Consider the following 144,179-nt stretch of genomic DNA (forward strand, 5'->3'; position numbering starts at 1 on the left):
ACTTGGCATTGCAGTCATTAAAGCATAGAAAGAAGGGGTGGGCTGGGCGGGATGAGGAGGGAGAGCCCAAAGATATAGATACCGCTTGAATAAAAGAAAAGACTGAATTCCTCCTTTCTGTTTCCCCTTCCCTTTCAAATGTTAGCCATTTCAGAGACAAGATGCCATGTGGTGTAGCTTTTTCACTCTCTGCTCAAATGATCTTTAGAAGAGTGTCCTCCAATCCAGCACATGTAATTGCTAAATCTCTATACCCGCTCGGGGGGTGCCTTCCAAGTGAACCCATGTAAGTATTAGTCACAGCAGCCTTGTACCACATCCACATCCTATGCACATATATATTTATACACATATATACCCTCTTTCATTATGGCTTGGTCAAGAGTCCTAAGAGTAGAATTTTTTGCCTACTCAATTTGCTTCATAATGAGTCATCATTTAACAAATAATTTCTATTATTGAGGATTTTTATTTCATGTCTTTTCTTTCCCGTAGCAGCAGGAGAGCAGATTAAAAAGTGTAGTTACCTGAAGTGGGATGTAGGAAGTGGGATCCTGAAACCCCTGCATTAAGGTGTTGTCTAACCATGGGGATCTTTTAAGTCCCGTAACTGTTTTTTCCCCTTTAATGTTCACAAGACACCAAGTCTTGCCTCTCTTTGTATCCTCTCAACTGGCCGAGTCACAGCTGCTGAATTCACACCTAAGGCCCATCCAGATCCAGAAGCCAGGCATTCCTTCACCTGGTAGGGGCTCTCACACGGGCAGGGCCGAGCTCCCCATATAATATAGTTGCATCTGCTGCTTTATTGAGGAAGGGGAGAGAGGGATAAGGATGGTAGCCTGATGGTTATTTTATCTTATGGAACAGCTGAGTGGTTATTTCATTCAATGATGGTTTCGTTTAAAAGGTATACATATGCCCGCCTTAAACAAGTGCACTCTCTGTGGCCCAGAACTGTGAATCCTTTTCTGCCTTGTGGCTTAGCTTTAAGAGAGAGGGTGGGGAGTGCCTCTCCCCCTCCTGAAAGCTTCAACCCTGATGGTTAAGGCTCCCTTCTGGGAGTGGGGAGACGCGACTCTTTCAGGCAAAGGAGGAATGGAAGCTTGGTCTCCGACTTTGCGGGTTACCTGGTGGTAGCCACTGGGTCATTATGTGAAGGGGAGTTGCCATCACCTTCTCTGCCTGCCATGTTTGCAAAGAGAAGACTGAGCCTTACCAATTTATTGGAGAGTGTGTAGGCACCTACTTTCCAAGAAGGTTCCTACATAGATGACAATACCTCCCTGCACAGGGTTTAAGAGTGTGCTCCAGGCATCTCATAAGAAGTTAAACGTTGTAACGCCCAACTTCTTATGCCACATCTGACAGCTAGGAAAAGTCCTCACTTTCTGCAAAGCTTAAGCAAGAGGCACATTTTGAAATCTCAACTCATTGGCCCAGCACTGTGCAGAACAAAGCCAGTCCATTAGGCAGGCCAAAATGAGAAGCAGCACCTCTGTGAACGTCAGTTAATTTAAAGTGGCGCCCAACTAATGAAATCAATAGTGAAAGCTCAAAAAGAGGCTCCGATGGAGATGATAAATCAACAGTTATTTAAAAATAACCACATCAGAGAACAAAGGGAAACCTATTTTAACTAGTGCTACTGACTTGGTAACTGCCCACACGTTACACGTAGTGCTACAAAAAAGTTCCCGTTCCAAATGGGACCTTTTTTTTTGTAGTGGATCCACTATTTTTGTGCCACAAAATGTCTGGACACTCACTTTCTCCAGGGCTATGAAGGTGTACGTAGCTGTAGAGGCCCAGATGTTTTCCAGACTAATTGAAAAGACATGATCATTATGATGCATGTAAATGTTCAACAATGTTTCATATGATTACCAGTTGGTCTAATAAAAGGTATCATTTTGGAACCAAGAGTCCTAGTTTCTTGCATGTCTTCTTGCCTCTGATCAACATGGCTACCAAGTACACCCCTTCAAATGGTTACACATTTTGACATAGGCAGACAAGGTTCTTTGGGTAAAAGTGATCTTTTATTAGACCAACTGCTTGCAAAGAAAAACTTTTCAAACTATTTGAGTTGGCCTAATAAAAGATATCAGATTCACCAGAAAAACCTTGTCCATCTATGTCCTTAGAACAACACAGTTACAACTTGTATCCCTGAAACATTGACATACACAGCCGACTACTCTCTTGAACGCGAAATATTTTATGTTTGTAAGGGCAACCTGTGTAATAAATAAGAATTGGTAAAGAATACTTTACACTTCTTAATAGTGCTTTGATAAAAAGGCCTAGAGAACTGGCTGACATTTATAACATCCCTCTGAAGCAGAGGAGAGGTTAAATGCAAATATAATTGTACTTAAACCTCTAACAACCAGGAAATGGATTGTCCAAGTGACATTGCAATTTTAGCTTATTTTGTTGAACCCGTGAACTGGCTCCACAATGAGGAGCACAGTATGCAATCAGGGTCCCTGTTCTGCTTAGCCCTCAACTCTCATTGGTTCTGTGCAACCTCAGACAGTTTGACCATGCTCTTACTGCCCTTCCACATCTTTTAGATACCTAAATACCTTGATCTTATATATCTTTAAATGCTTAGATTATTTGCATCAGATGCATTTCAAGGCAGAATCATTTCAATGCCCGGATACAGGAAGACAAATATTTTGGCCCATCTGACAACAGAGCAAGGGAGATGTAAGTGACTTGGCCAAGGTCACACAACAAATTAGTTATGGAAGCAGGAATGATGCTCAGGTCTTCTTTCTCCCAAAAGCTTGCAGAGAAACACAACCTCCTTCCTCCAGTTATTTCCCATCATAGCCAAATGCCCAGTCTCCCTCTTACTTGCATTAGAATAGCTGAGCTGAATAACAAAAGCCTGCCTCTGATATGAATGCAAAAGCCAACATTTATCTTATTGCAATTCAAGAGATGTAATGCTGCTTACAATCACTACTGCTTTCTTATCACACTTCATGACAGTGCTTCGTGAATATTCTGAAGTTCCCAAATAGTTAAAAATAGCATCGCTTATTTGGAGAGCTTCTTTGTAATATCATTAAGCAGCGCATATCTCAATTGTTCTGCAAAGCAGCATTTTCAGTTATTTCAAATAGCCCCACTGTATTTTACAACAAAAAAAGTCTTTGTGTATCCCTCAATGATGCCAACAGCAAGCAGCTCACATATTTTTCCTAACTGATAGGAAATCAATCTCTTGACAGAAGCAATACATTAGAATGAGTGACACCAGACCAGAGTAATGCTATGCTTAATATTTTATTTATATTTTTATGTAAACAATTTGCTTTGTAGGCACAATATAACAAAAGCTCTAAAGCAACAAATACAATTAAACAATGTTTCAGTTCACTTCAATCAGGCTTAAGTTAAAGAGAAGCTTTCACAGTTCCTTTAAGGCAAATTGAGAAATAATTTGTTTCACTTGAGGAAACCATCCAATTATCTAGAGAGAAGTTGTTTAAATGACAGTGTTAGTAAGTGATCAATGCAAACCTTCATTTAGACTGCAATAAGATTTTGTTCGGTAATAGCCTTTTCTACACAATGCCCTCTATCACTCCAAAAAAAGCAATGCTACCTTTTGTGAAATCGCAGAAAATGCTCAAGGCTAACAAGGCATGTTCTGCTCTCAATGAACCATGCTGCTTGCATTGAAGCGCATTGCAAATTCTGTTATTATTATTATTTTAAAAGAGTAAGATAGGACTTTCAGTTCATTCAGAATTATATCATGATTGTATTTTGTAGTTCAGCTGTAGAGTGGATTTAGAAGAATGCCATTGTACTCACTGGGTTTATTCTAAGCCTGTATGATGGAGTTTTAGAGATTAGAAAGTTCCTCTAAACTGGCATAAAATAACTAGAAAAAATGCTTCTTTTGATCATTGCCCTCCATCACGTCTACAGATACTCTAGGAACACTCACTTTTGTTTGACTCACTGGGAAATTTAACTGCAGCACCAATAATACTCTAGTGTTAGCAGGACTGGTTTGTCACTTTGCTTGCCCTAGTTATCTAAGGCTTTGAGAACGTCACTTGGCTGCCAGCTCAAGGAACCTAAAATTGCTACTCAGTTTGGTGTTACATGAAATGCGTAGGATATGCGTTAGGTGCATTGCAGGACAACATGGCTATAGCAGCTTTAAATAAAACAAACCATATGTCTTATGGTTGTCAGCTTATGAGTACTGAAAGTTAAACAGCTGTTCCTTTAAAGACTCAATATGGCAATCCCAATGCCTGTAAAACTCCCAATGGATGAATTGTATCTGAATACAGACTGAGTTTGAGCCTAATGCAACACTGACACTGTAGAATAATACAGGCATAAAAAGATGACACCATCGAACTGAAACCCGGCATGGACTAATGAAGGAAAAAAATCCTGTTGCGACTAGTACTCCAAAACCAAAAGTACTTTTTTCTAGCATTTCCCCTTTATATAATTGTTGCTTTTTTCATTATTAGTATTTTTTTTTTTTGCAACCCGAGGTAAAATCATTTTAAATGAATATTCTGTACAACTAACTAGTATTAGAGCAGTAACAGTGTGAGTATACTAGAGAGGAGGACATTAATACTCAGTCAGCATTGACTAAATGGGGAAAAAAAAACCCTCTAAAGATTTCTCCAAGTCCACAAAGTCCAAATCCAGACTTATCGTTCCTATCTGGTTGAGAAAAGCCTGAGAATCACCCACCACCCCCAACTTTTTTTTTTTTACTTCCACCAACTAACACTGAGCTTTAGGCCTTTGGGAAAGTATTTTCTTTTGCAAAAAATATATTAAATCCAGAAGGGAGATGTCTGAGTATGACGTCTTTGATACCCCTTTACTGCTTCCATTGCGAGTGGTTACACTCTTTTTTAATAAGACTCAGGGGGAACCTGAGCAGCTGCTAGTTGGGTAAAATGGAAGATAAATGATATTTGTTTGTCATGTTTTGATTCAGTTTGCACTACTGGGAGGCAAGTACATGAGAAGGTCTTTAAGGGCCTGATTTTGCAAACACTTACATACGGAGTGTCTTTACATAGAGAAGCAGATGTTTTATGGGACTAGGCACCTGTGGGGAGTTATTTGCATGCATGAGTGCTGATGGGAGCGAGGCCTTGATTTTGCTTCCAGAAAGGTTAACCTTCATAGAAGTTCAGCACCACTGCACAGCTGGTTAATCCATTAGTGATTTCCAAAGTGTGACTTGGCTGACAAAATAATATCTTATCCATTGATGGAAGAGCGAGCCCTGTGGTTAAGCTGCACTTAGAATGCACTGTTACTTCAGCTTTTGGATACAGCCAACCCAATGATGCTTTGGAGGAGGTGCTGTTGAATCATCAGTAAAAACAGTAATATTATCGTGTGATTAAAAAGTTCTGGGTCTCAAGAAGTGGCTCGTTGACTTTTCCTTGCATACGGAAAAAGAGAAGAGCGTCTTGGGAGATCAACAATAAGTCTGGGCTGTTGGCACCATGCATTCATTCCTGTTAATTAGTAGTGCCAATGGCTAATGCGATTATACAATACTAATCAAAGGTTCTTAAGCAATGACTTCTGGCATATTTTCTTTCACACTCTACAATATATTATTTAGAATTACACATGAGGTATTTTTTAAAAAAAATTAAGACAGAATTGTTTATGAGATGAAGTCGCATGATTTAGGAGAACAAAATTTGTCTCTGCAACCTTTATTTGTGGCTCACAAAGGAATACCATGTTTTACCTGTCTTTTGCTGAAAACAGACAAACTTAAAACCCTCCCTTTGGTTACCAGAATCTACCAGACAATAGAGCAGGGAAGTAACAACAACAACAAAAAGATCATCATTGTCAACTTGCAAAGAATTTACGTGAAATAGGATTCTCATGAGCACGTTGCCCATCTAAAATTACACAGTACGTTAATAAAGGTTTTTCAACAGGGACAGAAAAAAAAAAAAAAAGAAATCAATGGGACTCCTACAGGGAGATCGGGTGTCACACAACAAAATGTCATAATACTGCACTGGATGGGAATGGCACTTGAATTCAAAACAACAATGATCAACAGTTTATAGCTCAGCTGACTGCAGACAAACACAACACACACTGTACTATGGCATTTGTTCACTGATGCACAGAATAGATTTCCCAGTCTTGTTCCCTTCTGCTCAATCAACCTTTCTGGTTTCCTTCCGCCACTCTCAGCTTTTACTGGATGAATGGCATGCGCTCTTTATTCTCATTGTCCCCTTCATGGTCTTCCTCTTCTTCTCCAGCTTCACTCGTCTCCGTACTATCATTGGCCATCTGTGGAGGGACGAAAAAACCCACAAAGGAAATCAGAATGTCTACAGCATCGCTTCAATTACTTTTATCTTTGTTCAACCCATCTGCTAGACCAGTGGTCTCCAAACTTTTTTGATCATGCACCCCTATCAGTAAAAAATTTTTGAGCACCCCCCCCAATATATGTATATTTATTTAAATAGAAATAGAAGGTCTACTATTTTCTTCCTGCACCCCAATGGATCGTCTTGTGCACCCCACTTTGGAGACCACTGTGCTAGAGCATCAATAATGAAATGAAAAAAGTCTACAAGTAGAAATGGGATATTCTACTTTGCTGCACTGTCAAAATCACAAGTCACTCCGTAAAGGATTTTTGGCAGGCAGTTGCTCTGTAGGATGGCGGCACAAGGAGGACTGATGCGCCTATTGACGTCAATTGTATCGAGGCTCTTGAACAGGAAACAAAAATATGTGCAGGAAGCTCATCAAATATAGCCAGCTTTTGTTTTATGAATCCTTCAATATCTGTTCTCTTAAAACCCCCTGAATGCCATGATATTTTAAATCACTGCTAATAGATAGCATCTGTTCCTACTCATCATCTGGGATGCTTAATTTCTTGGGAACTCACAGGATGTTTGTTTGATATAAAATAAATGTAGTGCAAGCCCTTCTTGAACTGTGGGCATGTATATGGGCAAAACATATTTACTGCTATAAACATACGACCTGCCTAGACACCAAATCCACACCACAGTGGAAAAATGTAATTTGATGATACAGGTAGATGCTAGATTTCCTTGTACTGGAATGGCCTTTGTAGGTTATCAGCTATCACAAAAAATTATTAACCCTTAATAGTATTTAAAGGACATCTTTCTCTAGATGAAACTGTTTATTAATAACTACACAAATAGTCAAAATGTAAGAGAGAGCTGTGGTTCATTTTTGCAATTTGTCTAAGACTGACAGGCATGAGCAGAACTGGACTTGTCTAACAAGTCACACAGGCCCTCCTGGTTAAATTTAATTGCAGACTGTGGCGACTAAACTTTCCAATGGGCCATGCCTAGGACATACCATACTTAGGGCATGATGAGCTCTTCATTTACTCTACAGCTAAAGTTATAAACCTATGTGAAACAGGAAAATAACAATAATAATAATCAAGTCGCCAGGCACTGATTTAGTTTTCCACCTGGAGGTAACAGTAAACTGTGACAAAGGGTTCATGAGTGGCTATAGTCAAGGGTGATGTTGCAAGAGCTTAGCGATAACATAGGGATTCAGAGCCTGGAATAGTTTATTGCTGTTAGAATGCAGCTCCTTTTTATTATACAAAATTACTTACTAAAACACCATTTCGGGGAACAAAGCAGTTGTATCATGCATCTTGTCACTATTTAAACACTAGAAGAATGTGCAGTAACCCCAGCTATAAATGGTTTCAGCTGCTTTCCCCACTGATGTCTGAATTTTTTGCTGATTATTATTCCCACCTCATTTCTTAATTGTTAATGTTCTACGGGCTACTTGGACCCCCTCTGATAGCCATTAGTACCAGAGTCTGGTAGAGCTAAACGCTTTTCTTCAGAGTAGCAACTGATATATCAACTAAAGCTGTGCAAAGCTTCGGTCCACGATTTGACTCAGTGGAGATTAAGCTTGATTCAGTGGCTGAACCTCCGAATCCAATCAGAGGACCCTTTAATCTCTCTGAATTGAATAGGAACCCTCCGAATCTATTCAGAGAGATCTGGACATAGACACAGCTTTAAATGTTTTTCCTATATACCTCTAGGTAGCAGGGGCTCATGAATGCTGTGGAGCATGGAGTGTCCCACAGGAGCTTGGGGGAGCTCCTCAGTGTGCTCGGCAGCAGACTCGGAAGTGGACCACAAGTGCTTCTGGTCCACTTCCGAGTCCACCAGGGAGCATGTGGGGGGACCCCCTCATGCCCCACTGGCTCGGCAACTGCTGCTTCCTGGTCCGGGGGGACACCTGAGGTCCCCCTGTGTGCTCCCCGGTGAACCCAGAAGTGGACTGGAAGCACGCTAGGAGACCCCCTGTGCTTCTGCGGGACTCTCCATCCATCCTAGCATCGCAGCCTTCACAAGCCGTGCCTGGTACCTTGAGGTATGTAGAAAAAACATTTAAAGTTATGGCTATGTCCAAATTGCTAATTCTCCAAATCAGCATTGAGTCTTTGGATTCCGATTCGGTCAAATCAAATCAGGGACAGTGATCTGAATCAAGGGATTGAATCACTGTCCCTGATTCGGGCCAAATGAGAATAGAATAGGGCCCATTTTGCACACCCCTAATGGCAACAGGATTCTTGTACTGTTGGGGATTAGACCAGAATCATGAAATACTCCAACTTCCAACTGCATTCAGGTGTGCCTGGCCAAGAACAATGAATAACTGTAAGAGAGAAGGGGGCAGAGAGCGAGCTCAGCTGAAATAGCAGCTGCTCTGTTTGATTGCTGGTAGCTACTGAACCCCTATGGAAATAATAAATAAATAAATAAAACGTTACTTTAATGGATACACAAGTGACATGCTGAAACTGCATAGACATTTGAATTCCTTTTTGTTTCTGAGAAAATATACCACATTGTCTCTCACTTTCTACAACCACCATGCTAATGGCAGTTGTACATTATCAAGAGAATACATGGAGTACTATGTCTTCATGCTGTACTGGGGATTCCTCCTCTGTTCTCAGTCTTTATTACTTTGCTGTGGAACAGGGCTGTTTTTGCAGTTTTAGGAACCAACTTGGTTATGAAGTAGTGTCTGGTTTCCATGCGCAAGGGCTCAACAGCCTTCAAGTCAAGTTTCTTGCTGCCTTGTGAAGACTTTACATGCTATTAACATGAATTGTGGTCAGTTTTGGAGCAGGACTCAAAGCTGCTTGTTAGACATGAACCTCCTCCCTCAATTCAAATTTCACTCTTTTGTTCCCTCTTTAGTTCATTTCTTCCTCGTTACTCTACTGCTCTTTGCCCATGTCAACAGTCAACACATTATGCTCAAGCTTTTACCAGATATTCTGACTACCTTTTCATTCTCTAATGTGCTAGCCTAAATCTGACTAGAAATATTAGATCCATGATATCCCTCATCTTTCAGATTTTACCCAATAACTGACATTGCAGCATTTTCAGCAGAATTTAGGGAAATTGCTACCTGATCCCTAACAAAGACATATCCTAATGTTTCTACAGCAATAGGAAAGTACAGGTTTTAAAGGAGATTACTCTTACGTATTTACAGGATAAAATAAATGTTGTTCTGCCCCTTTTACGTCAATCCTCTGCATTATCCCCACAAATGTAGCAATTTAATTCCTACATGAAACCACTATTTGTTTGCCATCAAAAAACAAGAAATAGCGGTAGCAATGTTATCCTGATCAAAGGAATCCAATAATATATTGCAGAAGCAATGCAAGCCTACACTTTTAGAGAGACAGATGGCCATTTGGTTGAGAGATCCAACTGTATTTGCTGCAAATCCATTCCAGAAGAAAAATATAAATTGTATTTCACCTGAGGATACAAGTAAAGGATTGCAATTATTGCTTCTATTTTTGCCCATTAATGTGACATGTATTTAGTAGGAAACTGTATCAAAAATAGTTACTTGACATTTCTCCAGGAGTTGTTGACATGGTAATTTATGTGGTAACAGGCACTGTATATGCAATGCCCTTCACTCACCAGTGGAGTGGGTGCCTTCTCTACATCCAGAATTAGCTTTCCTATATTGCCTCTGTCATGGATTCTCTGCATAGCCTCCTTCACCTGGAATTAAAAACCAACGTTAAATTCCATAGGCAAAGCAATCCCAGTTTGACAGGGTGTCACTTTGTCATGTTTCATGGTGCTCCAATTGTCTTCAGAGAAAAGCCACAAAGTTTGGCATTGTCTAGAGGATTCATCCTGAAGGGTAAAGGTTATCACTTGTATCTAAAACAATGGGGTCTCAGATTCTGGGTGCTGGTAATATAGATAATACAAACTTAGCTTAACAGACCATTCGCATATACAGGCAGTATTTCCAATAAATCTTTCATGTGAGGTTTGCTTTTTTCCCCTGAAGAATCTCTTGAGGATGCTACTTTTCATGAACTGCAGCTATCTTTTGAATATGTTCAAACTAATATATTTTCAACGGATCTGCGATGATTTTCAATTAATATATTTCATATTCATACAGGGTCAGTGCTGCTTACATTAAACCCAATACACGATCATGGCCAATACCAAAAATCAGACCTTAGTTCCGGAGCAATCTGCATTCTCAATAATTAGTTTTTATTGGTGTCCTTCAGATAGTACTGAAAATAGACATTTAACAGCTGGATGTAATTAGCATGTGCAGAAGAAACCAGAAAAAACTCTGCTCACTAGTACATTTGAAAGGCGTTCATTTTGATGTATGAAATTTCAGGACTCATGGGAGCCCCATGTTGATGAAATGGAGTATCGTGCATGTGCATGTGCTCTTTACCAGGTTATCTGACGCACAGAGAAAATGTTATTTAATAGATGAGGACTGGAAAGGACAGAGCGTTTCCTCACTTCAGTATTCGGAAACTTCAGAAACTGTGAACACTGCATATAAAGGTTATTCCATATCATCAGCACTTCATATTTTGCCAACATAGCTGGAAGTGTTGAGGAAAAAGTAAAACAGAGAATTCCATTTTAATAAGATCCGCCATCTACAGCATAGTTTTAGTAGGTATTTTAAGCACGTAAGTATTTTAAGTCTATCTCCTACTATACTGAAGCAGGCTAGAGAGGGTCCCAGTGCTTGACTTTAGCATCTGGGTGGGATCTTTAAAGGTGCTTGAGCTATTTAAACATGATGGCATTCGGTTCCCATGATAACTGCCAGCCCTATGCTGGAAATTTGGCACCAAAGAGTTCAGCTTCACAACAGAACTTTGGCAAATGTCCCCTAAATTAGCAGAGACTGGACTGACCCTCCCCCCCACCCCAAAACAACCCTGTTGAACATGCATATTTTGTAATGATAAAAGTACTATAAACCCAAGACTTTCCACCTTATCACAGTGTTGTGAATTAAATTTGGGAACCATCCCATATCTCCTGCAAGTTCATACCCTTTGACCGGAGGATGAAATGTGAACATTATAACTGTTTGCATAAAATGATAAAATGACTTTTATCAACCAATTGCATAGGGTTCAGTAAGCTCAAATGTCCTAAAAGGCTTTCAATAATGCAAAGACTTTGTCCTATGAGCCTAGGAATTTTTTAGATAATACTGTATTCTTATCAGACCATGTAACAGTCTCTTAGTGGTACCTTATTTTTTAAGGAGTTATAACAAAAGCTAGTCTTTGAGGGGTTATGGCATGATGCAAATAATCCAAATGGACAGGACAGAATTGAAGAAATCAGCACTCACCTTTGCCTAGCAGTTGAAATTCATAACCAGAAATATGCTGAAACCCAGGTATACAACATTTATCAGATTTTGCACCCTCTCACATTTAGTGAGGCAAATTTGAGAAAATATGCTTTCCCTGCATTTTATCTCATGCACAATATCAGTATTAAGATTCTGCAGGAAGGTTCATGCGTGTTTCTTGGATGCCCTGAAGTAGCCTGCAAATGCAAACAGCAGGCAAGAGGAAAGGTGAGCAATACAATTTATAAAAACAATGGAGATGGGATCCCGATGGAGTTATTTAGAGTATTAAAAAAAAAAAGGTTTGAAGAGATTCATAGACACTAGGGCTGGAAGGGACCTCGAAAGATTATCAAGTCCAGCCCCCTGCCCCAGGGCAGGAAGTCAGCAGGGGTCATAGGATCCCAGCAAGAGAAGCATCCAACTGTCTCTTGAGGGTGTTCAAAGTAGGTGCTTAAACCACTTCTGGTGGCAGGCTGTTCCAGGCCTTGGGGGCTCAGACTGTAAAGAAGTTCTCCCTTGTGTCCAGCCTGAAATGGTCTTGAAGGAGTTTGTGACCATTTGACCTTGTCATCCCTTGGGGTGCTCTGGTGAACAAACGTTCCCCCAGATCTTGGTGAACACCCTGATAAACTTATAGGCTGCCACCAAATCGCCCAAGCATGCACTTTTCCAGGCCAATGAGTCCCATAGCTCTCAGTCTCTCATCATAAGGGCTGTTTTCCTGACCTCTGATCATGCGCATGGCTCTTCTCTGGACTCGCTCAAGCTTCTCCATATTGTTTTTGAATTGTGGAGCCCAAAACTGGACGCAATACTCCAGCTGCGGCCTTGCCAAGGCCGAGTACAACAGGGGAATGACGTCCTGGGATTTGCTTGAGAAGTGTCTATGGATGCAAGCCAGCTTTTTGCTCGCTTTACTAGCTGCAGCATCACATTGAAGGCTCATGTTCATCTTGTGATCAATAATGACCCCCAAGTCCTTTTTGTCCGTAGTGCTAGTCAGCGTAGCACTGCTGAGCCTATAAGCATGCTGCAGGTTTTTCTTCCCAAGGTGGAGAACCTTGCATTTTTCGGTGTTAAACACCATCAGGTTCTCGTCCGCCCATTTCCTGAGCCTGTCAAGGTCAGCCTGAATCACTCTCCTGTCCTCAGGTGTGGATGCTTTACCCCAGAGTTTGGTGTTGTTGGCAAACTTGGCCAGTCTGCTTTTGATACCAATGTCCACATCATTAATTATGATGTTGAATAGTGTTGGCCCAAGGACAGAGCCTTGAGGGACCCCAGTGGTCACAAGGCACCATGACGATTGACTTCCTTCAACCACCACCTTCTGGGTCTGACCACGGAGCCAGTTCCCCAGCCAGCGGACCGCGGTTAGCCGCAGTTAGCCAGTTTTGCCAAGAGGTGATCATGGGATACCAGATCAAAGCCTTCTTTAAAGTCAAGATATATGACATCAATCTCTTCTCCCTTGTCCAGATGATAGGTCACTTGGTCGTAAAAGGAAATAAGATTGGTCAAGCAAAACCTACCCGCAACAAACCTGTGCTGGCTATCCTTCAGGATGTTGCCATCAGTCAGTCTGTTAAGAATGGTCTCTTTGATAATTTTTTCTAAGACCTTCCCCATAGAGGTCAGGCTGATGGGCCTGTAGTTTGCCGGATCCACTTTCCTCCCTTTCTTGAAGATAGGCACCACATTGGCCTTCTTCCAGTCTTTGGGCACTTTGCCAGTTCTCAAAGATCTGTGCCAGGGGCTGAGCTATGATGCTAGCCAGCTCCTTGAGTACGCTGAGGTATAAACTGTCAGGGCCGGCTGAGTTGAAGGTATCCAGCCTCTAAAGCTGTTCCTTCACAAGGTCAGCATTGATGGAGGGTAAGGAATCACCCTCACCCAGGCATTCCTGTCCTGTAATGGGCAGGGGCTCCCCATGGGACCGGTGAAAAACCGATGCAAAGTACCTATTTAGCAAGTTGGCTTTTTCCTGGGTGTCGGTTGTCAGTTGTCTTATCTGGTTTAGCAGAGGTCTGATATTGCCTTTGCTTTTCCTCCGGCTCCTCACATATCTAAAAAAAGGACTTTTTATTGTCCTTGATACTTGTAGCTAATTGGAGTTCTGTTGCAGCCTTGACTTTCCTAGTTTGCTCCCTGCAGGTCCGGACCAGTGCAGAGTATTCTTCCTTGGAGGTGGATCCAGTCCTCCATCCTTTGTAGGTTCCTCTTTTTAGATGCAGGGGGTCCACTAGTTCCCTGCAGAGCCAAGGGGGCTGCTGTGCCCTTTTGCTGCCTTTCCTCTGAGATGGAACAGACTTAGCTTGTGCATCCAGGATCGCTCCCTTGAGGAGCAACCACTCTTCCTGAACTCCCCTCCCCTTTGGGTTGTGGTCCCTTAGGGCCTCACTGACAAGCCTCCTTAGCTTGTCAAAGTCAGCTTTCCTGAAGTCGAGGACTTCTGTATTGCTGACTGACTTGCCAGTTTTACGGTGGATGGTGAAGGTGATCAGCTTGTGGTCACTGTCACCCAGCTTCCCTTCAATCATTAGGTCACCGATTAGGTCATCACCCATAGCCAGTACCAGGACAAGCAGTGCTTTACCTCTCGTCGGCCTGTTGACTTCTTGCGTCAGAGCTTCAACCATTTCACACTCCAAAGCCTGTACATGAGTGTGCCATTTTCAATTTCCTTGCTGATTCAGTGGCTCAAGTTCTGCCCTTAGCTATCCCTTACAAAGTTACTTGGTACACTATATATGACTTCATAGCGTTGTCATACATTTGATGGTAGAAGGCTATACTGACTGAGTATTGCTGCCAACAGTCTATTTTTTAATACAAGCTTGCAATGACTCATTTCCCCAAGGTCCATAGAGAAAGCAAAACCAAACCATTCTTTCCTACTGCATCTAGGGTCTTCTTACCAAATTAAAACAAGATCAGGTTGGTATCTCTCTTCTGTACCTCACTGGATTTCAAGTGAAGTTCACTCCAGACCAGAAGATTCATACAAAGACCTCTCTACCAAACCATTTCAACTGAATGCGTGAGATGTAATTTTCAGTGGGCCCTACGGTCTAATGCAGAATCAAAGTTGAATTTTAATCCATATGTTTCCCTTCCTGCACCAGTAGCGAGGACAAATTTTATCCACTTGAAGAAGTGTCTCTGGGTCCTAAATTACTTTTTCCCCAACTGTGTTTGCTATTTGCACGTGTTAACTCAGGAAATCAAAATAAAGAAGTCAGGCCCACTTTTGTTGATGAGGTCAATTCATCTTGCCCTATTATTATTTATTTGCTCATTCACCTCAGAATAAGCAAGCCATATAAATATTCATATAAATCTTTGCTTGCTTTTATACAACCTAGACTTTAGGTCCCATATGACCTGCATGTGTGGGTTTCAATTAATGTTGCTTAATAGGTGAGGACCGGAAAGGACAGAGTATTTTTGCTTGGAGAGGACTAACAGAGATACAGCGGCCAGCGCTCTCTCTCCATTGGTAACAAAGAATGTATCTACAAGGAAAAGTGGCCATTCCCACAGTTGCCTTCAGAAAGGTCTCAAAAGCCTGCTGTAGTCTGAATGGAAAAACACACAAGATGGAGCACAACAGCACAAAGCTTTGTGAATCTGAAATATGCCCTTTTAAGCAACAGTGGGAGATGTGAATTACTGGCAGCAATCAAAAGAACCCCATTTTGCATCCACACAGTTGCCTTGTTTCATGGTTGCTCAGACATAATATTTAGAATGGATCCCAAAGCGGAGTTGTTCTCTCCTGTCTGTTCAGCCAGAGGAAGAACTAGGATTAACACAGGAAAATAACTTTCTGATCCAGGACGTTACAGTTAAAAATCAATGTGCACGTTTGTTGTGGCTCACAAAGACGCTGAAGCAGCTCAAGTACATTTCTCTGATCTAGATCAGCTCTCCACATAGTGCAATCACTGGATGTGTCGTAACACCCTCATCCAATTAGATTTCAGTACTGATGATAAAACTGGAAATTGATGAGTGCTAAGCAAGACTGGCTTAGCTGCAGCATAAAGATCTATGAAGTCAAAAGGTAACTATAGGAACCCAGGACTGGAAAGGGACATTGGATCATCTAGTCCAGTGGTTCTCAACTTTTTCTGTACCAGGACCCATTTGTAACACTGATGGCCAGTGCCCCTCCCAACTCACTGCCCCCCCATCCCCACCCCCGCAGTGTGTGGGGCATGAGGGGCCCCAAGCAGCCCCTTGCGTGCTGGAGCTCTGCCAGCCTGCAAGGGAAAAGCCAGAGTTTCCCACGTTTTTCTCCTTTAAAGGAGAATCCATTTTTAAAGTTCGTTGAATATTTTTTAAAGTTTGTTCACAAGCCTTTCATATATTCTTGTGACCCCCCTTCTGGGTCATGACCCATGAGTAGAGAAACGCTGATCCAGTCCAAGACCCAGCAACCATAATAAACCATATAACAGATGTTAATGATAAAGGTCCACAAGACCATTCACTCTGATCCTTCCCATACATGACAAACCACAAATCACCCCCTAAAACCCCCCCACCAGTATGAAAAACAAAGGCTTCAAAAACTAGCGTGGCATGGAAAGAAAGCAGGAAAGACCAAGAATGCTGCTACGGTCCATTGTGGTCAAAATGGGCAATAACTGGAAAGCTTAGCTGCCACATCCACAGATCCCTCTCAACTCATGCCCCATTTGTCCCTAGACTACGTCAAGGTATTTCAAAATTCTCCTGTTCTCCCAGATTGAGAGGATGTACGTGCATTGTGCAATGGGGGTATGGCCAAAGTAACACTGAAATCTAAACCACGATTGCTTCTGACAAGCACTAAGCTGTGTTAGATCTGTAGCCATGTAGCAGCCTTTGTTCGTCTCGTTCGCACACCCCCAGTCTGTCCATTTTAAAGCAGAGTGCCTTCATGAGGCCCTAATATGGCCGTGGGGGGCTGTGTGTGCACGTGTGTGTGTAAATCACAACTACTGCTAGAGAGAAGTCATGCGGTGAAAGAGCTGCTTCGTATATTTTCCTGAGGGGATGTCATGGTTGAGAGCTTAGGGCTGCTGCTATTGGATCAAAGCCATTTCTGTCCATCTGTATTGCGTACCGTGCTGGGAAGAGTGACGCTTGCTGTCAATAGACCTTGGCGAGAGAGGAAGGGCAGAAATGCATTTGCATTACAGAGAAGAGGATGTTCTTAAGTAGGTTTTAGGACAGATGTGTTTTTTGGAAGTTTAAGGATTGACAGATGTATCAGATCCTTTCCAAGACCACCATGCTGTCTTTGTTAGGATACTCCATTAAAAAAAAGCAGCCGTAAGGAATGTTCTATTTGGTATTTTTATATAGAAAGAGCTTTGTTTGCTCTCTTCAACCTCCATGAATTATGAATTTCACTGTGAATTATGTCCACTATACAGATCTAGCCATCCAGCCTTTAGGACATTTCATTCAAGCCAAGGCCATTATCTTAACTGCAGCTTGCGGAAACTGCCTGATTTAATATTTTCATCTCCTGCCAAATTAGATTTCCTCTTTCTTCATGCGAAGAAGTTCTGGAACAGATTACAACACCAGTTTCTTGCTTTTAATTTGTAAAAAGCAGCACTTCTTCCCCTACGCCCCAACAAGTTGAGATGCCATCCTAACTGAAAGTTGGGAAAGTACAGGGGTGCTCCAAATTGGTCAGAAGTGTTAGGTCCTGTACTTTGGAGATAGAGCAGCTGGCATTGTCTGTACTGCTAGATATCTGAGCTCTACATTTCCTCAAAGACCACTGAGATGATGCTACATTAGGAACAGAATATGTGTTTTAGAAAAACCCTTTGTTGGATAGATGCATTTCAGAACAACCCTTTGTTTTGTGCATCTCGTAAAAGTCTATGAGATGCACAAAAACTCAGTTTGGAAAAGTATAAGGAAGTGAAGAATCTAGCACTAGGTAGGAAGACAGGTAAGGCCAGCAAGCTGCTTCCCACCCTCCCCAATCACTACATTTCTGTGATTTTGTAGTAAACAATCAGACTTTCTAAACCATTATGATTTGCTACCCAGAAAATGAACCCTTGACCCTTATTCACAGCTTGCTGGTTTTCCTATTGGACTGCCAATTGCTGTAGGTCACTCATATTTTGATTGTATTCTCATTACCCTTGGGCACGGATGCTATTGCTAATGAGAATTCTGACAGTAATGGATTGTGCCAACAGCTCTACGCAAATATTGAAGTTATGCCATTGCATCATAGTGGTGAGCAGGAAGCTACTCAACTTTCAGCCAGCAACGCCCCCCCACCCAAGCCTTTTAATTAACAAAATCTCTCTATTACTTGGTGACCACTTACCAACAGCTACATAAGCCATAAAAATAATCCTCACTCAGAGAGAGTTTATGGAATTCCAGTATTGCCTACACCACATATCACATGTAAGCCTTTATACAGGTGAATATTTTGGGTGCACACCAGCTAGTCCAAGTACCTGTCTTAATACAGCCTAAGCTTGTGGGGAAACAAAACTTTGTAATGAACAAGAACAGAGATGACCCTATGCATTTACTCTTACGTTGGATTAGGGTCCTACAGCATGTAGTCTAACAGTAGGTGATACCCGATGATTTGAGATAATTATAGTATCAATATGTGATCAATTACTCTAGTTAACATCTTCCTGCCGGCTAAAACCAAAAGCCACCATGGAAAGCACAATAATTAAACAGCTCTATTACTTTTACAGCTTCCACAGGAGGTTTTAAAAATTATACATTTTTTATTCAAACAAGGGCATAATTAGGGCAATTTTCAACTGGGCCATAATTGAGAAAGACCCCAGTGCATTGTCACACTAATAAAAAACCACAGGTGAATTTTGCGTGTGGTCAACTAGCACAATACAGTTTTTTAAATACACATAATGAAGCAGTAGAAATTTCATTTTTGCTATGGTGCTTTGAATCTGCTGGGAGTGCCTACTGGGGCCAGTGGAACATTATTACTGTGTCTCATTAGCTGTGCCAATGCCCAATGGCAAATCAGACCCTTGCTGTTCAGTCGCAACAATTTTCTTTCATTAAAAATAAAAGATAATACACGTATAAGGCTCAAATTATCTATCCCCATTGAATAAGGTAGTGCTAGGAATCTGAGATGATGTTACTGCAATTGTTATTTATTTATGGCAATTATACATTAAAATAAACAAAGATCTCAGTCAGAGTGTTAAAATCAAAAGAATAAGGTTGGAATTCAACAGATAGAAAATAAATATCTGCCCATTTGTAGGCAGTTTCATAAGTAGGTAACTGGAGTATGACCACTTATAGTCAGACTTGTTACATCAGTTTTTGATTAGAAATAATGAATTTTTAATGACCCTTGAAGTAATAATCTGATTTTACTTTATTGCTGTGAGTTATAAGATGAGAATATTATGCAACAAAGGAATTAGTTCCCTTGCAGTTATTCCACCTTTTGGAAGCATCTCATCACCACATTACTGTTGGTAAGTCTTACTGAGACTATCCATCTGAAGTTAGCAAGGCCTGAATATCCAACACTCCAGACTTATTTGGAATACCCTTCTGTATAAGGAAGAGGGCAGGACTGAACATGAAGCATTACTAGCTGGAGCAACCCAGGTTAGATATGAAGAACAAAGCTACAAACTGAATTTTAACAAATGCTTGTAAACTGTTATGTCTCAATATGTTCAGCAACGCTAAAATGGTGGAATTCCAGGACTGTTGTACTTTTGTAACCTATTAAAACATGAGCATTGCATGAGTGATTTGTTTGCAACAAATTTAGCTCATCTTGCATGATCAGGGTCTTTGGCAGAAGTGGCTAAAATGTTATATTGAACAACGATTTTTTTTTTTTTTTAACTAAAACAAACAAACAAAACCACCCCCCCCACACTCACTGTCCACTGCTGGGTCCCCCCTTTCTCGCTTCTGCCTGTTAACAGTTTTCAGCCAAAAATTTTAGTAAAAAATTGTGACGAAAACCAAAAATCCCAGATACACATACCCATGTTTTTCATCTTCAAAGTTTTTTGAAGACAAAAAACTAGAACTCTTGGTTCCAAAATAATACCTTTTATTAGACCAACTGGAAGATGGCAAGAAAATTGTCCTGTTCTGCAAGCTTTCTGGATCAAAGTCCCTTCGTCAGGCTCTGGGAAAAGTGTAGATGGTACAAGATGGTAAAAAGTCCCCACAGGTAGGAAATAATCTTATTTTTTACACAGAGGGAGCTGAAGATGGAAGCCTGTCCCTCTGGGTCCATGAGAGTGTCTTTGTGAGCTGTGTTGAGTAGCTCTTTGATGTGTTGATCAGGTAGCATTCCTTCCCTGGAGGTGTCAGATGGAAGGCAAAAAAAACTTCCTTGTTGTTCTGCTATGAAGTTTAAAATCCAAAATTGGCTAAAATTCAGCATCTTCCATGTTTCAGGTGTGTACTTGGTAGCTGTGCTGGTCTGAGGCAAAAAGACATACAAAAAACTAGAACTCCTGGTTCCAAAATGATACCTTTTATTAGACCAACTAGAAAATGGCAAGAAAATTGCCCTTTTCTGCAAGCTTTTGGGATCAGGCTCTGGGAAAAGGTTATAAGCCTTTTCCCAGCACAGCTACCAAGTACACACCTGAAACATGGAAGATGCCGAATTTTAGCCAATTTTAGATTTTAAACTTCACAGCAGAACAACAAGGAAGTTGTTTTTGCTTCCCTGCCTTCCATCTGACACCTCCAGGGAAGGAATGCTACCTGATCAACACATCAAAGAGCTACTCAGCACAGCTCGCAAAGACACTCTCATGGACCCAGAGGGACAGGCTTCCATCTTCAGCTTCCTCTGTGCAAAAATGTTTATTTCCTACCTGTCGGGACTTTTTACCCTCTTGTACCACCCTTTTCCCAGAGCCTGACGAAGGGACTTTGATCCGGAAAGCTTGCAGAAAAGGACAATTTTCTTGCCATTTTCCAATTGGTCCAATCAAAGGTATCATTTTGGAAACAAGAGTTCCAGTTTTTTGTATGTCTTTGTCTCAGACCAACACAGCTACCAAGTACACCCGTGAAGGTTTCTGAAGAACAGTTTTCCTTCTGATGCTAGTCTTTGGGATTTTCTAGGAATGAAGGGATCAGTCTTTTCCCAGGAGCACATTTAACTCTTGTTGAAGTTCCAACTAATTGCAGACATTCTTTCACTAGGTTATTTCACTTCAGATCCCAGTGCAGGAAAACCTAAGTACATCATGGCTACACTGATACTACCATGTCTACTTAGGAAAGTTTTAATTTTAAGCAGTGCTTAAACACCCCAAATACAAATGCTTTCTTTAACAGCTTATGGGCACCTGAAACTTGGCACAAATACTCACAGTCCTGCTTCCCCTGCCTGTATTGCTTCTATCAAATTTCCAATTCTTTATTTGCCATTTCCTCAAAACTAACTTGTCACTATTCTGCATTTTAAAAACAAGACCTAGCAGTAATCACTGCTGAGATGCTCATTAATATTTGCCATTACTCCGTTTCCTTTGCAATCTTAATTTGTCATTACAGTGTAAAAAAGCCATTTATTTGCTATGTATATAATAAATGTTTAATGGAAAGTGTGTGAATAATTATCTCACGTATCATTTTGCATCATTTTGCAGTGTGAAAGGTAAGAGCAGCATGCCTAAAAGCAATGAGTAATGATACCTAACCTTTCAAGCATATCTTTCCAAATTCTCTTTTGACTATTATTTTAATCAATATTTCAGTTGTTGTGACTCTAGTCTTTGAGAATTGGAAAAAAAAATTCAGAGGTTACTTAAAAATATCCTGAGGATAGCTATATGCAAAAATGAATTCAAGTCCAACTAGCACCATTCAAACATTAAACTGCTCGCTTTGACAAAAGAACACAGTAGGGGATTTTATATATCCATGCTGGTAAAGTGGATGCTCAGTAGAGAAAAACGGATGCAACAGACCTCGGAAAAACGTATTGATGGGACAACACAATTAAATGGTTTCGGCATCCTAAGTGATCAGCTGCAAAATACAACGTGACCTTATTAAAAAGAAGAAAATACATTTCTTTTGAAAAGAAGAAAAGAAAATAGGGGGAAAGGAAGCCATTAGTGCAAAAGGACGAGTCAATATATTTTTACCTCTGTAAGAATGAACCTTAGCTGATGGCTCAAATTGGAATGTGGGTTATTTCCCCTGCCATAGGGACCTCATTCTCCTGGAAGGTGTATGGGAGGTGGCAGAGGATTTTTATGTTGGTCATCCTTTCTTTCCTTTGGGTGAACATAGGTCTTGGAGAGCTGGCTGGGAAAAGTCCAGGGAGAGGACAGGAATCATACTCACCTTTAGGTGGAAGTAACTACAGGGTGAAGACTTAGCCTCATTCTTTATTTTGAATTTGCACAAAAGAGAAATTGTCTCAATGTTCTCAGGGCAGTCTATGACTCTGGACAAGTTTTCCAAACACATCTACTCATATCACAGTTCTGCAGGATGGCTATTGCCACCTCCAGATGGGACACAAAAAGGCAAATTTCACATCCTCTCCAGGTGAACACTGTGGTGGATATCACCATTTATTTAGTAGCCCAGGACCATCACCTGGCCATCATCATCACCTCTGCATCTGAATCTTGCTATTTCTTCTTATGCACCATCTTCAAAAGTCAGCTTCCCCACCCCTCCCTCCTTCTAAGCCCTCACATCATGGCACATCTTAACGATATAACCTCCTTCTGTTACCTTCAAAAGTGACATTACCTTGCCCTCCTTTATCCATTCAAACCTCTGCTCCAATCTTGAAGATGCAGCGTTCCAGCCATGTCATTTCCCTCCTGCCACCTACCATGGACTACATCTTTCTTACACAAATGACTTGCCTTCACTTTTAAGACCCTTCGTGGCTCAACCTTACTCTATCCGTAATCTCTTCAATGGCACTATGCTAGCAGCTACCAACTCTATATTCTGCCAACAATGTCAGCCGTTAGCACTTCAGAGTCCAATTTTCCTATAAAAATCAGCAAACCCACTACGTCAGTGGTCATCAGTAGCATTATCCATCTTCGTATTTCTGTTCTGTTATGCCTACAATATACCTGAAAATAGCCAGGCAACCAGGGACTTGTGACTGCTGCAGTCATTATCAGCTCAGCCCGTTACTGCTCTCCCACTGTCTGTTGTAATCACCTGTTGTCTCCTGTCACATCCTAAGCTTGTAACTCTGAGGCATGGACTGTCTGTTTACTGGTATGTGCATGGTGCCTATGGGACTCTAATATGATCCTCACTGGTACCTCTGACTGCTACACAAATAATTAGCAATGCCCCATTTTACATTCCACATTATTACTGCCCATTTCATTTATTAAGAGAATCAGAGATGGTGGTAAGCATTTTGGAAATCCTAATGTCTAATTATCTAATCTCAGGCCTCCCCCTGCAGTATTTCTATTTCCACAATGAAAATATGGCCAAAAAAAAAAAAAAAAAATTCAGATCCTCAGAAGTGATCTGCAACACCATGAACCCAACTTGTTTAACTGCCTGGGGCATGACCAAGTCTTTTCTCATGAGTTAAATAAATTTTCTTTGTGCCCAGATACTTCCCTGCTTTGGGATCCCAAGAAGAAGGAAGAATTAAGTATACATAAGATGCATTTGATTTTCCCGAAGTAATATATTTAAAAGTCCCTTGCTGCAGACTTTGGTAAAAATACACATTTGAGCTTCTGATTATTCAAATGCATGCATGCATACAACACCCCCCCCAATGGCATAAAGAAAGACTAATCTTAAGACACTGAAGCCCGAGGTCTGCGATACACAACTCCATCACAGACTTCTTTTGTGACCTTGGACAAGCCATTTAAACTCTTCTGCCTTAGTTTCCCCTCTTTGAATAAGGCATTCCCTAACTCACCAGAACCACGATGAGGACAAACTCATTAGCTTGCACGAGACACTCCAATACGATGGTGATGGCACACGTATCTAGATAGATGGTCATGTTCTATAGGACTCCAGAGTTTGTGACCCCTGTAACACACCTCTCACCTACACAGAGAGGGTAGGTGAAAAATAGTAGATTCTTATAACATTTGAACACAGGCACTGTTGCCAATGCGTGTAGCGTCTGAATTAGGACCAAGGAGTCTCGAGTTCTCTTCTCAGTCTTTTCACTGGATAGCTAAGCAAGTCGCTGCTCCTTCCTGTGCCTCACTTTCCCCTCTGGGAACAATAATACTAGCCTCCTTTGTCAAGCATCTTGAGAATGACTGAAGAAAAGCACTGTCAGAGGCAGGTGTTATCAGTATTGTCCCTCTAAGTACTTAAAGCAGCAGCTTGGGACTATTTCTAGGTCTGCCCCTGACTCGCTAGATGATTGTGGAGAAATTCTTCCCGTGATTTTTACCGTTATTCAGAATGGAGATATCTACTTGTGGGCCTCTCTGCAATTCGGGCATCATGTGCGCCAGCTGTTGCATTAGGAAATGTCCCTCTGCATCACACCCCTGGAAATAAAAAATCTGCTCCCAATTAGATGCACAATTTCAGCTGTGTCAGTGAAGTTGCGCAAGTTTAAGCTACTGTGGTAGGAGTCTGGCTATAAGGAAAAACTTCTTCATGGTTTGTGTAATCAGACTCTGGAATAGGCTCCCAACGGGGGTGGTGCAGACACCTACCCTCTTCAAAAGGAGACTAGACCCATATTTTGCTGGGGTTATTTGACCTCCGCAGTCTTTTTCTGCCCAGAGCAGAGGGGCTGGGCCCGATGATCTCACCAGGTCCCTTCCAGCCCTAAACCTCTGTGAGTCACTGCAAAACCTTTCGACAGCAGAAAGAAAAGGACACGTGTGTCAGAGCATCCCCTACCAGCAATTAATTCCTCTCCCTGTCCACGGTGGTGCGTCTGAGAAGCAAGCAACTGCATGATGTCTGTGAATCACATGGTTAAGATCTCCATGGTGACAGGGTCATGTGGGATGTAAATAGGAGCTGGATAGTCAAGGTTACTTTGGCAACCCAAGTGTCACAGGTAATGAACCAGATCTTGTTCAGATTTATGAAGGGAGAGCCTGAATAAAACTTGCCCCTCTAACATTCGAAGCCTGGTCCTATTCCAAGACTGTCTGAATAGCGGCAGACAGAGGCCAGACGGCAGCACTCTCCTGTAGAATTAGAAACATCAATATCGATATTATTTAGTTAACCACCGCGCGGATGCGGTAATGAAGAAAAAGAACCTGCTGTGCGCTGCTCCAGCTGAGACACCCCTTAAGCAACACCTTGATACTACAGCATTAGCACCAGAAAGCAACCCGATCTTTATGATCAGAGTCGCTGCTGTGGTCTATTACTGACTTAGGGTGTCTTTAATAGGAGACGCAGGTTGCACTCAAAGTGCAGATGCTCTGCTCAGGCCAGGAGCGTGTTTTGCCTTCTCTTTGTTACGCTGGAAAAAAGCTATACATCCAAACCCCTCCTCTCCAGCACTGAAGGCTTATGGGTTAAGCTCCCCTGCTGTGAAACAATGACAAGAAACTAGAAGAAGCCGAAAGGACGGTGCTGCCTTTTTCTCCCCCTGCTTTTGCGACCACTACCCTATCTAAGGAACAGTACACAGCTGCTCTTCCCCGGGAAGCTCTAGGAGGGACTGGGGGCCTGGCCCAGAGTAAGCTCCCCCTCCGAAACGTGCTGTGTACAACTGACTCGCAGCACCGCTTTTGTGGGCTAGGGCAGGTGCCTGCGAGGCACTCCATATGGGATGCACAGGACAAGCAATCGTTGGGGGATGAGGCTGGATTTTCACGTCCTTTTCTTCCTGCACATCTGCTGCGGTCCAGCTCTCTGGTTTGTATATACCCTGCTCACGAATTCTGGTTTACATCGTCTATATTTATACAACAAGATGTACGGGATTAACATCCCCTTGGCAATCATTGCCTTAATTAAAAAACATGCTTTTAATTCATCTTGGGAGTCCACATGAACGCTTTACTTTCCTCAGCCACGTTGCATTATAAATCTGTGCCAGACAGGGGATATAACTATGCAGATACAGGGTGAGTACAGGTTGGTATAGGGGAATGAAGTGTGATTTGTGACCAATGCAGTTGTGCTGAGAAAAAAACTCTACTTTAAAAAACAATTATACTGGCAAACTGTGTTTCTACCACTATAGATTACTTTATGCGGGGGAGTGGAATTGCATATATTGGCAATAGTGTATTTCTGCTAGTATAAGCCATCCACAGGAGGAGCAGTTTCTCGTGCTTTATAACAGCACAACTACACCTACACGCTGCTAGCAGAGCTATTTCTAAGCCACTGAAGTGCCGAGTCTTTTCCATACATCTGAGTGCCCTGCTCCTTCCTTTTGCAGAAAAACTTTCCCAGCTACTACATTTGTTCTAATGAGAACCCTCTAATCCGGTTAGCTCCATTGGGAGTTGAAGGCACTCAACACTTCACAAGATTGATGGAGAATGAGAAAGGCTGGAAAAAAAGAAAATTCAAGGCGCTATTTTTCACACATCACACATTGGACGGTGACAAAATGTCAGCAGCTTAAAGACTCAAGTCAGGGATTGTGTTAGTTTACAATTGTCTGAGCAAATACAAACATACTTAGGCAGCTTTCAAGGTGGGTTTCACACTAAAACCTTGCCCTGAGTATGCACAAATATCAATTAAAAAAAAAGATCTGAAATACAAGAGACAAGAACAATTGCTGATAGGGGTCAATATAGATTTGGGTTGAATCCTTGCAGGCATTATTTTATACGCAAGACTGGCAGAGACTTGCTGGGGTGTCAAGACCAGCGTCCTGCTTTAACAGGCACTGCATCATATAATCCCGAAAACAAATTTATGAAATCCAATATCGCAAGATTATTGCCATTTAGTAATCTTCCCTGTTTACCTATTTTCATTGAACGGAGTTGTTTAATCCTAGTGCTAATCTGAACTTTCACACTGACTACTTGTGCCTGTGTATGTGTGAATGTCAAGTCATTTTTAAATCCTCTACAATGAGCTATGAATAGCAAAGCAGGAGTGAACAGCTCTGGCCTCTTCTCCCTTCTCCTCCAGCCTGTCAGGGAGGAGAGCCCTTTTCTCCAAGTACCGATGCACAGCTTTTAGCCTCGGTGTTGCGTTGCCATGACAGCCAAACTAAAAACAGACCCAAACGAGGGAAATGTCAAAAAGGACTAGACATGGATGCTACAGGCAAATTCTGTCTCTCAAATCCTCCTCCAGCTACTAAAGCCATCTATTAAGCCATGTATCTTCCAGCTCTAGGGCTAAATCTTGAGCGCTTTACTCTGGATTTCACTCTGATAAGCTCCTGCCAAGATTAATGGGAGCTTGCCTGCAAAAAGGCTGATGGAACAACAGACTTAGAGGCTTGTGATTATGCAATAATACAGCTGCCACAAGGCAAACCTCTACTCATGCAACTTTAAGTTAATAGGACAACCCATGCAAGTAGGGCATAAAGCAGGCAGGACTGAGTAGCATCTAATGAGCCTTTAGGGTGCTGCAAGCAAAGGGCCTGGATCATTAATTCAATGAAGGGTCTTGTCCGAATGATACCAAGAAAACATGAAGAAGAATCTTATGATCTGACCCCCTAACTTCAGCGACTAAGTAGCAGCAGCTTAGCAACCCCCTTTTTTTGCTACTATTTAGTTGGTCTAATAAAAGATAAATTACTTCTAACCCACGACCAGAACGCACTGAGCCCAGACTCTCACCCAAGCACGGCTGCCTGTTGCCACCCCACAGTGCAAAGCAGCCCTGTATATAGGAGCAGCCCAGCCTGAGAAAGATCAGCTTAGTATTGGGAGGGGAGACCATGCCATGCCATAGCTGTTGCGGTAAGATTAGAGAACCTTTATAATACAAATCCCCCAGATGATGAGACGATCCTACAGTAACATCCCTTCTCACAAACTGCCGAGTCCCACCTCCTATCGCGACCCTTATGGGTTGCCTGGATGAGGTTGTCCAACCACTCTGTGGTTCAGGCTCATTTGGCAGGAAAGCCTATTTGGGGCTGTAACAACAATCGTCACATAGGTGAAGCTGCCACTGACAGCACTTTTGGCAGCATGGAGACCAATGAAACTTTGGAACGATGTAATAACTCTTAAGTGAATGCGTATTCGAGGCACAGGTGAAAGTATTTTCTATGAAATACGCATCCCAATCTGCGGGGAGGATGCTTGACAGGCTGTAAAGCTTGTGGTGTTCGTCTAGTGAATTAACACATGCACCATGCGAGAAGATACATGACATTTTTTTTTTTTTTACATCTTGCCCAAACAATTTATTCTTGTGATCTTGCAAAAAAAATTATTTTGAAAAAAAATATAGCACTATGCCACAGATGTGTCACTGATTCTCTTTAATTACAAGGACATGGTTATGTGAAACCTCTTGCTAAATTAAAAGCATACCCCGCTTTGCTTACTGCTTTCATTCTGCAGCAGCATCCAGCGGATTTGTTGCTGCTTCCTAATTAGGATGCTTAGGCTGGTGATTTCCACCCTTTTGCTCTCTACTCCCCACCTACTCAGCCTTGCATTGGCTACTCCGTCTGCTAGCTTCTCTGTAGGAATCTGGCAAGCACTGTTCCCTCTTTGCAGAGAAGTGAAAGATCAGACAGCCTTTCTTGCATCATGTTGTTTCACAGCCCTATGAGCGCTCCCAGTCTGAAACACTTCCAAAACTGCAGCTTTTCAGTGTCTAGACGCCTGCAGGACACTTCTCAAAAGACAGAAAAAACCCTTTTTTCCTGACAATACACTTTACTCTTCCTCTCAAATCTGACAAGTTCAAGGTGATCCAAGTTGATGCACATCTTGGTCTGTTTCTGTGCATATATTAAAACACTTCCGGTTGGAATAAAATCTCCACCAGAGATAACTCTGACTTTTTTGGAGAGTCAGTTTTCTTTACCGCCTTGTCAAATATCCAGACTGATCCTACCAGGTTTCACGTTGCACATGCCCAGATCCAGCAGGATATAATCTAGAGAGTGAAGACTGCACACACTTTGAAGGCCGGGACTGGTCTTTTTGCTTTGTGTGTGTACAGCACCTAGCCCAACAGTATCCAGGTTCACGACTGGAGCTTCCAGACAATAGAGTAATATATCATATACCAGAGTAGTCTAATGGTCTTTTGCAGGCAGAGTAGTCTAGTGGCAATGCCTGCAAAAGACCACGTGGACCCCATGGGTTCCATCTGTAATTCTACCCGATACTCACCTGTCCTCACACTTAACCTACATCCTTTCAATCTTTAGAACAAGTAGGGTATCTACACCTCACAGGCACACTGCCTTGCACTGCTGGACCTTGTTGGTCTTTTAAAGTTGTGCCACATTTGCCTAGAACATACGGATAGAGGCTTTTCAGTGTTTTACACACATCTAAAATATAACTGCAACTAAGATAACTGCACAGAAAGCAACCTGAGCATGCCCTAGGAGGAGAGGGAAGTATGAACTACTGTTAAAAGTTAGGTGACTGAAGATGGATCTTTCACTTACGTTATTTGTACCAGTTACTCAGCTTTATCCAATCTGTACATGTTCTGTGGTTTGTGAGAGGATGCAGGCGAGGGTCTGTACAACTATTTTATGCCGCTGTGATGATGGCGTAGTTTTATTTTGTGTTTTTACAATTGTACATTTAGACTGCAAGTCTTCCCAAGACCTTGGGGGATGGGGAAGGAAGACAACCAAACAACAACAAAACCAATCAACTAAAAAAACCCACTCACTCAAACGGCTACTTCCTTGTTCCTACCTAAACTTTTCACCAGTGGCTGTTTATCTAGATGTCTGTGTATTTGTAAAGTAACTCCTGTATCCCCTTTTCCCAATCTTGATAAGCGCAAGAACTGGTTCACTTCTACCATCTACCTCCTCTACTGGCAACATAAGCTCCTAAATACTGAAAAAAATCAGTCAGGTGGGTTGGAAAGGAAGGAATGGGAAGACAATTCTACTACAAGCATGCAAAGCATATAAATGAACCAGAGAGAGAGACTAGAGAAAAAACTAACCAGTTACTTATCATATAGTGTGCAGTCAACTAAATCTAGGTTATGACTCCCATGCTTGTTCAGGCTCAGGTTAACACTCCTTGGCAATCGCATTTGTTATCAGTGTAACTTAGGATAACACAACCTATATCACATCCTAAGCCTTCTGCAGAGGTTGGTTACTCCAAAGCACTTATCGTACGCATGTGGTCCAATGCTTTGTGATAAAGTTAGGTGTGTGAGTAGTTGCAGAATTCAACAGGACTACTCGAAGTTTGCTGGACTGGAACTATACTACTCACTGGTTGCAGAACTTTGCTTTTCTGACAGGGGGTTATTTTCTTTTCCTTTAGCCTAGGGTTTATTAGTCACAATTCAATGAGGCAACAATTAATTGGCCACTCCCTGCAGAGCTCCCATCCCTGTTAGCAGGGTTCGGACTCGGCATTTTGGAGGGACAGCGATTCATTTCAGCGTTTTGGATCACTGTCCTGTTTTGCCCTGGGAGGGCTGTGGGGCAGTGCCAGACTTCTCCTGGGAGGTGTGGGCCCCGGGATCTGCGCATGGGATGACAGCAAGCTGCCACTGCTGGCTGGGGCCAGTGGCAGCACCAGTCTTCCCGGTGCTCAGCATGGGCTGTGCTGAGCGCAGGTCCCAGCTGGCAGCGGCAGCCTGCTGTCATCCCGCGGGCAGATCCGGGGGCCTGCACCCCCAAGGCGGGCTGCGCCAGACTCCTCCGGGGGGGCGTGGGCCCCCGGATCTGCCCGCGGGATGACAGCAGGCTGCCGTCCCTCCCCCAGAGCACTGGGATTGGAAGGGACCTCAGGGACAGATTGCAGACACTGGCCAACTACAGATGTCAAATTAGAGTAGTCCTTCCCCACCTCTCTTCCCCCTCCCCCTCCTGAGTTTGTTTCCCCCCAAATGGGCTGAAACACCTCCAAAACAAAACGGCAGCCAAAATTTTGCATGGCACTAACAGCAACCCTCCACTCCTTCCCTGCTACCACAAACACACACACGTCCCCACACACCCACCCACCCACAGCAAGGAGGGAGCAAGAGAAAGAGACGGATTCCTATGGATCCCGCAACATAGGTTTGACAATGGACCGGAGTCAATTACCACGGCGCAGAACTCGCAACACATCCACTGGCAAATATACATCAGCATCAGTATGGAACAATTAAGGAGGAAATAATGAAACAGAAATCTTCCTGCAATATTCCCAATACAGTCTGACAGAAAAAACCCCCATTCGATTAGACATACAAAAGACTGAGCGTCTTGGTCATGGAACTGCAGAGAGCCAACACTAAAGATAGATGCTTGTAGTGTAGGCGATAGATTATCTAGGGAGCATTATGTTGCAAAGCCCCGAACTGTAATGATAATTTACTGCTCCGATATAATCTTATTTCTGCTCCAGAATTCCAAGGACATGCTGTTAAGAGAGACTATTACAATGCTTTTGTCTAGCATCATTCTTTCCCAAGTCTTATTTCTGCACACAAGCTACAACATGAACATGTACTTATTCCTATAGAGCTGAATCATGATGTCTTTTTCACTGTTCATCAAAAAATTCCCACTGAGATTAATGGAAATGGTAAACCTCCACCCTGGATACCAACCTGAAGCACAGAATCTCTTTCAATATCTATCAAAGGCATTTATTCTCCAAACTTTATTTCTTAAAACAAAATATACATGAGCAAGGAATGGAAGCCATCCAAGCTGCCCACTGAAAGAGGCTAAATTTCCCATGCTAGAGCTTTGGAAGCATCACCAAATCCTGCCACTGGATTTTTCAAAGCGACTCAGAAAATCCATATCAGCCTAGCTGCATTAAAATGGCAATGCACAATGCAGAATAAAAAGTCCCAGCTCTTGAAAACTGTGACAGGAAGAACGCTGTACACACACACAAGGCAGAGGCTGTGTCATGAAATTGTGGAAAGCCAATACTATGGATAGATTCCTGTGGGCAATGGATTATCTAGAGAGCATTGTGCTGCCCCCAAAAGTAAGGATAGATTGTGCTTTGTGGGTGAATTTTACCTGTAAAAAGATGAAATGTACATAGTGACCATCAGACTGGATTTCATTTATACTGGTTCGCCCCACAGGACTGGCCTGGACACAAAAGAATATACAAACAAGTATCTTTCACTACTGACAAAACACTAGCGTTGCTGCATCCGTGCCGATTTATAACATTATTGATAATGAGCAATAACGGTACTCCTCAACTGTAGCCCCATGTGAAAAACTGACTCATCGCATTAATCAGATGATATCCATCAGAGGCCTTTAATCACAGGTGGGTTTTTAATTAAAAAAAGAGATTATACAGCATTTGTTACCTGGCAAAAAAATACATAAGCAGAAAACAGTATAACTGTTGATCTCTACTTAGTCTTTAAAAAGATGATGAATAAAACCGCATTTGGGTTGTGTTGCCAAAATATATGTTTTTTTAAATTAGCCGTTAACTTGGGAGAAGTAACCCTGATTCATAAACAACACACAAACATCCCTTATCAGCTACGTCGCAACCCACACCTTATCAACTACGTTAATTTAATAATCCAAATGGCTTTAGGATGTACTAGCTATCAAGAACTGTCTACTCTTGGTTCCTGGACAGGTGTAATAGTTTTCAGAGAAACTGCATATACCTAGGTTACTGGGATATTTTGTGGATGGCAGAGGATGGGAAACAGCTTCTGTTCTACGCCCCAACACCCTCCCCACCAACTGCAGGGTGTGCTTCCTTCCTCCTGCCTGGGGTACTGGCCACTGTCCAGCCAGGGAATAATGAATTTGTTTTGTACTGAAATTTTGGTGAGAGCATTTTGGAATTTGTTGAGTTTGGCCCACCATTCACAATGTCGTTTCTCTTTTTGCCAGCAGGATCACAAGACAAGCTTCCTTTGGCGATCACACACCTGTGGTCATAGTACCAAATGCTAGGCCTGGAACACTAAAGAGAGTTGCACATTGCAGCCAAATTTCCGGGGAGAGCAAGCACAGAAAAAGGATGCACATGACTAGACAGGCATTGCATCGGCAACACCCTGGGATTACCTGCTACCAGCACTCTGTGCCAGGAAGCCAAGGTGATGCTCCCCACAATTTGAACAATGCATCTGGGAGAGTGTGATGTCCTTGAGAGGAGATTTCCAGAATGATACATCTCCTACTTAGAGGTAATATCACTGTGGGCACTGCTCAGCTGCTGAAGGAATTTCCCTTGCTCCCTCTTGCAGCAGTCTGAAAGATCATATGATATTTCACAAGACCAGAATGGCTGGGCTGGCAAGATTTAATCTGCATCTGTATTTTCCAATTACAAAATTCACTTTAAATGATCATGGGGTTAATACCGCATTTTAGGTTATCTACTATAGATCAAATTTCTTGCAGCTGAGCATTGCTATTTATAAGGCATGATTTTTGCAAGTGCAAGGATAATAAGAAACAGAAAGCTGCCTCAATGCCTCTCCACTTTCTACATTGATGTTAACAAGCAACTTTATCACTGAGCCAGTAGGTGAAAGTGTGAAAACCAGAAGAAACTCTGTAGTACAGCTCTGGAGACTTCCCCGAAGTTGTGCCAGCCTGCCAAAACCGATCGTCGGCGTGATTACTGTTGAGGGACAACAGCTCTCTCTCACTGAAGTAGCCAGTGACATGCTTCTAGTTTGGCTGCTGCTGCACAGACACCAGCAGCTAGCTCCTAGGAGAACTGTTAGGTCTACTAGCACACTCAGTTCAGCAAGCAAAAAGGCTTTTCTTTTCCTTTAGTAGACATCTATATTTCTGCTGACAAAACCAAATATCCCTCTGCTACATCTAAAAGCATGTGCGATCCTCACCTCAGTGTTATCAGAGCATGTGCGCACGGTAAAGAACTATGGGCTAGAAGATACAGAGAGAAACCTTGAAGGCAATATCTAGCGCTGTTTCCCACCAAAACCATTTTACATCCTCTGAGAAACCTCTCCTTCATTCTGCTCTACTAACTTTTTGTTACACACCACTCAGTGGGGACCTCTCTCCTATTTTATTGATGTCTTCCCAAATGCTGACCTGGCTTAGCTACTTATTTTCTGTTGTGTAAACAACCACAGAGACCAATGCTGATGTGACATCTTTTAAGCCAACTAAAAAAAAGCATTAAATACCTAGGGGGATCTTTTTTGTTCAGTTTTATTCAAGTCTCCCAGTTCATTTTGTTAATTCCGATAGCCTGACAGACAGAAGTAAACCACAGTGGTATCGGACAATTGTCGAGTAATAGATTTGGCAATAAGCCAGCCTTATGATCAATTGGCTAAACCAAAGACCCTCACCCAGGAAGTCCAAAGTTAGATTCATAACGGACCTAAGTGAACACAGCTGAATACCTCTCAGTAATAGCAGTAGTTTGCACCTAGGCTGAAAAGAAGGAGGTATCAAAAAGAAAATAATTAGATTACTTCTGTACCTAAATCCTATCTTACAGGCTACTTTTCCATTCTATTTTCCCCCTGTACCTCCAGTTAAACTTTAACAATGATACCTCCATTCACTAAACACAAAAGGCCCAAAGTACTAAAATGGTGCACATTTCCTCCGTGTCAATAGGAGTTGAGGGTATTCAGCAATTGGCAAGACTGGGCCGTAATTCCAATGAAAAGGAGCCCAATGATTTTCAAGGTATAAAAATCAACAGAATCTGACACAAGCCTCAGGTTCTCGTTTCACAATGTGCTGGGAGGAAAGCTGAATTTGTTGCATTAAGAGTCTCTGCCTGTCCAGCTTGAACAATTGAGGGCTTTCTTTCAGACTTAGTCAACTAATTAACAAAGACGCGTGAGGGGAATTTTTGGACATAGAAAATCTTGTTTCGTCTTCAGGCCTGTGTGGCTTAACGCAAGCATATAATGCAGCGCAGCACAATTCAACATTCAAGTGCCTCCTTGAAACTTAAGTTTGAAAAATGCATTCCTCCCCTCCATCAGTTACAGTAGCATTGCAAGAACTATTGTTGCTGGACAACATAAGAAACTTAAACTTGGTAATCATTAGAAATCTAGCTATCCATCTCCTTCTGGCATGAGTGCTATTGATGTTCCGACCAAGTAGAGAGGGGAATAAAAACTAGGGCTGTGCAAAACGGCACTGTTCCATTCTGACTTCAGTTTCGAGGTCTGGATGGAACAGTTTTGTATCGAATTTCTTTTTGGAGTCGAAACAGCCTCACTGTTTCACTTCGTCGAAAGAGTGAGGCTGTTTTGATGCTGTTTCGAAGTTTTGCCTGACCATGGGGCTGGAGAAAGGAACTCAGCCCACTGGGCTGAGTTCCCAACCCCAGCCCCTGGTCCCATCTAGCTCAGGGGATGGGAAGGCAGCCCAGCTGGGCTGACTTCCTGCCCCGGTGCAATGGGGAGGGAGCCCAGGTAGGCTGACTTCCCAACCCCTGCCGGATCTTGCGCTGGGGACAGGAAGTCAGCCCAGCTGGATTGACTTCCCATCCCCAGTGCTATGGTTGAAATGTTTCGACTAGCCTTGTTTTGTTTCAATGCCCTTTGTTCACTTCAATTTTGCTGTTTTGACTTTGAAATGAGTTGAAACAGTGTTGAAACGAAAACGGCCGGTGAAATTTCACACAGCCCTAATAAAAACCAAAAAGTTTGCACCTTTCATCCAAGAATGGTTTGAAAAATTCTACTTACAGAATCATCCTATTTATGGAATGGACAATTCACTGTCAGCATATTTAATTAAAAGAGGAAAGACTGGGCTAAGAAAGAGTGGCCAATTATCTGTGGCCATAGTACCACATTTATTTCATTTCAAAGAATGAAATAAATGGAGCCCAGCATGTTTACTTCAGGAACACAAAGTAAGTGGTTTTCAGTTTCTTCTTGAGACCATGACAGGGTTCTCAGCTATAGGCAAAATAGTACATTTGTAGCTGATTGATCATTATTTCCCCTTAAACTGTAGGAAGAAAATGTTATAAAGAGAAGCTCTCTTTCAAAGTGTGCGATACAGCACAATAATTTAAGATCAGCGTTTGGGAGGTTTAAGAGAAAAATAATGATCAATCAGCCACAAATGTGTTGGGTCCTATTTATTTCACCCTTTGAAATGAAATAAATGTGGTACTATGGTGCCAGTAAAGAAGAATCAATGACAAGATGGGCCACCACCAAGAGATATATTAATTATTCCAACTACCAACATGTTAAAATGAGTTTTGAGAGGTGCCCTTAATTGCCAGTTTTTGCAAGACACAATGTGGCATATAGGGGCTAAGAAAGCACCAAAAATTGTCCTCTAGTGCTTCATAAAAGTATTTACAAGTTGTTTCCTATGAGGAAATAATGCCAGCAAATACCACTTAATTTTTGAGAATACACTACATTTCTTGGCACAAATAATATAAATACAGAGTTACGTATGCAAATTAAAGCCTAAAATTCTAGTTAATGGATGGTGGAGATACCCACCATCACATCTACCTCTGCACTGAAGCAGGCATTTGCACAGGTCTCTTCATTGTACAATGTTTACCCAGCTTTCCCCCAGGTTTATCCTTGGGTTGTCTTGCTTTCCAAGGTGTCATCAACACCATCTATATTTAACATACAGAGAAATGTGCCAATTTACTACTTACAGACAGTTAATCTATTTTAGTACCCAGACTCCCCTTGTAAAATATTGCTTCCTTGCAGTAATTAATTAGCAGTTCACTTCACACAAGCCTGTTCTTATTTTCCTAATAAATTACAAATTGCTCCAACTCACATGCCTCCATTTGATCTCCTTCAGTAACTCCATTAATTGGAAGGATACGACTGGTTTACCTTTAATAGAGCTCATTTTCTTCAGTGAAACCTATCAGACCTTCTTATATTTTCCTCCCCGTGTTGCTGGTTCTCCATCATGTTATCTGTCAGACAGCAGTCCTACACACCTTTTCCTTTTAGTCTGAAGTAAAAAACGCCATTAATTCCTATGGTAAACAATGGCAAAGTGAAGTGACAACTTGCACTGACCCACAAACCATGACTCACCACCACTTTCAGCTCAGTTTCTCATGCCCTCAAGAAAGGTATTGTTTTCTGCTGCCTTGTCTCTATAGCTAATTCATTCTTTGCAGTTAATTTAACAAGTGAAAAAAAAAGGGAAAATGTTGAGGCTACGTGCTGCATCTGTGTTAACTGCAAATGTTGCTGGTCAGTCAAATTTCTAACTATATTGTAGGCAGGATCAATATTCCTAAGTAATATCAGCAAAATGATTTTCAGATCTCCATTTCCTTGCTGCTTCATTCCACATAAAAACATTTTGCTCTGCTGCAATCATGCAGCTTCCTGAAACATATCGAGTGTCCAGCCTCTGTTTTTTCCCTGAAGACTATATGGCTCCCAACACACACCTCAAATCAGCAGGGCCCAATTTTCAGAAGTGCTGAGACGTAACTGCACAGTTTAGCTGCTGGACGACAGAACTGGAAGTACTGAGTTCCTGGGTTTTAATTTCAGACTCTTCTTTGAATAAGCTGTGGGTGTGGATACTGGAACCCTTGGGGCCCATTCAAAAGGGTAGCTGCTGCTATGATCTAATTGTTATGTGTGGACAAGCTGAGGAGGATTTAAATGCGGCTAAGTCAGCTCCAACTTTAACTCTGGATGAAGGAGTGTTAAAATTGGAGCTGACTGCTGAGTTTGAATCCTTCTCCTTTTCTTCACACAAAAATTTGAATACATCTGTGGCTGTCCTCTTGAAACATTCCTCTTTCGAAAGGGCTCTAAGCTTTCACATGCCCACACTCTGTGGCTAGGTGCAGACGTTCAAGAGCCCAAGGCTGAATCAATCCAAACTACACGGTTTTCTGTAACTGACATAGTCTGAATATGTAGCAAACGGAGCTACAAATCACCCTTTGGTTGAGGAGGCAAATATTCGGTTTCACCATTTTTAAACCAGCCTATGTGTGCTCTGTTCTGCTACAGGTATACACTGACTTCTTTGTGCCAAACTTTTGTTCTGTTACAGGTACAGACCAGTTTTGAGTGCTGAACTTCTTCTGTGTTACGGCTATAGACCCATTTCTGATCACTTAAACTGGTATACGTGTAATGTCTGTACCTGGCCTCAGTGACTTTAGGCAAGTCGCAACCTCCCTTTGATTATATATCCCTTTAAGAGATTACTACACCATGTATATGCCTTAACAAGGCGCTTTTGAAAACTCTGGATATCAAGTTTATTTATTTATTTAGGTTCTCTGTCAGCCTGAGACAAGTTGCATTTCAAAACCTTGACTCCAGCAGGCTTCCAAATACCATGTATTGATCTGAAATAGATCACTTGTTTAATTACATTCCACTCCTGTAAGTCTTACTAAATATAACCGACTACAGTAGAAAATAGTTCAGCTGGGCATGTGTATCGATAAACATGCCTAGATTCCTATATTATGGACTCATCTACCTAGTCCCCCCCCCGGAATATTGACCACTAACATTGTCTTAAGGCATGTACCTACAACTTCCACGTGGAAATTTGGTTCTTCCTCACCTCTTACTAATATCACAACTATATTACACTGCAGTTTGACAGTCTGTGAAGCCAAGAAGATTTCTATTGGACTGCTCCAAATGTGAACAGCAGATGGATTATGAAGGAGGCAATATCTTTTTAGTCTTGCATCTTGGTAAACAGTAATAGAAGGTAAAAAAACTGTAAACATAGCCTGATAAGGGGATTTGGCAGGAACTTAACAGTTAGCAAGAGGGCAGCAAGGGCTCCATAATGAAGTGTGCATGACATTTTAGATGGAAACTCTATTATAAATTGCATTGCTTCTTAACCACCCAGTGCCTTAAAAGTTTTTATCTATTCCTCCGAGTTGTTAACACTTGCATTTTTTTGCTTTAAAATTAATGTCTACTTTGGTTAAGCATCCTGGGACCGAATCTTTTGCCAAGTCCCCATAAAAAAAAGATAATCTTACTCATGACACAGTTCTCATTCATGCAGAATTTATGCTTGTTGTTCTAGACACTGCCGAACAAACTTCAAATGCAAAGCAAGGTTTGTCTCTATCGTCTTCAAAATTTGACAGGGATTTTCTTATGCATACAACTAGGCTGTTTCCTGACAGGTCATTTTCCTCGTTTATCAGCCTGTACCCACCCTCATATTGTTTTACTAGAAACATACTGAAGTGATAGATCCCAGTTCCTGGGATTTTTGTTCTTTTCAATAGCTACATGATGTTTGTCTTATTACATTAGACAGTTGTTTGTAGACTGAGAAGCAGCAAGAGGTATAGGATAAATAAATAAAGTAGACTGTAACTGCTGAAGTTTATTTTATACAGTCTAAGTGGGTACAACCTTACCTTCAGGAAACTGGAAAGGCATCTCTATAGTACTAGCATATGCTGTTCTGCCATACTGAGGTTGGGACTGGAAAGCTCTGCTCACGACAAACTACAAAGAATATTATCAAGGCAATACTTATAGTAACAGCGTAGCACAGTCTAAATCCTGATGCTAGAACGGACATTGTAAAGAAAACATTTACTTCATTGTACTGATGTTTGTACGGTGCAACCCCCCCCCCCCCCGCAAAATGTTTTGCACTATTTTATCTCAACAAGGTAAATGACCTATTCTAAGGTTCAGCATGCTGTAGGCTATCTGAACAAACAGTCACTTCCTTTACCACTGGTAAACTTTCATTTCCAGTCTTAGGTACATTTCTTTAGTCCCTTCCATGCTTTCAAGAACAAACCCTGGATTCACTCCTGCTGGTTCTAAAGTCAGCAGCAAAACTGACTGACGTCAAATGTTGGCTGGAAAGACGTGTAGCTTCTTTAGTTGAGAAGACTGCTTTCATAGATGAACCACACTTCCTGGAAATGTACAAGGGTCAGTTTCCTGTGAGTCTTACTGTACTGAATTACAAAGGGCCTCCTGCCTTCAGAACCGCGATCAATGAAAGACATAGAGGCTGGTTAAAGCCCCTACTTCAGCTACTTCCCCCTTTTATTATTCTGTAAGCATCAATTACAAAGCTTTGTCCGTACAACGGTTTTGCTGTGTATCTGTATGTACTATGAAGGTAATTTATGTCAAAAGATGCTTTCAATAGAAAAACAGGGAGATTTACAACAAAGGAATTCTTTGAAGCCAGAGAGCAGTGCCTAAATACAGATGAACTTTGATGTCTTTAAGCTTTTCTCCATTGCACACAAATTCCTACATCAGCTTTGCTGTTCCAATGGAGAAAAAAAAAACAACAACATTCTTTGCCTCCTTTACCCTGGACCTCTACCCCATTGGCGGGCCAGGATTGTGTCATCTTTGGGGCACAACTTGCATTCTGAGCACACTAGCAAAAACCAAGAACTGGTGCAGAGAAGGGCAAATAAATGCAAGTGGGATCGCATCAGAAAATTGCTCAGATATTATATATTACAATATAAAATAAATTATAATGTAGTACCACAAACAATCTGTAATGCTATCAGACATGAGAGACTACTGAACTCCTTTCAGTGCTGTGTTCTCCAAGACAGCCTGAACAGTGTTGTCACATACTTTTATGCACTGTAAAAGGTACATGTTTCTAGCTTGTATAAAAATAGTTTTTGGCACTAGTCACAACACCCACTTCTTGGGATACATTAGGAAAAAGTGAAGATTGATGCTCTCAATGACCTGTGGAGCCAAACTAGTTGATCCTGTAGGTTCCTTTCACCCCAGGATAATACTTTATTCATGACACTCACAGCCTCTGACATCAGCTTTCTCATTCACAATCAGGGTGGTAAAATGGTAAAGAGAGCTCATAGCTGCATTATTGTTTGATAAATAACATATTACTAACGGCACCATCACACTCTCACTACAAAGAGAAGTATTATGGGGGGCGATATACTATCAATTCAACTCGACATGCATCTACATCCAACCAACCAACCCCCTCCCCCCACCAAATGTAATGCTAGCTTAATGTACATCAGTATAGGTGCCCAAGCTGGAACTTTTTTTTAGGTCTGTAAGGAAGAGATAGTTTGTTGGATAGTCTCTGTATCTGCCTCTCATCCGCTCATGCTATCCAAAATAACCCATATTTGACAACATTCCAGACATGTTGAAAAGCTTGCCTCTTTGATCAGGCATTTGGGGGACTGGAAGTGGTTCAGAGTTTGAAACTTGGAAAGAGGGAGATTGTTTTTCGGAGTTTCTCTTCCTGACAGGTTGTTTTATGTGGGAAGAGTTTCCAACTGTATGTTTTTATTGCTAAGGCCAGGAGGAGAGGACTGTTGTTCTTCTGCAATGATGACAAGCTGCAATGACTACTTTTCACTAAAAAGCAAAAGTACATACATAGTTTCCCAACATGCTGGATTTTAAGAGAAAGCTTCTTCAGCATTCACCCAGGGTGATAATTTCAAGTCATTTATTATGTATAGCCCAGCTTCACAAAGGTCAGGAAAAAGCTAATTCACTATATGCTCATGGCAGACTAATTAAAAAAAAAAAAAAAGAGAAAAGCAGCTTAATGCAAATCAGAGGACAGATAATTAGTTACTGACATGAAGACAAAACATAGCTCGACAAGTAACTGATTCATTTGAATTCTTATTCAAACCCTGCAGTTTATGCTGGAATGCCAGCTTGCCACATAATCAACCCTTTACTACAACAAGATTTTAAATATGCACTATCAGCAAAATTATCTGCTCTTTTAAACACTTGACTGCATAGGCAAATAACTGCATAAATACCCGAGGCACATCAACAGCAGTTAATTCACTGCTTGACTCTCCTCATTTTGTGGTGACTAATTCCAACTACACTTCCATTTTACAGCAACTGTGGATTTTGATACAATCTCTTTTAGCTAAATCTCTTTGCATTTCAACCATAAAGTGGTTCTAATCTGAACCAGTATGCAGTGACTTTTAACTAGGATTTATCAACATGAATTTGCAATCAGAATATAACCCTCACGAGGCAACATTAAAAAGACAAATACAGCACTACAATTATACCCCTCCCTTCAGAAGCCTAGACCCTGATCTCTGTCACACTAGTGAGACAAAAGTAACTATGCTCAAAAAAGTGTCATCTTCAATTTACTCCAGTATTAACAAGATGCGAGTCTGTCCAACTCTTTCTTCAACTAGTTGGTTAATTCATTTAAGCCGTGTGCATTAAGCATGCATGCTACTGAAGAGCCTGAGCCAAAGACCAATGGCTTTCCATCTACTTTAATAACAATAGGAGCTGAAGATGAATAGCTTTAGGACAGGTCCTTAAAGAAGAATACTATATGCTACAGATTGAGCCCAGCCCCAGTGCTGGTGCTGATGGAGCTGGTGACAGAACTGGTCAACAGGAGCAGAACTGAGAAAAGGAACAGCCTATATAAAGAGCTTTAAATACTGGTATCTTGTATGTTATCTAGCAACTGCATGGAAAGCACTGTACTAGTTCCACAATGGAGTGAAGTTACATGGGTGACACACATCAGGTTTCTCTCCACACCAAATTATTGCCATCCGAAACATTTCTGGATCCATTAGGACATTAGCATTTATGTTGTTTAACTGGGGTGTTCTCTTAAGGACACAGCAAAGCAAGCATGAAGAAACAGATGTGGCTGTTCAGGAGTGACTGAATCTGCTACACAAAAGAGGGTGTCAACAGGAGCCATGTTTTGTCACATGATCGGCCCCAGGCAAGCGCTCTGCAGCCATGCCCTCATGAAAAGGCATGGCTACAGAGCACTTTAAAAGTGCTTGACCATGCGACAAGATTAACCCTCATTAAACGAGGGTTCAGATGAAGGCGCTCCAAAGCTGAGCAGTTTCATTAACTTCTGTCAGTCCCTGGCTGGTCTCATGCAGCCCAGCCCTGTCCCCAGATGGGTGGGGGAGAAGGAAGGGGAGGGAGCTTGGTCTGAGGTTGCATGGGAGGGTGGGGTGCATGGATTGAAGCCCCACTCCTCCTCCCATCCTTCCTGAGGTGGGGGGGGGGCTCCAATCCATTTGCCCCACCCTCCAGTGCAGTCTGTGCAATCCTCAGCTTGAGCTCCCTTGACCCCCTTCTCTCCCCCTCCCATCCTGAAGACAGCACTGGAGCTGGGGGGAGAGGGGGGAACTAGGGGAGAAAGGCTGCAGACATAGCTGGCTCCAACATGAAGCTCAATCCCCACTCCCCCAACCCATGGGATCGTGTGTGTGTGTGTGTGTGTGTCACTGTAACTCATGGCACTTTCTGTGAAGCACCATGGGTTACAGTGGGGAGCTGCATGTCTGTCAGTGCCCAGTGGCAGCTTGTTGAACATCCAAGTATCAGCAGGACACTCAGGCCATATGCATGTCCTGGCTACCCTGATCCACTCTCTGTCCCTCCTGGACACCTCCCCAGTGCAGGAGTCTTTGATTTGTTGCCCATATGAACAGACAGGCAGGCCTCGACCTTCAGGCTATTTCTCTTGTTCTGCTTATGTACCTAACCTCAAGGCTCCTGTGGTGCCATACACTTCACTTGCAGTAACCCTGCTCAGCTGATGTTTGGAGTAGGGCTTCTCCAGCTGTCTGCCAGACTAAAGTGCTGATTCCATGCATGACTTACCACACAGATGTGCCTACATTTCAGCTCTCCCCTTGCATGTACTGTATTAGCAGGAGGGGGTAGAAATAGGAATTCTCCCTCACCTTAATAAAAGCAACAATGAAACAATCTTGTGTCCATAAAATGTAAGTGAATGCCTTGGGCTTAGTTATTAAAATGGTGACTGAAATCGATATAGCCTCTGAGGCTTTGCATTAAGGTCCCCAACGCTAGTAGGAAATCAGTAGCAAAGTGATATGCTTGGGGAGCTAGCAAGTTCAGAGACAAATTTGCCATTGTTCTGGTTGTTTGGATTTAGGGCCTCAGCTCTGAGGTATCTCTAGATCTACCATACTGGTTTTGCTTCAGAAGGCTGACCCAGCCACATTTTCATATAAGCATATATTCTCAGGACCAAACTGCCTGGAATGAACAAGAACTATTTGAAATCAATTAAACACCACCAGAAAACTTCTTCAAACTCCAAGACGGTTGTATTCCTGCAGATGCCGCCCAGCAATTTGCTTTGTAAAATGCCAGCTAAATCACGAAAAGTGAGTAGGCTTGATAAATGAGTTGTATTATGCTAAGCTGCCGTCTTCAACAGATGTATTTACATGTATCATGAACTAATGTTAGGAGATAGTACACGTTACTGCCAAACGTTACATGAAATGTTACCAAACAAATGAAAGGATATTGCTTAAAAAGTCTTCCAGTAAATTCCCATCACACTGATGAAATGATCAGCCTGACATGTATAAAAATTCCCCCCTCCAACCCTGATTTGTCCAGTATTACTCAGGCTCATAGTCATTGCTGTTAACAGCCTCCTTCCTGAAGCACAATGATGTAAAATACATTTATACGCTCTACAAAAACTTTATATTACTTAAGAGATTCTAAACTACTATGGAAATACAAATCCAATCCTGGCCATGCTCTCTAAAAAACTTTTCTCCATCCAGTCTAGCCTCACTTTGGCCATGCCTACATTTAACTAGACCCAGCTGCTCTTCATCCGTGAGATAATTTTCTGTAAGCTTCCTGAAATTTCAGTGGTGGCTATTATATAGTTGGGTATCACTGCCTGCCTGCTGGTGGCTAAACACCTGGTACTTCACGATTTTCTCAGTGGCCTCCTATAGATTTTGCACAGAAGTGGGGATAGAATGGCATCTCTATGGGATATCCCTGCCCCACACAAGAAGCCATTACCTATTGTCACTCAAACTGCTAGGTCTGGGAGGAAGGGGATAATAAGAACCATGCTGGGCCATCAACACCTGCCATTATCAGGTAGTCAGGTTGGTAGTCAGTTTACCATGACAGAGGCTTCAAAGAGGTAGGATTACAAGGCTACAAGGAGGTTGTCTTCTAATGTCACTACAGCAGTCTGTGCTAAGTATGCCCTGGCCAGAACCCTGGCCACGAAGTACACAGGATGCTAGCTGATGTTGCATGTTACAGTCTGATGGTCACTTGTGCTCTCAAGGGTACGCAGTAATACAAGCTAGTGTGAACAATGACAACATTTTTGGCAGCACCTTCTGGACAGCAACCATACTACTACAATTCACATCAAAAGAGATCATTGCTTGGCTGCATGTCAAACTTGGTAAATTTTGCAGACAAACCCTTTAGGTGTTACTCCTATGGAAAAAAAAAAAAAAAGAAAGAACAACAAAATGTCTCTTCAGACCCCTAAGAATACAACAGTATTTTTATTTGCATTATAGGGGACAGAGGGAGTTTGTGGAAAGCTGTTTTAGCAAAAAACCTGTAACTGTTTATTCTACCATCAGATTATATTGCTCCCATTTCTTAGGGTCAAACAATCAAAAGAGAATCAAAAGAGAACAACTGGTCTGTGAATTTTCAAATGGAAAGAGAATAGCTGATTTTAATATATCAATGATGCTTTTGTGACAACTTCCTGAAAACACTGGCAACACTTGGCACAAATGCATATAAAAGAAAATTTAAGGTCCAATGTTTGATTGCTCACTCAAGGAGATTGAATTGAACTACAAAAAAGAGCTACAATTCATGCTGCACTCAGAAGTAGAACTGCCAACTTGTGATTATCCAATACTACATTCTTTATGAATATTCACAGCAAAGTAATAGTTGATCACCTATAAATCAAGCAAATATGCACTATAGAAATTTGTGCATAACTGGATAATTGAGTAGTTTCAAAATGTTAGAGTCCTTGCCAACTCAGGCACAGAAATAGAAGCAAAATAAATTGGTCAAGCTCTAATTTTACACTTCACTATATTCAAATGAAGGTGGGGGGGAGGAAATCAATGATCTTACCTCTTCCAGGGCCCATAATGAATCAACCACTGGCTTGATCTTCTTCTCATTGTACAGCGTTATGAGTTTGTCCATTATACCTTTAATTAGGCCACCTCGGTTCTGCTTGAAAAGTAGATTCAACAGGGAAAATCCAGCAATGACTTTGTTCTCTTCATAGAGCTTGATAGGGTTCACTTTCTCAACCTGCCACCACTGAAAAGGAACAAATGACTTCAAGGTTAGAACAAACTAGTACACGCACGCAGACACCAACAATGCATCCATACATGCAAACACCCTTCTGAGTGACCAGTGTGAGAATAAGGACATATGAATCATTCAGTGTAAAAGGCAATGGGGTTTTACCAACTGTCAGCTTCTTCATGGTAATGACCTGTGTGCATACGTCTTTCCTCACAGTAGGTAGAAGCTAAACAATAGTGACTTGTCCCTCATTCACTGCAGGCTAAGCTATTGCAGGTTTGCCTCCTTGGGGAGGAGTGTGCGCATGGGCTGTTAACACAGAGGAAGCGATGTGTAGAAAAGCCCTGACTTGTATCCCATGAGTCTAGACCCCACATTTCCCATGAGACAAAGAATTAACATATCACAAAGGTTCTCTTAACATGCGACGAAGCACCTGATAAAAAGCCAGTTACTTCAAAGGATTCTCCTAAGGATTGTAAGGAAACCAGAGATGGAAACTCAAAATCCACTTCCAAAAATCTTTTAGAGCTGCCATGAGACCATACGTATGAAAACGCGGTAGTCAGATACATAGCTATCTGATTTGGAAGTCGAGCAGAATTTTTTTGTTGGGAAACTTTAAAGAACTGATAAAATGGATAGGTTGGGATGCAAAACTAGTCCAGGATTCCTGAACTCCATTCCTGGCTCTAATAGTTTACTTATGTGATCTTAAGTAGACTTGGACTTTTTGTTTTCCAGCTCTTCAAACAGCTGTTGATTCTTTAACCCACAGCTCCTAAAAATATCAGATAACTTTGCTGCTGCCATTGCCTTACTCCAGTTCCTGCTGAAGTCGCCTATATTATTGCTTGTGGTTTCTGAGCAAGCCTCTCATTACGTCTAATGAAATTATTCTCTTTCTTTTGCTCATGAGGCTGCCCTTGAGCCAGGAGTCCCACATACTGTTTTATTCTAGTGAGCAAAATTTTAATTAAAAATTCTTATGATTTTTAATAAACTATAGAATGTAAAATTAAGTAAGTGTAAAAAAGGCATTTACATTTTTATGAATGGCTCAGTGCATCACTTAAATTTTTTAATTATTTCCCTTGATTGCCTTTTCAGCCTCTAAAAGCACCATTATTCTGTCCAGTATCCATTACAAAGAAGGTACTGAACCATACTGATTTAAGGCTTTTTAACATCATTCTGGACACATTGCCAATTTTTGTTTGAGCCTGAGTAAGGTTTAAAAAAAAGAGTCAGAAGTGAACCCAGGGAATTTAGTTTCAGACCACAGTAATACAGTTTTACTCTTCTCCCTCAGTAGTTTGTATAAAATCGTGCAATAGTTTTCTGTTGATTTCTTTTGGACTCTCTTAGCTTCAGATAGAGGAACTAGCAAACCAATGACATTGTTGCCTTCTGCAAAGTCCTATGTTAGGTGCTGGAGAAAACCAGTGTAAGATCAGACTAGTATTTTCACCAGGGCATAGCTGCACCGCCTGATAAAAAACAGGGGTGGCCAAACTTACAACATAAGTGCCATAAGTGGCATGGGCAGCCTGTGTGGCACGTGGCAGAACAGGGATGGGACAAGCAGCACAGTGGAAAAAGGGCAAGGGGCAGAAAGCAGAACAGGCAGGTAGCACAGAGCAAGGAGAAGAAAGCAGAGCAGTGTAACAGGCAGGGGAAGAGGATTGGAGGCCTAATTTGTGGCATGCAAGCTAGGAAGGCCAGTTCCCACTGCTTTAAACCATGTGGTATCCAAACCCTTGAGTTACCTACATCCACAGGATTGAGTAGTCCCTAGTAACATTTGCATTTTTTGAACCCAAAGCAAGGTAATGGCATGGAAATCATGGAAAAAGCACACTAGATATGATGGTTTTGGGTTTCCCACAAATTTGGCCCCCATTATTTGACAAAAGAAAATTTCAGTGTCAAAAATCTCTTTTTCTGTGTAATCGCACATGGAGGAAGAAAAAAAAAAAATCAGGCTTTAATCTTCATTGGGATTTATGCTAAATCTTTTTATTCAGATTGTTGTTTCAGCTCAAAGATTGCCTCCAGTTACAAGGGTCTTCATATATTTTAGCGCTCAATACACAAGACAAAAGCAAAGTGGGAGGCTATCTGAAGGTGTCTCTTTGGGGGCCTTTATTTGTCTTGATTTTAGCTGCATAGGCACTTTTGAAGTTATTTTTTCTGAGGAAAACAGTGTTGCTTTAGGTGCTAATGAGCTCTTAGCAGATAGATTGTATGGTGGGTCTTTAATCAGTACCTTTGCTCTTTGTTTCTCTCCCAGAAAGAGCCACTTTTACAGCTGGTTGAACTATTCTGTGCAAAAAAATTATTTGACAGATTTGGCTTTTTTCTTGTCTGCAAATTCTCTGAACCAATTTGCTCATTATTTTTGACAGGCTGAGGAATAATTTCAGCTTTTAGCATGTTCATAACATCAATGAAAAATGTACTGCGGCACCATTTCCTGGATGTCCCTTATAGCATACCTTTCTACATGGAATCTTAAACCTGAACGTAACTGGACTTCAGCTGAGATCTGAGGGTCAAGCATGTCACTGAATTGACTACGTTATATCGACAGTATCTACAGAGAAAGAAAGAGCCCCTGGGGTGGTAAGTATCCCCTGGGTCTGACATGCACCCTGAGTAAATAAAGTGTTGTTTTACAATTTTACTTTAGTCTTCTGTTTCTTTACAGAAATTACTGGCAACCCAAATAGGTATACCAAACAGGTTCCTGTCTAGCTATCTAATCAAAAGAAAAGAAAACATGTCACACCACCTTAGCCTGTTCATGCCACTCTTCATCTGACCCAACTTGTGAGGCAATATGTTGGAGACGATAAATAATTTAAGGGGCCGGCAGAGATGAAATAGATGCAACAAATGGGTTTCAAGAATGGGGGTATCTAAAGTACAGTGATTCAACACCACAGCAGTTCTCTACTTACTGATTTTGCAAAGCTGAAGAAGCTTTTTGTTTCCCCAGTCACCATGTTGGATGAACCTGCAACAGAAGAGCACATACGTGTGGACACCTCTTAATACATGCCAAAAATAGCCATTTAACAGTCATGTTTATCTTTAGACTGGAGGGAGTGGGGGGGGAAATAAGAGCTAAGGAGATTTTTTTCCAGTTGTTGAAAGGTTTAATGCATGCATGTTCTTTTATCATGGGAACAGCTAAGCAGCCCAGGCGATGGAAGCCTACATGTTTCTGGAGCAAAAGAAAGGTTCACTCTCATCAAACGACATATAAGCTTTCATTTGTTTTTGTGATCTTAGAAATGATCCATTCAATCAGAAACAAGCAGGCTACATGCTACTAGGCATTTTGTTAACAAGTCTCTTAAATAATACTCTCCTTTTTCTCCCCTCATTAAAATTCTCTCTGCTCTTATCCTTGAGCTGCTTTAATCATTACAGATGACATCCTCTCTTCTCTCCAGGCATATCTACATTGTAATCGGAGGTGCCACTGCAGCCTGAAAAAGCTACCGGGGGAAGGCAACAGTGAAGACACGATGGCATGAACTTCAGCCTAGGCTAACAGATGCAGTATGTAATCTAGGAAAGTGTGTACAGCATATCTGGAAGCCTGTTCTGCCATGTTGTCATTGCTGTTGCCACCTGTGTGACAGCAACTACGAGCATATGACTGCTTACGTGTTGCACTCAAGTGTAGACACACACTCAGTCTGCAGAGCCCAAATCTCTTTAGCTTTTCTCCCACAGAAGTGAGGATGCTATGCATTTTGCTATCAATAAATGACATGGTAAGCAGGCAGATTTGCAGCAGAGATTTTTATTAATAACTGTGTAACATAACCAGTGGTGCATGCTGGGGCTCTAGAGTTTGAGAGCGAGATTTAGCTTGCATTCCCGATTACCCTGGTGTCGCACCAAAACTAGGTCCGTTCTGAGACATGGCCTCCCTTCTCCAATTTCATTCAAACTACAGTGACCTCTGCCAAATTGCTTATTTTCTACAGCTGAAAGAATTTGCTTCAAGTTCGTTTCTTCCCTGTGGCCAAATGAGCAAAACTAATCAGAGCTATAGAACAGAAGTTCCACTTTTGGATACACTGGAGGGGAGGGGGGAAGTTACTTGGCAGCACCTATTATTTCTCCTAATAACTCTGCTTATGAAGAATTCACCTCCACAGAACTCTTTTGGAGGAAATAATGGAACTGAAAAACTGTAATGCAACAGCCACATCTACTCTTCATGTTTCCTAGGAAGATCTTGGTAGCCTAGATGTTTTTAAATGGTGTTTTCATGCTTCCTGAGACAGATGGCAAAATCTGTATATTTGGATCCTAGCTCTAGCCTTTTTATGATGGTCACTCACCATATAAAATGTAAGTCCCCAGTGGTTTGAGGAGGCTGAGGCCCTTTCCAGTATTTTCTCCGCACAGACAATCCAGAACAATATCAACTCCTTCTGATGAGATTCTGAAGACACAGGAAAAAAAAACGTTGCATTTCAACAGGACTCAAAGCATCGTCTCAACTTGCACACTGTCTACATTGCAGCAAATGGTGTTTGGCATGTTAAGGAGGACTCTAAGGCTAGGATTTTCAAGAGGGACTGACAATTTTGAGAGCTTCATCCATAAGTATCCCAACCCAAGACATTTTTAATTGGGCCTTATTTTCAGAGAGAGTTGAGCATTCAGAGTCTGAAAATAAGGCGTCTCCGCTTGTACAACAAAAATGCTGCTGCACTGAAAAGAATTATGCCACTTTTGACTAACCTGGCCAAAGGTATTATTGATCCTGCCATACTCAGTCATGCTGTGGTAACTAGTAGCTTACCAAACAATTAAACCTGTTGAAAGGCATGGAGCTACTTGCACAGAAATGTATAAGGCAAAGCAAGTCAAGATGTCAATTTGGTTCTAAAACTACCACATCACACTAAGGTGACATAAGTAATTAGGTGAAAAGTATTCAGTAAACATCATAAGTACACTCTTTTCCATGTTATATAATAATAATAGCTGTTTCCTCTTATGTTAGCAGTTCTGTGCAGGAAGATTTAGTGACTTCTAAAAGTTTTGTTTTTTGGTTTAAGGTATTTTCAATCTTCAAAAAAAAAAAAAGAGTCATGGCAGATATGGAAAAAGAAGGAAGCAGATTTGTGAAATAGGAGTAAAAAGCAATAAAAATTCTATTTATTTCCTATCAAAAATGAAGTATAAATAGGGCTACTGAGGAATGCCCAGCATTAGTTATTACAGCATGCTATGGGGAAAAAACAAGTTTGGCTTAATTGAGATCTGACTGGTACAATATGTCTATTTTATCACCCGGTAACATTTCTGCCTAAGCAATGATGTGGTAACCAGACCAGTTGAAGGAAAGTTGCAGAATGTAAGAAGGTGAAGTGACATGCTGTTAAATTTCTAGCTGAGACTATACAGGTGGTTGGGAAAGATAAAATTATTATTTATGGTTATTGCAATTTTACAGGCAGGATGAACATTTAAAAATAAAGAGGACATGAAGCTAAATCAAAAGAGCTTGCAGGCCTCCCCAATTTGCATAACAATGGATCATGGAGATTTTATTTATTTGGACAACTGATTGTAACAACAGCATTGGGTGTCATGCATATACTTTATCAGCCATCCAGCAGAAGTGCTGTGTGACTGCTTGGTACACGTGCTTTGGGGTAGGGATGAGGGGCGCTTTAATTCAAGCAGCTCTCAGGAGCTGATCTAATTAAAGCACCCCCAGTGTCTTAGGTACTCAGCATCCCTGAGCTTCAAAATGGCAGTGGGGGCAATTAAACTAAAGCTCGTTTGATGAGCTTTAGTTAAAAGTGCCTCTCCACCACTGTTTTGAAGCATAGGTATGCTGAATACACGTGATGTCGAGGCTGCTGGAGCATGTCGGTAAGATTATATTGAGTCTGCTCTGACCCGTTCCAATCAGAATGCATTGGAGCAGGTGCTGGGCACGTGTACAGGTGCACAGAAGGACTAAACCTCTATAAATTATAGAAGTCAACAGGCTTAATTCTCTACTTGCACTATTGCACATCAGGAGTGATTCTGCTAAGGTCATCAACATTATACCAGTGCTAGAGATGAATCTACCCCAAAAAAGATGCTACTTCAGTATCTGTAGTACTGACCCTATTCACAATAAAATTTATCATTGCTTACATCATTAGTAGCGGCGTTAAGCATGCATTTTTTCAGAGAAGGATGCAATTCTACATAATGCACTTCAGTTTATTCCCATGCAAATTCTGAGGAGAGGACTGGATTTGTAGCCCCCCCATCCTAAACACGTGTTTTTGCCTCTTGATAATGGCAAGAAGGCCCTTACTCTGGCAGGTGTGTTCTGAGAATCTTAACAGATACGTAGACACCAGTAATACAAATCTTTGTTTCAGACAGCACCTTCAACTTGGGCCAAACTGTACCCTACTGATGTGTGGAAAAAAGGATTGTTCCATGTGTGGATTTCTTCTGTGGCTGGAGACATTGCCGTCTTGAAGGTGCTCTTGATTCTGTTTCAGATCCTGCAGAAATTCCTCCATGGATTACCTGGGTATCCATTTGTAGGCTGGCATATTCCTCCTTTTTATGCCCAAACACTGGGGAGTCCATGCAGGGAGCAATACAGCAGGGGTGGTCGGGGTTGCCCACCCTGGGAGCCAAATCTGTTCCTCCACAGAAGTTCAAGAGCTAGAGTGCAGCAGGGTGTGGGGGATGCCAAGGACCCAGACCGGAGGTGACCACCCCCAACCCTCTCTGCTGCCGCAGCGTTGAGCTGCTCCAGCTTTTCCCATGGAGAGTGCGCCCTGGGGTAAGGGGCGCAGCTGAAGCTCCCACCCTGGCAGCCCGGTGCCTGAGCTGGCAGTCCTGGGAAAAGTGCTGGTGAGCCACATACGGCTTGCGAGCTGTGGTTTGGCCACCACGGCAATACAGCTTTGCCTTGTTGTGCAACTTCAAAGGCAGCAGAGAGGCCCTCATGCTCCCAGATATACTGTGCTCAGTAGTGTTTGAGGGAACATAAACATCGTGCAGGTGACATTGGCTCATTTGGGCTCCAGCATTTTGGGGGGCATTCCAAAGGTTGGGAAGGTAATCTCTTGTCTGATTAGCAAGAGGGTAAGCCCAACTGTCCAAAACAGATTCAAAAACGAAAAGGGGAATAATTATGGATTTTGGGGCTCTTACTGCATTCTCACATACAGGACAAATCAAGCCCTTGCTAGTTAAACCCACAATACTGTGGTCCCTCACTAGCATGTAGCAAGCCCCATAGAGACAACAGCTTAAGAGTTCTGAACTTTCCTATATTCACTTTAAATATTTGAGTTTTCAATTTGTCTTTAAAACATGGGCTTAACAGTTCTAGTGACTTGGGTAGTCAGAAAATAACTCTACATTCTAACCTAGATAAAGATTTAGGCTGCATATTAAAACAGTGCTTTAACATTATACCCTTCCCTCCATGATGTCCGTACCCAACTAGGCATGGTTTTTTAAACATGGCCCAATTTACTGAACAAGGAGGAGCAATCAGTGACAGAGAGGCAAGACAAGGCTGAGCTATTCAATGAGTTTTTTACCTCGGTGTTCCTGAACAGGGCTCAAGATAAGTCTCCCAAGGGGTATCAGAGGGACACCAGCCCACCAACTGTCGACACTGACTTGGTGCAGAGTCACTCGGATGGACTGGATGTGTTCAAGTCAGCAGGCCCAGATGAGCAGCATCTGGGAATACTGAAGGAATTGGACGGTGTCATAGTAGAACCACTGGCACGACTGTTTAAGCGCACGTGGCACTTGGGTCACGTCCTGGAGGACTGGAAAAGGGCCAATGTGGTCCCTATTTCCAAGAAGAGGAGGAAGCAGGATCCGAGTAATTATAGGCTGGTCAGTCTCACCTCCATCTTTGGAACGGTCTTTGAAAAGACTATGAAGGATCATATCTGTGGGAGTCCAGTGGGAAAAATAATGCAGTAGGGAAACCAGCATGGATTTGTAGCAGGTAGATCATGCCTGACCAATCTGGTTTCATTTTATGACAGGGTCACAAAATGCTCAGAGACACAGGAGTAGAGGTGGATGTTGTTTTCTTGGACTTTAGCAAGGCCTTTGATACGCCATCTCATCCCATTCTCATAAATTAAGAGGCTGTGACAGAGGTTTACATGGGTCTGGTGGGTGGCAAATTGGCTTGGGGGGGGGGTCGCACCCAGAGAGTGGTAGTAGACAGGTCGGTATTGACCTGGAAGGATGTGGGTAGTGGGGTCCCACAGGGTTCAGTCCTTGGACCTGTACTCTTCAATATCTTCATCAGTGACTTGGAGGCAGGTGTGAAGTGTACTCTCTCCAAGTTAGTAGACGATACTAAATTGTGGGGTGAAGTGCACACTCTGGAGGGTAGGGAATGATTGCAGGCAGACCTGAACAGGTTAGAAAAGTGGGCGGCACACAACAGGATGCAGTACAACAAGGACAAGTGCAGAGTGCTGCACCTAGGGAGCAAAAATATCCGGCACACCTACTGGCTGGGAAGTGACCCTCTCAGCAGCACAGAAGCGGAAAGGGATCTCAGAGTCATAGTGGACTCCAAAATGAACATGGGTCATCAAGCATGACAAAATCATCAGCAAAGCTAACTGCACTTTATCATGCATCTGGTCAGGGTCATCTGACCCCAACACTATTTCCTGCCTACGCAGGGGGTTGGACTCGATGATATGCTGAGGTCCCTTCCAACCCTAGCATCTATGAGTCAATCCACAGTGACTAGCCTAGACATATTAGCCACAGAAATCAAGTTTCAGAGAGGACTATCCATTTGGTAGAAGAATCACTGTAGTGAAACCTAACTTCTGACCTCATCCTCATCAAAAAGCAATTGATACTTGTTGGGTATCTTTTTCATGGACTTGAATGGTGCATATTTTTCATCTTGGTGTGATTATACTTTGTACAACAAGGGAAGATACTTTTGCTACTCTTTGTTCTTGATGTGCTGCTTCAGCATTTGTCCAGGCAAAGTAAGGGGCAGCAGGGGTGGAGGAATAATCGTGGATCAAATTCTCCTCCGAAAGTCTGCTTTTAATCGGTCATTGTTTGGATACGACTCAAATCTGGATTTCAGCTCTAATAGGCACCTTTAAAAGAGTCGAGCTTAAACAGAAATCGACAGCGCCATCCATGTGAATCCAAGGCTAGGATTTGACCAGAATTAGTGCAGTAGAGGACTGAAAAAGTTACTATGATTTCAATAAAATAATTCTAGTTGTAAGCTTGGTATCTGGAGCTCAAGGAAACTGCTAATTTCTCTAAGATTCCTCAGTCATGATTTTGAACTTCTCATCACAAATAATACTAGATCCTGATATTCTACAAGTAAATAACCCCATCACTCATAAATTCTTGAATCATGCTCCTTAATTAAGCAATTATGCAAATCACTGGTCCAGTTGTTATTGGATAATTACTACCTTGAAACTATAAAAGGCATAAGGTGCAGTCAACGGAATCTAATCCCCAAGAGCTACGATTAGTTTGTGCTGACCATACCTTCCGCAAATGTCTAATTGCAATTAGAAAAGAGTCAAAGGAGAGGCAAAGCAGTATGGCCTATAATACACCTTTAATTTTCTTCAGAAAAAAGCAGGACAGCACTCTCAGTTCCACAGGAAACAGTGTAGTCATAAACATTTAACTGGTTTCCTTAATAGTATAACACACAGGCACTGATGATTTGTGTGGGCTAACAATTTTTTCTGCATATAGGCTGTGTGTAGAGCTTTCATTTTGAAAACGCATGATGACTAATTTGCCCTTTCAGAATGTAATCAAGACATTCAACAGTGACTTTATTGTACGTATCATTCACGTCATTGATACCGACACAAAATGTCTTTGAAGTAGAGCTACAGCACATCGGACTATTATATATGGCCTAAATTTTCTGCTGTTCCCCCACGCCACACAAGAGAAAAAAATACAGTTCCTGGAAACATCAAAGGTTTTTGAATTCTGCTTTGAAACTACTCCCCCTGCAAAAAACCAAAACTAACTCCTCCGAATACTGGTATTTCTTATGGTGTAAAAATGCTATTCTCAGGCTCACCTACCATACTTGCCACCTGATAAACAGCAAGGTGGTGAATGGTTTTAGTTGTGGCAAACAACAAAAAGTTAAAATGTATGAGTATGAAGTTGTTTGCTTCAATGCAAACGGTTGTCAAATCACTCTCTCGCACATGATTATCCACCTACCCTCTGGACTGATTATAGAGAAAAACCTACTCATAAGAAAAGTAAACTGAATATCCCCAACTGCTTCTGTGCATGATACGCCAAAGAGTAAAGCTTCATTCTTCCATAGCTGAGTCTCGCTATAGTCATTTCTTGGGTTTCCAGCCATCATCACCTACCAGAGCAGAGTGGAGCATTCCATAACCATTATTCTCCTCTGGTGGCACAAAAGAAAAGTATCTCATGTCAAGGTTAGGCCTAGTTTCCCATGTTATTAAGACAACTCTATTTAGGTAAGGGGTGGCAGGCTCCTAAGCTTGCTGCAGAAACTGGAAGGTTGATGGGTCAACAGCAGATACTGCCCAGAAGCAGTGGAAAGTCTCAGGTATCTGCAGGTTCCTCCTCCAATACCTGCTAACAGAATGAAACAAGCCCCAGGCATCACTCCTGGGTTGGGGAAGCAGCAGGGATCTCTTTTGCCAGACAACGCTTCTCCTGTTACAGTGCATCTCCACATACAGCGACATTTTCTTGCAATTGAAACACAAGGCTTTTGTTATGGGCCTGAAATGGTTGTCACTGAAATTAGATGGGGTGGGCAAAATATGGCCCGCGGGTGAGAGATTTTGCCTGGTCTACGGTGGGTCCCTTAGTCCTGCCTGACCCAGGCGCTGTCTGGTCCGTGGCATGTCCTGCCATCCTCTGGGCACACAGCGGGGCTGGGACAACTCCGCAGCTGGACTGCCTTTCCAGGCAGCCCAGGTAGTGGCAGCTCCATCTGGCTGCTGCTGGCCCCAGCCCTGTGGTGCTGGCAGGGACCTGTGCACACAGCCCTGACCCCAGCCCACTCCAGACTTGGCCCAGCAGAGCAGACCAGCTGGAACCTGCATGCACGACCCTGACCCAGCCCACCCTGTGCCTGCTCTGAACCCCCTGCCCACGCTGAGTGGCAGCAGCAGCGGTGGCGGCTGGGAAGTAGCTGCCCCTCCCCTTTGCTGCTGCCAGGCCCTTCTTGTTGCAGCTGCCCGAAGCCTTCACCTGGACTGCCCTGTGGCTCATGTGTGCTGCCAGCAATGCCCTGCTGGATGGCCCAGAGGCAGCAGTGGAGAGGAGTGGAAGGGCAGCCTGGGTGTGGGCTGCAGGCAGCTGCAACGAGAAGGGCCCAGCAGTGGGGAAAGACAGCACTTTTTCCCTGGGCCCAGCAGCAGCTTCTGCCTGGCTACTGCCGCTGCTCAGCATGGCCAGGCAGTCCAGAGCAGGCACGGATGGGCCAGGGTGGGGGCCATGCATGTGGGCTCCAGCCAGTCTGGACCTGGTCCGTTCCGCTGGGCTGAGTCCAGAGCAGGTGCAGGGTGGGTTGGGGTCCAGGCAAGTGGTGGTGGCAGCCAGAAGGACCCACCACTGCTGCCTGGGCTGCCTAGAAAGGTGGGGCGGGGGGGTGCTGACCGATCTGCACCAGCTCCCCAGATCTGCCTATGTGGCCCATGAGCCCAAATAATTGCCTGCCCCTGAATTAGAAAGTCATTGGCTTTAATGGGTGCTAATGGGCACTTGGGGAACAGTATCCCAGCACAAGAAAGTGCTGTCACCTCTGAGATGACTGACAGGTGTGGTTTAAGAACTCACCTGTTTAAGATGAAAGTGAGGGATAGCTTGTATCCAACTGAAAATGCAGAAACCACTTGTGCCAACACAGTAGAATAATTCACCTGCTTTTTTAGATGAGAACTGAAGATCTTCAGCCGACAATGCTCAACACTCTTCCAACACCCGCCTGCCCTGGAGTAGATGACCTTGTGAGGTTCCCTCCAGCCTTATTTTCCTATGAACCTATGAATAGCTGAACTTAGGTCTCCTTTCCAAGTCCAACGCCAAGCAGGGGTTGTAATAACTCAGGGCACTTTTACACATGCTCAGGGAGTGGCGGACTGCGGCACTTTAATTAGAGCAGCTTCGAGAGCATCCTCCCATGTCTTGTGTATCAGCATCCACACACTTAACAATGGTGGCAGGGGCACTTGAACTAGAGCTCGTTGGATGAGCTTTAGATAAAGTGCTTCCACTGACATTTTCAAGTGCAGGGATGCTGATACACGAGACGCAGGAGGGTGCTGGAGCGAGGCAACAGCCACACTTCAGCAGACTCAATTAAATAGAGTCTGATCCAATACGCTGGGATCCAGTGCATTGGAGCAGCCTCCACGCTCATTTATAGGTGCCCTCAGAAGTGAGAAAGCATATGCTCAAATTGTCCAACTGTCACAGAGCTCTCAGGTGCCCTGCGACTGAGAGCAGAAAGGCCAGGAGGGCAGTTCCCTTCTGGCAGCTGGAGAAGCAGGAGCTCTGCAGTGGAGTCAAGCTGAGTTGAGCAGACCGACCGATCGAGTAGCTGCATCATGTTGCAGGGTAGAAAGAACCCTGGCTGGGAGGCTTGGCAGGAGAGACAGGTGGGACTGGATTGTATGTTATAGCCGGTGGGCTTGTTGTTGAGTTACAGCCGATTGGCTTATGGTTCTGTTTAGTTATGGTTAACTGGAGGACCGGGTGAGGCTACAAGGGGTTGGAGGAGGCCTCAGGGGAGCCCCACAATAGCGGGGGTCTCCTGGCACCGAAGGGGGTGCAGCTTTGTGTAGGGGCACATTGGCCCAGTTAGGCTGCCCCGAGCGAGGGGGCAGCAAGGAGCCCCAGAGTAAAAAGGGGACAGTGAGGAGCCCCGAGTCAGGAGAACGAGAGACCCCGGAGCTGAAGGGGGCAGCGAGGAGCCTCAGAACAGGGGGCAGCAAGAAGCCCCAAGGTAGGGGGCGGTAAGGAGCCCAAGAGTGAGGAGGGGCAGCAAGGAGCCCCGAGAATGAAAGAAGGGTTGAGACTTAGCAACACAGCCTAGGTTAAGTCATCCCAACAACATCCGCGAGGCGTGGGCTGCGGTGTAGGGGAGGAAAAGGAGCCGCAGACAGCGCCCCAGTCATTGGGGCTTATATAAACGGGCAGCCTCCTGCTGATTCAGATCATCTATCAATCACAAGTAAGATCAAGGCGTGGCAGGCGAGAGTAAGCAGGCGGTTGGCCCACTGCAGGAGGGCGGAGCCCCACGCCCAGAGAGGCTCCGAAAGTAAGACTCCTGCTACACCAACATTACCTCCTGCACCCATGTTTTCCTTTCCAAATCTGTTTAGGTTATCAGGTCTGCCAGGATCCCAACTGAAGGTACCACAAAAACTACAGCCTTTGTGTACACTGATGCAACCTCTCTTCCAAAAAAACCCTACCTTATGAAAACCCTGAACGGCACGCTACCTGGGGATGGGTCCTTTGGGAAATTTCTGCTACAATAGTTAATTGGTGCATTCAAGAAATATATGTTGTATTCTAGAACTATAAATACTCGTTTTTACAAGGACAGCTGACAAGCGGCCACAGCAGTTTGTTTATTTTACTTTAAAGTCCTGCCAAATTTATCCGTTAGACTCTAACAAGAATCCGACTAAACCAGAAAAAAATTCCATGACTCTGCATGAAAACTGAAGCCTAAACTACCAGTTTAGGAGGCTACAGAATGACCCTAACCTTACAGCAAATGAACATTGAACATGCCCCTTCCCTTCCTCCCCCCACCCTTCTCAAGAAGTCACAATTAAATCCAACATTGTGGTAGGCAATTGTCCATTATTTGCAGTATAAGTATCTAGGCAGACATTCACTCCAGGAAATGTCCCCAGATTTCCAGTAAACTGAAAATCTACTAAAGAGCTGTCCAAGTCTAAATATCAGTTCAAGGCTGTGGATAGAAAAAAAAACTTCACCAATTTAAAGAAATGAGAAGTACAACACTTACCATTTGTGAGCATGTGTTAGCTGATCCACTTTTTCATGTGCCCACTCGTATCCCTCAGTAAGTCATAGCTAAACTAGTACAGGTTATCCTGGAATGAAACAGGTGCTAACTTACTGTCGTTTTTGTTCCATTTACTGTAGTATAGTGAGGACACATGAACCCATCAGCATAAAACATGGGAAGTTGTTCCCTTTCTAAACTGATCCGGTTGTTTTGTCTATCCATAACCATACTTAATAAGCTACAGTGGATGACCAGCGTCAAAGGGTACACTATAAGAGATTAGATCCCCTCATTAAGATGTTTTCTCTCTTTCATTTAATATCTTTGGTTTGTGATGGAAATTCAAGAATGAATGCAATCAATAAAATCCAGCTGATTGTAGAAGAGGAAGATACTTGTTTAGTATAATTGATCTTCAATAGCAAGATACTATGATAGCTCTGAGCTCATGGATTTAACTGTTTCCCATAGAAAATCTTTACCTGGCATTTTCTTCGTATTTAGCAAGCTGTACCTAATCCCTGTGAACAAGGAACAAAACCTCTTACCGTTTTACTTCTTGGACATAGTCTGCATTTCTGTCAAACAGGTGAGTTACTGAATCCTTGATTGCTTCATGCTTGAAAGATGACGCTGTTCCAAAAACAGTAACATTGGGGATAGTTGAGCAGAGCTGGGCAACAGCTTGACCCTGTAAATATAGCATCATGTTAGCCCCTTTGACATGGGAAGCTTGTTATGCAATTTCCACCTCTACATTTAGCCATAATGGAGGAAAAGCCAAGACTGATCACAAACAGTTTCCAAACTTTCTTTATCTAACTGTCAGACAATTCACAGCTTACCTGGTAAATATTTATTCCAAGAGACACTCACAATATTCTTTTTTAGACCAAAGTCTAAATTGCACTGGAAGAAACTAAACATAATTATTAAAGGGGTGTTAGTTAAGTGCATCAATTCCTTTTAAGAGATTCAAATTAAACTGACATCATCCCCTTTAAAAACTGCACGTCTGTGTAAGAGATGCACGTTTTGCCATCACACAAAAAAATGTAATTTTTTTCTTCTATTTTTTCCATACATGCAAGAGAACCTACTTAAGCTTGCAACAGGAGACAGTGAATGCATGAGACAAAAGCACAGATGTAAACACTAAAAGGATACAGGAGAACTTGTCATTTGGGAGCTTGTATATGCTGAAATGATACAGGTGTTTTGTTTGGCCACTACTATGCCAATATAGTGGAGGTAAACCCCTTTAAGTTTAGATCTGAAACAGGTTTAACATTACAGCAATTTATGTTCCATTTAGACCAGTCAGATGAAACAGCTACAGCAAGTCAGCTCTAAAATGGTATAGCACAGCACTTTACTGTTCATCCACACTCCAAAGCAGCATATTTAAACAGGTGTACTCTCCTTGTCTTATTAGTAACACTACTGCAACACATGCTTGAGATTGGGTGCCTGTGAAATGAGGGACAAGGAAAGACATTTCACACCTGAGTTTAGTTTGCCCCATTTGGAAAGGTAAATGGTAATTTTGCCATTTGGCAACAGAGGAGTTGAACCTATGCAATTCAACAAGCCTTTTAAAAATATCTTGTTTTTATGATGATGTACCAGGCAGGCAGTACTTGACATTAGTCACATCATTTCAGATTTTCTGGTTTGTGAAATATAAATGCAGCTGCTTTTCAATACAGTGTGGAATTTACAACACAATGGTCTGAATTGTAGAAAGAAGTCACGTTGCTCAGTGGTAGAGCCAGAACGAGGAGCAAGTGAGTCAGATAAAATATACCTGATATTCCTCCCACTTACCACTGTTACATTCAGTAGAATTACCCCTGATTTTCACTTCTACAAATGAAAGCAGATTAATCAAGCAGAGCTGTGCAAAGCATCCTCATCAAAACCAGTTTTTTCATTCGAATCTCAGCTCAAGTTTGCTGAGATGGCCCAAATCAGTTGAAATAGCTATGGACAAGTTTGGTGCGAACACACTTCCTTGGGCTGTATGCATGGATTTACAGCAGGCAGGAAAGTAGACGAGAAAAGGGGTTAAACCATTTCCAGCAAATGGTTCTGGAAAGAAAGCATGCATAGCACCATGGGTGTTCTCCATATTTTGCTATGGAAGTGGTTTTCTTAATGTCAAATAATCGGTGGGGAATGAACCAAGAATTAACTCCATCTTGCAAGCCCTCGATATAAACTCCCATCAAAGCCAATATGGGTTACATGTTTCTTGGGCCCCCGAGTCCTAGGCCCAAAATTCATGGGGCCCACTACAAAATAAGGCTTAGATTCTGGAAGCAGCATCTAGTGGAAAGAAGTCCCTTCTATTCAACACAACCACTGAAACCATATGGGTCCACAGGTCTTGGCTGAAGGACTATGAGTGTCATGTGCAAGCTCTGCAACCAAAACATCTAGATCTGACATCTTTAGCTGCAAGCCACAGCCGGGTTTAGATGCCATGATTAAATGTAGAAAACTTGTAATTTTATAGGGCTGAGAAAAAAGGAAGAGTGAATTGTACAAACACTACATTTCTTGCATCTAGAGTAGAACAGATCTGGTTATCCCCAGAATAGGGATGTCTGGTCTTGCATAGCTGCTTTAACAGGACAAAAAGACATGTTTATAAGCCAAACTGCATCTCCAGTGGCATACGTATATTCACACCAAGGCCAGAAAGGTTTCGGTGATGTTAGAGGGGTAAAAATTGGCACTGTTATTTAATTATGATGTCTAGCTGAGTTTAGCACACACTTCCCATTTCTCCAGCTAAAGAGCATCATTTGTAAATGACATGCATGACTAGTAAAATCACCCACAGATAAATACATTTCTGTTTATTCAAACAAGAAATCCTGATTATTGATATCTAAATACCAGCCGTCAGTGCTTGGATTTTATTTACAAAGGATAAAATAGATAACACTGCATACCCTGGAGGTCTTGGGATCCTCACAGGTAATGCTGAATATCATTTTCAGTGGCAATTCTCTCTCCATCATATTCTGTCAGGAGAGGTCAATAGTAGTAATTTGCTTCAGGGTAGGTACTGTACAAACTTAGCAAGGGGCAGTTTAGAGAGCTCTTTTTGGGCTGGTATTAAATAGGCAGCATGGCAAAGAGTGAAAAAAAAAGGAGATCATCATCCCCACTTTACAAAGAGAAATTTCATCATGTAGGAATTCACTGATTTGAGGATGATCATTCAGGAAGTCTGTGGCAAAACTAGGATATTAAGGGGAGTCTCCTGAATCCTAGTTTAGTGTCTGAAGCACAGACCATCTCCAGTTGCTACCAGCACCAATCATGTTTCCTTCAAGGCTCTTCTCTCCCAGAAATGTAACCTGACTCACTGGACCATGTCCCTTCACTTAGTTCATTGTGGTTTCCAACCTAATTTTAAGTCTTATGGTATATGCAAACAGGTTGGTGTGACTACTGCCACATGGGCTTTATCCTCTTAGGGGCTCTTCCGACAGTGCAAACAGTAGTCCAGAAGTTGGCTCGAGTGCCTACAGCCTTGCTGGCTGGCTTTCACACATGCAAGAGCCAGAAAACCTACCTGAGCCTACAACAGGAGATACTGGATGCGTGTGACAAAAAAACCCAGCTGTAAAACAGTTAAAGAGCAAGAGCAAGAGAACTTGCTATTCGGGAGTGTGTGTGAGAGCCCACTGAGTGTCACTCAGCCAGCCCCCATAACACAAATATTTGTTATATAAATATGTCCCCATCTAGCCTGGTATCTTGTCTCTAACAGTTACAGAAGTGGTTGCTAGAATGAGAGCATTGAACCAGACAGATCTAGAGCAAAGGTGCTCAACCTCTGGCTCATGGGGCTCCCCACAGATCGGGAAATTTGGTGGCAGGGGAGCAGTGACAATAAATATGGCTGCCCTTCTCTGCTGCCAAATTTCCAAACTCCAAATCCAGTGCAGCAGGTTGGGGCCAAGTCACCCCTCCATCCCCCACCCCCAGGGCTGGATGAGGCCAGGCCACATCCCTCCACCTGATCTAGCTTGGGGCTGGGCCATGTCCCCATTCCTCCCCCATCCCGTGAGGCCAGGTTGGAGCTGGGATGCCCCTTGCCTCACGCTGTGTGGCCAGATGTGCTGTGACCACCCCATGCTGGATTGGGACCACTAGCTGGATCCAGCCTGTGGATGGCCTGGGCACTGCCCATCCACCCTGCCAGCCAAAATGGTTAAGCACCACTGATCTAGAGTGATCTATCCCCTAGCCATTACCCTCCTTGGGCATCCACCATTATTGTACCAAGGAAGAAGAAAAAAGCCACCAATGAACACTGGAAAGGTCAACTGTTATAAAAGAAAAACATCTTGCGTTTGTCTAATGTAAGACTGTAGAAATTCCAGGAATTTAATTATATTGAGTAATTGTCAGGCTAACAGAACATGCATAAGAAGAAATGACTGGTGGTACATCTGCTGTAGACAGAAGACTGACCAAAACACAAACACAACCATCTCTCGTCTATTTGTGTGTGCATGTCTGAAATCCAAATCTGGATTCAGGTGACCATTTAATTATATGGGACTGAACTAAAACTACAGAAGTATTAAAAGGCAATCCACAAAGGACCTACATACCCTCTTCTCCTCCACGTCTTAATATACATCTACACTTAGCATTTTTTTTCACTTATTTTAGGGAAGATCTTAACACACACACACACACACAGACATTGCTGACTCGTGATCACAGTCTACAGGCTTTTCCCACAAAATGGCTTCAGGCAGAAGCACCTATGAACTCTGATGCCTAAACCTGGCCATGCTCCTAAACAGCACTTAAATCTCATTTCTATTCCATTAACTTATTCCAGCACAAGCGAGACAAACAGTTCAAGCTTATGAGGTTATAGCCGAGGTTAGTTAAACAAAATGCTTGGAAATTCGATCCTGGTCCCCATACAGAATCTAAGTAAATGTGATGCGCATACAGCAGTTTTAAAGAGGCTGGAGAAAACAAAACCTCATTCTCTCCTGACATGGAAAAGATAGAGATCTACTCTGCAAACCGGTGGCTGCAGTACAGTCTTTATATATGAAGCATGACTTGGACACTGGAATCAGCCAGCTGAGGGTATGTCAGCCTCAATCCACATCTGCTCTCTGTAGAGAAGTTATGCTAGAAAAGAGCTTTGTGCTTAATGTAGACCAGAGAAGGGGCTTCGAGTACCCTGCCTGCCTCCTCACTTAACAGAACCGCATTAGTTCCACTGCTGTTTAGCCTTCCTCATGGCTATTTTGTGAGAGCCGACATAGGCAGGGTTTTACCATGAGTAATTCATGTGCTCCTAAACCTGCTTAGCACTTACAAAATCAATCATTCGTGGCCTGCCATAAACATTTATTTTCAAATATGAACAACTCAAAGCATAACTACAGAACAGGTCCTTGCTTACTGAACCCAAGAAAATACAACATAGAAATCCAATTCTCATCTGACAATTAATTTTACCTTTAACAGGACTGAGCAGTCTTTGGATAAAGTGATCCAAAGTAAATAATAACTGCATCTATTATTTCAATGAAGCATTTCCCTGAAAAAGAGTTAATCTTTCCAGAATCTGATTTTTGTACTGCTTATCATGCAGAGTCTACAGAAAGTCTCCAGGGAAAGAATAACTCCAATTAAAGGGCCTCTATGGCAATGAGGAATCTCTCATATTGCACTGCGCTAGTTTCAAGTGGCGCATGCTGTAGCCACATGTGCCGCCTCGGGTTTTTTTGGGCATGTGTTTTTTTTTGGCGTGCAGCAAATGCATGCACGTGCAGTGCATGAGGTTTGTGGTGCTGCAAACTGCATGTGCAGACGTGCCTGTGGATTCCATTTAAAGAGCTACTCACCATTTATAATGATCAGCATGGAGGACCCAATCTGAACATGGGATGGTTACAAAACTGAGTACAATTAGAAATGCTTGCAAGAATTAAGTTCCAGTTAAAGTTTTAAGCTTATGCAGAGTTGGAAGCCTGTGCCAATCACATGGGAACCAAAGGGAAACTGAAGACACAAAATTAAAATAATCACAGTATATTTTACTCAAGTTAGGGAGGTTAGGTGAAAGAGAGGGAAGAGCATAAATGGAAAAGAGTTTTTATTGCCAACCTAAACTACCAAATCAAAGGTGCTGTTGAGAACATGGGACCAGAAATGTATTTAATCCAGTTTCCATCTTGAAAGCATCCCTGGCTGCCTGCAGACATTAAAAACAAACACACAACCCTCCACGCACCAGCACTTTAAAACGCTGCGCGCTCCTGTGCCGAGCCCAGAACATGCCCAGAAGAGGCAATGCGTTAGTTGGAGCCAGCTTGCCCAACATCTGTACAGATCAGGTGCTTTAATGGGGCTTTTTTTTAAATGTTTATCTAATAGCTGATTGAATCAGCTACTTGATAAAAGTGCAAAAAAGCCCCAGTGAAGCACCAGTCTATATAGATGCTACAGAAATGGGATAAAAGTAATGCACTTTTTCTTCTGGTAAAATGTGGTGTGTGTGTGTATTTTTTTTCCCTGTGAACAAGATGGGCCACATCCTCAGTAGTACAAGCTGGCTAGACTAAATTAACTTGCACACTAACTAGTTCCAACCACGTACTTGATCCAAAACACTTTGTGAAGCTGGACTAGCAGCATTACACAATAAAAGTGAGATTCCAGAATGAGTAATATCAAAATTAACTATTCTCTCATGTATTTTGCAGCCCAGAGATGCTACTTTTCTCCCCATCATTCAGATTCCTGTGTGAGAATCCTGTTTGGGACTGATCCGAAGAGAAGCCATTATTCTTTGCCATTGCATTTTAGGGCTATCATATTTGAAGACAGATAGGCAGCAGAACGATTTATTTGAACTGTTATAGGATGTGTGTACTGAACAAACAGAATATGGGAAATGACACTGAGGATTGTACAACAATTTCCCAGCATCCAGGCTGAGGTATCCAAAGTGAAAGGAGAAGTCAACCTACACAATACCCCAGCTCCTCAAGGTATCATTTTTTCCAATTAAACCAGAGGAAATTTGAAACTAGATAAAAAAACTGAACATTTCAGAGCAGTAAAACAAAAGAAAGAGACCTGGGGTCCAAATCTGATCATCATTACACCTGAACTAAGGGGATATCTTGCTGATCAAAGTGTGACAATAGTCATCAAAAGCTGCCCTGTTTTGGAAATGTTTTTTCTTGCAAAAGTGTCCAGCTGTGAACCATTTGACTCAACAGGTCTGAATCTCAGTTGCTGTGAAATCAACAACACTGAAGTGAGCTCTGGCTCAAAAAAAGCTTATGCATTTCCAATTCAGACTAACATGGCTAACTATTCATTTCATTATCTGACAGTTGCTTAGAATGGGATTGAATTTTGACTCAAGAAACACCTTCAAGTCCTGTGGCAACGTAGCTGTCTTAGACTCACTGCAAATGTTCCAGCATCACAGCTGAACAATGCAGGGAAGGCAAGATTAAAATAAGGGCAGCAGTAAATAGTGACCTGAAACAGCAGCCATGCTGGTTTTATTCTTTAAGTTCAAATGTGAAAACCTGCATCTTTAACCAACTCACACTGATTGCACTTCCTCTGATGTCAAGCCTGAAAATGAAGGTCACATCACAACCATAGGGTTGCAATCGATGCCTCTGTGTGACAGCAAGCCTAATTTTAGCTCCTGCAAGATTGACATTTTAGTGCAAGAGCCAGTTATTAACTCCGCTTGGTGTGTGGAGGGCAAATGGTGAAATACTGCAATTTGCACCTTTTGTGTTCTCAGCAGCTGTGCAAAATGCAGGCAGTTAACACCGAGGCGGCTCAAGGAGTAGGGATGGAGAAGATGAAGCAGAACCTGCTTCTCCCTCCTTTCTCTGACACATCTTACCCTGCCAGTTAAACTAGTGCATCATGCGCACCAAATACCAAATTAGTATCCATTACCTTGTTTCACTGCTCACAGGGAAATGCTCCCAAGGAGGGAAAATGCTAATGCTCTTCTAGCCTTAGACGAAGCAGGGACTCACTTTCCCAGCCATCCTCTTTCCATGTGCCTTTCCCTTGGGCAGAGGGGCCCAGGCCAGCAGGAAGAGGGTGCTAGCATAGGTGCTGAGCAGGCCAGCACCAGTGTCAGGTTTGCCTTGTGCACAGAGCAGGAAAGAACATGGGGAAACAAGTCCTCCTGCCACGTTGTAGTCAAATAGCTGCCTGTCTTCAATAAGTGCAGAATTGAGAGTCGAGTCACCACCCTCAACATTAGAAGAATCCCTGTCCATCTCAGGACATCCACGAATGCTGCATATTCCTCCCCAGAGCCTGGGGAAGAAGAGACAAGATTTCTTAGCGACTACGGAGAAGAGAATCAAATAAGAACGTGAAGACTCAGGTGAATCAGGAAGAAGACTGGGGTGGGTGGGTCTCTGATATTTTATCTAGCTCCTATACATTTTGGGCTGGAAGCCCTGTTACAGCCCCAACCTTCACGCCCAACCATACGCCTAAAGACAGGCCCATAGGAATAGCTTCTGCTCACACTGGGTCTAAACAAACTCCGTCTTCCCGAAAGCAGTTTTGACAGTAATGCCTCCGAGCTCACAACGGTCACATTATAGGGTTATTGCTGCTCTATGTAAAGAACGAAATGCTGTACTTTGAGGTCTAACCGCACCGATGTGCACAATACACCGAGGAAATGCTTTCATAAACAATTGCAGGCTGAACTCGCTTTGAAGAATGATCAAACGTTCTGGTACGTTTACGGTCCCGCTGGGCTCAACGGTGGGAAACGATTCCCTGGCTCTTCCTTACTCTGCGTCAATCAAAATGTATTAACAGGGAGGCATTTTGTTTACCTGGACAATTCGATTTGCGTGGAAAGATCTCTCCTGCCCCGATGAATATATTCTAATTATTCATACCAGTTTCATCACTGTAAGCTACAAGCACCTACTTTGTCATGTTGTTTGACGTGAAGGTATTTATCACGCAGGAGAAATACCAGTTTAGAAAGAGGGGCGCTGTGTCATTGCAGGAGGGAAACAACAGATTGTGGATGGGATAATGTGGTTGACAAGAAAGAGCTACACTGAGTTTCATATCTGAAGGTACAGGATTTTGGATTAAAAATGCAGACATTAATTTGAGGTAGGGTTTTTAAAAAAAAAAAAAATGCTCAGGGTTAAACTATCCTCATTATAGTCAAGTCAGCAAAGTCTAGATGATGCCAAGCACTTCTGAAAGTTACCACCCCCTCAACTGAAAACATGCCAGCCACCAGCCTGCCAAGATACCATAGTTAGAGTTTAGATTTCTTCTTTGGATGCATCTCTTGGGGCCTAATTCTGGCAAGACTTGATTTTCAGCCCTGTCTCCATTCTAGTATCCTCAAGACTTGAGACTTGAGAGACAATTAATGGCTCTCAGCTTACCCATCAGAGCGAGCCCCCATTACACAGTCAGCTATTCAAGTGACTGGATGGATGGATGCTACAAAGACCTAAAAACAGTTCTTAATTTCTACTAATCCAGGATAAAACATTGAAACCTGGAGTTGGTTTTAAGTGTCAGGATGCATACTGCATATTAGCCTAAATACAGTGACTCAAGAATCTTCACTTTGAGTAATTAAATTGCCTTATACTTAGGCTGAAAGTCCCAGCGGAGCTCATTTTACTCTTCAGCTTGCTTACTAGTTCTGCTGGTTTGCTTCCTTCAAATAGTTGCCATGTAAGCTTCATCTGGGGAAAAAAAATGTCTATTTCCAGAGACACAGAATTTGAATTCCCAAGCAGGAGGGCTCACAACCATCCCAGGGGTAGATAAAAAGCTTCCCCGTGAGACCACTGAAAGATTAATCAAATGTAGCAAGCAGTTCTTGTATAGCTATGAGGGACCTGCAAGTTGTGAATCTCTCCTACCACTGATTTTTTTTTCCCCTCTAGAGAGCTCCCCAATTCTTTCACCATTAAGTTCAAAGTGTGGACCAACAGAGTTTACGCTAAATATTAAAAGCTGTTACTTAGTCCCGCCTTAGGGCTCAACTCTGCAGACCACCTAAGCACATGCATTAAGCACACAAGTAATCCCATGCAATTCAACAGAAATGCTTATGTGCTTAGTCAGGCACATGGTTATTGAACTAGGAATCAAAAGAGAGTTCATGACAAATCTCCCAAGAGTACCTCCAGGGATTTGAAAGGCACCGATCACGACTACATGACCCACTATGTGCTCACGCCTCATCCAAATCCAATTGTAGCAGGCAATAACCCTGACCTCTCTCTTCCTAGCAGGCGTTTTAAAATTACTCCCATCTAGCTCTCTCCAGGCTGACAGCAGCCTCTGCAGAAAAACCTCAAGCTTGCAACAAATCTCCACCACCCAGTGCTCTCTTCCTTCTCTAGGAGTTCCTGCCAGGGCAAAGGTCTTCAACCTACCTTAATAATATTACAGGCAATCAAACAGCTTTTATCACCTCCTGACACAAAAGAGGCAAGTAGCTCTCTTCCAGAGAGTGCCTTTTCCCAGTATGAAGATGTAGGCAAGCAGCATCCTGCTTCAAGAATTTGTTCTAGTTGGCTGGGAGAACAACTGTGCCATGCACAACAAGGCTCCCAGTCCTTGTGCCTGAAGGAGCAGTAGCTAAAGACTTTGAACACAGGCTGCACCCGGATGAGCGTGGCCGTGCAGTATGTGGTGCCACAGACACATCTGCAATGCCACATACCACACATTTAGCTGTTCTCCGCACTTCAAGGGAGCAGCGCAGGGGATATCCAGGGGTCAACAGAAACCTGCACACAAAAAAAAAAAAAAAAAAAGGCAGAGAGGCATATGCGAGGGCAACGCACACCACTCAAAGTTGGAGCCTGGACGGCCACAGCGACGTGCCAGCTGCCGGCCAGAGTCCAAACAGCAGGATTCCTGCTGCTGCAGCTCCAGGAGCCCTCCAAGGATCCCAGGTAAGGCTGCGGAGGCCAGCCCAGTGCTGACCCCAGCTTCCCCTACCCCACCCGGGGTATCCTGCCACACGCCAAAGGACAATTTGTAGCGGCACAAGGTGTCCTGATGCTACTTGTGCCCCAGGAAATGAACATCCACGCTCGTGTGGACGCAGACCCAGATTTTAATCACAGGGTCTTTTCCTTTTGGTCAGCATCTGCCTCTATTTTAAGTCTCTGCTTTAAGTCCAGAACTTCTGGAATGGGGCAATATTTGCTCTTTGACTCCTTATTCAGACCTTAAATTTCCAAACCAGAAAGACATTTGCTATGTTGCCTTTTATCATTGCTACCACAAAGATTTCCTTGAACTGAACAAAAGAGGCATCTTACACATGGAAGTTAGTAAGTTTTCACTGACTTTAGTTTATGAAAAGCATGCAAGATTCTTATCAGAGGGACGGGGGGAAGGGGGGATGCAAAAAAGCCCTCCAAAAAAAAAGCTTATGAAGCAGCATATCTTCTCTAAAATGCCTGAAGCAACTAGAATAATGAACTTTAACTGACTGTGGGGGAGCAGAGGACATTGTAAAAGTTCTACCATTACAGTGTTTCTATTGTCTCATTACACTATTCAGGAATTTTCATGACATTTGGAGAAAGACAAAACAAAAATTGAGGAGTGTTTTTCCTTACTGTAAATATTAATGGGCGTCGCATCCATTAATGCAACAGCACAGAAAATCTCTTTTCCAAAAGTGATTTTAGTGCTGGTTTTCTTGTACTATTAATGAGAAATTTTGTATAAATTTCCCCAGTGTATTCTGCTAAATTTTTCAGTGGATTAATACCTGGAGCGGTGCATGTAGCAATGTAGTTCGGGGTCTATCAGCCCACTGCTTATTGGTCTGGGTGTTTAGTTAAAGGACAAAACCCACCTGACTCCAAAGCAAAAGGATCTACTTGTGAGGTCAGGCAAGGAGACATGACCTACTGATAGGATTGGGAAATTTGTTTTCTTCTGATTTTATCTTCCATGCTCTGTCATGGACAGAAGCAGCTGACTACAAGAAAACACTGTAGGCCAGGTGGTTGTGGGACCCCTTCCATCCCTTTGAGATAGAGATACTCACTCCTGCAAATCTCACTGGCCCAGCACAGATTGGTAAAGACCTCCTTAAACTCTGACTTTGTCCCAGCTCTTGGCTTCACACAATGAGGCATAACACTGGTGCACGACTCTTTACACCTCCTCGTACTCCACTAAGCACACTTCCTGCCATTAGCTCCTCTAATGATAGGCTCACCAGGGCTTGCGGCACATGGCCAATGGGAAGAAGCACTGAGCAGCTATCAGAAGAACAACAGTCACGTGCACAGTTGCATCAGACACAGAGATGCAGCCCAGCCCAAGGACTATAACTGATCGAATTGGAGGATGGGAAGAGTTAACATGCAAAGGGGAAGAAGGAGATCAGATGGGGCACATTTTGGTCCCATGGGGTAGAGGGAGATGGAGAAGACTGAGGTCCCCTTGGGAGGGCGCCCACAGGGTTAGTTCTATGGCAGGCAGCCCATTCTGCCATTTTATGGAAGTGTGCATAGCAATTTATACACCCATTTCCATAGAAATATCTCTACTCAACCCAGATAGGCTACTCTGGTTCTGCATCACCACATGTGGCCTACTACCATAAAGGTAAAAGCCAGCCCTGCATACTGCATAACATGCATGTCTCCCTGACTACGCAGCCCCATGTTATTTTAACAGTTCCAAATTCCACTTGAAAGATTTTAATATTAAAACAATAAAATAGGCCATAATGCCCTAGACTGTACTGTACTAGTGTAATAAGATTATACATTCCAGTCATTTACAGGAGTATTCCGAGAGGGCAATTTATTGCAAGTAGGATTATCTTTGGCTACACATATTTTGCGCTGAGAGCTGAGGAATTTGTTCATTTGATTTCTAGCCCTATCTTATACAGGACTTGGGGGTGGGGGGGGAAAGAGGTAAAGGCATAAAATTAAGGATAAGGTATTTGGGACTGCCAGCCAGACTTAGTAATAGACTTTAGGATATTAATTTAGGATAAACAAAGCAAACTTAAGGAATAAGAGGTTAGAAGGCTGAGGCCTACCACAGTTCCAGAATAAAATATATAGTTGAAATCCACGCAAATTCCATTGTCAATAACTTAATATTATGCACATGCTTAAGTGCTTTCCAAAACCAGAGCTTAAGTGATTTGCAGTATAGGCCCCCAACTCCTTATTTCCTGGTTGTTTCACTGCAACCATCCCAGCATGCTTCTGCTCAAGCACTACACTTGGACAATGCCAGACTACACCATGCACTAGCCACTGCTTTAAGAAATAATTGCATGCAATATTTTCTTTAGGCTTATCCCAACAAGATTTTCCATTGTTTGCCCTTTGCTGTGGAGGAAGGGAGAGGCCTCTTCTGTGCTGGAGGAGGAAGGGGAAAGAATACTCCACACACACCACCCAACCCCGAAATCCAGCTACCCAAGCAAAAAATCTCACTCAGTCTACATGGTCTCTTTGAACTCCAACTGACTTTTCACTTAATTGGTTCACCTAAGTTTAATGCGATAGGCTTCTGTATCAGAAAGCCCCTAACTGATGAGCTCTTAGATACATATGATGTTACCTAGGATCACAGGAAAGTAGGCTGGAAGGGATCATATGAGGTCAATCAGTCCAGCCCACTTGCTAAAGGCAGGATCATCCCTGACTAAACAGTCCCAGCCCAGGGTCTGTCCAACCTGCTCTTGAAAACGTCCAGGGATGGAGATCCCACAACTTCTCTTGGCAGCCTGTCCCAATGCTTAACCATCCTCAGAGTCACAACGTTTTCCTAGGTCAAATCTACACAAGATGCTATGTCACCATAGCGACAAACTACAGCATCATAGCTCATCGCTATGGTGATGTAGTGTCGGCAGTACTAACCCGGATGCTGCTGCTACTGTGCAATAGCTCATTACTACTGTGCAGTAGGGTTGGAAACGACCTGTGAACTGCCAGGACTGCATAGTCATTTAGTACTTGCTTCAGTACCAACCGTGCAGTGGGGCACATGTGTAGACAGAGCCCTAGTCCCTAATCTAAATTTGCTTTGCTGTAGCTTGAGGCCATTGCTTCTTGTCTTGTCCTTTATGGCCAAAGAGAGAAACCCATCTCCACCCTCTACAAAAAAAATCGTCCTTCAGGTAACTGAAGGCTGTTAACCAATCCCTCCTCGTTCTTCTCTTCTCCAAGCTGAATAACCCTAGTTCTTTGAGCCTTTCCTTGTAAGTCATATTTCCCAGGCCTCTAATAATTTTTTTGGTCTGCTGGAGCTTCTCCAATCTGTCCACATCATGTTTGAAGTGCAGGGGCCAAAACTGAACACAGTACTCCACGCGAGTCTGCAACAGTGCCACAGAGTCTGCACCAGTGCCTTCCCTAATCTGCAAGAGACATGATATGCTCCTGTTAATACAAGTCAATAAGCTGTTAGCCTGTTTGTGTGTGTGTTTTTTCTAAGTTAAAAACAGAAAATCATGCCCTTAATTTCCCTATGCCCCCCAACACTCAGGAAAGGTGGCTCCCAGCCCAAACTTCAAGACCCAGATCCATCCCAAGTATTAATGTACAGCAGATTATATCAGTACCTAATAATGAGAGGTGTTAAATACATCAACTTACCACTCCTCCTCCCGCAGAGTGAACTAGCACAGACATGCCTTCTCTTAGGTTGGCAACTTCAAAGAGCATCATATAGGCAGTTACAAAGTTCATAGGAAAGGCAGCAGCTTCAGAAAAACTCATGTCATCAGGGATCTTGTAGACAAATTCTACTGGAGTACATACTACTTCAGCCCATGCATTGTAGTTCACAAAAGCCATGACTCTGTCCCCAATCTACAGTAAATACAAAAAGGATATCAAGGTTATCAAGCTAGTCAGTTTACATCTTACAAAATAGCAGCAACACACTTTAAAAAAAAAAAAAAAAAAAAAGAGTAAAATCTAAATCTAAAATCTACTAAAATCTACGGGCTAGTTGGCAGACAAAACTACTTCTACCACTATAATCAGTCTTGGACTGTAAAGATTTTTGAAGGAATTCAATTTTAACTTTATGTTTTTAAAATACTGCTTCTTCGTGGGCTTGTTTTTCTGGTAAAAAAAATAATTAACAGCTGCTTTTCAGTCAATACCAATATTAACACCCATCCTCCTGCGTTATTTTTCCTTGTAAAGCACTGGGGTTCTGCAAGTAGCAAAGGACTTTATTACTACTAATAAAATCCTGGAGGAAGGGAGGGATGGAGGGAGAGGACCAACAGAATGAACGGATCTAGCCACGAAACTACATCTAAAAGGAAGTTTATTCTGATCCAAAGCTTGAAAGGTTATGAACATGCTACTTGTTGATAAGTGAATCAGATTTGTAATTCATGGAAAAAGAAACAAAAACAACAAGAACAACAACAAAAAAACCCCTCTCAATTTGAGAGTAGTAGAACCAACGGTTCAGATTTTAACACTATCAATATTTCTTTATCTAGCAGTTATTTTATATTATGATATATAGTATTGCTTTTTGCAGAAAAAAAAAAATCAATAACCAGTAGAGATCTTAAATACTGTGCCTATATCAATTCATTCCCTAAATGACTCCTACTCAGGGCTATATAATTATACACCTGTGTGACAGAAGAATTTCATTTATTTACTTTAATTTTTTTTATTAATATGTATGTATGTAAGACTTCAAACAAACTTTGTACCCCAGAGTTCTTCTGCCAGCTTCTGAATCCATTAGCATGTTTTGCCAAAATATCCAAGGAGCAATGCACTCTCTTCTCCTGCAACTAAATTACTGCAGAAAATATACACAATAATGGAAAAGGGTTTGTCCTGTACTCAAATACTAAGTGAAACAAAAGCATCTCTATTCTGAGACTGATCAGGATTAAATTAGTGATTGAGCCTCAAGGCTCTATCTGAAGTTTAGACACCTGATTTATCTAATGGCTTTTGTTGCTGTTTCCGATACTGAGAATTCAGACAGTGATATCCCATGGACAGACAAGAATAAATTACTGTCTGGAGCTGCAAGACAAATTCTTCTGCATGGCTATAACAGAAGGATAGCTCCTGCTCAAGGGAGGGAAGAAACTGGTGCAATTGGATTGCTCAAGAAAAAAGCAAGCAAAATTTGCCCCACCTGCATTCAATTCTCCTTTGCTATAATTCCAATAAAAGTTTGATAATCAGCTTGTACCCATTTACTGCCAAATGTCATGGACAATAAACATTCAGCAGCAGGTACAATCTTTGTTAAACTCTTGCACAATGCCAACAAAAATGACTTCCTGATATATGGCTAGCACTTCTATGCTGTATCACAATATAAGCTTTAAGACAGCTTTATCAAACTTCATGATTTCATCTTATAGCCTGAGTAAAGGGAACATTCTGCAGCATTTATATACCTTGCAGTCTACTTTTGCCACCTCATATTTTTGTAATGATGTATCTTCTTATTCCATTTCAACTATAATTCATTAGTATGGGATAAGGCACAATATCTACTTGCACCCTAGGGAAAATCTGTTTACAGAACAGCAATATTTTGGCTTCTCAAGGCATTTTTCTCTCTTTGGCCTTTTAAGTAGGTTTGTTAAATTTTAAATTGATGATGACAGTTCTGAAGGCTTTATATCTTGTAGAAAGGAGCTGTTGAAACAGAACTGTCATTCCCATTTCACTGAAAATTTCCCCTCCTTTTGAAAAGGGCCTTCATATTAATGACAAGTCATTTCCCTTCTACTATGAAGAAGCACTGACTTTTTTTTTTTTTTTTTTTTTTTTAAAGACACCATTCTTAAGATTAGAGGCAAGGAAATCTTGCATCAGCCACAGTATGCAGTGTCACACACAAACAAAAAATAATCACAAATTGCAGAGAGGTCTTTTATAAGACACTGAGGATGGTTTTATTATGCGTTATGCAAGAGGCAAGGACTTTTGTGGGCGTTATGTTTTATTGGACCAACTGTGCGGTCGGGATAATTGTACATGTATAATACAACACAAATATTATATTTTATGAAGTTTAACTTCCATGTTAGGCAGGATATGGATCATTAGGAACCACCATCTTAGCTAAGGGCTTGGTGAGATGCAAGGGAATGATTCTGCTTCTATGGGAGTTAAGACATCAACTGAACTATTGTTAATAGGAACAGGAATTGGCCGAGATTACTCATTTTATTCAAGGCAGAGAACATTTTTTTAAGTTGTGATCAATGCAGGTTGCTAGCAGGAGCCTAAGTTTGTCATATGACAAGACAATGAAGAAATCCACAAATTAACTGGTTGCCATGTATTGTTGTCCATCGGCGCTGTGGGACAGGTCAGCTACAAATAAAGGACAATAGGCCAAAACCTGCTTTCTCCTTGATCTTGCAATGACATGGAGCTTGCATGGGGTGTTGCACAAAAACTGTGTCCACATACAGGGAGTGGTTTGCAAGATTTGGGCTCTGGCAGTTTTCCCCACGCTATGGGGAAGGGAGTCAGTTGTACCAATTTCTGGCATAAATATTGTGCTCAGCTTTAGGTCTCTTTCCTAGATCGTCCAGCCACTACTATGGTCACGTAAAGAAGAATCCAGGCTTTCTTCACTTTGAGAATGATTTTGGCAGAGAACACAGCCCTGTTAGTAGCTTGCTCTCAACTGATCACTTTTAAAAGGCAATCCAGTGCAAGAGATGTAGCAAGACAGCATATGAATAAGTGCCCCTATGCTACAGGTTTAATGCTGCAATTTCAAACAGATTAGGAAACGTTAGACCAAAAATGAAGACAAGAGGTCGGTGGAAAGCAAAATCTCTAAACTACTTCTAAGGAACAACTTCTCTTTAACTTTTAAAATGGTGCCTAGCAATTAAGAATGCTAGAGCTGCACATTCAAAATAGCAGATTTTTCAAACAGTGGTTTTATTATTTATACTAACAAAAAAAAAAAAGTAGCTGAAGATTTATGATTTCTTGCAGGGTGGGTGGGGAGGGGGAAGAAGTTCTAAGCAAAACTAGCCTCATTCCTAAGGAGACCCCATGGAAATCAAATGGACCGTAGTCTTTAATGAAAGGGAACACTATTCAGAGCTCTTGTGGAAGAACAATAATGCTGTAAGTACAGCTATCTTTATGCAAATCTCTATTCAAGAGAAAAGAAAACACAATAAAGATCCAGAAGGTGGAATTATTTGATGACATAATTGACTCAACATGTGGCAGAGATAAGAATGACAGAACAACCCCTATATGCATTTTAGAGGATTCACGCCTATTGTGGGAAGTTAAATTAAAGCTTTCAGTTGAGAGATATTTACCATAAGTGATGAAAAACAGAGGGGGACACAATGTTTTTCCAACACAATACTGGTATTTTACAGTGTAAGATGTCAATTACTTACGAAATCTGTCTTGCTTATTCCAACTGTTTGTCACTGAATGCTGCACAGCAAGGATGAAATTCACTCTCTCCCGCATGATGCTTAAGTAAATTATCATTATATATACTGTACTGCCTAAAGACTTAAGTCACAATCAGGGCTTCATTACTTTAAGCATTGTATAAACACAATACCAAAGTAATGCTTGACCTCATGAGTTTATAATCTAATTTAGATCGAGACCAAACAGCTAGGAGTAACCAATCCTGCAAAAACACTGAAGAGCAGAAATGGTGCAGGGAAAAAAGTGCAGATTTTCCTATGCAAGGTGGGAAGTGAAGGCTGCCATCACTGACAGAGTGGAGGTGTCTAGGCAGCATGAAGAACTTTCCATGCACCAAACACACAGACAGACAGACAAGGAAGGAATTGCAGAACCTCAAAGCTGCTTAATTCATTGCCCTATGGAGGGCAACAAAAATGGTTAGGGGGTTGGGACACATGACCTCTCAGGAGAGGCTGAGGGAACTGGGCTTAGTCAGTTTGGAGAAGAGAAGATGGAGCGGGGATTTGATAACAGCCATCTACCTGAAGGGTTGTTCCCAAAAGGATGGAGCTGGACTGTCCTCAGTGGTGGCAGATGGCAAAACAACGAGCAATGGTCTCAAGCTGCAGCAAGGGATGCTTAGGTTGGATATTTAAAAAAAAAAAAAACCCACCTCACCGGGGGGTGGTGAAGCACTTGGAACAGGGTACCCAGGGGAGTGGTGAAATCTCCGTCTTTGGAGGTTTTTAAAGCCTGGCTTGACAAAGCCTTGGTTAGAATGATCTAGTTGGAGATGGTCCTGGTTTGAACAGGGGTTGAACTAGATGACCTCCTGAGGGCCCTTCAAACCCTGGTTTTGTATGATTTTATGTTCATTCAGTCTCCTATGCCATGAAAATGATGCACTCCAGCTGCCTTAGTGTAGTGTGAAGGAATGAGTTGGGGTAAGCATTCCAGTTTTTTTTTTGACAGCACAGGCATGGCCAGAGGGTCTCAATGGGACAACTGTGCACTATCGAAGTGAAACTCACTTCTGCAGAATTTGGTGTAGAATACAAGACGATGTAACAGTCCACCATGGCAATACACTTCCTCTAAGTGCCCCGTCTAGTTGAGAAGAATTCATTTTTTGTGCTTTGGAGCCAAGATCTGACAAATATTACCTTATAAATGTTACAGAAAGAAACTGTTGAACAAAATTAAAGGGTATGTTAATTCATTTTTTATACATAAGAGGGCCTTTTCCATATAAATGCCTCTCTGGAGAATTTATTCTCAACCTGAATAAGATAAAAGTCTGGTTTCACCATAGGCTGCTAGATAAGAATGATGTTCATTCAAGAAACGTCTACGGATAGTTAATTGTACAGTCCTGGCCTTTACATTCTAGGTCACATTGAATAGTTTCCTTCTCCCAATTTCAAAGGGTTACTTGAAGAGTAAGAATCTATTTGCAAATATTTCCTCCAAACTTCCCATCTTTCTTTTCTCCAGCCATAGTTAAATGTTTATAACTTTGTCATGACACAAAACAAAGGAAATATTACCTCAAATCCTTTTACACCATCTCCCAGAGCTTCTACAATCCCAGAGCATTCAAATCCAGGGACAAGGGGCGTCTTGGGAGGATTGTCAATGTTCCCCTGCCGCACCATCAGATCAATAAAATTTAAACCACTGTAAATACAAGAAAAATCAAGATATCAAAACACGAGTGTCAGCATGGAGGGTGAAGACTCATCCAGGAGGACGGGGGATATGGGGGACCTCACATCATGCAGCAAGTACAGTGGTTTTTCAATGCTGAAGATAGGTAGCTGTGCAGCAGGTGCATAGGAGGTATGTCTTCTGTTTCTGAATGGAACAGATGAGCTTGACATCAACTCTGCACAGGCCATGCTAGAGGGAGAGATATTCCCACAGGGCTACAAGATTTGTGATTACACAGAGCCCCTATGCTTAGAGGCAGAGGAAGAGTCATTGCTACCGATTCATGCCAGAGGCCATTACCATCTAGGTCAGACTCAGATCAATGACCTAAATATGAAAACCTCTCCTGAGATCTCTTCTGACCCACACAAAATATTTTCCACTCTTGAAAAATACGTACCTCTCTTTTAGTGTTAAGAAACAGGTAGCAATACAGACTGCTTCTGTGAAGAAGGACACATAGACTATCCAAGGTACATGAAGCAAGCTTAGTGTGATACTTAAGTCTTCATTAACCATATGCAGTTGTGAGCAAGCTGACATACCAGCGGCTTATTTTAAGGCAATGACTGGAGATGGGCTTTTAGAAATGCGAAACACTTAGCTCTGAAGATTTTCTCCAATGAGTTTGTAAATAATCCCATTTTAGATTTAAAAAACCTCTAATATTTTAGACATTTTGGTCCAAATGTAACCTGATTTCACTTCACTCATGACGACACAACTACATTAGAGGCAAGCATCTTCCCGATCATTCGTGGACAGCCTCTCTGCTAAAGGCCTTCTTCAAAGGTCTTTGAAGTTTTATGCGACTGGCTGCTTAGAAGAGTGACTTACGGCCTCTTGGATTCTTAATTTTGTGAAGATCTTGTTACTTTGTCTTTATGCATCAACTCGTTTTGGGAAAACAACAACTACATTGTATTTGAATTCCAACACCCATCCTGCTTGCCAAGTGTCCTGTTGTACAGATTCTAGACACAACAACCAGCACATACAACTCTGGAAACTTTTGTGCTCGTAACTAGCTAGAATACGCTACAACCCCAGTCAACTGTTTCAGACCATGTTTCCTTAATTATTGCTAACTGGAACAAATATATTCCACAAATTACTCACACGAGTGCTTCTCTACACACATATGCAACCAACAACAGCTCACAGGGATCGAGTTATTCACCTGCATAAGTGTTTAAAAGATCAGAGATGTACACAGACAGAACAGCCATGGCAAACAAAAATGCAGAAGACATACAAAGCATGACCAAACACAACAACTCTCCCAGGGAGATGGACATCTTTGGGAAAATCCATCTAGTTTAACTATCTCAGGCAACTGTGGGTAAAATTTTAGATGGTGCCTTAATTCTGCCAGTTCACAGCTGTTTGGTTACAGGCCACACTGAGATAATGAGACTTTGAAAACTCAATTTGAAAGTAGAAGACACCAATCATTACGATTTTTATAGTTTTGATTGGCAGAAAAGGGCTCCATGCCTCAGAGCTTAAAGAAACATATCAGAAATGGATCAAGGTAACATGAGAGAAACAATACAGAAGATATCGTAAGTGTTGTTTAAAATGGTCCTGCTCAAGAAGTGGGAACAGCGTGCACTAAGGTCATCATTAAAATGATTATTATAATAATTACACGCATTGTCGAAAACATTTGTGAACAATGTTGGCTTCAACAGTGATCCTCATATGGCTCCTTTCCAAATTTCAAGCATTTCATGGAGTGTTAATTAGTCTTTCCTACATTCTCTTAAGCAGGTACCAAGGGTAGAGCCGTGATGTACCAGTTAACAGGAGTACGGTAAGTGACACCAGGACAGACATAGGCTTGACCGTGGCTATGGCTAGCTGTTAATAAACTATGATTATACAAATGTACTCATGCTCTCTCTTTTGTGCGCTTTTGTACTCATACATTCTTATGGAACTACGTAGCAGATTTTTTTTTTTTTGTGTTGAAAGGGCACATTTTCAATTTTTACTCTGATGACATGACTCTAGCAATTCAATTCCTCTCTCTGCCTGGTGTTTTTTTCTTAGTAAGAATAGCATCATTTAAGGGTTTCTCTCAAATATAATGACTGTTAGTAGAAAAAGAAGCCACGGCAGAGGGGAGGGGAATCAATTAAAATATTAATATGATACTAATTCATCCTGATTTAAGTTTTCTTCATTTTATTAGTAATCAAGACAGAAAATCTGATTCTAACCTGGCTTTCTAGTTATTATAGCCACCTGCTAAATAGCTTCCCTCCCTCTTTTTTTTTTAATCTTATATTGGACTTTTCCCCATAAAATTTTTATGCCTTTGATATTTATGCCCAAGTACTTTGCCTACATGTCATTCATCAAAAGGGCATATATAATACATGTGCACATATATCTGAACAGAATTTTACCCTTCAGGATTTTCAAATAAGACAAGAAATAAGTCATTTTAAATACGGATTTCATGACACCATGTATATAATCCTCATTGACATCAACCAGGTAGCTGAGAATAAAGATGTATTCAGTGCTTAGAAACTGAATCAACTTGAAGGCCCAGAAGTTAACCGCTAATCTATTAGTTATCCGTGATCCCTGACCTCATGGAATCTCTTATCAACAAGATATCTTATGCCTGCTCTAATTTGAAAGGGCTGGTTGGCTGCACTGCATGGAAAAAGAAAGCTTGCTACAGATGAAAGGACTCAAATTAATTTTCCCTGATGCGACAAGCTCCCGAGATTTCAAAGCTGTGGACGTCCTTTCCATCTGACGTGGGTATGTTTGCCAACGTTTGGACAATGGCAGAAAGGGCACCCAAATATTATCATTTTTTATCCATGAACAGTGCACTACCAACATTGTTATATAGTATTTATACAAAACAAGCTCCCTCAGACTATATTATGAAACACAAGAAAGACAGACTGCATTGCACAGATGGAAAAGGAGAAGTCAAGTTGCTTTAAAGGCAGAGTTTGTATTCATACTTCTTTGAAAGTGGGGAAACTATAAGTTTTTAGTGTTGGATAGCATCAAAAGATGTCTTGGGGGTAGCAAGTTACAGGGTGGAATCCAGATGATTATGAACCCCAAGTAAAAAAAAAAAAAGTGTCCATTATTAATTTCCCCCATGAATAAGTAGAACAATCTATTGGGTAAAGGATGTGAAGATGGACTTTTTATATTAAAAATGACTTGAACAGAAAAGCCTGTTGAGATGTCTCAGAAGAGGCCTTGTCTTGGGATTAAGTAATATATAGGAATTAATAAGAAGGTGGTTATTGTGATAGACATAATGGATCAGCGCACAATTTGGTGCATCTCCCAGTATACCTCTCACTTCCAAGAGTAGATGGAAAATGACATCTGAAGAGGAAGGTACACAATAACTTAAAGAACTCATCTCCAGAGCCAAAGGATTAGCAGTGGCTCTATAAAGAGCTATACTGGGAAAGAGCAGGGATTTTAGTAGGCCTGTAAATTAAGAGCTTGAATTCACACATGAGATCATCCCTTCCTTGACAGTCCCAGCAATGTGGGTAGGGTTTGCCCAGGATGTAATCAGGATGGAGGAAGTCAACCCTGTGTCAGTCTGAGGCTCCAGCACCATACCATCTTCCTAGTCCTGATAGCATAGCTTCCCTGCACTCCTAAACATGGAAAAATCTGTGGGTGTATTACTATTATTTTTTAAAATCAGATCATCTTCACCACCAGACCTTGAAAGACGGTTCGTCCTTCCTCTGTCCCCATCCAATGCAGGACTACTCATTCCACAAGACAAACTCATCCAGTCCCTGACCCTTCCACCAGCCAATGCCACTCAGCCCTGTGGACTGCCCTTCGCCTTCCACTTTCGGATGGCGCTGCCTGCCTTATGGATCTTACTCTCTTCACTGTAGCATGCATCAGAAATTACTCCAATGAAGTTAGTGGAGCTAAAACTGTGCAAGCAAGGAGAGAATCTAGCCCTGTGTTCTCAAAACGCTTTCTTCATCTTTCCTTTGCCCACATTAATCTAAATTGGCTTCTTAAAACCTGTAATCTCCTACCTTGCCCTTTTAAGAACAGTTAATGCTTCCTTTTCATTTGGAGAAATCTAGGAAACATGAGCAAGGTGTACAGGGCTATATTTAACACTATGTTCTATTCTGTTACCCATGGGATTGCTGTTATTTGCTTCTGATTTAGCAGACAGTGCTGTTCTGCCAAACACCAGCAAAGTGAAGAGGGTCATTTCAACATCACTTCTCATGATGCGCATGTATAGAAGTACAAGCAAGAATAACCCTAACGGTGGAAATAAAAATACTGTGAAGTTATTCTAATTCTGTAATTGGACTCTAAATTCAGTGGGGTTGCCCCTGCACAGTCCATTCCTGTCCTGAGTAGAGAGCTGGAGTTGATGACCCCCTTGTGGTCCCTTTCAGCCCCATTTCTTTATGATTTCAGATTTCTAACAGCTCAAACCTACTTCTTTACATATCCACCACAGGTCTGTTTTAGCTATTTCTCTGATCTCAAAAAACAGTGTCCACAGTAAGTGTTTTGTTCAACACAGACTTGACAAACAGGTAAATACAGCAGGGCTTAACTGCTGCATCTTTACCAATCAAGAAAAGATTACAGGGAATATGCAAACGCTGTGACTCAGCTTGGACACTGACTGTCGTTCCATCTCTTAGTCACTGAATGAGGCTAACTCATCACAACCGAGATGCTTTCAATCAAATCATTGATATTTCAGGCCTTCAGAAAATGATTCATCTGGCATAGTGCTAATAGGAACACGTCCTGCAATTCCCTTGTTCACAGTACTCCAATACCCGTATACTTCATTTAACTGTTTTGATTCCTATGCTGAGTAGAAAACAGGCTCATACTTGTGCCTCTTATTGGCATATATCAATTTTCTGTTTAATATTTAACAAAAGCTGGATGATTTGTTTGATTCTTCTTCCCCACATCCCATTTACACCTGTATTATTTTCCAACACCCATCTTTGATTTCACATTGGCTTAGCTAAGTTAATTAGTCAAGAGTTAGCATGCAATGCTAGGGAGACTCATTCTAGATGTCCATCTACTTTGTCCAGTACAGCATGCCCATGATAACATACAAGTTGCACATCCATTTTCCTTAGCCAGTCTCCCAACCTAGATCACACACCTACACCAGCAGCACCGTTCATTCCCCTTCCTCTTCTCTATCAGCTCCAAACAAAACCACTAGTGGATACGATCTTTTCCCAAATACCCTTATCTCCAACCCCACTCAAGCTTTGCCATCTGATCCCATCACACTTTCGATACTGACTAGAGACAGACATTACACATAAACCACTTTAAGCAATCAGAAATTAGTTTAAACCTGTAACAGAAGAGACATTCAGTGCACATAAACTGGTTTCAAAATGGTGGAAACTGGTTTGAGAGACTACATTCAACCAGGTTTATCAGACTTAACTGATTGAGCTCAAACTGATTTATGCAGTCTGTCCCAGACCCCTTCCTGGTTCACCTGCCCACCCTGTGGAGGGGGAAGAGTTCCCCTCGGGGGCCAGGCAACCTTGAACAGAGCCCCTCTCCCCACCCTGCAGCAGCGAAGGAGGAGCAGGGGAAAGAGTCCTCCTTCAGGGCCAGGCAGCCTTGCAGAACCCCTGTCCCCATCCCACCCCACAGCAGCAAGGCAAGGAGGGGGAAGAGCTCCACCTCAGCACTTAACAGACACCCCTTCCACACCCCAGGGTGCTGGGGGAGAGGGGAAAGGGGCAGAGTTCCCCTCTGAGGCCTGGCACCCCTGTGTGCCAGCATTGCTCCCAGCTGTCATGGAGCCACTGGGGTGCACAAAGCTCTCCCCCTCTCTCTCTCTGCCAGCCACAGCAGTCTGACCACGCTCCCTCTTCCCCCACCCTCTGAACCACGCAGACCAAGGTTGGGGTTTAAACCCCTCCAGACCTGGCCATGCCCCCCTCCTCAGCTCAGCCCTGTAGAAGGGAAGGGTGGGCTGCCCTAGCACCCCTGGGATTCTGGCTGTGTCACCACAGGCATGTGTCTGCATTTCCAGAATGAAAAGGGAACGTCTATCCACTTGCAGACTGGTTCAATCTCTGCAGGATAGACTAACCTGCAAAAATTGAATCAATTCAGGCTCGCAGTTCTTGAATGTCTATCCCTAGCCCAGAAGCTCAGCGCACATAAACCACTTTCAAAACAGCTGAAACTGGTTTAAGAGAAACCTGGATGGATGGATGGATGCAATATCAGACTTAACTGATTTAGGTTAAATCAGCTTATTGAACTTGTGTCCCAGATCCCCTCCAAGTTCAAATTAACTCACAATCCCCCAGCACCCCATGATGCTTTGCACCCCCTCCACAACCCCCTCTCCCACTGGCAGGGTGGACTGGCCAGCCTTGACCCAAGCTATATGCTCCATCTCAACAGAGGTGTGCTCTAGCGCCCCCCCAGCTTCTGGCCTGGGCCACTGCAGGCATGTGGCTGCATTTCTGGAATCAAAAGTCTGTTCACTTGCTTATCAGGTCAATCTAATGCAGCTTAGTCTAATCTGCAATGACTGAATCGATTCAGCCTCAGGCCTTTTGACTGTCTGTACCAGTAAGGACTGTCTGTACCAGTAAGGACTTCTAACCATGAACAGGCATTTGGCTATAATAGGCCAAAAAGGCTTCCCCGACCCATGCATTCTGCAGTTTGAAGCCTGCTATAATTTAAAAAAAAAAAAATCTACGTTCTGGGAGGAAATAAGCAGAAATTTTCTTGAGAGCCTCTACTGACAGAATAAACAGCAAGTGTACAACTCAAGTGATTTATCAGTGGTATACCAAAACCCCTTGAAGTCAACTACAGTTACAGCAGGGCTGAGTATGATTGTTTTTCCAGCTGAAGTGTAACCATTGCTATTTGTGACACAGAGTAAACAGTCTGTCTTGATGTAGAGAGAATCTATGGTGACATGGGAAGTCCTTAAAATACAGGAGGAATTTTGAAAGGAGCAGATCCACACGCATGTAAAATTGCAAAGCCTCGCTCGAAATATCTAACGATCGAAAAATACCCGTGAAGGGACATTAAAGCCCTCTCCAATAGGGACCAAAGCCTTACAGAGAGAAAAAAAGCCACCAAGCAGGTTTTACTATATTCAATATTGTCCAACATGGAATTACTTTATTTATTTCCCATGGTGTCCATAAGATACTAGGGCACTTTTCACAATAAGAGAGAAGGCAAAAATCCCTGCTCTGCAGCTACATCCACCACTCAGCTCACTGGAGAGCAAACCTGTCTGTTCGGTGGTAAGAGTGCAGGTGTGTTGGAGGAAAAAACATTTTAGTTGGTAACAAACCAGCTGATTCTGACAGACCCAGTAGGGAAAAGCAGAGTCGAACTAGCCAAGATGCACAATCAAGGCCTCTGCTTTGCAAGCCTATCAAAATGCTGCAGTTGAGGAAATAGCACCTATTGGATACACTGAATAAAACAGCCTCGTTGCCATAAAACAGCATCACTTTCAATGCCGATCGTTTCTAAAATAAACACCTCAGCCTTCACTTTGACATTTATTTGCCACAAATGCCAGAGCAGTAGAAACCCGCAGTCATCAGAGCATGCCACTAACTCAGGCCATCCACGCAGGCCGGGCTGCAATTCCCATAGATCCTGGGTAAAGTTATTCGGTGTCTGTCATGCAGAAAGCCACGCTAGAGGAGTCCAATGATCCCTTCTGGCCCTGTCGTCTGTGAACCCAAAGGGAACCCTATGCACAGGGGCAGGCGGCCTTGGGCCTCTGCGGGTGCCGGGGATGCTACTTGGAGGCGAAAGCACCTGTTTGAAAAGACCAGGCTTGATGGGAAAGCTTGCAACAAGTTGCTAATCATCGTCTACTACTGGCGGATGGTGAAAGGGTCTTCCTCTGTGGGCAGCACTCATGCAAAAGCGTGAAGAAAACAGCACGAGCAGCGGGAAGTGATTCTGAGTGCTCTCAAGGCAAGCTGCGGCTGCTCAACTCTCCTGGGTCCATTACAGAGATCCGCCCCCCAAGCCACTTTGTGGAAAACAGGCCCGGTTTCTCCAGACCTGGCAAGCAACCCAAGATACCCCTGTGCCATCGTGTCAGGAGCAGCCGAGCCAGGGCTGCTCACCCACTCACGCTCGCCACGCCTGAAGCACGCGCACTAAGGCTCGCGGCTTCCCCCCGCCCTCCTGTCGTGCCCAAACAAGGTGGGCAAGTTCGGAGAGAGGCCCAGGAACCGCAGCGGGAGGGTGCCTGGCAGTTGCCCTGGGGCAGGGCTCCTTCGGGAGGGGCGAGAAGACAGCATCAGGGAGGGGGGAATCAGTGCAACGACCACCCCGAGGAGGAGGAACCAGGGCTCTCCACAGTTCGCATCACAGGGGTGGGAGGGACCTCGCTCATGGCAACACCATCCCCGCCAAGCCCCCCACACCCCCAAGGATGGAGACGGCACCGCCTCTCTGGGCACCCCCAGCCCCTCCCCCGTCCTGGGGCTGAATCCAGCCTCAGCCCTGCCCACCACCAGCCCCCAAACCGCCTCGGCCTTCTCCAAGCCCCCACCTCTCCTGTGCCCCTAAACCACTTGGGCTCTCCCCTTGCCCCCCTCCACACCCCTAAACCACTTGGGCTCTCCCCTCGCCCCCAAACCACTTGGGCTCTCCCCTCACCCCCTCTCCATGCCCCTAAACCACTTGGGCTCTCCCCTCGCCCCCCCTCCACGCCCCTAAACCACTTGGGGAGGAGGGGGAGCTCAAGTGGCTTAGGGGCGTGGAGGGGGGACGAGGGAAGAGCCCATCTCCACACCCCTAAAGCACTTGGGCTCCCCCTTCTGCCCCTCCGAGCTCCTAACCCACTTGGGCTCCCCCGTCCTGCCCTCTCCATGCCCCTAACCCACTCGGGCTCTCCTCTTGCCCCAGCTCCACTTGTCCCTAAACCACTTGGGCTGCCCCCTCCTCCTCCCTCGAAGCCCCTAAACCCCTCGGGCTCCCCCCTCGCCCCACCCCCACGCCCCCTGGGCTCGCCCCTCCACGCCCAGCGGGGCCCACCAGGCTTTGACGCGCAGCTGCAGCTCTCCGTCCCGCGCCTCGGGCATCACCCGCTTGGCCACGCGCAGCTTGTTGAGGCCGCCGAAGCCGCCCAGCAGCACGGCGCGCATCTCCTTGGCGTCGGGCGGGCGCCGCGCGCCGGGGGGCCCGGGCTCGCCGGCCGCGGGGGCGCCCTCCGCCTCGATCATCTGCTCCGTCTCCTCCGCCTGCGCGGCGCCCTCCTTGGCCATGGCGCGGGCGGGCGGGCGGCGGCGGCTCCTGTTGCTCGCGCGGCCGGAGCCGAGTGTGGGGCGCCCGCCCGCGCCGCCCCGCCGTAATGCGCCGAGTAGCGGCGCCGCGGTCCCCGGGGGCCGAGCCAAGCTGTGACGAGGCGCCGGAGCCCCGCGGCCCCGCCCCCCGCCAGCTGTGCGCCCAGCGGTGCGGGGGGGGGGGGGGCTCCTACCCGAGCAGGTGGCAGGCAGGCTAAGGGATGGAGGCGCGCAAATCTGGAGGGCTGCGCAGATGCCCGCAGCCCACTTTATTATTGATTTATCGGCCAAAATGTTTGACTCCGGGAATAGGAGCGAGGCGCTGCTGTGCTGCAAAGAGCTGGAGCGGGCGGGGGGGGTCTTTTCTTTTCTTTTTTTAAGGCTCTGGCTTCCCCCTTGATCATTTGGTGTTTCGCTTCATACAAAACAACTAGAACTCTTGGTTCCAAAATGATAGTTTCGTAGTTTCCAGGGTCGCAAGGGATCTGAACAGATCGAAAATACCTTTTCTTAGACCCACTGGGCAGATCACCCACACCCCGGAAAGGATCTCAAGGTGCGCCGCCGGGGTGGTTGCGCTCCTGGGTTGAGAATCGCTGAACTAGAGCTAACCCCGCTCTTGAGAGTCACGGCCCTCCTTTCCCCCTCTGCGAGTCCCCTCGCACGTGCATCCCCAGAGGTGCCGACCACATCAGACCGTGTGCGAAATGCAAGAAGAAGGTGGGGTGAAGCTTGATGTTCTCCTCTGTTGCCTTTTAGCCTAATAGTTAGTCACGGATTTGAGCAGGACGTTCCCCAGGAGCGGGAACATGCATTTCCCTAGGGACAACCAGCAGAAGCACGTACTTGTGCCCCTGCTAGTTGTCCCCAGGGCTGCCCCTGTGCACGAGGGGAGACGGGGGCCAGCACCCGGGTTGGCCCCAGCAGCTCTATCTGGGGTCCTGGAGGCCTCCCAGGATTGCAGTGGTAGAGATGCGGGTGCACAGAGCCTGGCCAGCAGCTGGAGTGTGGCTCTGGCTGGCCAGGCCCCATTTTTGGATGGTGCACACATGCATCCCCCGGCTTTTTCTGACATGATATTTTTGACACTGGGATCACCTGGTGTCAAAAAACTCCACTATACTGCAAATTATCAGTGTGAGGAATGTATACAAACTGCGCATGCGTGCTCATGGGGATGCACCCGATGAGTTCAAACTCATCTTTTGCCTAAGGGGACTTGGAGCCATATCACCCACCGTCTCAGAAACTGCCCTACTAAGCTATCTAGCACCACAGACTTCCTCAGGTTTCCTGCTGAAGCCATTCCAGTTTAAATAGATGTATTAAATGTACCCTGTGAGCAGAGGCAGTGAGCAACCATGTGAGTGACCATAGCCCACAGATTAGCACACTTCCCTGGGATGGAGAACCTCATGTGCTACCATGAATATTTAAGCATGTTGTTTAAGGCTAAGTACAGACAGTCAAAAAGTCTGAGGCTGAATCGATTCAGTCTTTGCAGGTTAGGTTAATGGTATAGATTGAACTGATAAGCAACTGCACAGATGTTTACTTTTGATTCTGGAAATGCAGCCACATGCCTGTGGTGGCCCAGGACACAAGCAGGGACGGGGGGCACTGGAGCATGTCTTCCTACTCTGTTGGGAGCAGACAGCTTGGACCGAGGCTAATCCGCACAGCCTGTGAGGTGGGAGTTTATGGGGGAAGGTGCAAGGCCATACTGGGGGACTGGGAGTTAACTTGAATCTGGAGGGGATATGGGACAGGAGTTCAATCAAACAATTTAACCTAAATCAGTGAAGTCTGATACTACATCCATCCAGGTTTATCTTAAACCGGTTTGGGCCATTTTGAAAGCAGTTTGTGCATGCCAAACTTCTGTTGTGTTACAGATTTGAACCAATTTTGGATCACTTATACCGGTTTCTGTCCCTAGCTTAAAGGGTCCCACATTGTGGGCAAGTGCTCTGAACTAGGCTATTGTATAAAAGGAGGTACTGCTGCTATCCTCCCACCATGACCTCCAAGCTCATGTTCTAATGGAAAGAAGAAGTTGCTATCACGTTTTAGGTGGAACTTGATGTTGTAGGTGTAGATGATGCTTGATATTGTGCTCTGTGAATGTCTGTTGGATTAGGCTCATCGGGGGAATGGAAAGAAGCAAGGAAAACTGAATTTCTGGCTCACCAGTGGGTTTAGATATGAGCTAGACACTGAACTGTTCAACACTGTCAAACTGGAGGCAATTTTGGGTATACTCAGAAGTGCATTTCTGGGTTCTGGGGAACTCTGAGCTAAAAAACAGAAGTGCCTCTGGGTTTTGGGGAATGGGCACAACTAGGGACAGGTGCAAAGGAGCTTTCAGGATTTTAAGTGTGAGTTTAGGCACTCGAGATCCCACCCTTATGTGCCTAAGTTCTTTCACAGATCTGGCTTTCTACCAAACATACTCAACATAACTCTAAGTAAGGGAGTCAGTGCACTATCTAAATGCTTAAAATTATATCTGTGTTTGATTGTTCCACAGCCTGAAGCAACGCACCACGCAAGGGAGGGGAAGACATGATGGTTAAAAACCCCCCATCACCGCTTTAACACACACACAGCTACCAATTTTCTTAAGCTCTGTTCATAATGCCTTGTTTCACGTCTGTGAAGGAGCCAGCATAATGGTGCCATTGTGCTAGAATGTGCAAAGGCTCTGATTTATGCATGCGAGGGGAGATCTCAATACATATTTATTTGTCTCTGATTGTGTATTTAGCACACTGCATTTAAATAAAGCAAAACAGCTTTAAAAAGACGCTCATCATCAAATTAGAATAAGTAATAGGCTAAGGTATTAGTGCTTAACCATTATATTAATGAGTGGTAACATCAGATCACAGACAGAAAGATATTCCATATGACTATACCTGAAATGGTAAGTGTACCGATAGTGATGCTTGTGCTAGGAAAAAAAAAATCACTACGTGCAAGATTAAAATGCATCTGTTTCACATGAAATGGGTGAATGTTATTCTTCTAATCTGACTCAATAACTCTTTAGAAGATAATTGAATTTTCTATGTATTTTTTTACTGCTTGGAGACAAAGCATAAAAAATGCTGCTTGAAACCGCTTGCAAGATGTCTTGAAAGTAGAAAAATAATGTAGCTGTAATTGCAACTGCTCTTTAGACACATGAGTTTTGAAACTGATGTAAAAACACCAACAAATGAGTACACATGGTGGGACAATGAGCTTAGCAGGCCATGAGGACTTGATTAGCTCTCTTGGAAGTACATCTTCTCCCAAGGGTGGCCTAGGTACAACCGAGAGCAGATTTTAGTCCTCCATATTCCACATACAGGATGTGTTCTTAGGTCCATTTAAAATATAACCATATTTTTTACCAGTCAGTTAAAAGATAATGTAGGTAGATGTGTCTTTGTCCATGTAGCCCCAGGAAAGACGAACATTGACAAGAGTCTTTGAGATGACATGGTCACAGGTGATGGCATCTGCTTATCCTACAGAACAGCAGGAGGAGGTATGCAGCTATTTAAAAAGGTCAAGGAGTTTCAATCTCTCTCCCACTCTACTGATGATAATGTGAATATCCTGCTTTCCCCATTAGCTCTACTTGTCTGGTTAGATGTTGCAAACACAGCCTTCTTTTGCTTGAGGTCTGGCCATTTTAATGCATGACTAGGCAACCAGGAGCTGAAATAAAGAACGTCATGCATTAGATTCCAACCAGTTCGCTCGGCTGACTTTTTTAGACATAATTCTAAATCAAATGAATGGCAAAGTACAGAATGACTGGGGGAAACAGAGTAGATGCTGGATGTCAGCGAGGTGACTGCCAGGAAACAAAGAAACTTCATACAATTTGAAATTTTATTCATTACTCTAGTGGTCCAGCGTATCAGAAATTAGCAGACCTGAACCCTCTGGGGACTGCATTTATTAGGAGGAATTTTCTGGTGGTGCCACAGGTTGGTGATCTGCTTTGACAGTGATTAGCCCAGCTGATTATGATTTATGTGAGGCGGGGGCTACCATGAATTTTCCGGTGCCTGTAGCCCCCCTTGTAGACCTGCTTCTGCCTAGGGTCAGGGACAACCTAGTTAGGGGATTTTTGGAGGGGATGGAGTGTTTAAATCAGTAGGTTCAGATGCTCTTCACCCGAGGGTGCTGAGGGAATTGGCAGGGGTCATAAGGGCCCCTGGCATGGCTCTGTGTGCGCTCGTGGGGCTCTGGCCAGGTACCAGAGGATTGGAAAAGGGCCAACATGGTCCCTGTTTACAAGAAGGGGAGAAAGGAGGACCCTGGCAATTATAGGCCAGTCAGTCTTACCTTGGTCCTTGGGAAGACCTTTGAGGAAATTATCAAGGGGCACATCTGCAAGGGCCCAGCAGGGGAGGTAATGCTCAGGGGCAACCAACATGGTGTCACTGAAGGCAAGTCCTGCCTGATTAACCTGGCTTCTTTTTTATGATCAGGAGAATAGGATGCAATCAACACAGACAAGTGCAAGGTGCTGCATCTAAGGAGAAGGAACCAGCAACACACCTATAGGCTGGGGAGCACCCCTCTTGTCAACACGGTGGCAGAAAGGGATCTTGGAGTCATTGTTGCCTCCAGGATGAACATGAGCCACCAGTGTGAGGAAGCAGTCAGTAAAGCTAGCCGTACCTTGTCGTGCATCTACAGATGCATCACAAGCAGGTCCAGGGAGGTGATCCTCCCCCTCTATGCAGTGCTGGTCAGGCCACAGCTGGAGTACTGTGTCCAGTTTTGGGCACCGCACTTCAGGAGGGATGCGGCTAGTATTGAGAGGGTCAAGGGCCCTACAAAGAGAGGCTAAAGGGCCTGAACGTATTCAGCCTCCACAAGAGAAGGCTGAGAGGGGATCTGGTGGCCATTTACAAACTCACTGGGGGGACCAGCAGGAATTGCGGGAGGCTTTGGTCCCCCGGGCTCCACCCAGGGTTACTAGGAATAACGTCCACAAATAGTCACAGGGAAGGTTCAGGCTGGACATCAGGAGACACTACTTTACAGTTAGGGCTGCCAGGCTCTGGAATGGACTCCCAAGGGAGGTGGTGCTCTCCCCTACCTTGGGGGTCTTCAAGAGGAGGCTGGATAGATATTTGGCTGGGGTGATATGACTCCAGCACCTCTTCCTGCCTGGGGATGGGGGTCGGACCTGATGATCTGTTTAGGTCCCTTCCGACCCTAAGCACTATGATACTGTTGCCCTGTGGGGTCCGGGCAACGCTCAGGATCTCAATATCGCGCTGTTAGACAGGAGGGCATGGTGTACAAATTGCACATACACACACACAAAAATCAATTAGGTGCACACACACACACACACACACACACACACACACACACACTCTAGGTGCATACACCCCCACCACGTATGCACACATACACTACCAACTCAGGCACATACACATCCAAAATTAGAGCGTGTATGAGCTTTGAATTGGTGATAGGTATACATGTGTCTAGGCTGGTAATGATAATGACATGAAATCATACACAATACACACATACATACACATATACACACAGGTTAAACACTGATTCAGGTGACAGTATATGTGTTGGTGCCTATGCTTGGGGTGCTTGGTAACTAAAGAGCAAGTGGCAGAGATCAGGGAAAAGGGGAGTGGGGATAAGGTGATAGCAGTGGCAGAGATCGGGGAAAAGGCAGTGGAGATGGGGCAATAGCAAAGAAACAGCAGTTTGCAGGCAGAGAGGAGCTCAGGACAGCTGGAGCCACGAGCATGGGACAGGTGTTGGAGGCGGCGGCGAGCCAGAAGCAGGAGAGGGAGAAATGAGATAGGAGTTAGAGGAGTGAGGAGCTGAGATTGGAGCAGGGCCGCAACTGTAGTAAAACAAAACCCAACTCAGGGGTGCAAATAACAGTTTTATTAAATGAACGTTGTACTGTACAGCTTGGTTCCCACACACACTCACACAATGGTAGCAGGTAAAAGAGACTCAGTTGAAAGGTTGGAGTCCAGGTAGGGAAGAGAAACAGAGTCCAAGTTCTTGGTTGAAGAGAGGGTGGGGGTAATAGTCACCTATCCTGGACTGTGAGTTGATCCTTGATGGCCAGTCGGGGTCTTCTCCAGCAAGGTGTTGTTCAGAAGGGGGTCACCAGCAGGGCCTCTGGGTGGATAGGTGGTGTGGCATGGTGCTGGTCCAGATGAAGAGGGCGTCCCCAGGAGTCAATTTTCACTACCCCTTTTTATGGGGCAGACTACCTACGATCTCCTATGGGGAGGGCCTGTCCAGGCAATGTCAGTCCTGTTCCAGAGGGCCCCAGGTATTCATGCTGAGCATGTGTAGCCTTGGCACAATAGTGGGTTGCTTCATCTTTTGTTTCTTGAACGCTGAGGGTGGTTCCAATGGCTGGGTCGTTGGCCCAGGTATTGGTTTTGATGGTGGGGTGATTTAGTAGGGGGTCCTGCTATCATTGTGTTTCACTCATCCATTCACTCTTTTGTTTCAGGCATTCAAGGAAAACCAGTTTAGTGGGAGAGGTTACAGAATTGCAACATACTTACACAACAGGGCATGGGGACAAGATAGGAACAAGATAGGAATGGATACTTGACATCACTTTACAGACACAGGCCTAAACCATACAATATTAATATGAAACATTAACAGTCAATGCACACATGATAGGAATACAATATAATACAATATAAAATCAATACAAACATAACAGAAAACTATTTGCAATATATAAAAAGGGGGCTTATTACAATAATAGTATACAAGAACTTAGCTTACCTAGTACTACTTGTAATCACTTATAGGGGATAGAGAGGGCAGAGAGAAAGTCAGAAGTGGTTGGGGAAGGGGAAGGAATGCATTTTAAAAATAAAAATAACAAAAACTGTGGGTTTTGCTACAATACTATGATTAAGTCTATGATGTGCCTCCCTTTGGTTTGGGATCAAGAGCAGTCTATCCAGATTGAAGGATTTAGCCATATAATATTGTTTGCTCATGGAAAGAGATTGAAGAATGCCTTATAGTACAGCCATTTCACAGGATCGTAATGCCTGGTTTATAGTACAATCAATGTTTGTTCTACATTAGTCACATGCAACAGATATTCTTGAGTTTTTTCCCTATTCTGTATTCTCTGTTACGCTGATTTAATTCCCAAGCGCTTTTCTAACAATATTAGTTCATATCACACACATTAGGAGGCTTATGCTAAGAAGCATTGCTAAGACTTATTCTGACAACTTCAAATAGGCTTGAAGTTAACTGACCTTTACTGCTACAGCTGTTTACACTGGTTTTATATCTGTGTAGTAAAGTGACTACATAAATCAATGAGGGCTTCATTCAGGTATCACTGGACTCACAAAGTGTCTTTCCACTGATTTCAGTGGGTGGGCTTGAGATCAGGCTTTAAACATACAGCTGTGGGAAAATTTAGAAAGATACTTGACGGATGTAGGCAGGTAACAGGGATAAAAACCTAAATAGAAGGGAATCGAGGTAGGCTGGTTATACTGTCACCATCTTTACTTGCACGTTGAGCCAATGCCATGTTTCCCACTGCCATTCCTTGCGACAGTATGTTGGAGAGGGTGCCTCATAAAAGAAATAAACATGCAGCAATAGACCCACAGGCAAAAGTTGGCGGTTGAAGTCAACCATCTCTTATTTAGCACCAGATCCTGCCAACGTTATTTATAGCACATAATACTTTACTCTGAAAGAAGTGCCTCTGAAATCATTTTAACCATTCCAGGGACCGGGTACTATTCATTTGAATGTTTAGGAGCTGAGCTAAACCTTCTTTAAAATGGTGGGTGTAATATTAGTCCTTGGTTCAGTTAAGTGTCAGAAGGAGCTAATATTCTTTTGGAGTAAGATATTCAAGTCTACCAGTCGAAACACAGGATATGGGCGATGCTACCCAGAGCGGTTTTGCTGGGACCTGAAAGCAACTGTGTAGTGAGAGAGAATCAACAATACCACAGAAGCAGACAGAAAAGGGAAAAGAAATCCAAGGATATCACATGCATGGCCCACAAAGTGCTTTTTAGGAAAAAATAACTACTGTCTGGGAAGAGAGGCTTGAACTTTGAGCAAACAAATAGTTTCCTTTGTGGGTAAAACGAGTAAAATCGCCTTTTCATTACGCCCAGCATTTGTGTTTTTATTTGAAGAAATAATTATTTGAAAGTTGTAGTAGTAAATCATATCCATAGATTCATAGATGTTAGGGTCTGGAAAGGACCTCACGAGATCATCCTGCACTTGGGCAGGAAGGAGTGCTGGGGTCAGACGAGCCAGCAAGTTGTGTGTCAAGTTATTATTTAAAGATCTCCAGGGTTGGTGATTGTGCCACCTCTGGGGGGAGTCTGTTCCAGACCCTCAGCAGTCGAATCATAAAGAAGTTTCTTCTTATGTCCAATCTGAAGCAATCTTCAAGCAGTTTGTGTGCATTGGTTCTTGCCTTCCGTTGGGGTGCCGTTGGGGAACAGATGCTCCCCCAGGCCCTGATGTATGCCCCTTATATACTTATATTATAGGCTGCCACCAAGTCCCCTCTGAGTCTTCTCTTCTCCGGGCTGAGCAGTCCCAAGTCTTTCAGCCTCTCCTCGTATGACCTGCTCTCTAGACCTCTAACTATGCGTGTGGCCCTCCCGAGCTTCTCCACATCCTTGCTGAAGCGCGGCGCCCAGAACTGGATGCAGTACTCCAGCTGCAGCCTCACCGAGGCCGAGGAGGATGACATCCTTAGCCTTGCTCGCAATGTCTCGGTAGGTGCATGCCAGTTTGATTTCCTCTGCCAGCTACGGCATCACACTGGTGGCTCATGTTCATGCTGTGGTCTATCACAAACCCCAGGTCTCTCAGTTGTGGTGCTGGCAAGTGTAGCACTGCTGAGCCTGTAAGTGTGTTGAGGATTATTTATTCCCAGATGGAGCGCTTTACATTCCTCCATGTTAAACATCATCAGGTTTTGATCCGCCCAGCTTGCGAGCCTGTCCAGGTCAGCCTGTATCCCCAGCCTGTCCTCAAACGTGACCGCACTCCCCCATAGTTTGGTGTCAGTGGCCTTTAGCAGACATTTGTCTACTGGGTGTTTATGGAGGCTTCTTAAATTGTCAAAATGTAGGCAATTAATGAGACTGCCCACTGAAGCTTTATTTCCTTCTACAGTTAATAGACTCTGTGCTATGGGGACAAGTAATGAAAACCCCTCAGGACACCCTGCATAAAGATAAAAATCTTTATGCATAGTCCGGCCCTTTCCTTTACATCTCTTCTGTGCCATAAAATTCTCATTGTATTTGATAAAAAAATGCATTTTATTTATTATATGATGCGTGCATGTGTGCACACCAAATGTCTATTTTTGTCCATTATTATAACCCAGTGTCCATAACCACATCTGTTATCACTGGGGAGCTGGCCTTATTCAATGTGTCCTATCAATATGTAAAACATATCAACAAAGGAAAAGCAGGAAAATCTTTAACATGAAAGATTAACATGAAAGAGTGTCAGTTTTTTTGCAGTCAAAGACGACTGATATTTTATAAGGCTAATTTCACACTGAGATAATTGTTTTATATATTTGTTTAATCTTTGCTGCAGTTTTTTTTTTAAATCAGTGGAATTATGTATGAATTCTTGCATGAATCATAGGTGCAATGAAATAATTCTCTGTTTATAATCATTGCAGAGAGCTGTATTTTTCCCTTTAGTGGAAAAAAGCAGTTTAATGAACCTCAGTATCATTTGGAGTAATGAAAGTGTGCTGCATTTTAAATTAAAACGGAAAATAAACCCAAGGATTTGCACTGTGGATTTGGTAATACCAAGAGATATCAAAATGATGATTCATTCTGCCGATTGCCAAGTTAGTGTATTTTCTCATTATTTTCTCGTTTGTCTTGCATATAAGTTGTACTGAAATAATTTGGTGACGGGTACAGTAAAAATTAGACAGATCATGGAACTGTTAATCAAGAAATAATGAACTTTAAGGAGTCACTCTGAACTATTTTGTAGAGATTCTTTTTTACTCTAGTCTCACTGAACAAAGCAAATTATTTCTTCCTATATTTTTTTTTCTTTCGCCTTCCTTCTCTTTGCCTTACAGTGGATCTATTACAGATATGGTGATTTTTATTTAGTAGGAGAACAGGACCTGATGGCATAGTTGATGGGAGTCATATAGTGTTGTCTACCTATACCATTAATTTCCCTTTGCTATCTTTCTTGACAAACCCTCATTTAGTTAAAAAAAAAAAAATCACACTTCATTCCAGTTAGTTAAATGGAGTTATAGGGTACATTTAAAGGGAAACATATCTTATCATGCTGATGTGTCAAAGGAACATATTTCCAGCAAAAATCCCATTACTGTTAGTATAGTGGGAAATCAAATTTAATCTAATAAATATAGATTAACCTCTGAGCAATGAGACAGAACAGAGACTGCCAGGATTACTTGTGAAATGTTGACCAATGCCTAGAACATTGTGGCTTTGTCTTGCCTTGATCTTCCTCCTCTTTTAGCCTTGACTACCCCACCCGTCTGTAAAAAGGCACCATCTCCCTCCCATCCCTAAGGATAATGAAAATTAGCTACTGTTTTATAATGAAAATTAGCTACTGTTTATAGTGTACTTTGAATATAGTGGTGTGTGAGTGCTAAGTATCAATATGAGGTTATTCTGCCTCCTGGGATTCCAAAGATTCCAGACTTCTTTCACACCTCGCTCTTCTTGGTTTTTGTAGCAGAAGTAAAAAATGTCAGTGCTTGTTATGGTCACCAAAGAAAAAATATTGAGGCCTTGGATGTCGGGAAACAAAAAACATTTTTTTTTTTTTTTGCGCAGATTCATTTTGTTCTGTATAAATTTAGCTTCAAGAAACTAAACCAATAATTCCACTTGACATTTCAGATCAATTCCATCTTGGAAATTACGGAGCCAGAGCATCTTGTTATAGGAAGGCTGGTGGAAAAATAAGCTTTACTGCTAAAATTCAGACAAATTAAGCCTGAAGAAGAATGAGAATTCAGCAGATAAAGAGAGTCAGGTTGCAAAGCATAGCCTGTCATTAGACAAACACTCTATTGACATGATAATATCACCAGCATTAGCTTGTATTAAATCTACGGACCAGCAACCCCACTTATCAGAAGAGTTAGGACTGCTGCTCACTGAGTTCTTACCACATTCTTCATGGCACCAAGTCATTGTTTGACTTTTTTGTGACTCAGGCTTCTCTCTCATTTGAAATAAATATGGGTCTTGCTCAAAAGCCAAGTGCAATCATTTGGGCTTGTCTGGCAAAGTTCAGGACTGCACTTCTTGATGGCAGCACTCCAAAAGTGCAGCTTTGGGGAATGAGATAAGGTGGTAGTTGTATGATTCTGGGCTGCCATCGGGGCTAAAGCAACCTCTGGCCTAATTTGGAATAAAAAAAATCATGATTCCAGTTCACAGCAGCTGTTTGAGTGTTGTGCACAGCACAGAATATCTATAGTTGCATGTGACAGTGCCTCCCACTCTTAAAAAAGCCTTTCCTACCTTCAGTACCATTCTGAGCAAAGCCTTTTGAGGGGACATTGTACTGCACTAAGGGTTTTGTTGCCTTTATGACTGTACATAGTTGGGGGCGACTTTACAACACTTACGTAATACTGGAGTGGTGCAACATAACCAGGTCTGTAGGGAAACAGTCCTTCCTGCTATCTTTAAATGACCTCTTTTCCTGAGCTCTGTAGTTGGATACCACTTCACTGCTCAGCCAAGTGCCATTGATTCTGGTACGTGCCACTGTACTTTTCTTCATATGCAGCCCTTAAATAAAATCCATATTTAAGGGATTGGTTTGCTCTAAGAATTATTAACCTACTGAGAAACCTACTTCACTAACAAAACTGGTCCCTTTTGAAGTGATTTCAGCACAGGGACTACTACATTAATGGTGCATATACTAAAACCAAATGAGTCAGTGGCGCTAGTGAGACCTCACCTACAGTACTGCATCCAGTGTTGGGCACTGCATTTTAAGAACAATTTAGATGAATCAAATGAATCCCATGGAAAGCAACAAAAACTGTTAGAAGTCTAGGAAACATGGTTTATGAGAAAAGGTGAGAATAACTGGGATTAGTTAGTCTGAAGAAGAGAATACGGGGGTTGGGAGGACTTGAAGGGTAGTCATGAAGGAGATAACAATACACTGTCCTTTGTGGCTGCCAAGTTAACTGTCTTAACTTGAAACAAGGGAAATTTAGGTTGGAAGAACTTTTTAATGCCTGAGAGTGGGTAAGCACTGCAAATATTACCTAAAGCAGTCATGCTCAACCTCTACTCCATGGACCAAATGTGGCTCTGGGCCATATCATTTGGCCTGCAGGTCCAGAAATGTTAAGAGCCGCAGTGATTAACACTGCCACACTCCCCTGCCACCAAACTTCTGGACCCAGTGGGAGCCCCAGAGGCCGGATGACATGGTCCCACATGCTGTATCACGTTGATGTGCTGGGTCATCCGTGGTGAGATCCAGCACACAGAGCAAAGCTGGGTCAGCATGCTGGGTTGCACTCAGACTCCATGTGCTGACACCATGCTGGATCCAGCCCATGGACTGACCTCAAAACATTCATGTGGCTTGTGAGGCCAAAAGGTTGAGTACCACTAACCCAGACTGTGGAATCTCCATCCTTGGAAGTTTTTAAGAGCAGGTGAGACACAGTTGTTTAGAATGGCTTAAGCAGGGGTAATCCTGTCCTGAGCAGGGGATTAGACTAGATGACCTAAGTCCCTTCCAGCCTTGTTTTCCTAAGTCTTAACTACCTCCTGTATAAAGGCGAGGGTCCTATTAGTTTATGGTTTAAAAATAATGGCAAAGCATTATGTAAGAGCTCCAACTGTGGCTATCCATGCTGTAACCTGATACTTTAAATATTTCTACCATTTGAATACATTATAAAGTTTTATGTCTATCGGTAGCTATATTTCCAAGTACAGGAAGGTAACTGAAAACTGACTTTGTAGTCTGAAATAGAGCTCAGTTAGCTGACAGGAATGCATGCTACAGAGTGAAGACGATGGAGTATACGCATGTCTGCATTTCGTTCTTAGATGTATTGGGGATGCGATGGATTTAGTTACTAAGGTGTGTTGACTGCTGTACTAACCAGCTGAATGTCAAACAATCCCTGAGATGAGACTGGAATCAGTCCTAGTGTGTGCTGTCTGGCCCACGAGACAAGCAATTGTTTGGGACTTAGTTCTTTTGAGGGACTGGTGCCACCCTCAATTCTTTTGTTCATCCCTGTGTTCAGCACTGTTGACAGTCAGAACCTGTCAAAGTGAGCTTCAGCATTCAAAAAAATTTGAGATACCTAAAAAAGGATGGCTAACTTACCTTAATATTGCTGGTTACTTACCATCCGGTAGCTGTAGTTCTTTGAAATGGGTTATTCACATTAATTCCACTTTCGAAGCACATGTACCCATAGACAAAATCAGATTCTTGTGAGTCTAAGTGGTAGAGGACTCTATAGCTGCAGGAAACGCGGGAGTGCCATAGAATCCATTTGAACTGCATAATTACTGTAATATAGATAAACCATTTTTGAATGACAAACTATGTGAGTTCAAGCTCTCTGGTTCCAAGGAGGCTCTCATGCTCAAGAAGAAAAAGTTTAAGAGCCTCTCAGTCATTTACTGGGCCCTTTTGGAGAAGGAAAGACAGTTTAAGCATCTAACTGAATGTACCCTCCTTCAAAGCAGAAAAAGGCATCTTAAATGCCTCTCATTAAGTAGGACAGTAATGTTATAACAAAGGTACTTTGTGAGCTTCAGAGTCTTTGATTCTATCATAGCATCTGTTACTAATGTGATAGAAATTTTTTTTTTGATTTTGTTACTGTTCATAAGCATATATTAGCTATGCTAGGACTGACTAGACCAGCAGTTGGAAACATTTTCCAGTGCTGGATAGGAATGGCTCAGCTTGGGTTCAAGGCAGGCTGGGGTGCTAGGACCCAGCCACCAGTACTGCTTCTTCCTGCCATCCTGCAGCATGGTTGAAACTCCTAACTGCTTATGGCGTGGGTAAAATCTCCCACTGTTGAATGCTGCTGAAGCCCCCCTACTCCATGGGCCAGCTCCAATAGCTCCACAGGCTATAGACTGCCAATGCCTAGACTAGATTAAGAAAAGATCAAAGATGAAAGAACAGGAGACATTGCAGGACCTTTTTGCTGCTACAGACAGTAGGGAAGAACCAAGGGAGAGGAGGGCCTCTCTGTCTTTTACATCCTAGTGGCTGGTTGGGGCAGGACAAAGAGAACCTAAGGCACAGTGCTAGACACGACTGCCCAAAAGAACGACCCCTGAAAGTACCCAGATTCACCTGCATGGGGCACACGTACCAGGCATCAAATCCACCTGAAGGATCACAAGTTACTTTTGAAAATGTAGGTCCTCAAATCGAAACGAGACAATTTTGTAAGACAGCTCAAAGACCTTTGAATAGCAGGATGAGAGTTTAGCTGCCTGGGTTCTGAGATGGGAACAATCAGGAAAAAATGGAGCTGTGCTTTAAGTGACACCCAGGGTGCAGGCTGCATCACAGGAAATTCAGCTACCACAGCTGACCTCTGCAGGAGTCTTCAAAAGCTATATATTAACCACTGAACACAGCAGTTGTTAGTAGGCCCCCTGGACGATCGGGCAATAGTTGAATTAAGTGACAAAAAAACAAGTGAAGAAATGAGAAGGGACTGTTAAAGTCTGCAAGGGTCTTCAAAGAATTTTGCAAGCAATCTGAAGGAAAGTCACATCAATCACAGCCCAGGCTGCAAGCTGGAAGCTCCAGGGAAGGAATAACGGAGGTTAATGAGAGAGAGAATGTCAGTAATAAGAAACTTCCCAGACAAGGATCTCTTCCTGTTTTCAAACAATAGCTAATTAAGCCTCAGCACACAGCGTTATCAACATCTATCCTGCAACAGAATGAGCTGAGTCACAGGGAAATTAAGGTCTGCAACAAATGTTTCCCCGAGTATTTCAGCTGGGTGCTGGAATTCTTGGTGGAGGAATAGGGACAAGAAGAATTGTTTCTTCAGGGCAGCACCAGTGTGTGCCCAGAGTTTAGCCTAGTGACTGCATCATCCACAGCCCTAATATGCACCCTATTTAGAGAAGCTGACAAAGATGCGTGTAATGATACGCCATGTCTTGCTTTTCCCCCTTTGAATAGTGCCTGCCCAGCAGAAAGCCTTTCTGGACTCTTTTTCACATAGGGACAACACCTTGCATTGCACAGGATAACTGTACCCGTTTCCCTGACGGTGTAACATATGCACCCATAGAAGTAGGATGGAATTTCTCTCTCTGTGACCCACCTACTAAAAAGTCATTCATAGAGCTGGAAACAGACCCTTTCGGTGCATCCAGATGAGCCCCAGAAGCTTGTTGCATGGAGGACTAGTAGCAGTAGCATGCCTTGTGCTGCTTCTATTTGTCCCTGGGAAACTCCTGTGCCATGCGCACTCTGGGGCAGGGCAAGTTACCCCAGGTGAGGTATGGGAGGCTGGGGCCAGCAACTGTGCCTTACCTGGGGTCCTGGGGGCCTCCCAAGGCTGCAGCTGCAGCTGCAGCAGGAAGCCTGGCTGGTAGCTGGAGCGTTGCTCCAGTAGGTCAGGCTCTGGTGACCAGCGCACACTGCCATCACATGTGTCGCCTTGCTTTTTTTCACTGAGTTTTTCTGACCCTGGGATATCCCAGGGTCAACCCCCCACTCCCCCAGGCTGCAAGGTAGCAATGCAGGGAATACCTGCATGTGCAGTGCATGGTGCCGCAGATGGGTACGCGGTGCCACATACCACACGTCTGCACTTGTCTGGACTCGGCCTTTGAGTCCCAACTCCCAGTCCTGTGCTTTAAAGTGCTACATTATTTGATACTTCCCTTCATACCCTTCCAAAAGGAGAGTCCTCAGCACTAATCTAGCAAGCTTTCTTTTTTATTAACTTGATGTATAGATATACAAAATTAGGACTGAGTTTTAGAATGCAAATTCCAAGCTGTGAATACATGCCCACTTATGCTGAGACACTGATATTTAAGTTGCTTTGTAGTCAACGGTAAGTGCCATCACTATAATTTTTAGTGCCCTTTAAAATGAGACAATGCATGCTTAATGTGAACAATCATAGTATTTCATTCTCTGCATCATAAAGTTAAAGGCATCTTTCTTCTCTTCAGGCTACAATACATATAAAGCTGAGCAGCTGTTCACATTATATACTCGGGAGCCTGCACAAGCCCATCAATCTCTTAAGATTCATTACTAGCTTATCTTTTTGTTCAGAACAGTTCTGCTTCATTTTGTATTTTGCAGGTAACAAGATGAAATGCCAAGTCAAGTCTCCTGGATGAGACAGAGGAGCAATTCCAGTCTGCGGCCCAGTAGGAAGTGTACCAGGAATTGGAGTGTGCCTGATGAACGGGAATCAGCTAAGAGCCAGAGCTGCAAGGCTTGATATTCCCTTTGCACAGACCGAGGTGAAATGCCCTACTTAACATGACAAAGGAAGAAGTCCTAGCCTGTCAAATGTTTGTGCAGGAGCTTTGTACGAGCCATTTATATAACAGCTCACATCGCATTTCGCCTTTATGAATACTATATATGCTGGAAAGGCACCCGTGGCCTTCAGTTGTCAGGTTTCTGCTCAAGTAATTTTCTTTCTGAATACACGTAACTGCCTGCGCCCGGCCACTCTATCGAACTGAGCAATAGGAATCTCATTTGCTTCACTAGGAGAAAGATCAGGCTCTTGTTCTGAGAGTATTCTGGGTAAATTTGACTGGATCCTGCCATCCATTACTCACATGAGTAGCCCCATTGCACAAGTTAGTCTATAGGATGGGTCCTTGGTTAGGCTGCACCTTTAAAAATATATTCTTTGATGTCTGCTGTAAATGCACAGCATAGACCAGGCAGACTTTGCTAGGAAATATTAAAATTTCCTTGTATTCATCAGATGCCAATGGCAACTGTAGCAGTTTAGGTGAAGCAGTTGTCATGACAACTCAATTAACTACATAAACATAGCTGTGTGCAGTAGCAGCCCCAGTCCTGTACATCACTTCCATCTCAGCCCAAGAGCTCTGAGTAGCTGTGCACATGAATCTGCTCCTTCTCCTCTGGGCAGCGAGGGGTGCTGACATACTATATCATGTTGTTCCCTCTCGCAGACTGACTTGATTTCCCCTGAAATCACCTCGGTTTGACATTGTAACAGAGCAACATCTAAGTCTGGCGGCACTGAAATCCACTTCAGTCTGTTTTCATCTTAACCTTAACTCTTGCCTCCGACCAGTTTTATTGACTTCAATGGGATTTTTGCTATAGTAGCAACTGCATCAAAGAAGCAGAGGAATGGTTAGCTTCCTCTTCTTGCTACTGCCGGAGAGGTGGTCACGTAACTGTTTTATGCTGGTGGCTAACTGGCATGGGCTGTTGCTCAACACCCATGAAAGGAACCCTCTTTCTTAAAAATTACCACTACACTTAAGGGTTATAAGGGAAAACATGACACTGTCTTTTTAGCCGAAAGATTTCTAATTTGCCTATATACACCTCCCCTGGACTAAAACGCCATCCGCAGCACAAAGGCAGATTTGTTTGCCTCCAGTAATTCTCATTTCTTGACAAATCTCAGCCTGGCCCGACTTCCCACAGAAGTCAAGGGCCACACTTTACAGGGAGCAGGACCAAGCTCAAACAGCCAAAAAGGCCAACGCTCTCAAAAGCAGGAATTTAAAACATAGATTTCTGAACACAAGCTGTGCGGCTTAAACCAGCTGCCTGTTTTTCCAAAGGGCTGATTTTGTTTTATGGTTCCAGCACCAAATGCTTCTTGCATCGCTTTGTGCAAGTCATTGGCTTTCTCAAAGCCTCCATTTCCCATTCAGTAAAAGGAAGAAGATGATGATAAGAGTAACAGTAATAACAGTAATAATAAATTCCCCACAACAGTTTGTCTATCTTAGTTTGTAAGCTCTATGGACAGGGGCTGCCTGTATGGGTTTCTACAATGGGATTCCAGTTTCCTTCTGAACTAATGTACTGCTACTAGTACTATGTTATGCTGGCAAATGATTGCACTTACTGTTTGCCCTCACTGTTTCCAACAGCCACTTGCTTGCGCAAAATGGCACAACTAAATGCCTGGCTGCATGTGAAAATCTGTTTGTAGCAAACTTGCACAATCAAATGCAGAGCTGGCTGAACATTTGGCCTGTTAGACCAGGCGTCGTGAGAGCACACAACACAGCAAGCTCCCATAGTTGAAGAGTTGCCCGTGCCAATTACTCCGCGGATTGTGCGCCACCAGGAAGTGGACTTAAATTGATGTTCAGATCACTGTTGTGGGGGGGAAAAAGAAAAGCCTCGCTTGATAGCAGCCAGCCTTTGCCACAAAGGGGACGTAATGTTTCTCCACAAAAATCAAAGCATTGAAGAGAAAGGACGGACAAAAAGAAGGGCGAATTACTTATCAGAACGCTGTTGTAGATGCTTCATGTCGAGGGTTAAGTGCTGTATAAAGAACAGTCAGATAATGTCCAGCTGCTATCATCTATCACGTATGCCTTTTATTGGACTGAGAGCATATCCAGTTTCATGTTTCCGTCCTTCTCTGTACATTTATCTGTCAAAGGAGATTATTGTTATAGACACAACGGTAGCAATAAACAGACGGCAGATGAGTTTGCATAAAAAAGGCGAGACATACATGAGAAACTAGAAATCAAAGCTTAAGTTTGTTCTATACTGCAGTATTACTAAGCTCTTCCCATAGGCCGTGGACAAGGGTTAAATTTGACAGGGAGGGAAAGTCAGAGCCTTGTGGGGCAATACCACCGGCAGTATGGCTGGGATGTCCGCAGGTGCTTAGTGCTATCTGGCTGCTATCACTAGTAAAAGCAAGGGCTGGGGTTAAGGGGAGTCCCTATAGCTCCTCTACCTTCTCAGTTGGAGGGAGCCTCAGAGCCCTTCCCCTACAGCCAGCCTCCTGCAGGGGCTGCCAAGATGACTGGATCATGGTGCCAGCACCCGCTAGATAGTATGGGGCTCTTCCCGCCCTGCCTTCCCCCTGTGGATTTGCTTATACGAAACCCATTGGTGAAATGAGACTGCATGACCAGTGTGTTGGCTGTACATGGTGCTGTGCACCAGCTCATGTGGGAGCTGAGCAAGCTTTCTGAAGAAGCAGAGGCGGGCCGTGACTCTGTGCTGGCAGGAGTACGGCACATGTTCGACCTGCTGGGGTTGCTGGATCAGGAATTGAAGGGCATGCGAGTGGCAAGCAAAGCCTCTTGGGATCACTGCACACTGTCCCTTGGCTGCAGAGTTCCTGTTCCTGCACATTGTCCACTGGCAGTTCATGTTCCTGCCATGCTTCCTGAATCAGGACCACTAAAGTAAGGCCGTCATAGGTAGGAATCCTAGGGAGTGTGAGTCTTAGCCTCAGCTTGGTGTGTGCAAAGGAAAACATTTCTACGTTTAGTATGGTATTTTTAAAAGTAAAGTACACAAATGAGATGAAACATTAGAAGAGCATTTAATAATATTTGGGAGGGGGGATACGATAGCTCAAGGGATCGCCTGATGATATAAGGACAAAACGGTGAGTTGCTGTGCAGCAATTGTGGGTCTCTGGGCTATTATTTTGTGAATCCTACTGCAGATGCACATGTGCTCACACAGGCAGGACATCCTTTTAGCTAGTAGCATCTGTCAAGGATGTGCAGTCGCTACATATCTCTTTGCATTCCCACACAAAGCCATACAGGTTAGAACAGCTAAGACCTACCTGCAGAAGTCTGCAATAGCCGAGCATCACACTGGGGTGGAGCCTGTTTCATAGGATCCATGTTCACTTCTTGAAGAACCATGGTTTTTGTAGGGAAATACCTGTTCTTTGGTCTTCACGCATGTGCCAAAGTAAAATGTGGATGCACAAGGAAGGCAATTCCAGCCAACCCCACAGCTGAGAAGGTATCAAAGATTATTTGTGATTTTGGGGCAGGAGGGGATGAAAGATGTTACAATCTCTTGTCTTTGGTGCTGGGTAGCTTTTTTTGATAAGCAATAAGATACAGGGGAAGAGTCCCCAGCTTCAATAGAACTGCACTGATAATCACAAGTTGCACATCTGACCTACAACACCTTACTACAACTATAGCATCTTTGTGTACTAGCATCATTACCGAGTGTAACAATTTCAGAAATCTTATGGAAACCCACTGTATGAAAGCTGGAACCAGCCGTCTATCCCATTTAACAAGCCAAAGAACCTTAATATTTAATAGGTAAATCAAATATTTAATGTTTACAAAAGATCTGGCTGTAGGATTTTGCCAAATACAAAATAAACGCAGTACAAAATGTGTGCACAGCTGCATGTGTCGCCTGGTGGCTCTATTTGCAGAACTCTTCCTCCTGCCAATTGCTTTCCTCAGGGCATGGACACATGAACAGGGTGCCCTGCAGTAAGGCAGAATATGAGCTGACAATGTGACCCACTCTGTGGGTGCATCTACAGGGACGTTTACTGTGCAGTTGACAAATTAACTGTGCAGTAAATGTCTCAGTGTCTACACATGTGCCCCTAGTAGAGTGCACAAAACTAATAAACTCTGCAGCAGGGTAGTACTTGTCAATACAAATAAAATACAAATACTACCTTTCATAGTTTCATAGCTAGTAGGGTCGGAAGGGACCTGAGCAGATCATCAAGTCCGACCCTCTTCCATGGCAGGGAGGAATACTGGGGTCAAATGACCCCAGCAAGGTGTTCATCTAGCCTTGTCTTAAAACCCCCCAGGGTAGGAGCCTGCACCACTTCTCTTGGAAGTTGGTTCCAGATCCTAGCTGTCTTGACCGTGAAGTAGCACCTCCCGATGTCTAGTCTGAATTTACCCTCTGCCAGCTTGCGACCGTTGTTTCTAGTCACTCCTGATAGTGCTTGGGGGAACAGGGACTCCCCCAATGCCTGCTGGTCCCCTCTGACTAGTTTATAACAGGCCACTAGATCCCCTCTCAGCCTTCTCTTGTGGAGGCTGAACAGGTTCAGGTCCCGTAGCCTCTCCTCGTAGGGCCTGCCCTGCTGCCCCCTGATTATGTGAGTGGCCTCCTCTGGACCCTCTCCATGTTGTCACCATCCCTCTTGAAGTGTGGCGCCCAGAACTGGATGCAGTACTCCCGCTGTAGCCTGACCGCTCCAGCTGTGGCCTGACTGCAATACCCTAGCTGAAGAGGGTTTTTTTATGCATAGCAGCAGACATGTAGACTCTGACTGGCTGGCTGGGGCACAAGGGTGCTTCACTACAGGGGATGCCTCATAGCGCGTTGAGCCTGGTTGGAGCAGCCCTGGGCTGGCACGCTGACCCCTGGACCTCCCGCCAGCCAGGGTTGCTGCAATCAAGCTCAACGCGCTGCAGTCCGGGCACACGTACAGATGCATGCCTGGGAGCTTAAACTGCAGAGCAATAAGCAATAAACTCCACAGCTTATTGCTGCCCTCTAATGGTACACGTAGATGTGACCTGCGTTAACTCTCCACATGCCTACTCTTGATGGGCGATGGATGTGAGGCAGCTCACCCCCTTTTCTTTGCATTGAGCATGGGGTAACAGCAGGCAGAAAGACAATCATCTTGCAACAACTGACATGTTGCAAGTTCACATGCTGATAAACTATTCATTGTGCCCATAACTTCTTATTTTTATGAGCTGCAGACAAAATGCTAATATTAGACATTAACTAAAACATTAAATTAAAGAAAATTAAATATTAAAAATTGAATATTAAACATTAAATAAATGAGAAGGAGATCAAGTATTTAGATCCTGAAAATGGAATTTGGATATGAATGGGGGGCGGGGGAGAGAAAGCAATTCCATGCCATGCTTGCTGTGTGTCTGTTCTATCTCACATAAATGGCAGCTAAATTAGGGAAGATTATCCCTGAAACTACTCAGTTACTGTGGTTATCTTCCATTTGTGGCAGACTGGAGAGAACATTGAAAACAGCTACTATACATCAGTGGATGCTGATTCCTCCTCTTTTCCCCTTTCTTATTGGTATCATTTGTTCATCAGCAATTCTCAGCTGGAGTGCCGTTGCACCCAGGGTTGCCTTAAGATCCTTTCAAGGGTGTTACAGGGTGCCATACCATGTTAGCACTTTTAGGCGTGCAAACATAACTCACAAGATAAACCCAGAGAGTCTTACCTGTCACGGTTTTTCTGTGCTGTTTGCAACAGAAGAAATGCTCTACTATTTTCTGTAGTCAAAAAACAGGTGAAAGGTAATTTTACAAGATGTGCCTTGAGATTTAAGGGGTGCCTTGGGTCTAAAAACTTGAGAACCACTAGCTTACATCCATAGCATTCCCTTTCTTGCCCCTTATTTTACTCTTATTCTTCAATTCTTTGTTTCTTCCACGTAACAGTCATGTCAATTGCTGGCAAAATGAGATGGAGCTTTCATTTTTGAGCAATCAGTTTAGATATGTAACGTGCGACTCAGATTCTGTCTGACAGCAGACAGCTTCCCTCTTCAGCACTGAAATATTTACGAGGGCCCCAAATGTTGCCTGTGTCATGCCACACTATTTTTCATTTTCATGATGTTTATGGCTCACAGCTAAATTACAATACATTCAAAGCATTTATCACCAAACTGCCTTTTCCCTGTAGTTTAAGTAGAGCGATTTATTCTTAGCAAATTTACATTCATAGAATCATAGAAAACCAGGGATGCATTTTAAGAGGTCATGTAGCTCAACCCCCTGTTCAAAGCATTATTACCCAGGTCTTAATACTTTCAGACAAGAAACTTCCAATGATGGAGATTTCACACCTTTGAGTCATATGACTGAGGGACTGCACAGGCAGCCCAGCTTAGGACAATGGAATAAAGGAAAAAATGAGAGAGAAAGAAGCCTAAACTACTATTGTACCTGTACTGAAACTGTTACGCTCTGTTTTATACTCCCCTACAGCTCCTGTGGGAGGAGATCTTTCTTTGGTTTGCTTCCTAAAGGGCTATAAGCACACATTGTAAGGCTAGGGACAGGCATTCAAGAAGCCTGAGCCTCAGTTGATTCAATCTTTGCAGGTTAGTCTAACCTGGCTAGGCTAAAACAGTTTGTAACTGCACAAACATCCCAGACATGCAGGCACATGCCTGCAGTGGCTCAGGCTAGAAGACAGGGGGCAGTAGAGGAGCCCTCCCTTCACTTCTACAATGCTGAGCTGAGCGGGGAGGGGTTCCCCCACTCCTGACCAGCCCAGCAGGGAGTTGATAACACAGTGCTTATCACCCCATTAAGAAAACAACAGAGGGACATTACCAGCTACTTGTTGATTCTGCCTTGTCCCGTCTGCCACAGCACAGACCATAGCCAGTATTTGGTCTGCTAGCTAATACAGACACCTCTCACCAAAGCAGAGGGAAAGGGGGAATTCCTGCTTAGCAGGGAGTGGCAGGGGTAGGGGGGGAGCAGGGAGAGAGCAACTTGGGGGAATAACCTGTGGGTGGGGGGCAGAGAAAGGGGGAAAGCAACCTGTAGTCTCTGCCAGAGCTCCAGCCAGGGGGCAGAGGGGAGGGGCCAGCCCTGCTGTGGAGCAGTGAGCCCTGCCCAGCCCAGAGAACATGCCGGGATGTTGGGGGCTTCTGGTTTATCTTAAACCAGCAGGGGGCCTGGGACAGACATTACATAAACCTGTTTGACCCAAATCATTTAAGTCTGATACTACATTCAACCAGGTTTATCTCAAACTGGTTTCAGCCATTTTCAAACTGGTTTATGTGCACTGAACATCTGTTCTGTTACAGGTTTAAACTAGTTTCTGATCAGTTAAATAGGTTTATGTATAATGCCTATCCCTGACCAATATGGATCCACAAATACACACACAGTAATCAGGGCTGTCCCTGTGGGAAGGCGAATCGGGGCAACTTCCCCCAGGCTCTGCACTTTGGGGACCCCCTATGGATACTGGCGTACAGGTCCTGCCGCGGCTGCCATGCGCTGCCAGCTCCGCCACGGCTGCCTCGCATCGCCACCTCTGTCATGGCTGCCGCCACCCCACCCACTTCAGCCATTTGCACCGCCCCAGCCCCACATACGCTGATATGCCCCGGGCCCTGCACACCCCTAGGATGGCTCTGACCATAATAGCACACCTCACAGAAGAAAGATATCCTTGTGATCAATTGTCTTCATACTCTGACACTATTCCATTTCCACAGATGCTATTTTTAAAATTTGGTTCATTTCCAAACTTCTGAGGACAATCCCTGTTCTGAAGACCTTATGCTCTAAATAGCTAAGACAAGGCAAGGCAAAGAAGCAGGCTCAAGAGAAAAGTGACATGCAGTAGGTTACACAGCACAATCAGGATTAGCACTTAGGTCAAAGTCTGAGAGAAGTGACCTTGATCAACTAAAACAATTATTCTGAATTTCTTGTAACTTTGCCATTTGTATTGCAGACCAGCTTCAAGCTGAAAATACATTTTTACCGTTCTTTGTCGTTATAGAAGGAAGATTTAGTAAGATAGCCGCATAACTGAGAAACATAAATCTTGCTATTAAGAAGTTGCCTCTTTTTCAGATGATAGAAATTTCCTCTCACCATTGAAATACCCCCTATTTCTAATTTAAACATGTAAGTGCTTAAGGCCAGATTCCTACACTACCTGCACCCACAGATAAAGGTAACTTGGACAACTCCTACCTGGTGCACCCTAGGCCACTAGGTACACAGATCTCCTGGTAGAAATTATAAGTATACAAGTTTTCACTGAAAAGTCTTGGGGGAGGGGGGAGGGGAAGGCGCTGGAGAGCATGCCTATTCTAACCTAAAATCTCTCTCTTGTGATACATTGCTCCAGTTTGGTCCAGGAGGGGAGGGAAGCAGCAACAGCTATTCACTGACTCTTCCCCAAACAGCAGACTGCTTGGTTTGGGGAAAAGGCAGGTGATTTTTTGGCCTCTGCCAACTTCCCATTTCTACACTTGCCCCCCAGCTGGTCAGTGGGGCTGGGGATTGCAAAGCCCTGGGGGCTGGGAGTTGGGCTTGGGGATGCTGTCCCCAAGCTTGGTTCCTGGCCCCTGGGCTTTAAATACCGCATGTGCCATGGTGGTTTAGAAGCTAAGGAGCCAGTAACCAGAGTAGGAGCAGCTTTCCCTGGCCCTGTTTCCCCATGTCTCCTTTAAATCACCCTGTGATTTTAAACCTGGGGGGCTGCTTATTTACAGCCTGCCCCCTTCCCAAGCAGGGGAGAGGACAGACTGTCAAGTAATAGGCTCTCCTGAGGGTGAGGTATGTCTCTCTCCAGCCAGGAACACATGTATGCTCCAGAGCCCGTGCTACTTCCCTACTGTTAAGCATTTAGGAGAGAACCGCTGTATGCAGCCCTAGTGCAAGGGCAGGCTCCTCAAATCCTTTTTCACAATGTTTTCTGCACTCAAAGTCTTTGAGGTCCCTGGAACAAGATCTGCCCTTTCCAACACCCCTCTTGGTCATGCGTCTCGTCAAGGAAATGGTTTCCTTTCTATGTAGGGGTATTCTGTCAACCCTGTCTGTTCTCCATATTCCAGTTTCACAACCATTGGCAAGTTCTTGGGTTACAGATGGGTATTAATTCATCATTTACTGCATTTCTAATTTGAGTGCTAGCAGCTGAAAGGCACAATTAATGAATTTTGTACAACTGCCATTTTTAGAGATGAAATCTGGCAGTGGCTAGCTGTAATGTTCCTCCTTTTATGCAAAGTCCAATTTCCTGGAAAGAAATTTCTAGGGAATCAATATAATACAAAGACTTATACTCATTGCTCTTAGATAACGCTATTAAGAAAAGTACACTCTTTTAAAATACTTTCAACAAAAAGTTTGGCAGTCCCAAGTTACTAAGCAGAACTGTTGATGGCACAGATTGCCTAAACAGAGAATGAGAAATGTAAAAGGCAATGAACTACAGAGCTGAAACAAAATGGATCATTAGTTACAGTATGCATGCATAAAAAGGCAGATCCTTTGGTGGCATCACTTGGCATAGCTCTATTGGAGGCTATGGAGTTATGCTGATTTTAGAATAGTTCAAATGTTATTAAAGCAAGGCAGCAAGTCATTCATCATTGTCAATTCCCTGGCTTTAGCCAGCCACAATTCTGTAGCTAGTAGCAAGGTTTCCACCACTGTGTTCACCCACAGGCAGAACTTTTTTACATGAGTGTTCCCACTTACTCCCATGAAGTCAGAGTAGCATCACGTTCCCATGAGCCAGACAATGAATCCTGTCCTCTCACTCTGGCTTAATTCTCTCCTAAGGAACTGGGCTTTGGATTTATTTACTGCAGGGATTTCTCCGTTTCACCCTCAGCTGATTAAGGGAAACCAGCACGTACTCTGGTAGTGAGACACAAATACATACATGTCACTGAGCAGTTGTCCTGGCTGCCATATACCGCAGTAGCTATAGAACAAAGTGGTCAAGAGATGGTCAAAATACAGTGCATCCAAGCATCTAAACTAGACGTCAGAAAAGAGGTCAAATGAAGGGCCTTAAATGGCTAACCGATGGGATTAGAGAATGCAGGGATGGGAAACATCTATTTAGGACATTGATTATATTGCCTCGCCAGTGTAAAACCATTCTCTTCAGCACATTCCACCAATGTAATTACTCTTTATAAATATTGCACAGCTATATTGATGGTCTTTCCCAAACTCCAAAGCACTAAGTAACAGACAACTAGTATATTTATTTGACATGACCGAGGCTATTAACAGTACTCAACTCTCCCACAGCTGTTCATTTGAGGACACCATAAAACAAACAGGGTAATATCAGAGCACCATACAGTAACTTAATGCTTTAGCTATGGAGTTTAAATTTGTACAAATACTGTGCATTAGAGGCAACCGTGCATCCTTTCTCTCACCCATTGTCTGCCTTGTTTCTTTAAATTGTAAAATCTTTGGTTCTGTGTAGCATGTTTTGTTTCCTGCCTACCTTAGTTGATCCCTGATCTCATATGGGGCCTTAGGCTGTTACTGTATGTAATATATTAGTATCAACCAATATGAAGGTATGAAAATGGATTGTTTCTGAATACAACTGGTTCAGAGACTCTCTGCATTTCTCTTTCACTGTGAAAGAAGATATTAAAAAGGATGGACCTTTTAGCAAATTCATAACAAAGTATTTTGCTCAATTAGAATTAAGAAATCAGACCACAAACAACGAGCAGAGAGGTAGAGAGAATGGGAAACAATAAGATAAAGCAACATAGTAAATAGCTGCATAACTTGCTTGAAAAATTCAGACTCCAAGACAGAAGTGTATTTATAGAAAAGTTTGGAGAAGAGAACTGAATGGAGCAATATGGTGTAAAGCAGAACATTTACATACATCTCTTCCAAGGTATATGATGGACTTTGCCTTTTGTCCTGTCTGCAATGCAACTGCTCCTGCTACATGAGCAGACTTGATTCAGCAAAAGGGCTTTGCATTAGTTTTCAAGGAGGTTGTGTACTTCACCCTCTGGCCAGATTAAAGCAGAAGTGTGTACTGGAGATGTGATCTCACAGAGCGAGGTGCTGGTCCTCACAGGAAAACATAAAAAAAGTGTTGCACAATAAAAGAATCTTGGGGCATTAAATATGATGCTAATAATAGATAAATCTGATGCTCCTGGAATGGAAATACTGACCTGGTTCTGATTTGTTTTTGGAGCATGCAGGGAAAATGTGTGGTATAATGAGCTACAGCAGACAGCATATGAATGCTATCTTCATTGTTAAAAAAACACAAACCAAAACAAAAGCATAGGATCATGCCTTCCAATCTCTTTTGTGTTTTTAAGGGCTTTTTTGGGGTTTTTTTTATCTTCTTTAACTCTTTTCTACATAATTAAAAATATTTTAAATGGAAAAGACTTTTTGTATATTCTTATGAATTACTATGGTAATTCTTTGTTAAGCAAGAAGGTAATTACCTACAGCTAAATCCTATTGAATTTGTAAGCACTCAAATACATTCCTCCCTGTGAACTAAAATTTTTGCACCTACTTTTTGTTGATATCACTCTCAGGTTTTAGAATGAATATAAATAAAGTCCACGGCTGAACATTTAGGGTCTCATCTAACGCTGTATCTTTCTTTTTCCTATATTCGTGCTTAAATTCTAGCTGGGAATAGATGATAGAAGTGTTACTTTAAAGCAGCTTGATTGAACTTCATTAAATGTAATTTATGTTCTACAGTGATATTCCAAATATTTAAGAACTGTACAGAAATAGGAACATGCATCTTTACTTTAAAAAATAAATGTTATTACATTTACCATCTCCCCAAAGAAGTTGTTTTTTCAAGGTCGACATTTTTAACATTGGTAAAACCATCTGCCAAAGCCTGAAGATTTGTACACTGAAGAATAACAGAAATATTCCATGATGAATCACTGCATATTTACAAGAATGATTCTAACAGTACGTTAAACATTGAATTATTCACTGTTGCTTCAAATTTTACATCTTTTCAGTAATTTTCCTACTCCAGGATATTTTTTCCATGTGTTTTATTGTCATACTGGCTTTAATTATACAGCCATAAGGCTGTTGAAGGAATAGATTCCAGAATAGATACAAGTATTTTCAAACCAAGCAAAATTTGAGGGTGAGGGTATGTATATGAAATATCTCGTCAGACTGGAATTCAACATACCATATTCAAAATAAAGATCTGAATACATACGTGTGTAGAAAAAAAATCAAAATGAAGGATTTAGAAAAGGAGAGGAACAGAATATAAATATCTCTCTACAACATTCAGCCATAAATGTGCAAAAAGAAGTTAGTGCTGGGTCCTGATTATAGCTTCTTTCTGATGTGATTGTTACGTGATCTTCAACCAGTCACTTATGGCAAGGTCCAAAAGGAGACAAAGGCACCCTCATGCTGAGAACTGCTATGCTTATCTTTTCTGATGCTTGAGAGTGGGATCCAGGACCATACTAGGTGCCTGGGCTCCCTGTACAATGCAGGAGGGAGTTAAGCACCTTAGAATGGGATCCAAAATAATGACCCTGCTGATCTGTAAGCTGCCTAGACTTGGCCAACAAGAAACAATGAAAACAGGGTGTCTTGTATTTCAGTCTTCTCCAGGGTTTAGGCTCCTAAACGTTAGGTTCCTATTATGCAAACACTTCTGCATAACTGAATCCAAGAGTCCTGTGCTATCAGCTACTGATGTGCACAAAGGTAGGCCCAACTATGCCCAAATATTAGCTCCAATTCCTAAGGCAAATAAGTTTTGAAGATGCTTAATTACTTTGAAGGTGCTTAGCGAGCAGCAGGAATAAAGCCCATACCTTTCTTTAGCTTTAGCAAATAAACCTGTTTCTCTCTCAGAGGATCCAATTTTCAAATAAAAGTATCTAAAACAGTGATTCTCAACCAGGGCTCATGCACCCTGGAGTGCCTTAAAATCCTTCCAAGGGGGTTGCAAGGTGCCACACAATGTCATCACTAGGGACCTACTCAATTTGGGATTTTGTGAAATTCGGCGTTGCCTTTGGAAGTCACAAAATTAAAACAAACAAACAAACAAAATAAAATGCTGGCTCCCCAGTGGGGCAGAGTCACATGATGGACAGTTCTCTTGGCCAATCAGTGGCGGGGGGTGGGGGGTGGAGGGGGACACTGCATGAGAGCCAGCCATCTCAGCCAGTGGAGGGCAGGGCCACTGGGGCCCCTTGGCCAGAGGCATAGGGGCCCTGCCGCGATAAACCTGTGAAAATGGCAGCCAGCCCCATGATCAACCTGTGAAATTGACTCCCTTCCTCCTCGATTTCAGTAGGCTCCTAGTTACCACCGTTAAGTTTGCAAACATGATTCACAAGATAAATCCATAGATTTCAAAAAGAAATCCATAGTTGTTGCCTTTATGAGTTTGTTGCAACGGGAAAACCGCTCTATTATTGTTCTATACTCAAAGAAATGAGTGAAAACTGAGAACTAGCATTTTCTGAGGAGTGCTGTGAGGCTTGCCTTAAGTCTAAAAAGGTTGAGAACCACTGACTTAAGATATAGGAACAAATTACTGGTACTCAACTACCAGTTTGGGGCAGGTAAGGGCCAACATGGGTGACTGAACAGAGCTGTGCGTGTTAAAGGAAATGACAAAGTTTGGAACTAGAAGCAGTAAAAGGGTTTCAGACCCACTTAGGCCATAGCTGTGTATTCTGAGCAGGATGAAGTCCAGCTGATTTCACTAGGTTTCTACTGTAACATGCACGACTGCTTTGAGCACAAACATTACATAAAACTTAGAAATGTACCGCGTTGCACCTGCTGACAAACTATTACTAATTGGCTTTTCTCACCTCTGAGATCTACAGAATTACGTTAAAAAATAAATAGGAAGAAAGGAATCTAGTAACAAAGTTTTGAAGTTACTATTTTACACATTATTCAGTTGAAAACACAGTAGTCTGCTGAATTACAGAAAGATGGTAAGTTCATAATTTTGTCTCTTGATTTTTGTTTACTAACTGAAGGTCTAATTGTTTTGCTCCAGTTAATTAACAATGTTCTCATTTTAATGAGTTATTTCACTGCGTATATTAGCAGATGGATAAAACGCACAGGACATGAATAATAAGACACAGAATTTAAAATTTTGTTTATTTTGGATAGATTTTATTTAACTTTAAATGCTCTGATTTTTTCTTGACTCTGGCAAGTGCATCTACAAGACATTCATTCCAGTTAGGGAAATCAAAAGATCAGTCTTTTCATTATTAATATTTTAAATATTGTCACAATATAAAAAAACATTTCCCCCAGGAGAATGCTATAGCAATTTACCTAAATTTATGGAGAAGGGACCAATAAGTCGGGTGTTATGATACGTATGGATAGATGCACTACCTACTGAGCTAGCATGCTGAGTAGAGTGACATCTTGTTACCTGAATTTACCAATATAAATACAGTAGAGAAAACTCCATCTGAATAAATTTGCTGTATACTTAAAGGTGGTGTTACTTCCCACAACCCTACATAATTCTAATCTTATGTTCTTCAATAAAGATATTGCAGTCTCCATCAGGATTACAATGTATACTTATTTCAGGAACTAAAGGGTGACTACATCCATGATATCTGCAGCCCCAATTATCTCATCAAAACTGGGTTTCCCACAGAAAAAAAAAATTGTATACAACCCGAATATTTTTACGTAAGCATGTACAGTAAAAGCCATGTTAGCCAGCATTTTACTAACCGGAATACTCTATTAACTGGAATTTCCAATATCCCCCATTACAAATCCTCACTTTAGCAACGAGTATTTTTGCCGAGTCTACCCGGTGTGCGCATCAAGTATTTCTGTTGTTTATATTAGTTAGTGACGCTGCCGATACAGGAGCTGCTGGAAGCCCTTCTACTTGATATCTGCATAGGCGGAGGGAGTAAATTTTTTTGGTGGGGGGCTGAACATGCACACCTTGTCAGGCAGGAAAGTCTGCGGGGGAAAGGGCAGGGGGAGGAGAAAGGGGTCTGCGTGGGGCAGGGTGGGCTAATGCTGCAGGTTGGAGCTGGTATAACTCTCAGGTAACCGTAATTTTTAAGTAACCGGCACCCCCTTGCCCCACTCATGCCAGAAAACAAAGCTTTTACTGTGTTCGTAAATGGGACATACACAATATGATTTCATTGAACTGGAGCAGAATCCAGGTTCAACATCAAATCTGATTCATAAAGGAGTCTTACCCATTGCTAAAAGGGATTTTACTAATTGTATCATAAAGAAAAATGTGTTTTTTTGTTGTCAAAAGTATAATACTATATAGTGGAAACTGTGGGCAGCTTCCTTTGATCAGCATAGTCAAAAGCATGTCTCACTTGTGAAATACCCATTTGCTCTCATGATTTGTCAAACTGCAGTAAGCAGCCCTGCAGATTTTCTTTTTAGCTGTTGTCCCCCAGTACCTATCACTGTAGAAAAGGTTAAATCCAGTAACCTGTGGGCTAATTTGGCAATTCTCATTTTGTAGGCCAAGGCTTTCAGCACTGCTGTATATGAAAAAGGTCAGCTGTCCAGATTACCTCTGACGACCAGAAAAATAGTAGAACTGGCAGTCCCTTTTCATCTAAAACAGCAAACTGAGGACTTAATCCTGAGGCATGCTAAATGGCCTCAACTCACAATGCAATTTAGAGGAGATTGGCTGGTTGGGTATTAATAATCTTTTCATTTCAGAATTGCAGATTCAAATCCATCCTGAATTAATGGTGACTTAAGGACAAGAGCACAGACCAACTGCAGATGCTTCCTCAGCCTGATGAAGGGTATTTACACCTGAAATGTTGCAAAGAAGAATTTTTCCAACTGTCTGAGTTGGTCTAATAAAATATATCAGATTTACCGAAGAACCTTGTCTGCCTTTAAAAATTTGACAATTATTTGCTGGCCGACACAAAATTAACTAGTAAGTTTGGTTTAGTTCTCACTTCATAAAGAACCAACATATATTTTAGCACTATATGGAACTTTACTAGTTATTCAGTCAAGATCAATATAAGCCTGTTCCTAAAGAATGAACTCCTCCCTTTGATGTGCAGGACGGTCTCTTCAGAAGATGGTTGAATTATGCTAAGAAGGTTGTACAGAGAGAATTCCAGTGTCCCTGCTAGGTCACTGATTTGTTGAGGCAACAGATTTATGAGAACAGCAATCTGAGCAAGAGCAATAAAAATGAAAAACAAAAGGCAAGTCATTAAAAGCAATGTCAACTTTTTATTATGTGTACTACAATAGGATCTAGTGGCACTAAACAAAACCGAAGCCCCATTATGAAAAGAGGTACCTTGCCCCAAAAACTCATACTTTAAATTTTTACTAAAAGGAATCAAGACACAGAAACAACAAACACATTTATTCAGTGTCATATAGGAAATCTGTGACAGAGCCAGAAGCCAGGTGTGCATCTTGTGTGTTCCAATCCTGTGTTAAACCACAAGACCTTGAAAAATACTATAAGTTTTGATGTGTATAAAATGGGTACAGAAATGATAAAAAACAGGGAGTCCAATTAGGACTCCTTAACCCATTAGTATTTTATTTGTCTGTAATTCAGTGAAGGCATTAATATTGGACAATTTTCGACCCAGAAAATAAAATATTAAAAAACTTGAAAAAAATCCAAATGAAAACCAATTAGGTACAAAGAGAATAGACCAAATATTTGCTTCCCCGACCAAAGAGATCTGGTACCCTCATGTGCCAGTCCCACAACTCAAAGTCTGCTTTTTCTTTTCTCATGTTGTGTCTTGTACAGTGCCAAGAGACTATCCTCAGATGACGAAATTAAATTGTCAAGATCATACTCCACATCAAATGTAGGTCTCTCTCCAAAAATTACAAGGGCAAGAAATACAGCAAAGTGTGCAGTGAGTCCCCATATTTCATATGACGTATTATGCTCAGGGTCATCATACACGAATGAATGCATCCAATGTGAAACACCATCTGATGCTCTATAAGGCAGAGCTGTGTACTTTACTGGATTGATAAAGTAGTCCAATGGCACCACAAACACAGCACTCACTTCCTCTGGGTTAGGACAGGCCTGGAATGAGTCATCTATAAATCCTGCAACTGGTGTAATCAAAGAACCCATCTGAAAGCAAGAAAAGACATTCACCTGTATGAAATAAGTAAAAATAAACTATTTTAAAAGATGTTTAAAAAAATAAAAGCATCTATTGAAAACCTATTGATAATTTACAAGCCAGTCATACTTGTAAAGCAGTTTTAGTTCCTGATTCAGTAACATAGTGTGCACATATTTTACAACAAATGTTAGTGGCTACTTGTATCTTTACATGTCTTCAGCACTTGGCTGAACTGTAGCCTGTGTATCCTCTCAGCTGCAGGCAGCATGGAACAACCTGTTCGAGTTGTTAGCTTCTGCATGTGCAGCTCTGGGTGAGCTGCTTCCTAAACCACAGCTGCATCTACACGATGCCAAAAGGGGCACAGAGGGAATCTGGAGGTGGTGTCAACAGCGTGGCACCATGTTGTTTCCCGTGTCGGAAGACACTCCCAGGGAGGAGTGCCGCATGCCTGAGAATGCCATGGCACGCGTACCGAGTAAATGTGGTTCTAGGTTGAAAGGGAATGCAACGAACAGAAATGCCACCTGACAAAAATCAGCCTGGCCTATTTTGGGGAGTTTTCCTGTTGTCACAAACTCTCTAGGATTTTAACCCATTTTTTGTAATTTACTAGGACAGTGGTGTGGTATGCCTGCCCAACAGACTACCCAAGTAAAGTGCCCCCTACCCCAGCACTATCTGGATTACTGCCTCCCAACAGCATGATGAGCATGGGCAGGACACTACTGTGCCAAGAGTCAGGTTAACTTTTCCCTGGCCCTGCAACTGCTGCATTTGGTAATATGGTGAGCAAGGATCCGAAACCCTTAATCTGGTAGTAGCTCCAGAGCCAGGGAGAGGTTAACTTTGCTCTTGGTGGTGACATTTGACACTTGCCATTGCAGCAATAGCATATTCCTACCCCTGCTCTATTCCATGTGGCTGGAAGCTTCAACAAGTGTCCATGCCTCCATTCACTGAGGGTGTTTATACATATGCTTTGGAGGAAGGGAGGGGTGCTTTCATTAGAGCGGCTGCACTCTAAAGTGCTTGGAGCATCTTGTATATCAGTGTCCCTGCACGGATGCTGATACACAAGATGCTGGACTCTGCTGGAGCACGGTAATTATCATGCTGCAGTAGATTTGATTAACTGAGTCTGCTCCAACATACTGCAATTACAGTGCATTGGAGCAGCATCACAGCACATGCTTAGGTGCCCTGAGCGCCCGTGCCAAACACAGCAGCTGCCTGAGCCTCTTATGGCACATGTGCCACAGGCTGGCCACCCCCCGTAGTTGGAGATACTTATTTTTAAACAACGTACATAGTTATTGCAAGCATCTGTCTTCCATTGAGGAATAAAAGGTTTTAAAAAGGATGTATTTTACAGAAAGAGGATTTCATAGATTTCATAGACATCAGGGCTGGAAGGGACCTCGAGAGATCATCGAGTCCAGCCCCCTGCCCAAAGGGCAGGAAGTCAGCTGAGGTCACAGGATCCCAGCAAGATAAGCATCCAATTTACTCTTGAAGGTGTTCAATGTAGGTGCTTGAACCACCTCCGCTGGCAGACTGTTCCAGACCTTGGGGGCTCGGACAGGAAAGAAATTCTTCCTTATGTCCAGCCTGAAACGGTCTTGCAGGAGTTTGTGACCGTTCGACCTCATCATCCCTTGGGGCGCTCTGGTGAACAGACGTTCCCCCAGATCCTGGTGGTCACCCCTGATAAACTTATAGGTGGCCATCAGATCACCCCTGAGCCTGCGCTTTTCCAGGCTAAAGAGTCCCATGTCTCTCAGATCTGTTTTCCTGACCTCTGATCATGCGCATGGCTCTCCTCTGGACTCTCTCAAGCTTCTCCACATCCTTTTTGAATTGTGGAGCCCAAAACTGGACGCAGTACTGCAGCTGCGGCCTCACCAAGGCTGAGTACAAGGGGAGAATGACGTCCCAGGATTTGCTCGAGACGCATCTATGGATAAAAGCCAGCGTTTTGGTCGCTTTATTAGCCGCAGCATCGCATTGCAGGCTCATGTTCATCTTGTGGTCAATGATGACCCCCAAGTCTCTTTCTTCTGTAGTGCTATCCAACGTAGCACTGCTGAGCCTATAAGGATGCTGCAGGTTTTTCCTCCCAAGGTGGAGAACCTTGCATTTTCCGGTGTTAAACACCATCAGGTTCTCGTCTGCCCATTTGCTGAGCTCATCTAGGTCAGCCTGGATCACCCGCCTATCTTCTGGCGTGGATGCTTTGCCCCAAAGTTTGGTGTCATCGGCAAACTTGGCCAGTCCACTCCAGACTCCGATGTCCACATCATTAATGAAGATGTTGAACAGGATGGGTCCCAGGACAGAGCCCTTGGTCACAGGGCACCACGATGAGTGACTGCCATCAATTACAACCCTCTGGGTCCGACCACAAAGCCAATTTCCCAGCCAGCGGATCGTGGTGGAGCCAAGGCCACAACTGGCCAGTTTGGCCAAGAGGTGATCATGGGATACTAGATCAAAAGCTTTTTTGAAGTCAAGATATATGACATCAATCTCATTCCCTCATCCAGGTGATAGGTCACCTGGTCATAGAAGGAAATGAGATTGGTCAAACAAGACCTACCCGCAACAAACCTGTACTGGCTATCCCTTAGGATGTTAGCCTGGGCCAGTCCAGGATGTTACAATAATTCTCCTTTTGGATAGGCTTCTACCCCTATTTGTTAGTCAGCAAAGAGTTGTTACAGTTCCATAGAAAACGTTCCAAATACAGGTACTGCAGTTTGTTCTCATTTAATCCAAGTATGAAGTGACTCTAGCTAAATTAAACCAAATCACTCTGGATCATTATTATGGTAAAAGGAGAATAAGACACATACAACAACCTAAATAGATCTTCTTAGAAAGTGACATATTAATTGTGTAATGAATAACAATTCTCAAAAGAGGTTACGAAGCTAGACAGATCTTTGGTTTCACCCACTTCAGTGCTTATTATTTTTATGCAAAAGTGGACAATACTTTTAACAGAATGTTAAAAGTTTAGTTCTCTGTGTATTCAGATGTTAATGCATCCTTCAAATTATTATAATGCTACATAATACAACTGGATAGAAAATAGTGAAGACAACAGTTATAAAAGCTAGGTTTATCCTTTTCAGAGTCTTTGAATTTTGGTGCTTCAAACAGTATCTGTGCATGAAGTTTCAAAATATTAGATAAAGCATATTTCCATTGTAATCCTAAAAGTAATCCTACCTTTATTCTTATCTTGGAGGATAAAAACCTCACAGTACGAGATCAAACGACAATACAGAAACAAATGTTCCCACATTACTGAAAGAAAATTGCTACCTAAACTCAAAAAGATGAAAAAGCCCTGCTTTCAAAAAGTAACACTTTATATCGTGTCTCAGTATGTGGAAACTGTTCCTATGTGAGATAAGGCTGGAGGCTAGAAGCTTGTGAATTTATAAACTAACACCGAGATACAGCTCAGAAGACATTTCCAGTGCGGAAGATGCCTACTGCCTGATGTGCCAAGGGTTCCTAAACAAAGATAACAGCCACTCACTGTTACAGGTTTGAAATGGGACCGGGAGTGAAAGGCAATGGCAATGGCAAGTTTCTCCAACAAGATTCTTTCCAATAAAATTTTGAACTCTTTGATTTAATTTTCAGCTTACTTTATCAATCCTAGGTACAAGTCTACAGATGACTTCCACCTGCTCTGGACAGAGTCCAACTTCTTCCTTGGCTTCTCGGAGTGCAGTGGCTATTTCATCTCTATCTGTTGCTTCACTTTTACCTCCTGGAAAGCACACTTCCCCTGGTGATCTTCTCAACTAGAAAGTAAAGGAATATCGCTGCTAAATACTATCAGGTCAGCAACCTTTTCGAGCAGGTGGCCAGCACTAGTGACCCAACCACAGCTGCAAATTACCTGCAGCACCCCGGCTCTTCTTACTCTGGACCAACTGCTTGTCTCCCATATCCCTAGTTTAGATCATTATGGCATGGATTCATACCCCACAACTACCCTACATTTTTGCAGATCTGGCTGGATCAAATTGCTGATAACTGTAACAACAAGAGCTCCGTAGATCAAAAGAGGAGCGTTTCTAGAGTTATGGCTACATAGAGCAAGGACAGAACTTAATTTTCAGCAGACTCACCCGTTCTTTCCTGGTTAACTGAGGCTGAAACCCTAGCTAGTACTGAAGGCTGGTTTCCATGGGTGGATGCATGATTCTGAAAAGAGCTAAAGCATCTCCAAGGCTGTTACACAGAGGTACAGAAACTAGAAGCAACTAGCAGACAGCACAATTGTACTAAGAAAGGTTAGCTTGATTAGTGGAACATCACTCTGGAAGAACAATGAGCTATTAAATCAATTGGTTTCCTCAGCCGCCCAAATAGTAATGCAACAGCTGCTGCACTGTGAAGCAGGAATTAAAGCATATCCTAGGTCAGAAAATCAGCTTCCCTGGTTAATACACAAATCCTAATTTTGGGGGGCTGATTTTGGAGGGAAAAGATGCATACTGTATGCAGGAAATACAGTATATTGCTATAAAATGCTCTGTAATTTGCTGCAGGTACTTTCCTTTTAACTTAAAAATTTACATGCAATAATTTTTTCCCATATCTCCCTCACATTAAGGGCTCAAGGTAGCGGGGGTTCTTCAATGAACATCTATAAAAATCAACAGCTGACAAGCACTCAGAATAAGCAACATTTAAAAAAAATAAGTCCAGTAACACAGTCACAGTCTTGTAGAAAAGCTCCATCAGACTGTGCGATCAGCTAGTGTAAATGTAATTATTAGGATTTCAAGTTTTCTGAGTACAGAATTTCTATTGTGCATTTCAGGGAGATTTCTGCATCTCTCATGAGCAGAAAACAGCTAGGTTGCTAACTTAAAAAAAAGTACAAGCAGTAAACCTAATGAATATAGTAAGTAATGAGCAGGTTTAGAGACAAACAGAACTGGCATAAAAATGAAGAAAATAAGTTACCATATATTTGTTGTCTCATTTTTTGGAAGTAGAGGGAGAGATTGAAAAAAGTAACCATTAAATGCAAATTCATGAATCACACTATTAAGAACTTTAGGACGTGTCAACTTTTCTACTAAATTCAGGAAACTTAATCACAATCCCTCGTCCTCCAAGGTAGAAATCTCTACTAGATATCACAGCACCGTTTAAGTACACTACTGGGTATTTCTTCTGTAAATACTACAGTGATCAGTTGGCACAAATGCTGATATGAATGTACCAATGAAGGCTGGTGTATTTACATACCAGTTGCATCCATTTTTGGAAAGTGGGCCCCTAAAAACATTCAGGAGCTGTATGAAAAGCTAATACGAGAATAAAAATACAACTACTATGAGCTGTTCATCTGCTTTCTTCCCCCTTCACAAACAAATTAATCCTCATGTCACGTTAGATGTTATTAACCTTCAGGTCTCACGTACCTTCATTGATCTGACAGTGAACAACACATGCAGCTTTTCATCTTTAACCATTAAAGGCATAAGAACAGATGCTTTGGTTAGTGGCAAATGGGAGAATTTGTCTCCAACATCATAGTTTCTTAAGCTGATCTTAGCTTTATCTTTTATACTTTTTCTAAGAAAAAACCAAAAAAGCTCCATCACCAACAGAACACTCATCACTGAAAGAAAACCCACATAGAAAACTGTTATAAGGGATTTGGAAATATGACAGTTCTTAAACATAAACTATTCAGTCAGTTACTCATCATTATAAAAAGACAAACACAGGTGAGCACTGTGCCCTCCCCAGGCTCTAGATTATTTGAATCTGAGCTGGACACCATGATCACCTTATTCCCAAAATGGTTTGAAAATTTCCAATTCATCCCATTTCCCCATTTGCAACATGGAAATCCTAGCTAACCCCATATCCATGCACGTAAAATCTTCAGGCAAAATAAGTGACCAGGCAGGGTTACATTTTAATCAATAAAAGCCAGTTACTACGCTGATGCTACCGAAAAGCTCCGCCCCTATGGCCGGGCCCCGCCCCCCCCGACTGGGCCCCGCCCCCCCGTGAGGCCCCGCTTCTTCCGGCTGGACCCCGCCCCCAGTCCTGTCAGGACCCCGGCAGCTGTCTGCCTCCCGAGCCGCGGAGACGTGGGCAGGGTTGGTCCGGCGCCCCACGTTACCTTCGCCGGTTAGCCCAGCAGCCCGCGGCCTCCATCTTGGTCCCCCGCCTCTCCCGGAGGGGGCCGCGCCCCGCCCCTCCAGTCAGGGGATTTGCCAGCTCTCGCGAATTGGCAGCTCGGCTTCGCCAATCAGCGCCCAGCGTCGCCAGGCGCCGGATTCTGATTGGCTAAAGTCGGCGGGGGGGGGAGGGGGACGGTGTTTAGCTTGGGCCTGAGCTGGGCGAGTCCGTGAGCCGAGGTGAGTGGGCGGGGCCGCTGGGCGCGGGTGTTGCTGGGAGGGGTGGGGCACCCAAGCACCCAGCAGGCCGGGGACTTTCATGGGCTGGTTTTGAAGTATTGATGAATGAGTGAGGTGGCACCTTAATTGCAATGAGAATAAAACATTGTCGGAAAATAAAAATTAACCCCCCCTACAAAATAAAGATAAAAACTTTCAGTGATTTAAGTTGGAAAGAGTTATTTATTTTTTTATGCACGTCCTTTCCAGCTTCAGGGGCTCTTCCTGCCTCAGAGCACAATTTTTCTGATGTCCGGAGCCGGCTCTATAGTCCCCTTCAGCCAAACCAAGCTCAGATGGCCTTTTTTTGTATTATAATTTAAAAATACATATATAATTAATAAAAACGACAATGCAAAAAAAATATAAAATGATAATACAAAAAAACAGGTCATCCCAAACCCACAGATATAGCTCGAAGGCTTGCTGCTTGGGTTGAATGTCATGGGAGAAGCAGGCAGGGGCGGTAGGATAACAATCAGTGCAACCTGCAAGCGTGCTCACACTCCTCGTTTCACACAGCGATGCATTTCTATGCTGATCATTTCAGTCTGATGATATTCTGGAGGAGAGGGTGTCGCGTAGCTACGCGGGAGGCCCAAGCCAATGCAGTGTTCACGGAAAACGTACCCGCATCAAAAGTAATGTTTATGTGTCTGCACCAGGAAAGCAGGAGCTGTTGAAATGCATCCGTTTTATTCCATGCTGGTGAAAACAAGGTGCTCTCAGATACACAGGAACCAGATTTACTGACCTGCTTCGTTTGGTTCGGCTTGTTGCAGGACCAATGCTAAACTGATGAAAGCAATGGCTAAACCAATTTAACTGCATTCAAATTGGGGCGCTGCACAGGTTTGGCTAGATCCGTATGAAACTAGGGCAACTTTTTAGGTGTACGAAACTCCTACTAGTAGAACAGGTGTCAAACTTCCCCCGCGATTGTAAGAGGGGAACCTGAAAACAGTGATGATGTGGATGTGGAATAGGAATAAAACCTGCGTTCTCAATGCTTTTGCGCAAAAGGTTTGGAAAGGGGCATAGGCAACTGGCCGCTGGGGGACCCCCGTCGGTGATCTGGTGCCCCCCAGACTCAGGAGGCACCAATCGCCAACCAGCGACAAAACCGGAGGTGCACTTCCATTTTTGTGGCTGGTGCTTCCAAGGGGTGCCCAGCTGATCTTCCAGGGTGCATCCTCTACACATCACCGATGGAAAGGACTAAAGAGTTCCAACATTAAAGCACTATTGTGCAATTCTTGCAAGGGCTAATATCAGCACCTAGGAGCAGGCTTTATGTACTACAGGTCCTTTTCTAAAATAGAAGAAACCGTAGTTTGAGTTTTTACACAGACATACTTTCATGGTGGGCTATGAGAAATTAAAACCTTCCTGATCAAGTTTGCAGACAGCATTTTTACACCCTCATAACCTTTGGGGCAAGTGGAACCACACATCTTTCTATTTTCAGGGGGAGGGGGGAGGACAAAAACCAGTTGAAATCACCACAAAATCCCATCGTTATATTCACAATTAGAAGTTGAGTAACTTGGATCAGTCATCAGGAGTTTGGTCCATCTCCCAGTCTCAAAGAATAAATGTTCAGTTTGTTCAAGATCAGAACTTTAGGTCACCACAAACATCAACTACAGCTCAAGTTAGCCAAGGAGAAGTCAGGGGCATCATTGCTCTCCTTGGTCTCCTCCAGTTTTGAGCACTGTTGTAGCAGGTTTTGCTTTTAAGTGTCACTGTCTAGCCCAGTTCTGTAACTTCAGCTACATTTTCATTGACTGGACAGGCTAGAAAGCTACTACATTAATCAGGTACTTTTATTTCAGCTATTCCTATTAGACTTGCTTTTGGAACCAGCCCTTCATCCTAGATTCAGCTGGACCATGCTACAAAGTTAACTTTGCCTTGCAAATATTAGTCCTCTTATGATGGACACAAAACAAAATGTCCCTTTATGTATTTCCTAGAATTATAGGCATTAATGCAGAAAATTCGTAAAGTTTTTCAATGAAGCCAAGATTTGTTAGCTAACAAAAGTCATTCACTCATCTAGTCAGTGTGAGCCTTCAACCAGGTACCTCCTGCACAATTCCTATATTCCTGCATTAATACAGTAATTAAAGTAACTATTATTAAAAACATTCATCAAAACAAAAAAATTCTGACCAAAGCAGGAAAACTCGGTAAGAGGAATTTTGGGTAAATATTGTAATTTTTTTTTGTAAATTAAAGTAGGCAGAGCTGTTTTTCTCTTTTTTCTGCTACAATAGGGAGAGCAGAGGATTGTGCTCTCAGTTTTCTGGCCCTTAGTTTACAGTCTGGAAAAAAACTTACAAAACAAATTGTGCTGTTTTCCAGTTACCCTTATGCTCTGCTCGGGGTTCTGATTTCTAGACTTTAGGATTTAGCTTTGAGTACTGATTAGTAATGTACAAACACTTCACTGAACAATAATCTTGCTTTAATGGCTCATCACCAGTTTTAATTGCCAGTAACAAGTAAGTGGTGATATCTGCAGTCCAAATGACATCTCACAAAAAGGTATAAACAGCATGAAAAAATGCTCTGAGTATCTGAGTACTAATACGCTTTAATTGGCTTGACATTTACTTCTTTTTCAATCTTGTTAAATAAATTAGCATATCAGGCTCTGTTAAGGGTATTGTACACACTTTATAGGGTAGACTCAATTAACCTGCAGCTCCTAAAATGCTCGCAAATATTCATTATTTAACAATGCATCACTGCAGTTTGTATACAGTCCACAGTATAGTGTAACTTCAGTATGTTAACCACAGAAAAATGCCATTTTGGTTTCTTTTCCTGATACTTGCAACAGCATACAGTGTACTTACATCATATTAAAATTTCAGCCAGTTGCAAGGGGACTTGTGCGAGAGCCATTTGCCTCTGTTGTACAGTGCGGTTTTAGATTGCTGATATAAAATAGATTTCTTTAATCATTTACTGTAGAAACAAATAGAGCAAAATAAATCTTGAAGAATGCATTGCAGATTTTATTTTTGCAAGATCAGCATGAAGAGTGAGAGGGACTGGTTGCTGTGATGTTCATCTAGAAAACCTCTATATGCTACTGGATTATTATTCCAGGGCCCCCAGCTACACGCCACATATCTGATGCAGTTAACTGGTCAATCATGCAATAAATTTAGACCAGCCACACGTGCAAAGTAGGTCTCAGACCATAAAAATGACTATCCAGTTTTTAAAAAAGCCAACCAGCTATTAAGTTAGTGCTTGAAAATGTAATAACTCTATAACTGGTTTCTATCCAGCTTTCATTTGAATGTGTGTCAGGGCCCCAGATTACAGTATAACTATATTACACTTTGAATTCTGAATGAGAAAGCTGAAGAGGAATACAGATGTGCTTCAAAAACAAGCACTGATGTATAATTAATGATGATGTGCATTTGACAAATTTCTTCTTTAAAAATTAAATTAAGTTTGCATTATTTATAATAATTATCTCTTGACAATGTGCTTGCTACTGGCAAAAGAGTAAACTAAACAGCTCATTTCACACACCCTATTCCTACAATAAAGAAAATGCTCCTACGACAAGGATTGTGGTTCTTTCAGGCCAGATCTACAAACGTGGGGTCCAACGTACAATCACTTAGTCTTAACCAAAATTACCTAGTACTATGAGTAACCCCACTGAAGTCTACTCATGGCAGTATGCACTGAGAAAGACTGTGGCTGCTGGCAAACAATTAGTCATGCAATTTTTAAATCAATGCTGGGCTGTACAGCAAGGCTTTTCATTTGCTGGTATGCAGGGAGCCCACCAGCTCCCCACATGTGGGCACTGTTAAAGCTAGGCCATGCAACTGAATGCTGATGCAATAGGATGCTGGGCTACATGGTAAGGCTTAACATGCCATGTGTTTAAGATAAACTCATAGAATGTAGGCTGGAAGGGACCTTGGAAGACCATTGGGTCGCGCCCCCATGTACCAAGCAGGAAAGATAACTGGGGTCAGGTGACCGCAGCAAGGTGACCGTCCAGTCTCCTTTTGAAGATTTCCAGGGTAGGCGATTGCACCACCTCTGGAGGGAGCTCATTTCACAGTCTGGACACCCTAGCTGTGGCAAAGTTTTTCCTAATGTTGAGCCTGAATCCATCTTCCAGGAGTTTGTGACCATTGTGCCTGGTTTTCCCCAAGGGTGCCCTGGTGAACTGTTGTTCATTGAGCCCTTGATGTACACATCTGACGTAACGGTAAACTGCTACCAAGTCCCCTCTCAGCCTTCTCTTCTTCAGGCTGAAGAGTCCCAGGTTCATCAGCCTTATTTCGTGTGGCTTGCTGTACAAGTCTCTGATCATACGGGTGACCCTCCTCTGGACTTTCTCAAGTTTTTCCACGTTCTTGTTGAAGTGTGGTGCCCAGAACTGGATGTAGCAGTCCATCTGCGGTCTCACCAATGTCGAGTAGAGCAGAAGAATCACTTCCTTGGTTTTGCTGGAGATGCATCAATTGATGCACACCAGAGTATTATTTGCCCTGATGGCTACAGTGTCACACTGCCGGCTCACGTTCATACTGTGGTCAGTTATTATCTCCAGGTCTCTTTTACTCATAGTGCTGGTCAGATTGGTGTTGCCAAGCCTGTAGGTGTGCAGGGGATTATTTGAACCTGAGCTGGATCCAGATGCAGAGGTGCAGAGGGGGAGGAAGCTCTGGGTCCCCACATGTCAGATCTGGTGCCAGTTATGGCCAGTCTGGGACTGCACTGCATTTGGTGCCTACTTCTGGAAGTGTACACTGCAAGTAGTGTCTGCCTTGGACCAGTTGGAGCGGATGCCAAGTGCAGCTCACATCCCATCCTGGATCTGGCATGTGGAACAGGTAAGGGCCCCTGGGCATGATCTGCTCTTCAAGGCCAACGCCATACTATTCACCAGCCCATGATCCAGTCCCTTGCCAGTTTTACACTGGTTTACAAGAAGCTTGTATTCTCTGGGAGCCAAACAAAGTCTGATTGGTCTTTTTATCATAGCCTTCTCCAGGTTTCTTTCTGGTAATGAAAATGTCTGGGTTTATCATGTTAAAAATATCTAAGTCATATAGGAACAAGAAAACGAAAGATCTTTCTCTCAGTTCAATTTTAACAAACTTACTTTGGGAACTGAGAAAAGGTGGATGTTTTCCCATCAATTAACACATTTCTGAAGGTTTATTTGAGTTGGTTCACAGTACAACACTAACCAGACAAACTAAAAACTCTACATGTGTGTATACGTGTAGCATAAGCTCACAATGCACTACCCTTAAAATATAAAACCAGAAAATTAGCCTGAGACATGTAAAAATCCTACCTGAACCCAAAGGAAAAGGATATTCAGTTGGAAATGAATTGTGGCTTCCTAGCTGTACCCAACCCTATGCTATTGGAGATACTGCAAATTACCCGTTATGCCTGCATATATTGTTCAGCAGTTGCATTGCATGATGGCACTCTACTGCCAATGAGAGCTTTGGGTGGGCAAGGAATACTGCACTGGGTGCAAAAGTAGATGAAATGGAAATGGACTGTTATTTTTCAGGAAATCTTGAATATAATCAAGCTGTGTCTTCTAATACTTTGTAGGGTTTTTTTTTGTTAACAGACAACATGCTTTAGCAATTATTATGACAGCTAATTACTGGCTGGGGCTGAGATATTAATGCATTATCTATGAGCAAAGTTCAATTATGCCCTTACTGAATGTTTTTGCTGTTAAAAGGCATGCATTTAAGAGGGCTTGCATATTGACGTAAGGAGGATTAAAGAGTGTTTAGCATTTTTAGATGTCTATGCTTACCATTAAATAATTTAGATTGGGGTTGGGGCCTGCAGAGTCATTTTACCTGGCCCATGGTTTCAGGGTTTCAGTGATGGGGCATACCTTCTTCAGGTGCTCTCCCTAAGTTGCCACAAGAAGTGCTGGCTGGGGATGACTGGTGGATGCTAGGGCCCGGCTGCCACCACTGCTGCTTTTTCCCTGCAGCAGCAGAGGGAAAAGGCCTGTTGTCACTGCTTCCTCCCAGGTGCTGAGTGCTTTCCCCAGGTTGCTGCCAGAAAGAGAGGCAGACACAGGTGCTGTCTTTCTCCTACCTAGTGCCCACATGGACTCCTGTACACATACCTGCCACTGACTTGAACTGGCTTAGTTCAGCCCACAGGTAAAATAGGTTGCTGACCGCCAACTTAAATCACTAATATTTTAGTTAAACATACAGCTACTTAAACTGCCACCATTGTAACTTGCTTTAAAATAAGTGAAATCACAGATTTTCAATTAAATATACAGTTTAAATCAGTATAATTTTAATTAAGTATACACTTATTTTATATGATAAAAACCATGTTTGGGTAAGTGGACTGGTCGGTCAGTGGTAGGACCCACTCCAAAGGTACAAAAAAATTAAAAAGCTGTGAGATTGAATATCCCTATGTGAATGTGAGAGTTTCTTTCCTTTGGAAAAAGTGCTGAAGACTCATTTTTTGAAACTGAATTGGAATCAGCCTGGAACTGGATTCAAGGTTGATCCATGGCTATGATGCGTATCTTCATATAACAGTAGTGGAGCAAGAACTGGTCTAATAAGATTTTAGCCCCAGATAAGCCATGTTTAAACTGGACCCAGAAATGCATGCTTTCCGGTGTTGAAGCCAACTAAAAAACATATGGAGGAGTGAGTTTACATCCAATACCACATCCATTACCACAGCTACAGTTCTGGGCAGTTGTATGGGATGTTCCCAATATGGGACAAGTTGTGGTTTGAGTACAAGGTCTTCCTTCATATTTTCTCCCCATGCCTTTCCCCTTTGGCCTTCCTGACACTGATGTGGCAATTATAGCTGCTTGTAGGTAAGTCAGGATTTCATTTGGTGGCATGTTTTATGTTGGACGTCTCCAAAACTACAGTTGGGTCTGTAACCTGAACTTTAATATGACCTTTTAACTATCAGCCTATAAGTGGAGAAGGGGGGAAATCAGTCAGAATGTGGAAGAAACTAATTTTAAATAACTTAGAAGATGCCTGTAGACAAAGAAAAGGAATGCTGAATAAAGTCCTAATAGGTTTTTATTATCTCATTATTGCTCATTCTTGTTATTTAATTGTAAAATTCACTATTCTGTGAAAATGTGAGACTCTCAGCTTTTAGGTTACAAAAAAGGGGAGCGTATATTATGCCTCGTAACTCATATGTGTAGTGTATAATATGCTGTATAACCCAAGTGTACCCCAAAGCCCAGAAAGCAAATACAAATAATTCTCACTGTTTGTCTCCCTGTTTCCGCTCAGTCACTTCAGGGACCTCATTCACGATTTTTGAGTGCTTGGAGCTGGCAACATGGGCCAGTGCAGGGCTGGAGGCAGAGAAAACTAGCTGGGTCTTCATTGTCAGGAAATGAGCCTGCCTCTGCGGACACAGCCAAATACTGTGTCTAAATTCACAGAAACAGTATGGCTGGAGACACAGTTAGGGCTTGTCTATTCATAGATATCCCCAGATCATAGCAAAATTGGGCTAGAGCGGACCTCACAAGGTCATCTAGTCTAGCCCCTCTCTCAAGGCAGGATCATTACTGACTCAACCATCCCAGCCAAGTGTGTGTTTAACCTGCCCTTGAAAGCTGCCAAGGATGGAGAGTCCATAATTTCTCTAGGTAGTCTGTTCAGATGCCTGACTACCCTCATAGTCAGAAAGCTGCTTCCAGTCTCCAACCTAAATTTCCCCTGCTGCAGCTTGAGGCAATTGATCCCCTATGGCCACAAAGCAAAGCTCACATGCATCCTTTCTGCAATTACCCTTCAGGTATTTGAAGCCTGTAATCAAATCCTCCACTCTGTCTTCTCATCTCCAGACTAAATAACCCTAGTTCTTTCAGCCTTTCCTTATAAGTCATGCCTCCCAGGCCAGTAATCATTTGTGCTGCTCTGTACTAGAGTCTTTCCAAATTGTCCACATCCTTCTTGACGAGTAGGTCCCAAAACAGGACACAGTACTCCAGGTGAGGCCTCATCTGCTGAACAGAGCAGAAGAATCGCTTCTATTGCTTGCAAGTGGCACTTCTGTTGATTCAACCCAGCGTGCTTTTGGCTTTTGTAACAACAAGAGCACACTTTTGGCTCATATACAGCTTATGGTCTGCTGTTACCCAGAGATCTTCATCTGCAGTATTGCAGTCTAGTGACTCATTCCTCAGTTGGCATTTGTGTATGCAGTTATTCCATCCCAAGTGCAGGACTTTGCACTTGTCCTTGCTGAGTCTCATCTGACTGATTGTGAACCACTTCTCCAGTCTATTCAAGTAATTCTAAATCCTAGCTCTAGCAACTCCACCTACCATGGTGTCATCCATAAATTTGCTAAGCCCGCACTCGATCCCATCACCAAAATCATGAATGAAGACATTAAACAATACCAGAACCTGGATAGACCCCTGGGGAACCCCACTTGATACCTCCTCCCAACTAGACATTGAGCCATTGGTGACTGCTCTTTGGGTGTGTCTATATGTTCATTAATGCACCTTAGATACTGCACATTTAGTTTAGTACTTCCTTAACAGTACCTAGAGTTCCTGTGCAGTAGCACCAGCACACGGTTATTTAGTAATGCTTACTCCACACTAGCCTAATAACACTGTGCAATAGGCTATTAGCATAATTTTTGCCATGACACACTACTGCACAGTGTTATTAGGTTCATGTACAATAAATGTCTCATGTAGATGTGTCCTTTGAGTATGATGATTCAACCAGCTATGCAGCTTTTGTCTAGTCTGTATTTCCTTAGCTGGAAATAATAATAAGAAACAGTGATGAGCTGGACTAGATTCATTATTCCAATGTTGTTTTCTTTGCAAACAGAAAATCTTTTTAATAGGATCATAGGCGAGCACAGAATCCATCACAATTAATTGGGTTACATGAAGAAACTCCTTAATTTATCCAGGAAAATGAATGAATGTAGCATGTATTGGCTTTGCATTTCAGTTAACATTCACATTTGTCATTCATTGATTTTTGTTCCCCTCCCTCACTCTCTCCCCCCCTCCCTCCCCGAGGCATTTCTTAGGTTAATACATCTTAATATTCACCTAAACAAAGATCAGTATCTTCTTCTTAGAGTATATTATTGAACTGAAATACTATCTTACCTTATTACCTTTACTGTCTTTGGTCAGTGGTCTTTTAATTTTAAAGGAGTGTTTACATTTACGAGAATAGGATGGGATTCAACACCGACAAGTGCAAGGTGCTGCACCTGGGGAGGAACAACCTGCAGCGTACCTACAGGCTGGGCAACTCCCTTCTCATCAGTTCAGAGGCAGAAAAGGATCTTGGAGTCATCACTGATGCCAAGATGAACATGGGCCGGCAGTGTGGGGACGTGGTCAGGAAGGCCAACTGCACCTTGTCATGCATCCACACATGCATCTCGAGCAGGTCCAGGGAGGTGATCCTCCCCCTCTATGCGGCACTGGTCAGGCCGCAGCTGGAGTACTGCGTCCAGTTCTGGGCGCCCCATTTCAGAAAGGATGTGGACAACATGGAGAGAGTCCAGAGGAGGCCACTCACATGATCAGGGGGCGGCAGGGCAGGCCCTACGAGGAGAGGCTACGGGACCTGAACCTGTTCAGCCTCCACAAGAGAAGGCTGAGAGGGGATCTAGTGGCCTGTTACAAACTAGTCAGAGGGGACCAGCAGGCACTGGGGGAGTCCCTGTTCCCCCAATTAGTGCCAGGAGTGACTAGAAATAACGGTCACAAGGTAGCAAAGGGTAAATTCAGATTAGACATCAGGGGGCACGACTTCACTGTCAGGGCGGCTAGGATCTGGAACCAATTTCCAAGCGAAGTGGTGCTGGCTCCTGCCCTGGGGGTCTTTAAGACAAGGCTAGACAATCACCTTGCTGGGGTTGTTTGACCCCAGTACTCTTTCCTGCCATGGCAGGGGGTCGGACTTGATGATCTGCTCAGGTCCCTTCCGGCCCTACTAACTACGAAACTATTATTCCACCAGTCTCAGTAACATCCTTAAAAAAAGTTATTCCACAGGTCTAAAGAGACAACAGTCGATAGTAATAAATATATTGGTAATATGCAGTTTAGAAAGCAATCACCAACAGTCATAGAATCATAGAAAATTAGGCTTGGAAGGGACCTCAGGAAGTCATCTAGTCCAACTCCCAACAATGCAGTCATATAATACAAAACATGCACAGTTTAGCTGGCAGACTCATGGAAGTATAGCCTTGATACAATCTAAGTGCTTAAAATGCTGGATTTTAGGTTGTAGCCATGTTGGTCTAAGGACATAGGCAGGCCAAATTCTTTGAGTAGATGTGATCTCTTTTATCAGGCCAACTGAGTGCTGGTAAAATATTGGAGAATTTTTATATGGAAAACAGTGTTATTGTGCAAAATATCTACCTGTGCTCGTCTATGTGAGCTTGTTCATGGAGAAAAGCCTATAAAAAGTAATGTTGAAAGGATCGATGATGAATAGAAATTTTCAGAGAACCTCAGTAAAATTCAGTGAATGCTACTGAAATAAGTAAAAACATTATCATTGCAAATTTCTGTTACTGAAGGTATGCATGCAAGGTCAGGGAAGTGAAGAAAAATCTACATTTTTAAAAACAGGTATTTAAAATATTAGGCATTCAGTACCTTGAATAATTTCCAGTGCTCCTTTGAAAATCTGACCAAAGTTATGTTATTTATTAATATCGACCAAAGTTAGGCTAGTAAAAAATTACACCCAAGACTCAGATTTCAGGTTTTACACAATGGGCATGTCTACACAGGACATTTGTGTATATTCACAAATATTACAAATTAGCTTCACCGTAAAGTCTTGTTATCTACACATGCGGCCCTATTCAGCCTTGGTAAACTGGTAGGATGCCACGGTAGGTTAGTATTTGTAAATACAAGTACTGTCCTGCTGCAGTGTTATTTACTGCACAGCAAAACATTTATAGATGCTGACTGGGCTGGCTGGGGGAAAGGGTGCTTCACTGCATGGGCTGCCTTCTGGCTAGCCCCACATTGAAGCACCCTTGTGCCCCAGCCAGTCCCTGCATGGCCTGATGAGTTGGGGTGGAGCAGCCCTGGGCTGGTAGGCTGACACCCCCGGCCCTGTGCCAGCCGGGGTGCTCCAACCTGGCTCAATATGCTGTGTTCCCAGGTGCACATGTAAGTGTGGCACCTGGGAACAATAAACTCTGGCATGATATGCACTGGAGTTTATTGCTTCGCATTGATTGCACATATAGATGTGGCTGGTATTGTTTAACCTATGAGCAGCACTGTCACAATTTTAAATTGTCTCCACATTTTTCTACTATTAGTACTATATCAAATGCCACTCTAATTTTTTTCGTCTCAGTCTGAACCATCCTAAAACTGACTGTTCCCGCTGAAATCACTGGTAAAAGGGCCATTCCAAATGATAGCATTTTTTTCCTAATTTTCATAAATGTAAAGCATATCACAAGGCAATGCAGAACCCTTAGAGTTTCATCTCTAGCGCCCAACACCTGAAATATCTTAGCTTAAACTTCATTGAGGCAATTTAAAACTTCCTTTTCCTTTTAAAGTTGAAGAAACTGATTCGTAGCTTCCATTTAATTCAGACAGTTCTTGTATGACTATATTGACTTTTTCTGCAGATGAATCATTCTAGGAAGGGATTAAGAAAATCTTATGCTGTATACTTGAAAGTATTAACATCCATTTATCATGAATGGTGTGCTCTTGCTGGTACGAGATTAAATGACATTTTGGCTGTAAGCAACTATCTTTCAAAAAATAACTGAAATCAATGGCATGTGCTAGAGAAATACATCAATTCAGTTGCCCATCCAGCCTGTTGATGTCTGAAATTTTTCTTCGCTCCACATATTAAAAGTTTATTTTTAGTCATTGGCACAATAGAGTGGGTGTGATTTGGAATGGGCCTATGCATTTGCAGAAAACTGAGCTGTCATATTCACTGTCCTAAGGGACTAAGTCGGATCCATGAATAGAGCCTAAGGTCTTATGGAAGGAGGATAGGGCACAGACTCCTTTCTCTAGAGGTCTCAGAACCGTTTTACGGCAACTAGTGCCGTCTCTGGGTTGGTTTGCATTGCGCCTTCAGCTTCTGCTCCATCCATGAGATATGTTGGCATGGATCCATGGGGCACATTAGGCATTTCCAAATAAAATGAATGGACCTTTTAAAAATAAATGATCTCGTACAGTCCCAAAATTCCAGGTCCTCAAGATCTAGATCGTCAGAACATCACTCAGTATCCATAATTAGTGAATGTAGCCTACAAATGCTCTTTGGCCCATAAGTCCCCTTCTGCCTCAGTTTCTGTCACCAGATTTAGGAGTGAAGTCTTTGTGCTCTTTTGCAGAAGCTTTAAGTGGGCACGTTGGTGCCAGGCGACCTGGATTCTAATTCCTGAACCTGCTACTGAGCTCTTTAATATTCTCCAGTAAAATCATGCTGTGTAGTGTATAATATGCCTCTGGCCCTTCGGGCACGTGAATAAATCAATTGCTTTTCAGTGCATCATAAATTAAGTTGCTTTAAACAATACATTTGCATAAATTCAATTTGTTTTCCCCGGGTTTTTTTTAAGACCAAAAACATTTAAGCTAACTGGCTTCAAATCTCAATATATGGAAAGAGTCAGTTCACATGAACGAGAAAATGACTTGGGCGGTAGCTTTTTCTCCTGACAAAATCTGCAGCAATAGGCCCAGAATGATTCCGTGCTTTTACAGATTCTTGCAAATCAGCAAAGAATTTGTAGTCCCCTTTCAGGACACAGTATGATAGTGTTTTTGTACCTTACCCCGTGTCTTGAGCCAAATGTTCTGTCCTAAGAGAAAGATGCTCAAGCACTGTAAAGTTCATGTGTTTTGCTTTACTTTGCTGGGTCAGCTGCAGAGGTACTGAAAGTCAATGACTTGCCTACTGGATTACCAAATGAAGGTCCCCATCCTGCTGCTTGCTTTGCACAGGTGGGAAGCCTGATTCCACGCGGGACAAAAGACAGGAGGCCAGGTGCAGTACAAGGTGACATCTGTTCCATTTTACATACTTCTGCCATTATGCGGATAACAGCTGTTTCAGTACCCTATCTCCACCTACCCCAGAAGGTTTTGGTGGCTTGGGAGTATTTAAGAGTTTCCAAGACCTGTCAGGATTCCCTGGTGAGACCTCTTTGTAATGGGCCACCTGCCTCCACCCCCAGAGCCGAGGTGGGATAGAAGGCATGCCCTGGAGGTATTCCCTAGAGGGCTATTTCGCCCCATTTATTCTGCCACAGAGGCATGAAAGGGCCGTGGGAAGAGAAACACCGTGTCTCCCAGTCTGTAACATAATACGCTATGAACAAGTGCTGACTGAGAACTTTCTGATGGAAAAGACTGATTTCATGAAGCTGAAAACTTCTGTGGGAAGTATCAGTTTCATAGAAATCACCAAGAGGAAATTATATGTCCTTGTTTTAATAAAGGTCCAAAACATTTCATTTCAACCTTGTTTCAACTAATCACATATATATGGTATAACAGTGACTCCCCAACTATGCTCCAGGCACCGCTATGTTTGCAAGGCCATGGTAAGTGGTCCTTGGATCACACCAGGCCCTGTGTGCCTCTATAATATTTTTAATTAAAAGTTTGATAATAAGGTGCAAGTTGGTGAGAAATTCTGAGGGTTGGCAGTGGTCTGTTGGGAATTACTTTAATCTAAAAATGTAATATTTCTCTCTGAAACATACTGGCACAAAGTCATTTTGATGTTGGCGAAAATGAAAATATTTCAGAATTTTATTTGCAGGGTCATTCATGATGTTTTGGTCCAAGTCAAGAGAAAAGGAAAATTGTACCATGTCAGAATTTCCCACAGAATTAAAATTGCTACTTTTGGCCAGCCAAAATATTAACTACGGCAGTGAAATACCTTCTACAGTACTCGTTAAAACAATGTCACAGTTACTAACACTGAGCAGCCACTTACTGATATATAATATAACATGCCTGGCAGCTCAGAATGTGTGTAAAGAAGCTGATTAATGTGCCTTTCATCTTTTAAATGCTAAATTCAATTTGCTGTACTAAAAATTATTTTTCCTATTTAATAGCTTCTCAATTTGTAATATATGTGGCCTAGCAGTGGGCCACATTAACATACAGCTGACAACACTGGATAATTTATCATAAAGAAAGCTAGCTTGTTAATCTCTTGCTTC

General features: G+C 43.0%; 2 protein-coding genes across 4 annotated transcripts; both read right to left on the reverse strand.

The window, feature by feature from the left end:
* Positions 1-3,287: 3,287 nt before the first annotated feature.
* VAT1L (vesicle amine transport 1 like) lies at positions 3,288-89,725 on the reverse strand. Its single transcript, XM_090063424.1, has 9 exons — positions 89,404-89,725; positions 80,157-80,286; positions 74,800-75,015; positions 60,646-60,788; positions 50,370-50,473; positions 48,969-49,024; positions 45,820-46,014; positions 10,050-10,133; positions 3,288-6,342 (listed from the first exon to the last, which is right to left on the reverse strand). The coding sequence occupies exons 1-9, from the start codon at positions 89,631-89,633 to the stop codon at positions 6,244-6,246; spliced, it is 1,257 nt and encodes a 418-aa protein (XP_089919550.1). The 5' UTR covers positions 89,634-89,725; the 3' UTR covers positions 3,288-6,243.
* Positions 89,726-122,684: 32,959 nt separating this feature from the next.
* On the reverse strand, positions 122,685-129,679 carry NUDT7 (nudix hydrolase 7). 3 transcript variants are annotated; one of them, XM_090063405.1, is made up of 4 exons: positions 129,611-129,679; positions 128,898-129,097; positions 127,101-127,259; positions 122,685-123,443 (listed from the first exon to the last, which is right to left on the reverse strand). In XM_090063405.1, exons 2-4 carry the CDS (start codon positions 129,093-129,095, stop codon positions 123,060-123,062), a joined length of 741 nt encoding a protein of 246 aa, XP_089919531.1. In that variant the 5' UTR covers positions 129,096-129,097; positions 129,611-129,679; the 3' UTR covers positions 122,685-123,059. The 3 variants fall into 3 exon arrangements, with proteins under 3 accessions (XP_089919531.1, XP_089919529.1, XP_089919530.1); XM_090063403.1 differs by having other exon boundaries at positions 122,685-123,467; XM_090063404.1 differs by having other exon boundaries at positions 122,685-123,467; positions 128,898-129,051; positions 129,611-129,674.
* Positions 129,680-144,179: the final 14,500 nt, after the last annotated feature.

Source organism: Crocodylus siamensis, chromosome 9 (genome assembly GCF_052110815.1).
Source record: "Crocodylus siamensis isolate JL-2025a chromosome 9, ASM5211081v1, whole genome shotgun sequence".
Taxonomy (NCBI): domain Eukaryota; kingdom Metazoa; phylum Chordata; order Crocodylia; family Crocodylidae; genus Crocodylus; species Crocodylus siamensis.

Coding starts and splice junctions, on each gene's coding strand:
- VAT1L (XM_090063424.1), bottom strand. CDS start 89,633: ATGGCCAAGGAGGGCGCCGCGCAGGCGGAGGAGACGGAGCAGATGATC. Junction 50,474..60,645: donor TATGTCCAAGAAGTAAAACG/GTAAGAGGTTTT, acceptor CTGTGTCTTCAG/AATCTCATCAGAAGGAGTTG. Junction 6,343..10,049: donor AGAAGGCACCCACTCCACTG/GTGAGTGAAGGG, acceptor GTCCCTCCACAG/ATGGCCAATGATAGTACGGA.
- NUDT7 (XM_090063403.1), bottom strand. CDS start 129,095: ATGAGTGTTCTGTTGGTGATGGAGCTTTTTTGGTTTTTTCTTAGAAAA. Junction 127,260..128,897: donor TCACTGTCAGATCAATGAAG/GTACGTGAGACC, acceptor TTTACTTTCTAG/TTGAGAAGATCACCAGGGGA. Junction 123,468..127,100: donor TTGTACCTAGGATTGATAAA/GTAAGCTGAAAA, acceptor TATTTCATACAG/GTGAATGTCTTTTCTTGCTT.